Source organism: Chanos chanos, chromosome 2 (genome assembly GCF_902362185.1).
Source record: "Chanos chanos chromosome 2, fChaCha1.1, whole genome shotgun sequence".
Lineage (NCBI taxonomy): Eukaryota > Metazoa > Chordata > Actinopteri > Gonorynchiformes > Chanidae > Chanos > Chanos chanos.
In genome coordinates this window covers 53,465,224-53,609,402 of record NC_044496.1, presented here as the reverse complement: position 1 = coordinate 53,609,402, position 144,179 = coordinate 53,465,224, and the positions used below count along the sequence as shown (strand labels likewise).

General features: G+C 43.9%; 3 protein-coding genes across 3 annotated transcripts; 1 reads left to right on the top strand and 2 right to left on the bottom strand.

Annotated features, from left to right (window-relative positions):
• The first annotated feature begins 43,431 nt into the window (after window positions 1-43,431).
• f9a (coagulation factor IXa) lies at window positions 43,432-48,192 on the top strand. The gene is made up of 8 exons (XM_030765014.1): window positions 43,432-43,567; window positions 43,913-44,082; window positions 44,315-44,339; window positions 44,814-44,927; window positions 45,142-45,276; window positions 45,903-46,213; window positions 46,366-46,492; window positions 47,250-48,192. The coding sequence occupies exons 1-8, from the start codon at window positions 43,510-43,512 to the stop codon at window positions 47,828-47,830; spliced, it is 1,521 nt and encodes a 506-aa protein (XP_030620874.1). The 5' UTR covers window positions 43,432-43,509; the 3' UTR covers window positions 47,831-48,192.
• A 2,941-nt stretch (window positions 48,193-51,133) lies between these two features.
• Window positions 51,134-73,228, bottom strand: mcf2a (MCF.2 cell line derived transforming sequence a). The gene is made up of 31 exons (XM_030765560.1): window positions 73,135-73,228; window positions 67,447-67,515; window positions 66,720-66,834; window positions 66,203-66,293; window positions 63,975-64,094; window positions 63,672-63,788; window positions 63,318-63,467; window positions 62,936-63,057; window positions 62,582-62,696; window positions 62,059-62,178; window positions 61,669-61,860; window positions 61,245-61,436; window positions 60,594-60,765; window positions 59,823-59,829; window positions 58,812-58,881; window positions 58,545-58,627; window positions 58,229-58,295; window positions 57,887-58,002; window positions 57,145-57,214; window positions 56,737-56,829; window positions 56,517-56,609; window positions 56,221-56,346; window positions 54,987-55,208; window positions 54,625-54,717; window positions 54,352-54,430; window positions 54,114-54,174; window positions 52,774-52,874; window positions 52,247-52,359; window positions 51,900-52,012; window positions 51,417-51,520; window positions 51,134-51,174 (listed from the first exon to the last, which is right to left on the bottom strand). The coding sequence occupies exons 1-31, from the start codon at window positions 73,226-73,228 to the stop codon at window positions 51,134-51,136; spliced, it is 3,321 nt and encodes a 1,106-aa protein (XP_030621420.1).
• A 4,634-nt stretch (window positions 73,229-77,862) lies between these two features.
• Window positions 77,863-121,557, bottom strand: atp11c (ATPase phospholipid transporting 11C (ATP11C blood group)). Its single transcript, XM_030764901.1, has 31 exons — window positions 121,063-121,557; window positions 105,331-105,450; window positions 102,919-103,008; window positions 97,816-97,896; window positions 96,741-96,848; window positions 96,222-96,350; window positions 95,653-95,741; window positions 94,528-94,578; window positions 93,915-93,979; window positions 93,701-93,782; window positions 93,419-93,569; window positions 92,660-92,857; window positions 91,808-91,978; window positions 90,708-90,895; window positions 90,391-90,462; window positions 90,157-90,230; window positions 89,890-89,993; window positions 89,376-89,557; window positions 88,869-89,135; window positions 87,941-88,118; window positions 87,515-87,617; window positions 87,144-87,289; window positions 86,671-86,730; window positions 85,519-85,646; window positions 85,046-85,181; window positions 84,878-84,943; window positions 84,570-84,673; window positions 84,137-84,293; window positions 80,157-80,265; window positions 79,039-79,070; window positions 77,863-77,921 (listed from the first exon to the last, which is right to left on the bottom strand). The coding sequence occupies exons 1-29, from the start codon at window positions 121,087-121,089 to the stop codon at window positions 80,161-80,163; spliced, it is 3,432 nt and encodes a 1,143-aa protein (XP_030620761.1). The 5' UTR covers window positions 121,090-121,557; the 3' UTR covers window positions 77,863-77,921; window positions 79,039-79,070; window positions 80,157-80,160.
• Window positions 121,558-144,179: the final 22,622 nt, after the last annotated feature.

The window sequence follows — 144,179 nt, the reverse complement described above, 5'->3', positions numbered from 1 at the left end:
TTCGAGATGCAGGCAGGTGGCAGAGACAAAGTGACCTTGTAGTCCATCATCATTCAGCCCACAGCACCACCACGAATTACTCAGGTCTCTATGTAAGATGGGCTACCCTCAAGTCTCTCAAAGTCTCAGCTTTCTCAACTCTCTAAAAGAGAGATGCGGGGGGGGGGGGGGGGGGGCATCTCATATACTATAAAATATGAAGGTACTTTATACTGAGCAGAATATTGAGAACTGAACAATTTTCAAATATGGCCGTATTTTCTCCATCGAGCTTGCATCGCACAATTTCAATACGTAATAACATTCAAACATTCCCTGTTAGCTTTCCGTGCTAAAAGCTCTGGGAGTTGGGAGTAGTTCTGTTGCTGTATATTTCTGGGGGTTTTTATGCTTCGTTTGACATATCCTTTTCCAGAGAGGTGTAGAACTGTTTTTGTGCATCTATGCATCAGTTCTGTTCTAATCATCCTGTCACAGACTGTCAGAGGCGTTTGTGTGTGGCTTTAAAGCCAGACTGAGCAGGGAGATCTTAGCAGTAGCGGCTCCCCTGAGCTGACACCGAGCCCAACAGAGGCTAAATAGATAAACAAAAGAAGAGAGCAGTGGTAAATAGATAATTGATTTCTTGCTAGGGAAGATATAGTGACTCGACGTTTCCCGATCGTTCCCGGCCGGGGCGAGGACTGCGGAGACTCTCTCCGAACCTGGGGGACGAACAGAGGCTCTGTCATTTCCTCTCGCTCCGGCTCACTGGACTGGAAGCGATCGGGGCTGTTACACAACAACGGTTGCCCGGGACCTAGGGCGCCGTCCGCACGCATCAAGTGACAGCAGCGCTCCTCCGTTTAGGCATCTGACGCCTCTCCGCCCGACGCTAACGACAAAACCCTTAGCCTCTTGTGACAAGAGAGGCCCTGCGGCCAAAGTGATTCATCCCTCAGCGGATTATTTTAAAAAATAGCAGTTTAAAATAGCATAACAAGTCTTAACAAGCTGTCTCGTTCATTTCGCCGAAGAGGACAGATTGAATTTTAGGGTTACAGAATAAGGATGCGAGTCCTACGGTGCACAAACCTGCACCCCCATGAGCTTCAAATAAATTAACTATGAATTTGAAAAAAAAAACAAAAAACAAAACAGTGTTTATTTGAAAGAGAACTCCCGGGTGCAAAAGTGCAGAAATGTGTGAAACCAGGAACTGGGAATTTCTCGGTGAACTCTCTGACCTCGGTCTCCAGAGACGCCTTCCCCAGACTTCAGCGTGCACCTGCATGTGGAAACCGGAATCAGAGCCTTTTTATCCACCACCATTCTCTGGATACCAACAGATTACAACGTAACAGAAAAACATGGCACCATGAAAATCATTCAAAATAAGGAAATGATACTATGATAAAATAATATGGCGGACTATTGTTGTGTTATCTTCAACATACGTAGACATTACACAGAATTCTGAACTTCATCTTTCTTCCTTCTCACATAGATAAATTCTGAGTTTGTTCCTGAAAAAAAAAAAAAAAACAGAGCAAAGCCTTTAAAGAGTCTACAAAGCGCTGAAGAGACTGGGTAGATGTTGTTCTCATACAACTTTCTCCAGGAATGACTGTGACATCTCTATTCAGATCTCATCAGTGCTTGTAACAATAAGGCTTTGACAGTAACAAAAGGAAATCACGATGAAGAACGATATACTGTCCTGAGGCAACCGTCGTGCGATACGAAAAAAATAAAAAAAAACGTAGGTGTGGAGAAGTGCTGAAAAACAAACCGTGGAGAGAGCAGCGGGCTCGGATGGCCCCCGACTCTTAGCTCCCAGGTATGAGACGAGACGCCAGGGGGGAACAGAATCAGAGTCTGCTTGACACCGAGTGGTTTTCCTGTGAGTCCTCTTCGTCAAACAATATCAATCTTTGCTCTCACATAACATCACTCTTCTCACAGACGGCGGAGTTAAAGTGGAAAAATATCAGTCTCTGCAGTTGTGTACTGGTGAGAGACACAGTGCTGTATTGGTCTGGAGTGAGAGGCTTCACTCCAATTGTGAGCACGTGACTCCACTCTCATCAGAGCCAGTCAATATCAAGCTAATGTTACTCACGTTTGAGAGGAATTAACAACACAGGTCAAACGGATGAACCAAAGGTAACAAGAAACTGCCACAAACATGTAGCCAAAAAAAGAACACAATATTTTTCCTCTCACTACCCCCCCCCGCCCAATTCTTCCTCCTTCTCTTTCACTCTCCATCTCTCAGTCACACGCCCTCCAATAACACGTTTCTGTAGGCGACTGCACTATACACACACACACGTGTGTCAGTGGCATGGAGTTCAATTGCTTACATAAGCGTGTGTGTATGTGTGTGTGTGTGTGTCATGGAGAAGCTGGGCAGGGCTGAGCTGGTCAGTCAGGCTGGCGTGCCCATCTGCCTGCTGGGCCGTGGGGCATCAGGAGATCTGCACTGATTGCACAGCTCCTCTTCCTGCCTGCTCAGCTCTCCAAATACCCAGCCAAAGGAGAACACTGACGTCTCCTTTGTGCTGAGGGCTTTGAGGAGAACGAGGCCGCAGAGCTATGGTAACTTACCCCTTCGATGGAATGGAGGTGTACAGAAGTGTGCATATCTGTATGTTTTAGGATTGTTTCTTTTGACGACGTATATCGTAAACAGGAGAGAAATGCTACGGTCATTTTTCATACCAACGCCGATAGCGCTGTTCCTTTTTTCTCCCCTAAAGAATAAAGCAGAAGGAACAGCACCACGCTGAAAATGAACTACACTGCAGAGACTGCAAACATGTCGAATCCACAGGGAAAAACACATACAGTGTCCATGCAGAAAGATACACACACACACACACACACACACACACATGCACACACACACGGTCCATAGGGAAATGATGACAGAAAGCAGAGTTAAATGCAAATGAGTACTTGGTTGGTGGTAACAGCTGTGCCCAATTGTGTAAGCACACACCTGCTTATTGTATTTAAGCGACTATATATTATATTATGGTAAAGCAGGATAATCTAATATAATATGATAGTGGCTAATGATGTTAGCATACTGCACTTAAGATACGTTACTGCATTCGTCTGTCTTCTTATGTTCTGTGAAGCAGTGCCCAGTACAGTCCACTACATAACACACCTGACAAACAGACTAAAGACCTCCAAATCACCTTGGAGCAATTTTCAAACTTTTTTTTTTCCCCCCGATTTGCAGGTTTTAGTAATGGTCTTTGAGGCAAGTATTGATTAGCAGTCTGGGTGGCATTAATCTAGGACAACAGGAACAACAAGAACAGGACAGCCTCTGAAGACTCACAGGAGAAAAGCCTTTCAATGACTTTTTTTTTTGTTTTTTACGGATTGATTTATGCATAAACTAATGGCCCAAAATCTGAAAAGAAAAAAAAAGAAAAAGTCTCATATTATCTAACAGAGTGGAATGGGATTAAAAAAAAAAACCTTTGTATTTGTTTTAAAAATGCCCTCCTTAAAGGACATGCAGGAGATACAGAGCAGAGGTGGGAGAGAGAGGTACCACGTGGTACCATTAATGGTGTTTTAGAAAGCTGACCAAACAGAATTAGCCTATTTGTCATTAATCTGTGGGAAAAAAATGAAAAGCCCCAAAATAAATGTAAAGGTGTTCCACATAACAACCTCATTCTGTCACCTAGTGTATGACTTTAATAGAAACAAAGCTTCATCTCCGACTGAGACACACACACACACACACACACACTGTCTGCAAACCTCCAAGCCGTACAATGATGAACAACAGCAATTTGCAAACGTTTTCATCTTAGAAACTTAAAAAAAAAAAAAAAAAAAACCATTAATGTTCTTGGCAAAATGTCACTTCTGTAATAACATGAACCTTTTTTTTCATGGATTTGTACTGTTTTCGACTTCCAGCAGATAAAACTAGGCAAAACACAAGTTCAGTTCCAAAAGGTAATGAAACATAGAACCTATTCAAGTCTCTCTCTCTTTTTTTTTTTTTTTTGTCAGTCTTGCGCCAGAAATGTTTCAAATCTTCATACAAACCTTTCAGATCTGACTTCATCAGCTAGCATGGGATTGTTATGTGAAAGGACCACCGCACAAGTAACTCGATAAACACTTGACAGTGACAAAATAAAAAACTTGAAAAGGTTTAATGCAGCACAAAACCCGTCTCTGTAAGATGGGACACCAGCTGCTTCCTGAGAGAAGAACATAGCTTTCATAACTACATAGAGCCCATTACTAGACCACAAACACACAAACTGGTGCCAAAGGAGGAGAAAGATGGAGAGAAATGGAGGGTGGGAGAAGGGCATGATTTAGCTCTCCTCTTCCACATGAATTATTCAGGCCAGCTCAGGCAGACGTGTAACTGTGTGTCTTATAAGCATACCTTACACATCAGCACTCCAGGAGAACACTTTAACTACACGCTGCAGAGGGGTGGGGGGGTGGGGGTGGGGGTCCTCACAGGACTCTAGAGTGCCATAGTGATGTATGCTATGTGAAAGAATCCAAGGGAGAAACTGTCTGATAAAAGAAGATCACAGGGGTCGTCTCTATTCGCAGATACCTCTGTGTTTAAACCCTCATGGCAAGTTTTGTTAAACTTGATACTAATATCAAATCCACTATGATGTTATAATTTATACGAGTAGTCATATGAAAATTATTATACAGTTGGAGGTTCTCCACGATCCATTCGATCAAAGCGGAAAATGCTCAGCATGCGATTTCGTTTTTTGCGAAAGAAAAGGTTTACCGGGCCCTGTGGACACATTGACCGTTGGTAGATAAAATTAGCCAGCAGTCTCCAAGGGGCTGTGTATGGAGATTTAAGAAAGAGACTGCTAAAGGTCAAGCTTTGTGGTCATCTCTTATTTTAGGCTATTGCTCAAGTCCAAAAAGCCAGATTCGGTTTCTGGACTCAAGCCTGATAAGGGAGGTTCAGGCAACTAATACGCTCCTAATTCGATACCTCTCCAGCTACAAATGAGAAGTCAGTGTCAGAATTCATACACCACTAGAAACAGTGAGCAACAAAAACAGCCTGTGGGCACATTTTAGTCTTTATTTTGACTAAATGTGAAGCAGCATGTATGACTGACAATGAAGTTTCTTTATGGGCAGTTTTCTCTCCTCCTTCAAAGTTACAACCCTTTTCTCTATTGCGGACTTTTTCAAACCTGCATGATGGTTTCTCTGGTGATGCGCTGGGTAACCTTGAATAGACAAATCATCACCATGGGAACCGTTGGCTAGACATCTGACAGCAAGACAAAGCTTCAATTTTATCGTGATTTATGAAACGACAAAGGCAGTGTTTCTCGTAATACTATGGAGAAGATCTGTGTGAATGCCACATGAGCTGATCAGAATTAACTGTAGCCTATATCGCAAATGTGTTCAAACATATTCCATTTCATCTGAAAAAAGAAAGCACTCCCCGAATGACTGACGTCAGGGGTATAGGAGATTGCAGCCAGAGCTCATGTGTGCGTGAAAGTAAACTCCTGTTGGCCGGGCCACGAACCTCAGCAAGACTAAGCGATTATGATCCCCGTGTGAAAGTGGTAATTGAAACCATGCGTGTGTACCTGCGTCTGGCCTTCTCCAGACCTCTCTAGAAAAGTCTCTCCAACATGAGAGCCAGGGAGATATTTACAGACTGGATAGCACCTTGGGAAGCAAGACCTGCTGAAAAACAGAACCAAACTCCACATAATAGCAGCTACAATAAAAATGCAATGCTTCTTCTTTTCACGCACAGGAACCAGTTACACACCACTACAAACAACAGTCTGAGACAATGTCTAACCATCTGTTCCACAGACAAAAATGTAACAGTCTACCTTACAGACAAAGTCTAAACCAGTGACAAAAATCTAACATGCATAGAGTAAAAAAAAAAAAATTAAATTAGTCTACTCCAGAGACACAATCTAACAGCCAGTGTCACAAACATCTAGACATCTTCCGCAGAGACTGAATCTAAAAATACACACCAGAGACAAAATCACACAGTCTCTCTCAGAGACAGAGGCTAGACTCAAACCCTGGAGATAAAACTGTTCTGTCTGTCTGTATCAGTGACAGCAGCTTCACTCCTTCATTTCAAACAAATCTAACCATCTACACCTGTGACAAAATTTAGCATTGCACACTAGGGACTCGATACTTATGCCATACAGTCACATGCACTCAGCATTGTTTCGTTTTGGGTTTTTTTTCTTTATATAAGAATTCTACAATCACGCTGTATACAATAGGTAAACTGTAAAGTGTCTAGAGACCACTGCCAGCCTGTTTACTGCGGGAAAAACTGCTTTGTCTGGAGACTGTAGTACACTGTGTATTTTTTTTTTTTTTTTTGCATGGAGCCCCAAGTCACTGTGGGCTCTTTAGTCTTCCAGGGTCAGGGTAATGTCTCTCCTTGCACTGAGGGTTCTGTTCTGTCCCCCCCACCCCCCCCACCCCCCCAATAATCTAAGTGGGAGAGGAGCTGACGTAAACCAACACGTACGTGAGAGCTAGGCCGAGCAGCAGCTGAGCTGTTGTCACGGATAATCTCCATGACAACCGCCGCGGGGAAGCGGGAGGGGACGGCGCTAGTGCGTGCGATGATGTCATCGGAGATGTAAAATCCTGCAGCCTCTGGCGGTTGAGGAGGTCAGTAGCCATTTAATGGCGAACTATCAAATCTCACGTGAATCCCTCGTTACGTCATAGCTATCTGTCCGCTGCCTTTTATTGATGAGGACGTATGGAGAGCCTTGTGTTAAAACAAGTGAAAAAAAACACAGACAGGGTGATCATTAAATGTACACTCTCTGTGAGGACAGGCTCACGAGAGAAGGACAAAATATGGGCTACAAACCACGGTGGACAGGAAAACTTAACCAGCAACTTAACCTACTCCACTTCAGCTACACAGAATCCACAGAGACAAGTACACACTCTGAAAAGCAGGCATAAGCTTCTCTAGTGGAATGCTTTAAAACTGTGTGTGGCAGAAATTAACTGAGGCAAAAAGAAGAAAAAGGAAAAAACACTACTCTAGAAGCTAAAACATTTACTTCATGTCCTATGCCAGTTATCATAATCTTTCAGATTGTAATATCACCATTTCTGTAAAGTTGAATGGGTTTTCCCTCTGTTAAGCCAATTATCAGTCTGCATAAATGTTCTTACATCCAGTATTTTTTGTTTTAATCAGAAGGTCTGTCAAAATTTTTAACACTACTGCCACAAAAATCCCTGCTTCCAAATTTGCACTGAAAAAAAAAAAAAATGAATAATGATATGTATTGTGGAACCGTGTGTAAGTCCCTCACTAGGAAGGCAGGGCATTGTGAAGCCTGATACATCTCTTGTAGTTCTGTAAACAGCTATTGTTTTTAGCGAACCGTTAATTAAATTAACAGTAGAAACAGCTGCCGAGGAGTGAGAATTACGACCCATTTCTCCCCCAAAAGAAAGCAAATCTTCATACTTCAGACGATATGTTTTGCTATTAGGACGTGCGAAAACTCCGGGCAGGACAAAGAACACGCTTAACATTCTTTATAAAAAAAAAAAAAAACATTTTAAAAAAATCTATGCATTTAAATGTGCGTCAAATAACCAGCACTCGGGCCAGAGACGAGGCGAAAACCTGCGGCCCCCTGACTGCGGCTCTCCCAACCCCATTCTCGCATCACGTCACCCTGAAGAAAGCAATTTCTAAGAGGTAATCAAGCTCTGTTCCTACATCATTCTAACAACATTACAACAAACACGGTTTCTCATTTTCCCCTACGCTAGATAAACACAGGAGACATTCAACGCAGTACCTTCCAACGACTCTCGATGCCATAACGTTGAGTGATGTATTCATATCCAAGAAATATAACCACTATATCGAGATTTTGGATTTTTTTTCTTTTTTTGGCGTGTTACTGAAGCTTCCTGTGGGGGAACTCATATATTGCTGACATTTCTCACAGCTAAACAGGAATGACTCAGCCCAAAACACAAAACAGCTGGAATCCACAGAAAAAATACGAGGATCCGCTCTCATCCATTCACTTAAAAACAGCACGGAGGAAGACAGAAGGGGGATAAACAATTAGGAATATCATTCACGAATGAACTCGAGCTTTACCGTGAGACACTTTTTTTTCCCTTTCCTGTTGTTGTTTTTGCTGTGCAAATGGGTTTACAAAGTTCACCAGTGTTGTTCAGCACTGTAATTGCCTATCCCTGTACATGCCATCAAGAGACACATCTAGCAAAAAAAATATATATATATATCAACGCAGTTATACTCCGTTTCAAATGTCAGTTCAAAAGAGCAATTATTGCATCTTCAACTCTAATGGGCTGTCTGTTCTTTTTGAATGAGGTGCAGTTCCAAAGTAATGATAGAGTTATGAAGGGTGACAGCTGCGTTGCAGTACCCTGCGAAACACCACAGGCCTACACACACACACAAAAAAACCCCCAACCAAACCCAACAATTCTGCCCTCATTCACAACGGCCTTGATTTGAACTCTGATACAGCTCATTTTTTGTTTTCGGTTAGTTGTTGTTTTCGAGCTCAGACTTCAAAACGAGTCAGAAATGAGTAAATAAGTTGTTTAACCTATGCATAGCTCCATAAGTAAGCCCTGAAAAACTGCCTGTCCTAAATGCCAAACAGAGGCCCTCTAAATTTATATTGGGACAGATATGAGGACAGGGCCGTGGAGAAGAGAGAGAGACAGAGAGAGAGAGAGACAGAGAGAGAGAGAGAGAGAGAGACAGAGACAGAGAGAGAGACAGAGAGAGGCGGCCTCCTTTCTTGTCTCGCCAGCAGCGCGGTGTGAGCAGAGAGGCATTAAATTGTTTTCGGTGGGTGATGCTGTTGTTGTGTTTCTCTGCCTCTCCCTGCAGATGTATGCCATAGCAGCACTTCGTAGGCCTTATTAATGTCGGGGCACTGTACTCCAGTTCACTTGTAAAAGAGGGCCATTAACGTGGACGCACACTCTCGGAGATTAGAGGAGATTACTGTTTACACTAAACAGACGGAAAAGACGATACTGTCTCCGAGAGCTAAAACAAATGTTTACAGATTTCGGCCAGCTGCTCTTCGCGAATGAGATTTCATACGCTGAGATATACTAAGAAACTCACAGAAAAAAAGGAAATAAAAGATAACAACAGTTTGACAACTCACAGGACAAGCGCCTGCCAATTACAAGATACCTAATCTGACTATATCATTACAGCCAAGCTGCCTCAGTGGTTATACATTTATTCTTCAACAGTAATATCATCATTATGAATACGTAAATGACAGACTATAACTACCAATAAACAGAGTTCATTAGCATCACGAAAGGCATGTGTGTGTCCGTAAAGTACCAGGACCTGAAAACAAGCTCGTCAGAATTATTCTTCAATAATCTGCAGTGGCCCCCAACAGACATGCATTTGGAGCAACCTCAATTTCACTTTCCAGGAATTGGTGGAATTGTTCTACTAAAATATGCAAAACATTTTCTGAGAACTCATCTCCGCCCACTTTTCCCTTGCACAGGAGAGCTTGGTGTGGACACGCCCCTGAAAAACCCAAGGCAAATGTTCGAAAGCGAGCACCTGACCACGCTGCAGCCTCAACCACATTTCATAATTAAACGTGTCCTTTAAAGAGGAAGAGGGGTGGAGAGCAGCCGGTAGTTCTACAGTTACAGTTGAGACAAATAACTACATGAGAAGCGGAGCTTCTCCGTGACCTCAGATGCAACGGACGCCTCAGGCAATGAACTCCGCTGGGGGTATGAGTACAGCGGCCCACAGAGACAGAGAGACAGACAGAGATAGGGAGAAAGAGAGAGAGAGAGAGCGAGAGCACAGTGCAATGGAGAAAGGACTAGCTGACATTCAGGTGACAAATCAGTTCTGATAGAACAGGGGGATCGGACAGGTTTCAAAATGAACCATGAAGTAACAAAGCAAGGCAGAGAGGCTGTGAGAAAATAACTGTGCATTTAAGAGACTTCTCCCTGTTAGAGAGCTCCTCACTCTCACTGCCCATTTCATGACCCAAATAATAATAATAATAATAATAATAATAATAATAATAATAACAATATTATGACACTGAGGTTATGTCATAGCGTTTTTCAGAGGATTACTTACTTTGTTCAATGGCATTTTTCTGCCATTTAAAAGCATAAACAAATGTTAACAGCAGGTGAATGGATGCAGCACACTGTTAGCAGATGCTGCATTCACTGAAGCAAACAGAATCCCATTACAAGACAAAGCTGATCAAGAAAAGAGATGGTATATGGTAGGTAGAGATCCAAAATCATTATATTCCCCACTCAAAAAAAAAAGACAAGGTTTGAAGTGCAGTAAAAAAACAACAACACCAAAACACAACAGAGGCTCTAGGAAATGAATTCTAGAATCATGTTTGTAACTGCTTCCCCCATCAGCTATTGGTTTTTGAAGTGATGAGTTCTTATGGGGGGGGGGGCAGTCCATGGCCCAGGGTAAGGGCCCTCGTCCAGGGTTTGTAAAGGCCTCATCCTGAGACACAAGCTGTCAGACAAGCCCTAAAACAGAGTGATATGTGAAAAAAAGAAAGAGAGAGAGAGAGAGAGCAGAGGCAGCGTTGCTCTAGCAAGCACATCATCTCAGCGCTGGGCTATAAGCGACCCAGTTTGTCTCATCATCTCTCAGCTGTCACCAAACCTACATCTTAGAAACGAGCATAAAAAAGGAGAAGGAATAAAGAGAAGAGAGTTCAAAGAATATCGGCGTCACCAGCGCAAGATCATCGCTCACAACCAGCAACAAACTCGAAGTCGCCAACAAGTCGAGAGTACTCTGTTACGCCCTGTTGTGAAAAAGAAAAAAAGTCGCCCTTCTCTCCTTTCATTCCTGTCATTCTTCCCAATGCCTTGACCTCTTAACCCCCCCCCCCCCACCCCCCCATAAACAAGCATTAGGCCACATGTGTGTGATTGATTGAGTGTGTGTTTGCGACCTTGCATTCCAAGGTTTGGTCATAATGAGAGTTTACCCACTAATCTCCCGTTCGACCCGTCTTAAATCATCGCTCCTGTCTGACCTCTCATCCTTGGGCCTGACGGGAGAGAGTATTTAGCAGGTGGGGAGTTGACCTGACATGGGTCAAGTAAGTAACACTTCATATATGGACACAAAGGAAGGGGTCCAACCAATTAGGACCTGGAGGCTTTGAAACATTTACAGGCAAAGGCCACAACAAATGGAATTAGAGTTCCTGACCCTGACGGGTGTCATGTTTGTGTGTGTGGGGGGGGGGGGGGATGTCAGGACATGAGTGCAAATGGCCATGTGTGATTAAAGCAGGGGAAAAAAAAGTATTGAGTTTGTAGAGCTTAGAGAGAGAGAGAGGAATTAGAGTGTATCTCGCCAGATGATGTGGAGCCGGAGCCAGGGCCGTTGTCAGCCACTATCACGCAGCTCAGGCCTTGATTTTGAGGCAAATGTTTACCGATTCTGCATGAATTAACTCATATCCTCCAGTGAACCTCTGCATCCCCAGCGAATCAGAAACATCCAAATGTGCATCCCCAAAGTCTGTACCGCTCTGTGCATGAGCCCAAATAAATAAAATTCTAACTCACCTCAACTCAACTTTTGCGAAGCAGAGTTTTTACAACAGTTTCAGTTAAGCTGAGGTGGGTTACACCTGGGCATTAGCACGGCTTTCACTGAGCAATAAAAAAAAACGAATGAAAATGAACTTTCAGCAGCGGTTACGACTTATCCTCGCTGTGATCTGCTCAGTAAAATCAGCATACGGAAAACACATCGCTCGAGCAATTCAGCATCTCCAAGATTAAAGCGATGCAAGGTCGCAGGGTGAAGACGGATAAATGAAGTGTGAAGCAGAGTGGAGATACGGACACGCCTTTTTTTTTTTCTTTACACGCCTCATTTTAATTTTCTCGAAAAAGCTTTCGCTAGCTTCCATATTTAGATCCAACGGCATGAATAATTCAGTGGCTAGATTACAGGTGTGATTAAACATGAGCTCATTTGCATTAATTCACAGCAAGCTGCAACAAGCGGGAATCTGTCCGGTACGGCAGCTCCGCTATCAGGAGCACAGTCAGCCACAGCGTACGGTCCACATCATGTTCACGTTTATCGAATCACCTAGCGACCACTCATTGTCTTGTGTCGTCCAGAAGGAGACGGCTCCATCGGGAGAGAAATGCGTCTTACCTCGTGCTGAAGGTTATCACTCACAATGGCTTTGTGTTTATTAGTGTTTACCTCTGTCCTCCGTGGGGCTGAGCGGACCTAAATCATACTGAGAAAACACACCCCATACCTGTCAGGACCCCTCACTGCTGGTAACAAACGCTCAGGACCGTAGCTTTCTTTTGGTATAAACCCTGTATACGCATGTATGTGCATGTGCAACCTTGCATGTGCATGTTTTTTTTTTTTTTTTTTTAAATCAAACTTTATTGTTTATCGTTTATTGTCACAGAATTCCAGGAGCGTGATACTGGGGGTAATTAATCTACAGCCTTCTTGTGATCTCTGTTTATGGGGCAATGTGATCTGATTGATAAACTTATTGTGAGTCACTTTGGTTAAAAGCGTCTGCTGAATGCCAAATTGTAAGTTGTAAACTTGACCCTGGGTGAGTTCGTCTTTTCCTCCGACTTCAAGATCATTACTGCCACAGCCGCTGTTCTTCGTGTAACATCATGTAAGTCAGTTCATCTTCACTGCTGAAAACCCCCTACCAAAACTGTTCCAAGATTCAGCCCTCTTTTCAAAGAACCCCGAGGTTTAATCCTCTAGCCATGTCAGCCGAAATAATGAGTGAGAGGGCCTGCTCAGCATTTTCATACATGACCGTGAATATGATGAGATGTTAATTAGCTTAGGACACTCAGGAACCAGAGCTATGTGGACACACCTGCTTTCAACGTCTTGGCATCAGCCATACTCTTCAGTGTTTCCTTTATTCTGACAGTTTGTCTTGCGTCAGCACTGGGTCCAATATAACTATTCTGCCACATAAAAGCATTACAGAATATTGTTGAATTGACACACAAGACTATGCCGTTAGTTGACACACTAATACAGGCAAGTCAGTGGTCATAACTCTGTTGTTTTGTAGGATGTAAAGATGTATTTTTCAGCTAGAATAAAACATGAGTTGTTTCATGCTCTGCGCCGGTGTTGTATTGGCTGGACAAACTGTAAGGACCTAGATAAACCTCATTTTCCATTATTCTTATCACCAGCCGTTTTAGGCGGCCCACTTGACATTTAAGGAAAGCGTATTGTCAGGTCTAATTTGACTATTACACTCCGTGTCCTTTCGCTATAGTCAGACCCCCACAGCGGGAGACTTAAGCACCTCTCTCTGACTGCGCGCTGTCTTTGGGGAGGAGTCGGTGACTCTCCGTTAAAAAGGCATACTTAACGAAGCGTGTTCAGCAGGCTTGGCTGTGACGGGGCTAATCCGGCCTCCCTCGCTGGCCTCCGCCCGCGCACCAATCGCGCTCATTACCTTCATTTTCTCCACTCCACAGTCGCTGATCTGCCGGCCGGCGTCACCTAATTGGTAATTCCCCCGTGGTGCTGACGCTTCTTGGGGACGCGGCGCTACCGATGCCCGCCTACTGAAGAGACCCATCTGGGCGGCGCAATGAGCGTCCGCGGGGTCTTGTTTATCTTGGGGGGGGGGGGGGGGAGCGCTGCCGAGAAGAGCGAGTCATCACTGCGCCGCCATCATTTAATCAATTCACAGGTCCTCAAAGACTCGAACAAGCGGCACTGACCCCATCCCCTTAGTACTGCCAGCACACAACACAACTGTATATATAAACGCACTTCATCTGTCATACACAAAAACACAACAGTGAATCATGTTGTTTCTCGTGCGAAGAAGAGAGATATCGGAAATGCCATAAATATACACTTATCATTACCAAGGTAAAAAAAAAAAATAACAATAGCCTATATCGTATTACGTATTTTTGGTCTTATAACCCCACTCTGCTGATCATGTTCAGATGTAATAGACTGGAAGGCCCACCTTCAACATCTCTCAGAGCCTGTAGAGGTCGATCACAGTTTCCATGAACAGAAGCCACCCACTGCGCCATTAAGGAGAGAAGTGCAAAGGAAGAAAGGGTAGACTGACAGGTAAGCCTGACATTTCTGCCTCAAATGAAGCCAAGCAGATATAACTCCTCTGTGACGTGTCAAGACTGACAGGGGACATTTAAGGTCAGGAGCAGCGTGTGTGTGTGTGTGTGTTTGGGTTAGGTGTATGCTCAGGATAGAGGTAAAGGGGAGTGCATTTCTCTCTCTTTGTTACACAGCAGGCCATGCCTACGGAGCCTCAGAGGAAGGTTTGATACTGAGCGAGTCTGAAGGCAAAGTCATGTGAGCAGGTCAGCTGTGTTCTAAGCAAATCTGCATTCTCTCACGCTCCTTACGGCCACTATACCATCTCTCTCTCTCTCTCTCTCTCTCTCTCTCGCTCTCCCCTTCTTGTTCATTCTACAGCTGTTAAATGGACCATCACCCCTGTGTTGTCTCATAAACTTACCTGACACTTTAATGGCAAACTGAACGTCACCTCATGACCGGTCTTCTCAGGTACCAAAATGCAAATATCACTACTGGGCGGGTGTGAAATGGACGTTTACCTTCAGGAGGTGTAGTAAACTGTCGTGTATAATAATATGTTTAAAACACCACAGATGTGCGTTTTATCTTGTGTGCCTGAAATCTTAACGGTCCGTCGGTGTTGCAGAGCGGTGCAGAGGGGCGGAGGGAATGGCAGCGAGCGAATTTCAGTCATAGGTTATCTGGGCAGACATTTGTCAGGATGGAGACTGTAGCTGACACAGACAGATCTGATCCTCAGACATGCTCCGTCCTGCCTGCACACACTCTCTCTCTCTCTCTCACACACACACACACACACGCACGCACGCATTTGCTCACTCACTCTCAAACATAAACTCAGGCACGCAAACCACATCTGTCAGCAAACACACAAAGAGCAGCCCCCACACAAATCCAGACGCATTCAAACATGCAGACACGCCAACTGCCTAACTAGCTACCCGCATAATGCTTTCCTGCTGCAACCAGCCATCTATAGCAGTCCTGGTGCAGCTGTAGGCATGCAGTCACTGACACTGAGTCTTACATACAACCCAGTCCACTGCATCTAATGGGGTTTTAAATACTGCATAAATCCTACGTCTAACTTCTGTCTAAAAATACAGAAACTCCTCAGCAGATTGTATTGATTACTCCCCTCTTACTAACCCTCCCAGCACAGATGGAGATCATGGGGAAAAAGGGATGGGATTTTTTTTTAATGCTGTGTGTGTGTGTGTGTGTGTGTGTGTGTGTATGTGTGTGCATGTCTGTGTGTGTGTGTGCGTGTATGTGTGTGTGTGTGTATTTGGAGTATTAGTGGATCATTTTTAATCTGCATATTCTTAAAAAATGGCATCCTTAATTTGGGGTAAGCTGGCCTGCTGTTCTCACGAAAGGCCTCACTTAACCGGAGGCAGGGTGCATGTGTGTGTGTGTGTATGTGTGCGCGCGCTTTGAGTTTATGGTCAGTGACACCGACCATTCCAGCCGGAGTGTGGTCAGAGCACTGCTAAATATAACAGCTATGATTCCACCATACCACACCATCTGATGAATCATACACTGCAAAAGTTCAGAGCACCAAGATCTCTTGACACTGGTTAATGTGGCAAATAGACCAAGAGTAGACAGAGAGATCGTAACAACGGAATAAAAGACAAAGCGTTATTGTTAATCTGAGAGCTGTTAATCTGTGTGCTGTGTTCTTCATTTCTGAACATCAGCGGCTCAAAGCACGCTAGCTTATCTGTTCACTGTCGTTTGTCATTGGTTCAAACGCTACGGAATGTTGAGAACTCTCTAAAAGTGTACCTCAGGATACGAGAAAGGTAGCTTAAGGTAAACATTTTTAGAATTTCATTTCATTTTATCTCTTTAGGTTGCCAAATGTCAAAGAGGTAGGAGGAAGACCCAGCAAGGGGCACTCAGTATAATCTATCCACAGCATGTCAGCCAAAAAGCTTCCATTAAAGGCACAGAGGCCAGCCGCTGATCCTGTTAAGAAAACTCTCAGGTATTCCACAGGGAATAAAAAAAAAAAAGTTCTTGAAACAACTGGGTCTCAGACTGCAAAGTCACATTAGATACTTTTACCAACATTTGCACTTTCTGTAACTCAATAAAAAAAAATGTTTGAAGTTAGCTACACCAGGAAAAAAAAAAAGCGTTTCTTTTCAACTGCGTGATAATTACGTTTCACATTATAACTATACATAGAGAAAGAGCAACAGGTTGTAATGACACAAGAAAATCGTTGTGCTACTCTGCAGTTACAAAACCATCAGGAGCGCACTCTAATCTACTCGTTCTTAAAAAAAACCCTGTCAATTATCTCCCGCTGCTTCATTTTACGTGAATCGTATGGTAACGGACACTCGGGCGGTTCGTGGCTTTTCGCCTCTCCAAAGGGAATTTGACCGCCTTCATTAGCCCTGACCGCAATCAAGGACCAGAGAAGAAGGAGCTCCCTTGTATCCATTAGCAAAGTGACCCTGGACATTAGCCTACTGGCTTTCTCTTCTCATGTCTCACCATCTCCTAGCGCGACTGCATAAAGGCGCAACAGCTCATTAGCACGTAGAGCCAGGCGGAGATAACGTTTTTCAAAGACAAACAACTTAATTAGCTGCAGCACAGCCTTTAATAAGTTCAAGCCTTGGAATAGTTTAGAAATAGCGCTTAGAACAAAACAGCGCCAATCCTGTAATTATGCCCTGCTTGAATTTCTGAACATACTTTTTTTTTTTTTTTCTGTTTTAGGGGGGGACATAATTAACCATGGTAACTCCCTATGGAGAGAGATATGGGCTGAAGTGCTGTGTAACCGAGAGAGAGAGAGTTCTGCTACTTTTGGTCACTGTGATTAAGTCAACATGTGATAAATGACTGGGGCAAGACTAACGACAATTATCCATTTGGACGTGCTAGCCAATTACACAATACAACATCGACATATCCAACAATTAGGAAAAGAATAGAAGCAGGTTTCTCTTCTGAGTGAGAATGTAACACAATGAGAAACTGAACATACCAAAAAAAAAAAAAAAAAAAGTGAGTGTGAATTTAAAGCACTTAAGTTTTCAATTATGTGGCAAGAGAAACAATTCTGCTATAAAAATAGAGTTCAAAAGGATCAACCCTGACTCCTTACAAAGGCAGATAAAATTATGTGGTAAGGCAATTTAATTACAAAAAAACACTGTTATTACAGACACCTCCAGTGTGAAAGTTGCTTGTACTCTCCAACAGATCAGTCCAAAACAGCACAATCATAAATCCACAGAGGGCAACATGGGATGGAATAGACAGTTAATTGTTGTTGATGTTGTCGTTGATGATGTTATTGTTGTTGTTGCTAATGATGCTGTTTAAGGGTAAGATGGCTGGCCTCATAAATATACTTCAACAAGGACGGCAGAAATGGAGAAATGTCAAGTATTTGTGTTATTTTTGGGTGTGCCCCACAAGCAGAGGCATAAGTCTGCCTACCAGGCCCGATGTGATGGCCGGAAGTCGTAACAGGTGCAAACAGAGACACACAGAGTCTGACTGAATCCGCTCTCACTGTCTGATCTGCCTCCAAGTCTGCTGCTAACAGAGAGACAAAGAGAGACAGAAAGAGAGAGAGAGAGAGAGAGAGAGAGAGAGAGAGAGAGAGGAAATAGTGGCACACAGTTCCCTTTGTCTCCTCTCTCTCTCTCTCTCTCTCTCTCTCTTTCTCTCTCTCTCTCTCTCTCATAGTCAGGGCCTTGGGTTTAATTCACTGCAGTGTGTACCAGCGTTGAGCAGCGTTCACCCCGTTCCTCTGCGGGGCTGAGAATATAATCTTTTCTCTTCATTCTAGTCTTGCGTGGTGTCATCTGAATAAATCATGAACCTCTCATTTCAGCCTAAGCGATTCCATATTGCCTCACTACATCTACATGTCACACGCTGACATCCAGGAAGAAAGTTTGCTGTGGAAAGTGCTACAACAGTGGCATGTCAAAACAATTAGTAGAGCGGTCACAAAGGCTCAGCTGTGGCCAGGTCGATTTTTTGTTTTTTTGAAGCAGTGTAAGCAAAACCAAAAGGCCCAGAGGGAAGAATAATCCTAAAATATGTGGTAAATTTAAAAAAAAAAGGGAGAGATTGTGACTAGGGGCCAGAAACAGGCTGTGTCCAGTGCTAATCCCTCAGCGAGGGCAGGATGAGAGCACGAAGCCAAGGAGGCAGTGCAAACAGCAGGACTACAGAATGACCATCTGTCTCCAGAGCTGTCTGCAGGACGGAGGGGAAGACAGATAGTCCCGGGCTATTGAACAGAGCTTCGCGGGATGAAGATAAGCACCAGGTTCAGGAAGCGTTCTGAGGGGAGAGCTGTTTCAGAGAAACACCTGTGATTAGGTTTTTCCTAGACAGTAAACGCCGCTCTGGCTCCGTTCGAACGCATCCCTGTGCTGTCAGGATAAAACAAAATTGTTTAAGCTTTAAAAACAGCGTTTTTGGAAAAGAAACGGCGCAAAGTCGAGCAGCCAAAAGCAGTTTATTTGTTGAGGACAGACTCTTTGAGGTCTGTGTGTGTGTGTGTGTGTGCATGCGTTACATGGTGGATGAGGTACGTTAATGAGAACTTCCAGCGGTGAAATGTGCTCGGCGGTGTTTTGCACCCCCTTGGTCCAGCCGCCCACAACCTGAGGAGGAACGCAGGTCTTCTAAAGTCACACGGGATTCACTGCATATGCCCAGAACATCATTAGAATGCCATATCAAAGAAACCCATGGCACCGAGACCACATCTTACGCCGTTACAATCGTCAACAGTAATATTCTATCTCCGTAATCGCAGCAAAAAATGAGACATGATTGCAGCTGTTTTGGTTAGACGTTTTTGCACAGTTATGTTCTGTGGAGTGAAAGGAGGCATTGCACAGCGCTCCCTATGCCTCATTAGATGACCTATTCTGTGTTGCCTTGACAGCTAACATCCATCTGTTTTGGAGACTACGTTTCTAAATGCGGCTCTGTGAATAAAGGCCTGTTAAGTCTCCTCCAGTCATGTTCAGGTACCAAGTTGTGCATGAAACAAAGCAGCATGTATGATTACGGAACCAAACGACTACCTGGTACCTTCAGCCCCCGCAAGGCTATTCTTTCCTAACTGCTCTTTTTCTCCTACTGTATGAGGAAGAATAGGGCAGGTGAGGACACGTCCATGTGTGTGTTTGCGTGTGCGGGGTGTGTGTGTGTGAATGCGCACAGGTGCTTGTGTGTGTGTGTGTGTGTGTGTGTGTTTTCCCTTCCGCAACCCAGTGGCTGACACCCACTGTTTTTTGTTTGTTCGTTTTTTTTTTTTTAAATTATTTATACCCATCTTCAATGACATCTCCACCTCTGCCTGGGGCTAAGCTTCAGTAAAGCTGAAGCTGGTGGCCCAGTCTATAGTACGACTGAGGACCATGACAGAGGTAGCAGTCAAAGAGCTGAAAAACATGTCACAAAGCAAGACTGGCAAAACACAAACACCCCCATGTTACTTGTGCTTGCTGTTTATATGGGTGAAAAAGGAAAAAACAGAGACAGATGGGGGGGGGGGGGGGGGGGGGGGGGGGTAGCAGACACTTATATGACAGGGTGCAGTAAACCTGAATGCATTGCTTTAGAGGGTTCTGGGCACAAAGACAAGACAGCTTTGTTAAGTTCACATTGAAAACCATATGCAAAAACGTACACAACAGACACGCATTGTGACAGATAAAGGTTCCGAGACTAACATTTCTCTAGTTCTACCTAATACAGGCGCACACTCACGCACACACTCTCTCACGCGCACAGCCCACAAGGCCGTTAAATACAACACTTCATTAGAGGAAAATGGACTTGACTTAATAAAAAGCGCTGGCTGTCTGTGCCACTGTGCATTTCCAGAGACGTGGGCTAACTGATTCACCACTGTCAAGTCTCTCCCTCAGGACGCCTTTCTGACAGCCGGCTGTGCCTTCTGAATGCTGAAGAGTCTTAACAGAAGATGCTTCCACAAAGGTGAGATCAGAACAAATAAATAAACTCAGGAACTTCCCGTCTCTCGCTCTTCTACGCTCCCTGTGCGTTCGTGTAAGTTTGTGTGTTGGATTTCAGATTTCCTTGTTTCCTCGTTTCATTTGCGGGACATTTTCAGGCACATATGCCCTCACAGTTAAAGCAGGATCTCTCTTTTTCCGGTCTTTCCCCATCCACTCCTCCCACTATCCTCGGAACAAACGCTTTCTCAGCAAGATCAGACCTCTGATGGAGCGTAATGGCTAATGCGATTATAATGGCATTCATCTTTGAGTGCAAATAAAATTTAATGAGTCCAACGACGTACTCCAAAATGAAGAACATAACTCATAAACCAACAGCAACAGAAACGTCTGCGCACACGAAAGACCACCTTTTTTTTTTTTCTTTCACACCCTAGAGGTGCACTACAAAAGATTGATCAAGAATCAAAATATTTTTCTTTTATTAAAAAGAAAGTGTAACCAAAGGCAGTCTGGTGCATGCAGGTTGCCTTCAGATTTCTGACAGTCCTGTTTGCAGTGGAGAAATTAAGAAGCACAGAGCAGTGCAGAGCTGAGGAGTTCAGTACTAGTCTATGGCACATCACACAGCTGCTTGGCTTTGATCCATTAAGGTACTGTACTATTGCCGGGGAGGTGCAGAGAAAACTAGCTGTCTTTGACTTAATACAAAACCAGACCGTTATAAATACATGCGCTGGAAATATATGTTATTTATTTTCAAGCTACTCCACAGTCTCTGGTTTCATTCTAGGAGACCAGGATGTTAGTGCTGTATTTCTATCACTGTGAACAGGATAAATTATTAGCCCACCACTACAACAGAAATTCAAGACAGGCTTTGCCCTTTTACACACACACACACACACACACAGAGAGAGACCAGGCTTGTGTTTACTAGAGAGGAATCATCTATCTCAGCTCCTTCCTCAACCTGTCTGTGTTTTGAGGTCTCACTAAGTGAGTGCAGGGCATCAGAAAAGCATCTCAGAGGCTCTCTGTGAACCTATCACGCTGTGTTCATTTCTGTGACTTATCACTCTGTGCTTGTTTCTGTGACTTATCGCTCCGCGCCTATTTTTGGTTTGTTGCTGCTTTGGCTGTGTCTTGTTATGTAAATGACTCCCTTCTCCCGAGTGTTTTTCATGACACAAAAACGCAGCCGCTCCCTGTGATGTTCACCTCTCCAGACTGTGTGAAATCGGCTTCAGGGGCCAGATCCGGAAAAAAAAAAGCTATTTTTAGAACTCATTGTCACAATGTTGTCATTTTATACCCCCCCCCCCCCCAGAAAAAAATAGAGGGCGTGCTCACAGTGCATACTCTGCAATGCTGTACTGCTTACACACATCAATCATGTCGTTTAAAAGACACACACAGCCAACCACGCCTAAAACATATATGAAAAATACATCTATACATTTGCCAAGATACATCCATGTTGTTATGAAACTTTAAAAAAAGAAAATGAAGAGACGACCCTTCACATCCATTCTTTCAAACCAATAACATCACCCCACGCCTTATGCACACATTATTTCTGTATATTCTTCTCCAAATCCTCATCCGCCCTCAGAGCACTTAGAGATTCTCCAGCAGAACGTCCCTGATGGACCTGATTGCTCTTAGCATGTGACTTGCAACGTAACAGGCATTGCCACTCAGTGATAACACTGCAGTCCGTAGGGAAACAGTTAATGAATATGGATATCTGGAGTTCTGATGAATTCTGATGAATTCTGATGAAACGGCTAGTCTGAGTGGGTGATTCACAGATCAATGTGGTCAATAGCATTAATCTCAAAGGTATCACACAGCCACTGGACACGCACGAGGAAGTCCCGACTTGAATTCGGTTATGGTTGACACTAAGACCGTTAACTCTCTTTTGCAGGTCTGATGCCAAGCAAAACCACTGACCCATTTTCAGCATGCACCCTGACTGTAATATCCATCCAACGGAAGCGGGATATTGAGTTTCACGGAAGTGTCTAATTAGACTTGTCTTGGAAAGTTGTTTGAAGCTATGCCAGACAGTGATGGTATAAATTTAGGCTGTCTCCGCTCTCACCAGAACTGTGTCAGGAGCTATGCCGACGTACTGAGGCCTACGCACCCCGTTCGACGAGACGTCAAAACGGCTGAGCAGCAGCAAAGTAGCTCCTCATCAGAACCTCATCAGGCACTGTGTAGGAGGAGAAGACCACCACCTTTTTCAACATTACCCATCAGTGGCCTGAGCTTAGGACCTGCAGCAGACTTACGCCCTGGTCTTTGCATAGCGGCACAGACACTGTCAGACCAGCATAGTTTGTCACGCGCTGTACTGTCTGATTGAATGAATGTTCCATCCATCCATCATAGATCATGGCAGTAAACTCAAGTCATGCCTGTATAAACAAACCTTTAGTACACGTTCACTTTTCAACTCACCTGCACTACGCCAAGTCTGTTTGGCCTTCGGCAGACTCCAGAGGAGAGGTGGGCACGTTAGAACCAGCAATCCTACCATGCTAAGTCAACTGTAAGTTTCCAGGACTCAAACCAACAACCTTCAGCTTGTGCGGAGCCCTAACCCTCTACCCCACAGTCACCATCGTCTTCCAGCAGAGCATGGACATAATGATCCATAAATAAGCCTGATAAGCCTAAGCCTCAGGCTGATTATTATCTTTACAAGAATGGCAACGGCTACTGCGTTATCTTCTCTGCAACACTTAACAATGCTTTTGCACGAATTAATACAAAGCCTGGAAGACAAAGGCCTGGGTCTATGTAAATCCTAACGCTAAGGAACTGACAGATCTTGACCTGAGAGAATTCCGGTGACAATCAGACTTACCATCTCAGAGTAGCTCAAGGACTTCCCGACAGCAGTTCAAACCAAACGAATATAAACAAAAACAGCCCTCTGAAGTAGTAAACATCACCAAAAGCAATGCTGTGGCACCAAATGAACCAGTCCTCTCAGATAGCCCAACAGACTGTAATTACACATGACAACAACTATAAGCCCAAAAGAGTCTCTGGTGGTCTTTTCAGTGTTAGAACCTTGCTCCATAAAAAGTGATGAAACAAAAATGGTGCCGGTGGATTGAAACTTGGACTTTTAAAAAATTATTTTGCAAACTTTTGTTTCTTATAAAAAAGGTTTCAATAAGCCTTACTGGCATGCCTGCATAGGGTTTAACAGACACAGGGATAGTGGCTGGGGAGTACTTTCAGTAATCTACACAAGGGACTAATTTACATATTTAGAAATCGAGTCGGAACGCTACATAGCCATTGCTGATTTTGTTATTTTTGTTCATATAAAGTCTAATACCCTTTATGAAGCTCTAGAGGGAATGCTTAAATTGTTCTCTTATAAAACAGAGCTTATGGTTTTTGGTTATTTCAACACGGTCAGATAAGATAATCACAAATCTGTGATGACAAAATTGCTTTTCTGTCAGACAAAGTCAAAGGTGCCACCCAAACATCTAGATTGTTCTTAGCTCTTAATCTTATCTTCCCAAACCAGATGGGGTGGATAAAACAAAAAACGAAATCTCAGTGCACAGTTGTCAGATCATAATATGAATCTAGCTGTTAGAAAATGAACAGAGAGTTTATAATACAATGACTCCATAACCACTAATGCTTGTAATTCAATAACATGACCTGCAAACCCTTGAGAGTGAAATGGTTAGGGTCAAATAAGACAATGTCAAGGAACTGAGCCAGAGAAACCATTGACAACAATTGTGCCACAAGACTGACGCAGATGATGTATACACGCTTTTATGCAACGCCGCTGCACTCACAGATTTTCATCGGGGTGGACACCAACCCAAGAACATCCAATCAGAAATCTTCTCTAGATACTGGGGTTCACAATAAAGTTAAAGAGGATATACGGCTGTTTAATAGCCGTATAAGGAAACTATACAGGAGACTATTGCCTCTTTATAATTAACTGTCTGACCTCTATTTTTCATGTGTTCATAGACACAACAACATCTGCTCCATTTGGGTCATGGCTGAACATAATGAAATTCCAAAAAAGGGTTCAGGGATCGAATGGGCAGTGAGAATTGCTCGTTAAAGCAATGGAATTTATTTATTGATCTCTGTATTGAACCAGAGCACAGAGGCTGGGGGAAAAGAGCCTTGTGGGACCTGGCCCACTGAACTATATAGTGTATCTGTGTTAAGAGTTACGAGTCCCTTGTTCTCCTTTTTTGGCAGATCTATTTGAACAAATCTGAACAAATCACATTCGTGTGAGGCGCAGCCTCGTTCAGCTCTATTATACCGAAAACTTACCGTTTGATCATTTGTCACAATGCTCATGTGTTCATGACGGTTACAACTTTGGAAAATCCAAATTGTACTATAATAATATGTGTGTGTGTATATATGTATACATACATAATAATAATTTAGCTTGGGTTAATTATAAGAATTAGAGCCTGACCGATATAGGAATTTTAAGACCGATACAAATCTTTATTTGATATTTGATGATTTAAAAATCCAATAACGATATATATATTGGATAACGATATTTCTTTTCTCAGAAACACACAACATAAACAAAGATTTTCCCTAATATTTGTTATGTGTAGTGTTTTAAGAGTCCTGACCAATATAACATGACATAATGCAGTTTAAAAGTAAATTTGTTTTATTGTCATAAATAGTACTATGAACAAAATTACAACAAAATATATTAAAGTTTTGATAAACAAGGCAGTAAACTGATACAGTGACCTAGAGTAAACGCTGCTGTTGAATGCATCTGATACTACATGACTGTCTGCAACGAGGTCTTGCAACTTTGGGATTTCACACGACATGCTTGAAGGAGAAGATAGATAACTTTGTTTGGCTACCAAGCCATGTTAGATACTTGTTCAGCTCACGTTTATGTACGTGTCCCCTCTGGTTTAATCATTTCCAATGCACCGACTGTACCTACAGACATGCAAGTCACAGATATATTTACCACTGCTTCATTTAGGCAGAATAAGTTAAGAGCTGTAGTTTAACCATTCATGAACATTAGCGGCCTTCCACTGATAAACATGGCATTAGCTAGCTTTGTGGGTAACCGACAGCATTATAAGCTGCTGTAGGCAATGCTGCCACAGAATTTTTAGAAGTGATAAGAGAGATATGATAGGACCATTGATTGTTTACTCGCTAGAACTTTACTCACTCAACTCAAGCTACTTGCTAGTGCACCTTGGCATGGGCGTTTGGGTTGTACTGTAGACGGCCAGCTCTATCCCCTATACTAAATATGCTATCCGACCAATATGAGGCAATAAGTGAGTGGAAATTCTTGCTGACTGGCTATGTATCATTCACCAAAGAGGATCTTAAAAGGGTGGGAGGTGTAGACAGACTTCGGTCTCGAGACTCAACCACTAGCCAGTCTGAGCCAAATCCCAGTGCTGTGGCTTTCTTGGCCCATTGCTACTGAGGGAGATGACTGAATAAGGGATTGGGAAGCCATTTCCCAAATGAAGAGAAAAACACACACACACACACACACACACGCACTCAGTCATCTGATGTGGTGACACAGCACCTAGAGGTGTATGCACTTAAGGCCAGGCCAGAGATAACTCATTTGGCACTGAATAAGTAACCTGACCACCTATTTATAAACATCTAGCCTCTTGTTGGCTCTGCTGTCAAAAATGAAATCCCGTTATGTGTTGCAGCGTTCAGCCCTGGGGGAGGAGTAATTATACAAAGTACATTCTCCACAGCTGCCTGCAGGAGTCTGCTGCGACCACCGTTTGTCATTGACACTGTCACACATTCCGTGCTGAGTTACGATGATATGAGCACTGAGCTATTAGTCCTACACTTTCACGCTTCAAACCAAAAACATGAGCAGTGATGTTTCGAAGCCAAAGACTGCTGCCTTAATCTGATTCATTTTAGCACACAGGGCAGGTCATAATTATTGCTACGCTCATTACTGCAGATGATATACATCACATTATAGTACCAGTATCACTGCATTTTTGGAAACAGTCTGTGCTGTACTTAGCATTGAGGAGACAATATTCTTCACTACTCCAATACATCAACTTCAAAACCTGCAGCAGGGTTTTGATGAAGACTCTGTTCTATGTAGTGGGAATACAGACACTCCTTTACCTGTAAAAGATGCATTATACATGTCCTATGTTTGACCTTCAATTCCGATTGTACTGGCGATAGTCTACATGCAGATTACACTATCTACCCTGGCAAAAGCGACTGATTCTTCTTAAAATATTTAAAAAAGAAAAAAAAAAGTCTGACTGGAAGTTTTGTGTTATTCATGAAGATTTACCTTGCTAAAGTAGGGGATCTGGTAAGCATAGGAACAGCTTACTGTAAATCTTTTTTGGTCTGAGATGTGTCTGCAATTCTGCAGTATCATCAATCCAGCTTTGTCTTATCACCAGATTACATCATTTGTAAACTACCATTTGGAAAAGCAAAATTTTTCCAGTGGCCCAATGGTTTCCAAAAAACCAAGCTGGCATCACTATGGATAACCTGCTTAGGGTTTTGTCTGATGCTAATGATTTGGCAAAAACCATCAAGGCATTATGCGTATTTGTGTTGCCTGGTCCATGAATTTTCCTGTGGTAACTCCGATGTAAGCAGTTTTTCCCATCAAATGACACAAAAAAAATTGGGACAGCTTATCTCCATAGGAACAAATGACATAGAATGAATTTCTAAAACTACTACGTCCATTCAAAATGTAATCCTCACTCAACACATAATCCTATACCCACATAAAACATGCTGCCCTTCACCTAAACCATTAGTTTAATGAAAGTACACACCAATACAAGTGACCTGACAAACAAAATTGGGTTACGTACGTGATAATATCTGAGATTATGACATAAGACAATGAGCTCTAGGAACAGTGCCATGATGTAGAACTTTAAGAGGAGAGCTTTGTGACATGCATTGTCAAGCAGTTCCCGTGCAAACAGTGTTTGATCTGCTTGCATTAAAAAAAAAAACAAAAAAAACAACAACCTCCATACAGCAATTTCAGTGAGATCCTTCTCTGAATGTACGTGGTCTGTGCCACTTGGCTAGGCTTTAACCCTCACGATACTGCGTAGTTATGCAAATCTTATTGGAACCATTACAAGCTGGCCTGCTGTCTTCTCATTAACAATAATATGCAATAAAAGCTTCGCTACAAGATCACTTATACCCCTTTTCCACTGCCGCGGTGCCGGTGCCTGTGCCCGATCGAGCACCGGGGCCGTGCTTTTCCACTGACAAAATACTGGTGCCGGAGCCGAAAAGCTGACACCGGCACGGCACCACAGAATTGCTGGTCCCAAAAGTTGGAACCGCTGACGTCAGAGGCTATGCAAATAAAAACCACGCGAGAACCAATCAGTTCAGCGTTTGATGTGTTTGGTACGTGACGTTCTCTAGAGAGGCGGGAGTAACAAAAAACGTCTGACCAAGTAGCGGTAGGCTAAAGGATATTTGTAGCATGAAAATATGTATATGATTAAAAGATGTATGAGCAACAATTTGTGTCTACATCCATATGGGCTGTTGTTTACATGTTACATGAACGTAGTCGGACCCAGAGTGGTAGAAAAAGACATTCTCTCTCTCAGCTCTAGCTTGTGCAAATAAACCACTGCAGACCTTCATTTAAACACTCGTTTTAACTTTTGAGCTAGGTGACAGACTTACTATTTTCATGAATTTTGCCCTCCGAGAGAAAAGTTATAGGACAAAATTCGTGAGGTGTTTCGCTGTGTGGAAGCCTAGCGTAAAAGTAAATTTATAAAAAGCAAGCAGATGCGTTCTGTCCGACATTATTTTTTCCCCACGGAAATTACCCAAACTTTCGCTATGTAGCGTTCAGTTCCCAAACCAGTGGAAATGCGGGCCGGTTCTCAAAAGGCACCAAGGCAGCACTGGCTCCGCACCGGCACCGGCACGGGCACCAGCACCGTCCTAGTGGAAAAGAGCTATTAGGAATATTCAGTCTGTCCAGAGGATATTTCGAGGTACTGCTTGCTCTCCGCTGTTTACGGTTGTAATTAAAGTTTTAATAACAGCAATGTGATGCGGGCCTTAAAGACACAGCCTTCTTCATTCAGAATTTATTTGTGTCAAGACATTTTTGTTTTCGCGGCTCACGCAATGCAGTTATTTTGAGTGACGTGACAGAGATGTTATATCTGCCCTACATGAGTACCCAGGGAGCTATTGCTACTAGAGAAAGAGAGAGGAGAGGGCGTGTGTCACACACAGAGAGAAAGATGGAGAAGTGCTGAAAAGCAGGTTTGCTTTTAACAGGACCTGGAATTGCTACTGCCAGAGATGAATGAAGGTATATCATACAGTTCCATGTTAACAGACACACAGTCCTTAATATTGAGCCAGGAATATGTTTTCAGACCTGAGAGACTACATTCAGGACACAGAAGACAATAGTACTCCTCAACTCCTCGATGAGGTTATCTCTTGAGAAGAACATGCAACATCAGTTATGCTGATGAACGTTTTCTCTATGGTGAATGGTAACAGAAGAAACAAACAGAAATGTGGGTTTATTCTGGGGGTGGGAATCTTGGCACATTTCCAGCTGAGAGAGAGAGAGAGAGCCACTTCAACTTTTATGACTGCTCTCCGGCATGAAAAAGAGGACCCACTCAATAAAGAGCAGGTTTTACTCATGACCGTCGTGCGGAACATTACCAGATCTCTCGTCGTATGTTAGCACACGTGTCTAGCGAGGCAGAATTTTTTTTGGGTGCTGGCTCTGGTGAACCGTGGTGCTTAACGAGGCACAGGAGGACAAATCAGGCCAAACCAGGACACCCAACGAGCCAATAGGAGCAGGCCAGTCAGGCTGCCTCAACGCAGCTGTCATTGACAAGGCTGAGAGAAGAGCCAAAGAGACAGGCTCTGAACATTCCCAAACATTTCAGAGTGCAGTCCTTAAGATGCAAAGTGGCAGTTCTCTGATGCAGAACCAGTCTTCCTCCGAGGCCTGCATGGACAAATCAGCATCAGCTCTCAGGAGGCTGCAGACCACCGGCTCCAGGGCACCCACAGATCTAACCAACTTAATCATTTTCATAATGCTTGATTATAACCACACTGCCACATGACTGGCCCACAAAGGTCTTCTTCTGAACTAATTTTGGACATATTTTTAACAGCATTAACCAGGGATTCAAGTGTGAGACTCATAGATATGTCAAGCTCTTATTGTTATTTATCACATGCCCTACATTTGATGAGTCACATCCCTTCGTAAAACAGTTTGCTTTCCTCTCATCCTCTTAGCTCTTCATGCTAACTATGGGTCTACTTCGCTCGCAGACTGTAAGGTTGTACGTCAAATGACTCTTTACGTGGTCAGACTTTGCACCATCTAAGATAAGGAGGAAGCACTTCAACCTAAACACAACTCAGTTGCAACTTACATGAAATTATGATGTGATAAGATTTACCAGTTACTTCAAATGATGCAGATAAAGGTACTTACCATGTAAATCATTTTAAACAGCATTTTAATCTGACCACCGATCTGATTGGAGGTGTTACATGTCCACTACGGGGGCTTTTAAGAGAACCTGACGCTACATCAAAGGATCTGAACAACAGTGTAGGCCGCCTGTTGTGTTGCCAGAGAGATTAAAACAGGTGTTAGAAGAGAACAGAAAAGAGCTTTGGCTCTTTGTGATTAATGAAGCCTCTCTAAACTATGCTCTAGATATCTATTGATTTGGTACTGTGGCTGGCCCAGGGCTGAATTAATCTGCCAGTAAATATGCAAGACTTAGCCTACGTATCCTGTTTCCCCCCCCCCCCCCAAGTCCTCGTCTGCCGTATGAATCCTTTGGCTGATTACCCTACAGCCAAACACCCTAGAGAGCTGCATCTAAATGGAGTCGTGTGATTAAATTAACCATCTAAAAATGAACCAAATCAGTGCGGAGGGAAGAAAAAGAAAAAAAAAAACAATCATCTGCTAAGATTATGATGCTGGTTTCAAACTCTGAGATTCGACCTGGTCGATAAATTAATATCATAAAACGAGAAATTATACGAAATGTGTATGCTGTGTGGTTACTGAATGGAGTTTTACTCAGACGTGACGATGTGATTTTGGAAAAAGAAATTTCAGTAAAATCTAAACGCAAGGATTTACTGGGTTTGGAAGAGGTAGAGACAATCAGTCACAGTTCAAATTTAAGTTTTCATGTGAAGGTCATCATCTGTTTTCACTAAGAAGTCATGTCTGTGTGTATACATTATGTGTTATGTCTCAAGAATCTGTGGACATGCGAGTTACACTACAGTCTACTCAAAACAGACCACCTACCATGGCAGGAAGAAGGGAGCTCTCCAGTCTTACTGTTGGAGATCAACTTTTCATTTTACGAAGCAGTTTTTAAGGCATTAGAGCACAAAGCAGAGTGATTTTGATTGGCCACAATAACAAGATACCACTTCTCTTTTCCAATGAAAACTGCTTTTGCTGGCACAACAAACCAAAGAGGGAGCTTCTTAGCCATTATTTTCACATGCTGTTACAATATGTGAAGTACATAAAGTGATATGTGGCACACAAAGTCTAGATTTGGTTTGCTTTTCCATTTTATTTTCTAAAAAGAAACCTGGGGTCTGTGGGCCCATTACATTTCGAATTTGCTCATATTTCATCACGCAGTGTAGAGCAATATGACTGTGAATTTTCCCTACAATGTCTGGTTTCAACCTTTTGTCAGCGTTCTCGTTGTTGTAGTTCTGTTGATTTTACACGCAACAAACTGAGCAGGTTCAATACAGATTAAAATGGAGGGGTCTACACATGCCAATACAAACTGCCATGCACAAACCTCAGCCAAGAGCATGCACAATTAATCTTTCCGAGGTTTCTTTGGCAACCCTGCACCCCCTTTGTCTCCATGGCGATGGCTAGCCAGTTTACATTGCGAGCCATAGCGCCGTAGTTCCAGAGACTTGCAGGAGCTAATTTTCACGCAATAAGGTCATTTGCGCATTAGCTACCCAAACAAATAGTATCCGCGTCATCACACTGGATCATCCCGGTGTGACCGAAATATATATATATATATATTGATCAGACCTGGTAACCCAGAACCTCACTTAAAGTGCAAAGCAAGACACCACTGGGGTATTTCAATAGGATACCACTGACACTGGTGTTTTATTGCCGTTACGTTAAAGCGACAGCACAAAGATTTCATCTCTGACAGATGGATCGAATGGGTTTCACAGCTACAACGAGACTCTCATTCAGTTGTTTAAAATTTCAAGTACATATCCAAACCAAATATATTCATTCAGTCTCATTTACACTGAATGCCGTAATTTACAAATGAAACTCACACAAACAAAAGCATGAGTTTTATTTCGCTTGAAAAAATTAAAATAATGCTGACAATTGTCAACAAAATCATCTGGTCTACCTCTGACCAGTAGCCTCGGTGCATCTGTCAACAGCTTTTCAATGTTTTCAGATATCTGAGAGGACAATGCGATGAGTGGGAGATGAGTGAACGCACGGTCGCTTTAAACCAGTGATTTAGAGGCAGCAATCTAGGCATTACAAGACTCGCCTCTTACCCTTGGAAGCATCCTTTTCTTCTTTAGGTTTCGCCACTTTTCCGCTCATAGATCCCAGTTTGGATGTGTAATTCCCGATTAAGACAAGAATCGAAATCCTATGTTTGTTTACCAACTGTCTCTCTTATGAAATCCGTGCCAAATCCAAAACAATGGTACCAGGTGACGAGATAAGGATTCTGCAAGACAAAAAGAGGATTTAGACCAATTTGCTAGTCGAGTTATATTAGCACAAAACGTGTAGAGACAAGCAGTAGCCACGCAACTCGCATCAACACATGTCATCATGTTATTCGACTCGGATACATCCTTAAACGTTACAAAAGGAGTTGGCAAAGCATATCGTGGTAACAAGTCTGTCTGGTAAAATGTTTGCAACGCAACTGAAAGCGCGGTGTACGTTGTCTATTCAGATATTACTGAATCTGACACGGCTTTGTTTTCAAAGTATGTCAATTTACCTTATCCCCTCCACGTTTCCTGCTACATCAACGCACATTGATAAATAAACATCCACCATGAGTCTCTAGACGTTCCATGAAAAATTTCGACCCTTTCCTCGAGTGTGGCGAGTGAGAGAACAAAAAGCAGAGAGGAGAAAGGGGGTTCCACCGAGTGTCAGTCGACGTCAGATGTGACACTCGGAGACGACCAAAACGAAAAAAGCAGAGGGACCACCTTCCAGAACTACACGAGATGTGATCGCAGGTCTGCTTACACCACTAGCGCTGTTAGTTTAATAACACTTCTCAGTTTCGCGTGAGATATTTGTACACACCCCATAATCTCGAAAAGAATACAGCCCATTCAACAGGGTCTGCAAAATTAAAAGTACAACTGAACCAACAAATGTGTAACGAGTCCATTGAGCACAAGTAGGGTATGTAATGTAAATATGTTGTGAGCTCTGTAAAGCAAACCGACGTACATTTCAATCATAATTATTCGATATTTCACGATACAGGGTCAGATAATACATAAAATTGTGAGCTAGCAACGTACTGATGCTTTGCAGATACTGTTTTGCGCATCACAGTATTTTAATCGCATTGGCACATCGTCACACGTGTGAGAAATTTTCATAATATTTCACATTTCATTAAAAACAGCGTTAGAAATAACAGTTATATCACAAAACTGCGCTTTCATAATGTCCCTCGATACTCGCAGTGCTTTCTCGTCATTGCCTGTACGCTGCGCAACATGTTCTTCTCTTTCATGAGGTTTATGAGGAAAGCGAAGAAGTCCTTTGGAATATGATGAGGTGTATGTGTGAGCCAGAACTACTGCACTCCCCTGAGACTACAATATTCCATTAGTTTTTTCCCCCCGATAAAAAATTTTAGAGCAATGTTCAGAGTCTCGCCTATTGTGAGAGGGGTAGGTAAGCGACTGAATGGTCGAATACCAACCTAACATGTTTACCGTATGGAAAGTAATGATGTTACCAAGCTATACAAAGAAAAAAACAGTATACTTACAAGAGGGACCCATTTTAACGTCGGGAAAGCGCAAAGATGCTTCGAACTGCTTAAATCCAAAGCGCCGTGGTAGGGATTATTTCAAAATTCCCTACGATAGGCTATTACAAATTTGTCACGGAACGAGGCAATATTAATCTTGGAATTGTTAAGTAGGTTGATATCGGCTGTCAGCTGGAAAAACTAGTGGGAGGTCGAAAGTTCTGGGTGCAGCTCCTGCCAGGCACCCTTTAGTCGGCGTGAAGAGCCAACCCTCTGATATCACATTGAGAAGGTGCTCGCAATTAAGTGAGTTTAAGGAACAGTTCGACTATCGATAGCCTGCTTTCACATCTTGATCGCTGAAAGAAATCAACATAGCCTACACCACTGTGTTAATCTGTTCAGATGATGGACTTGTTGAAAGTATTTTAAAATGGAATATTTTTCCCCAAAATTTTGACAGGTTATTCCAGCACGCGTGCATTCGTAATTGGTTTGTAATGAATGCATCATTGTTCAAATTTATAAGGAAAAGTGCTAAGACAACGAGTTCTTTTCAAAGACCAGACGTAATATCCTGGCACCTATCAAAAAATCTAAATGGTAACATGTCGGTCATTATTAAAATGCATGTGCTGACATTTAGTCGACTTCAGAGGCAAATTTCGACACTTGTGCCGCCGCTTCTTGAAAATTTTCGTTGTCTTACCTCTGAAGTGGCCGCTGGAGACAATAAAGACGGAGCTCAGCTGATCAGGGATCAAACACGGGTCAGCGTCCAGTTCTACCCTTCTAAACTACCAACTGAAATTCAGTCAGATAGCAGATAGTTCACGCATCACCTTAGAATCGTTGGCCGAGTATTTCGTTGAATCGATGAGTAGACATGAGATATTGTTAACCTCCCTAACGTCTTCTTCGGACAGGTTACACACGTAAAACTTAGACGTTCCTCATCACCTAACGGATTGTAGGTCGGTGCCCTTCGACAGTGCAAGAAAACTGAACGACGGTTTCAGAACCCGTCGCTAGCTATTTTTAGGGGTAACTGGACGCCTTTCAAAGTTTCTTTGACTGCTGAAGACTCTCACAAGCTGCTGCTCTCTAGGGCTTCAAACTGACAGCGGTTCGTCCATCGGCTGATATCAACGTTGATAAGTGATATCCGACGACCTAATTTTCAAAACAAACATGGACCTGAAGAACTTTAACAAGCTTTCTGTTTGGATTCTCTTAAATAGGCTACTCTCTGACTTAAAGGAGCTGACGTGGTTGTCTTCTCGTGGCTCTTTTCCAAGGGCCACTTATGTTACCGGCAAACATCACGACCCCCCAGCTCTCCTCGCTCGGGATTTCATTGAGATGATTAATACAAGCACATTGCTTGACAGTAAGAGTAATAACCTGATTATGTATTACAGGATAATTTATATACATAATTTAGAACAAACATTTCGTTAATATGCTTACTATATTAGCAGTTGCATGTAGTCCATGTAGAGCTTGTACAGTTGTCTGCGTATATATTTGGATAGTTTGGTCAATTTGCAGCTCAGCGCGGCTCCCGTGCCCGCCGCTCAACCCCAATCGTGTTACGTATCAGATATGTTCCTGTATTTTGTAACTAAAGAACTAGTTCATGCATGTCTACACATATTACTTCTTCAAAGTTAAATGGCCCCTTTCCTCTCTCATTGATATTCATGGAAATGTAGAGGTGCATACGTAATTATGCTGCCATGTAGACTACTTTTCGGGAGAGACAGATGGAAAGACAGTAGATCAATACTATCTGACTGCATTCTGTAGTAACTAATGTGTCAGACAGGTCAGAATCATCCTAATCAGTGAACTACAGGGTCTTCAACAGAACCACTAAAATATGTCACGGCTCTAGAACTCACCATCAGCTGTGCTGCACTTATGAAAAGATGTTGAATGTAGTTTTACTGGTCCATACTGTGGTTAGTTAAAGCTGAATTTCACCCATGGAATAGGTCATGTTTGTCCAACCATGTCTGAACACATTTGAACACATTGAACACATTTTTTAGTTCCTCAAAGTTGTTTGATATTTTTTTTTCTTAATTGTGTGATACATTGGGTAAAGCTGACGGGTTTAAGACTTGTTCAGGTAGCAAAAAGGCATTGCTGACATCCTGAAATACAGCATCTTTTATAGCCTTGAGTTAAGCAATGTAATTTCACTCTGCTCTCCATGGAGCAGTAGTGTGTTTTTTTCCACTGCGATGCAATACAATTTTATATAACTCTCAAGGCAGAGTTCCCATATCATCACAGATCTTTTTTTTTTGCATACACTGAGATTCATGTTTGATATCCATTTCACTTCCTGTCCACTGGCTTTTCTTTCTCACTTTGTCATATGACATAATGTGCTATTCTCATTTAAAGATATACTTTTACTATAGAGCACTGACGACAAAATGATTAGTTAGACATGATACATGCTGCGAGGAGTAATATTTTGTCATGATGTCGATCATTTTACCATAACAACATGCTCTGTCTGATTTTAATCAGTCCAGTGCTAATCTCCCAGATCTGTCAGTATGTGTAATGACAGTATTGTATGATCTAATGGTCTATGGGGGAGGGGCAGTTGGTTGAAATGTCACGAGCGCAGGCCTAGGCGGTGTCAAAAATCGCATGCGAGCTGCATGACCTCCGACCTTTTCAATCAAACCGCGTCCTCCACTGAGGTTTGAGCATTCCACTATAGCTGATTAATTCCTGTGTGGAGTAGGCTCACCTGACCCCGTTAAGTCAGCATGTGAACACTGCAGTGCCCCCCCCCCCTGCACAAAAGTACGTGCATTATCCCCTAAAATTTTCATTTAGCTGCTTTAAACCCCTGACTCAGGTTTTTCAGTAGGTCGCTTCTTTGTAAGTGGCCAGGCCTCACTTAACCTCCAACGCATCACGCTCAGTTCTCCAACTTAGCACTCGGTTAATGTTGAGTGAAGATTACAGATGGCGTATTGTTTTTATTCAGCGGTCTGTTATCATTTCTGTGACTGCATTCAGAAGTGCTTGCTTTTTGAGAAGTGGAATGGACAGATGGTGTTACGAAAGCAAAATGAGACTACAAGTGTTGATGTAATCCAGCTCCACTTTGGCAGGCATCCTTCACAGCTGATGGCCACCCAACAGCAAATCCAATCGCAGAGGCAAATACACAGTAAACAGCCCGTGAAGAGGGAGGGGTAATCAGTTAGCTAATTGAGCAAGGTGATGTCGAACAACAGTTCGTTAATGTTAGATTAACGGATCAGGACGGGATGAATCTGACCGTTTGAACATCGACTCAGGTGGCACATCGGGAAAAAGCCTAGGGGCGGTACAGAATTGTTCTTAAAATAATTTTCCAGGACAGAGAGAAAAGTGGTCTAGAAATGAAAAGGGATGGTGTGTGATTTATGGAGCACTGTTGTACTGAGGGGTTGAGTTGGATGCCTTTGTGTGAAAATGTTGGCATACTTTGTGCTCTGGGGGATGCTGATAAGGAAGTAATAGGTTTTTTTTCTTTTTCCCTAATGATGGGCGTTCTGCTGATAGAACAACATACGAAGTGCCTGTGTATTTGGGATAGGGGATTTCATCACAGACCACACACACATAATGCATATAGATAAGGCTACACGAAATGCAAATACCACTTACAAAACAAAACTTAACCATAAATTCAGCAAATCCAATTGCTCTGATAATTACTTTAATACTGTGAAATATTTTAATTCTGTTCTGTTTTTGACCCGGTGGAAAGGTTATACAGAGTATATAAATAGTCCTCTGATGGATTTGTTAACGGCTTAAAGTCAATGTAATGTTACCCTCTTGAAATTTAGTCACTTCATTAATCTTCTCAGTTTTGCAAAATTAGTTTGAGGAGCTTTCGGAACGCGGTGTGTAAATGAATGATGACGGGTCACTCTAAGGTCATCCAGTTGGTGCATGGTGAGGGTTCAGGTCAAATGGTACGACACACCATCATATTTCTGTCAACTCCCCCAACCGAAGGTCACGCAACTGAACCCTAGGGGCTTATGTCTGTATTTTCAAACCTACCATATCACCAAGCTTCAGTGTATTTTAAACTATGGCTGTGGTCCATCAGCTTTTTAGTAGGAGCAAAGATCAAACCCTAAATGGATCACTGGCAAAACCCCTTGTCACAATGTTCAGAGCGATGAAGACTCACAATCAACTAGTAAAGCATTATGGGATTATATAACTATTTCAAGCTTTACAACTTGCTATACATGCCAGCAGCCGAAATATACTTATTTAGACCAAAGTGACCTCGGAACATTAGTTACAAGGCAAATATGGATTTGAGAATAATCTTCGCTTACGTTTTGGCATTCTAATGATTTCAGTATCCATTTATACATGATCTGATAAGTTAACTATATAGTAAAATTAAAATCGACTGTTAGATAGAAAAGACTCTCGTAGTGGGATATTGCACATACTCACATATATTCAGAATCCCCTAACAGACCGACAGACTGAGGGATGTGTCCATCACTGTGTGAGCAGAGAGGTGGTTATATAAAGGAAAAGGGCATGGACGAAATATAATTACTTCCAGTGAATGACTGTGTCTGAGCTCTGCTTGGAACATGAATTATCCCTGAGTAGGAGCAGCTATCTCTCTCTCTCTCTCTCTCTCTCTCTCTTTCTCTCTCTCTCTCTCTCTCTCTCTCCCTCCCTCCATTTTCCAGCTCTCTGTATTCCTTTCCCTTTTAGCAGACTCATGTTTGACATTCAGTGGGTAAACAGTGGGTTTTGCGGGCAGCTCTGTCCAGGAGCGATAGGAGCTTCGGTGCATTCACGGTGGCTGAGCAAGCCAGCCCTGACAGAGCCTGTCACTCTACACTCAAAAAAACAGTTTAGCAAAATGGGCCGCACTCTCAACAGAGCAATTAGGATGGTGTACTATACGAGGCAATTCATCTCTATTCACCTGGGAATCCAGTCAATAATAAAATTTTACGTTCCACACTCTGTTTGAATAGACTGTCAACTCAAGCTAGGAGGACAGTCCTCTATATCAAATATCTGTTTTAAAAGGATTTTAAAAGCTTAAAAGAGCCTAAAGATCGCATTATCTCATGAATACGGTGTACCCACTCGATATTAAAAAGTGAAAAGTTTGTTTACACTGAAAAAGTGGAAGAACTGTTCTCATTTTGGTGAGTTTGTAAAAGCGACTGTTTTTCATCTTCTGTCTAAATATCAAACATATTGTTTAAATGTCAGCTTCTTGAGCTGGAGCTATAACAGAGTAGCGGTTAGGTTGGGGGTAGAGGAGGGGGGGCGGGGGAGTCGGGGGGGGGGGGGGTGTGGGAGTGAAACATTACCCTTTTCAGTCTCGGTGAATGACTGTGCTAATTAACAGAGGTATACTTTTTCAAATATCACATTAATGTCAATGGTAGCATCCAGGGGGCTGAGACACAGGGCAGAGCTATGATGCTTGCAGTCTCTCATTTGTAACTGCAGCCTGAGGAGAGCAAGCAGCCACTCAACAAGATTTAACAGCCTGGATGGAGTGCCTGGATGTAGGAGCCAATGGCAGTTAATGCCCCAAGACTCACCTACACATGTAGCAGGCTGTTCAATCTATTCAGGACAAGTTTTCCGGTCAAATAAGATAGATCCCTTTCGTTCCAGGTCAATTAATTTAAGCTCTTGAACTGTTTCCAATAAGATTCTCTGCAGAACAAAGTCCTACATTTACAAATTGAACATCTGAAATCAAACTGATTGTATTTGACAAATATACTTGGAGTTTTCCTGGATGGCCTCCATACACACACCAAATTAAATGAATTCTCTCAGAGGGATGTAGTAAGTCAGAGGGAAACTACTATGACAACCAGAAAACAACAGAAACGACGACAACAACAACAACAACAACAACAAGATTTGTGGAACATAGCATCACGTTTCTCACTGAAAGTCTGAAGCGTGCTTCCGAAACTGTTTTCGGGAAGATGACAAAACAAACATGAAAATGTTTCTGTAATGACAGAGGTGTGTAATGAGAGGGAACATTTCCGCTCTTATTTTCAAACAAGACCTGCGAGCGCTTCGGCACAATTATTTATCTTACTTAAGCTATGACTTTAATTAATATCGACTGATTAAAGTTCCCTGAAGACAGGCAAACGAGTAAACATGCCCCCGTGGAGTGATTGACGCCTGTGCTCTATTTTCAGTGGGGGAAAAATGTCACGCAGTAGCTGGTGAGTCATTTATAATTCCTCTGACTGAAGAAACGGAGATTCATGCAACAGTGTGATGTCATCGCCGTTTTCAATTCGACTGCTATTTGGAGGACATAAACGTACTTCCAGTTTTTTGTTTTTTTTTTTCTTCTTTTGCTTCTCTCATTTTGTAACCCCACCCCCCACCCCCACCCTTTAAAACCTCCGAAGCAATTATGCAATTTTTCCAGTTTCTTCCAACTAATCTCCTCCAACTATGCTCATTCTTTGGTTCTTTGGTTTTCTCTAAATCCTTTTTTTTTTTTTTTCAGTTTTGACCGTCCTGCTGCTGCCGCCGCTGCTGTCGTTGCATTGCCGGAGAGTAATTAGTTTCTCTACTGTAGGAATGCTGACACGCAGAGCATCTTATGTAGAAACTGCTTTGCTATTTACCTTAACTAATAGGCACGGACGCAACCCTTGGGGGATTGAGTTGGATGCCTTTGTAGAGTAACCACATGTTCATCTTATATACCATACAATTAGTGTTATGATATATCGCAAGCATGTCTAACCAGTAATATATAATTATGGTTATTTTGTTCAGTAGTAACATGAGTGTGGGAAGGAACATTCTGTCAAAGAGGCATTGCTCAGGTAGAGGACAGACAGTCAGTACAGTACAGTATAGACCAACACATTGTTAAACTAGCCAGGTGCAAAGGGAGTCAGAGGAATCCACTCAAGTGTCCACCAACGCAGAGCAGGCCAAAAAACATCACCAGGCTTGACTGATGACACAGAAACCCAGGTGTAGATCTGAGTGAGATTTGAAAGAGTTCTGAAGCCTTGGACTAAGACGGTTGAAGTGAGACATTAAATCCAGCTTTTCCTCTCGGAGCCGTAGCCGACCAGACCCCGGGCAAACAATGACTGACGGTTCTCCACTCGCTGACTGACAGCCAATACTGGAGTTACTCTCTCAGGCCTAGACCGTCAGGATGGCGACCTCTTTCCTCAGAATCTGAAGCTCTGGCAGACAGGCAACCCCCTTCTTCAAAATACACACAATCACTTTTTTAAAATAAGTATCAGCAAGAGACACCAAAGTGATCAGTAATATCTTCCAACTAGGTCCTACTGATAACACAAATAGAGATATTTTTGCAGCGAGGGCTCATACAGACTCTACTGCTACTGCCACCGTGTGGACAAGCGGTAAAACAGCATTACAGGCACACGGTAAGGACGTGAGGTGGGGTTGGGAAGTCTGTGTGGTGTGTGTGTGTGTCTGTGGAGGGTGGGATGGGGCTCAGACAACAAGAGCATGTGAGGGTTAGTAAGTTCACTGAGCTGTGTGCAGCATTGAGGACCGGCATAAATCAGGAACTCATAAACTGGAAGGTTAGTGGAATGGCTCTACCTTTGTCGAGTCTCTCCTCCGCTATTATTACTGTAACCCACAAACCATCCATCCTCCACCTCCTTTTTTCCAAGCTTGCTGACGTTACAGTACAAACCCAGCAGATCCTCACATATGTTCTCACCAAGGGCCATGAAGACTTCGATCCACGGAGTGTCAGGAGCTTTTACGAGGTCAAAAATAGCCCTTCGCAAATGACTATAGGGCCCCTGATGAAAACCTTGAGCAGGCGATAAAAAAAATCAACAACTGGGCTGTGTATGGAATTTATAAGGGCAGGACCTCGGCTCAGATCTTACCGTCTCATAGCTGAGGGGACTACAGAAACATCGATCGTGCTCTACAGACATCACGGTTTTATTATCTCCGGGAGCCGGGCTCGATCCCCCCGCTGTAGAGACTAATCTAATTGGACACAGCCCCGATTCCCCCAGCTGTGCCCACAAACGCGCGGGGATGGCGGAGAGACGCGCGTCACGGAGATCGATGTTCCTGCTTTATAAATCACCATAACGCTCCCCTTCCATCTACATCCCATATTACAGTCTTAGCACTGTACTTCTGACCAGGCCTTGAAACCGTGGCCTTCACCCTGCACTGGTGTGAGGTCCCATGCAGAAGTGATGGACACATATCACAGGACACGAGTAGAACGCTGTCAGTCTCTGGAGGTTTCATTAAGCCCGACCTCTCAGCTGTCTCCTGGGGTCCAAACCAGTCCGATGATTAAACCAGGTGGATTTAATTATTTGCACGATTAGTCAAAGCTTTTGACGTCTTGAGTAGGTGGACGTTGAGATATGTTTGTTTTTCGGTCAAATCTTTTTTCTTTTTTCTTTTTTTTTTCCTATGACGTCTACTCCGTTGACTTTTCAAAAGCTAAAATTCAAGTGTCATAGAAGTGTCGACATAATTAAAACGTTCCGAAGTAATAGTCCGACCACAGCTGTAATTACTCAGCATTGCTCAGTGATGGTCTCCGGCGACAATTACACAGTTTCCTGATTGCTCGCCATTAACACCCCTTCTCCCTTGGATTTGAAAAGGCTTCAACGTTTTGGTTATTCTTTGCCAGGACAGATTGAGAGGTTTCCATATGGGCTTGAATTGATGGGCAGTGTTAATTACTTAAGTATGAATTATTCACTCCGGTAATGGCTGAATGAAACAGAAATGCTCGTAGTCGATATGACTTTCCATTTGAGCAGCCCGCAGGCTCCCTTGGGCACGGGGTAAGGGGGGGCGGAGGAGGGAAGGGGGGGGGGGGGGGGGCAGATCCTAGAGAGAGCTCAAGACCACATAGTAACAGTGGAATTGAACCACGAAACCGAGAGACACTCCAGCATGCTGATTCAGCCCTTTTTCCGTCATCCCCGAAGTCAGGCCGCATTACCACAGACACTTGAACCGAGACGAAGCTCCTAATGGCCTGTCTGTCTGCACAGCACAGGAAGACAAAACTAGGCCGTCTTTAACCCTTCGCTGCCCTCGCGGTGCTGTTGGCTAGCTCTGTGCTGGCCCTATAAGAACCAGAGACTGCTATAACTGCACAAATGGGTCGAATATTGCCAAAAGGAAGAAGGCTTTTCCTTTGAGTCGGGGTCTGACCTCACAGAGGTCAATGTGTCCCAACATAACTCATCCAGATCTGCTTTTGAAAATGAGTTCTTGAAGGCCATGCATTACTCAAGCCTTAATGATCATAACTATGAATAGCCACACTGGTCCTTGACCAGTGTGTATTAAATATTGTGATTTAAAGTACCCCAGCTGTGTATACAGGTATGTGTTATGCGTATATGTCAGTGTTTAAGAGAAATGTCTTAGTGTGTATGGTAAAAAGAAAGAAAAAGAAAAAAAAAAAAGAAAAGCAGCAGAGAACTCAGATCGGAATAGTGGAAGACGGCCATTTCCTGTTTATCTTTTTCTTTTTTTTTTCTACCCTGTTTCCAGAACATTTTATGATATTACTTTCAAATCAATTAATATGGATTCCCATACATTTCCCAACTTCCCATACAACACAACGTAATTTCAGTGCTACAGTTCTTGCATATCTGTGATTATAAAGTACATGACTGCCATCTAGTGGACATTGGAAAGACTTGATTAACCAAAGAGTTTCACGTTCTAATGTAGACACAGCAGAAAAACATTTTTTTAATCAGTGACACTGCAGAGTTCCATGACTGAAACTGTAGAAGGAAATTAATTGTGCCAACTGCTAAAAATTGACCTTATAAAAATTATATATATCCCCCCCCCCCAACACACACAAACACCCACACAGGCATACACACACACAAACACACACACAAACACACACACACACAGATTCTCACTGTTTGCACTACTGACAACTCTAATACCAGCCCATGGGAACACACAGATCTGGTCTGCTCAGTATTAGAGTTGTCAGTAGTGCAAACAGACTGATGTACTTTGGAACACTGGTTCAGGGTATTTGTTAATGAGGTATGGTGGACAGATAAATCTGGTCTGAACAGATATGGCGTTTTATCTCTCTTTCTTTCTACTGCTACAGGCGATACTGCAGGCCTCTATGGGTAAGTCACTACTTTTCACCCTCTCTTCTAACAAACAGTTCAGTCTCTCAAAACACATGTCCCAAAAATGGATAACATAAGTGAAATTCCTGATATAACTCAGGTATTATTAGAATTGGACGTACTACTACGTTTTAGTAAGAACTTCACAATAGATGCCAATCAAACGGAGTACTGTGCTCTTCCATTGACTCCTAAGCCTGTACCGCTTGTATTCAAGACACAGCCGAAAACAAATATGTAACACGCTGCAGTTTTGGAGGAGAGATAAGAGTACAGCTCTTTTTACTCCCTCTCTCTCTCTCTCTCTCTCTCTCTCTCTGTTTGTGCCTCTTGAACGGTGAGGCGTAGTGTTCCTGCCCGGACAGGAGGCAGACACAGTCTTAAAGAGATACAGGCGTTACAACACGGGGGCCTTTGAGGAGTTCCTGTGGGGGAACGTGGAGAGAGAGTGTTACGAGGAGCGATGTGACCTGGAGGAGGCCAGAGAAGCCTTCGAAAATGATGAGAAGACGGTGAGTGAGAGCGGCAAAGTGTGGACAGAGGGAGAAAAATAAAAGAGAGAGACAGAAAAAGGAAAAAGTGAGGGAGAGAGAGAGAAAGAGAGAGAGACAGAAAGAAAGAGAGAGAGAGAGAGAGCGAGAGAGAGAGAGCGAGAGAGAGAGAGAGAGAGAGAGAGAGCAGTTTATCTCAGAGTTTATATCGAATTGGATGACTCACTTTCTTGTCTGATGTCTGTTTTTTCAGATGGAATTTTGGATAGGTTACGCTGGTAAGTTTTTTTTTTTTGCTCAATGATTGACTGCAGTATTGACACAAACCGAGGAGTTGCGTTTAAGGAGTGTATGGATCTCTTGTGGTGGATTAAAAATGTTAGGGTTTTTTTTTTTTCTTCTTCTTCTTCTTCAAGCTTTCATGTTTGTTGCCCTGACTCTAGCCGAGAGAAAAAAAAAAAAAAACACTTGGCAGCAAAGCTGGGAGACTGAGATTGAAGGTTTTCAAAATTATTTGTGTGTGTGTAGGTGGATTTTTGAACTCAAGTGGTGCCTGGTCACGTGGGGTCTGACAGCTGTGTAAACAGCTTACAGAAATAATTATTCATTAGCTCTTGGAGAACAGTCATAATAATAAGCCAGAAGATGATGAGAGTAAACATTTTCAACTAGCACTGTATTTTAGCACATTTTCTCCACATGTGATCCTCATGAGTTTGTTTAATAAGGTGATGACTTGTCCTGCCCCTCAGACGGAGACCAGTGCAAATCATCACCCTGTCAGAACAACGGCACTTGTGAGGACCAACTTGGCTCCTATACATGTACTTGTCAGCCCGGCTTTATTGGGAGGAGCTGTGAAATAGGCAAGTCTAAAGACCTGTTTCTATCCCAGTGAGTGGTTTAGAATTTTCTTCACCAGCCTCTGACAAGAAAAAAAAATATTATTATTAATAATAATAATAATAATAATAATAATAATAACAATAATCATCATCACCATAATAAGCGTGGCTGTCAGTACATACCTACGCCTGAGCGTGTGGATAAACCAAGCCATGTGCTATCGTGTTTTGACAGTAACAACCAGGACGTGTGATGTGGATAACGGGGGCTGTGCGCATTTCTGCATGTCCCTGGGGCATCGTGGAGCACAGTGCATCTGTGCTAGCGGGTACAAGCTGGCTAAGGACGGCTTCACGTGTGAACCTGCAGGTGACTTAATTAATTCTTCATCTGTTGCTGTTTACACTTACAAAAATGTCAGTGTCAGGGGAGAAAGGTTTTTAAATACTGTTCTTGTTGTACCCAGGTGGCTTAATTCCAATCATTGAATGATCAGGGCTGGAACTAACTCTACATCAGCGAGAGCACTTTGAGCTAAAAGGCTTTACGTGCTGCCTTTAGGCTGAAAGATTTTAACGTTTCAAAGAAGCATTAAATTCTTCCTGAGGGTAGTTCGATCTGTCTCCCGCACTGAACTCTCATTATAAATAAGAAATAGGCGAACTGTTATATATTTCCACGTGAATCTTCAGTTAAGGAGATTCACTTGTCAATTCTTACCAAGAGCTTAATGTCTAGATGAAACGTTTCAGTCTTTTTTAATCTAAAGGTGGATTGTAAATCCTGTCAGTAGCCACCCTATATTTGACTCAATTGCACTTAACTACTGTCCTCCCCTTTGCCCTCTTTTTTTACTTTTCTTTGCTATATTTGATTACAGTTTATATGTTTTCCGTTAAACGGATTAGCATTAAACTTTAACTTGAAAGTTCATTCATTTTCATCTGCTTGCGGTAGTGCTGTCATTGACATTGTGTGTATGTGTAAATAACCAGCACAGTTTCCATGTGGGAGACGCAGCAGGACGGTAAATAGATACGGATCTATAAGATTATTATCCATCGACGGTAACAGCACGGACCTCTTGAACAGTACAACCAGTAGCGGGTCCACATATGTCCTCAACTCAACCCAAGCTGGCACTGCAGCCCCTGTGGAAAGGACAGGCAGAATCATGCCGTCTCGCAAAAAACTACCCGCCTGGGTCTTCAACTCTACAGCGCCTCCTCCTCCTCCTCGTCAAAGGAACCCCCAGACACGTATTGTCGGAGGCCATGAAGCGATGCCTGGAGAGGTCCCTTGGCAAGTAGGTCTAAATTATCATTTTACTGATGAGACAATGACCAAAATTATTGGATTTATTGAGCTATATTGTCTCAGCTACATAAAAAATGCTCTAATGACGGATCATCAATTGGAAGAAATAAGCGAGTACATGTGCACATGCGTTTACTCCAGGTGGCGCTAGTGGGGCGTTCCACGCAGCGGGTGTTTTGTGGCGGTTCAATACTGGCTGAACAGTGGGTGATAACTGCAGCCCACTGTCTCTTGGAGGCCAAAGGGAATGACATTACTGTCAGAGTGGGTAAGATCCACCAGATTACCATACGTCTGGAGACAGTATAATGTATAGCTGTCTCTTTACATTAAGATTGTAAACCATGGTTTTAAGTTTTTTTATCTATCCCTGATAATTTGTGAAGGATTCCCTTCATCATCTGGAACAGTTAAGGCTAGGGTAGGAAGAATGGATCCAAGATGAATGACTTGTAATTATGACACAAGGTTGGCATGCATAAAAATGCTTTCCCACACAGACAGAAACCCTTTCTAATCGTTTTTGTTTACTTGTTTGTTCAATCTTTCATTTAGTCATATTAAGATTTCCATCTCCTTTTCAAGTGAACCTTGGCCAAGAAAGCAGTAGCAATATGAGGCCTAAATGGAAACATTAACTACACAGACAGGATGAAAATATAGAAAAATATGACTCAGGTGAATGATGAAGTGCAAGTGAAAGTCATTGCACAAATCTCTGATGCTGTATCCTCCTCAAAGTCATTAAAATGTGCATTTATTTTTCTAAGAACTCGTTAAGTTTTGTTTTATTTTCAAAATTATTTGTATAATACAACAGAGGTAAAACATTTAACTGTAAAATCTTATTTTGAGTTTCCTGGCATGTGTCTCATTGTGTGAGTTTAAAAAGAAAGACTTTTGTCCCCTTAAACATCTTTCCCTGGCCTCATTTGAACTAAGATCCATTGGATACCTTACTCTGTACCTGTAATCTATGGTAGTCTAATTGTGCCCTGTACGTTCTTACTCGTTTTTCATTCCAGGTGAGCATGACGTCTATCGTAAGGAAGGCACAGAGCAGGATCTGGAGGTGGCAGAGCGCTATGTCCATCCACGCTACAGCCCCAAAGAAAGCACATACAACCACGACATAGCCCTGCTACGTCTGAAGACCTCCATCCTTTTCTCCAACGTTATCCGTCCCATCTGCCTAGGGCCCAAGGCTTTCACGGAGAGTCTGTTACGCACGGCTTCCCCGGCTACGGTCAGCGGCTGGGGCCGTCTTCGTTTCCAAGGCCGCACCGCGGGCACGCTGCAGAAGGTGGAAGTCCCTTTCGTTGACAGGACAGAGTGTAAATTCAGCAGCACCGAGCGCATCACACCCTTCATGTTCTGTGCTGGCTACTACAACATAGCCAAAGACTCATGCCAAGGTGACAGTGGAGGACCACATACCAACAGCCAAGATGATACCTGGTTCCTTACTGGCATTGTTAGCTGGGGCGAGGAATGTGCCAAGGAGGGAAAGTATGGAGTATATACCAATGTGGCTAACTATTACCAGTGGATCCAACACGTTATGAAAATTACCAAGACAGCTTTACTCTATGATGTAGAACCATGATTTTTAAGAGTCATAATTCTCACATTTTCTCCAAATGGCACGGGTGCCCAAAGTCCAACTGGTTTTCATATCAACCGGTCTGATTGGATTAATATACTTGTTCTCCAGGTAAAAATCAAATCAGCCTCTAATTAAAGGTGTCAGCAAATGCAGGGGGACATCGGCGCCCTTCGGGACTAGATTTGGGAACTTTTTTTTTATGAGTCCCTTTGAGTAGTGTTGGCACTCCCTTGACATTGATGAATTTGTCTTAAATTGGTCAAGAGGCCTTACGGTCAAAATTCCAAACTCTAATTCTTTTTGTCCTTGTCCCAGAAAGATGTAATGTATACAGGGATACCATGACAGTTTTAATGATAAAAAAAAAAATGTTGAAGGTTAATTCTCATTTAATGTGTTGTTGTAACTCAATGTTGTTGTAACTCAATAAATATGTGTTTGGGTTAGACAAGGAGATTTGTGTTTAAGTGAGAGATCACTGTCAGTGAGTGGAAATCATTTTTTAAAAAAAAAATTCAATTAAATCTCTTCCAGCGTAAACTGCCAAGATATCCCCCAAAGAGCCAGGTGGAAATTGATGTAGATGAATGCAGCCATATGTGGAGATTAATTTAGATTACACAGTCTCAGGGGAGCAGGGATGAGAGAACAACACACCAAATCTGGTCAATATATAGAACGTGCCTCAACTCTGCAGTCCAGTGAAAAGCAGCAAGTGAGACAGTCTAGGGAACAGATTCGCAATGAATTCCTGGGGAATCACAGCAATTTCCATTTCTATTCTTGTCCAACAGTGACTCGCACAACTGATTCAGCGAACCAAACGCAATAACACAACCCCGGTTTGTTAGGTGAGGACTAGAAAAAAAAGTGCATGCTCCAGAAATACTGAGAAATGGTGACTTTGAAGGTATAGTAATTACACACCTACTGTAAACATACAACGTGCCTTCGGTGGGAATTTGAGAAGCAAAAGAGTGGAATTGTGTGTGTGTGTGTGTGTGTGTGTGTGAGTGTGAGTGAATATCTTACATTAGAAATCTACCTAGAATTTCAACAGAGTACTTAAAAAGGACTCGTGCCCCAGTTCTAAGCAACGTTGGATCTCGCCCATGAGCATGGGAGGGCTGGGGGCACTGAGGCACTCTCATCTTGTCTTTTAGGAGACTCACGTCTTTTATCATCAACACAGCCAGTTTCAGAGGAATGCACAGTTGCCCTCTGGGTGCTTGAATTTTCTATTTTACCATGTTGCGTGTTATCACCACAAATATGTCAAAAATGCGTGCGTGCTCTGAACATATATATATATATATACACTTTTTAACAAACATTTATTTGATTTAAATTTACAATATACATGCTGTACAAAAAATTACATACATCATGTAATGTCAGTCAGTATATCATGCATTTCCTCAGATGGAAACACTAAAGGGGTCACGAAGCCTTCGTCCGAACAACGACATCTTGTTCGGTCATACACTGGGAAGCGAAAGCGGCAAAGAGTGCGGCCTATATGTTTTGAATATAAAGGAATGGGCAAAGTTTAACGTTGAGTAAGATGTAGTGAGATGCTGTTTCTTTTATAGTATAGACATCATTTCGGGAGGTTGGCGCAGGGCGCCTCACGCTGTGAGGGAACAACTTGATAGCAAAATAAATAAATTAATAACATGAGAAATGTGTACTGTGGAGTCGCTCCTGCTGCTTCGCTGCGCTCATTTCCACATCAAACGCGGGCATATCAAAGGCAGCTCTCCAACTGGGGCTATGATTTGATGTGGTAAATTCACATAAGTCCGCAATCAATATTTAATTAAGCGTTCGACACAGTGGGTATATTTTATGTTTGCTGTATGATCGTCTTTAATAGGAAGCCCAAGATTAACAGACGCACGCGCCGTTGTGCCTCTGAAGCAGAGCGAGATGATGCCAACATCTCTTAATCGCTCTTTTCGCAAAACTCCATTTTGTGCTGCCAAAATCCTTGACCGATCCATAATCGATACCTTAGTCTTAGAAAACGACGTAACAATGCTTCTTGGATTGGGAACATTGCATCTATACTAGTTTCATGTTTGTGCCCTCGATGGTTCTGAAAGGTCTCGGTGGTTTTTACATTAAGATATAGATAGTTTATAAAGTGCCATTTAAATACTTGAGGTCATGTTCTATTGAATATTGTTGATTCTATTTACAAAAGCTTTATGTAGCAAAGAGACGAGCAGAATAAAAGAGAAGGCATTATGGCACTACATGATTTGGCATCGAAGCTCTGAACGAGCTGAAGAGTAGACTGCCCATTATAAATCTTCATGGACAGATACTGCATTTTTAACATTTCCCCCAAATAAATCCCGTTATGCGTATTTAAATAGAGAGAACTGTTAACAAAAACCTCGTTGAAAAAAAAAAGTTCGTACTGAATCAGGTTTTTAATAAATTATCACTTGCATCCACTCTCTCACACGCGCAAAACCACACACGCACCAACGCAAAAGTCGTAGATATGGTAGGCTCCAAGGTAACTACTTTAAGATCAGAGCCATTGTCAACTGGAAAATGTTCAATTGCTTTTTAAATCCATACAGCCCGGCCCGTAAATGTAGGTTTCCAGGTAAAACAGGTTGACACGTTGGAACCTCGCTTAACTGCCGCGAAGAACGGACAATCAACCTTATCCCAGTGGTTAAGTAAGCTTTAGCCACAGCGCTAACAGAGATTTTGAAGTCCTTAGAAGTGGTTCAGCCTCTTGTTAAGTATTACCACACCTATTAGAAGGAGTGACACTTCATGAAAGTCTTAAAGTATGAACCTCTGAACAGGTTTTATGGTTCAAATCAGTAGATCGTCAAAGTAGCCTTATCAGTGCTGCTCCAGACTCTTCATGAGGAGGAGGACCGAGGCTAGCAGATTCAGGGCAGATGCTATCAGCTCCCAGCATACCTCCTCACATTCTGGTCCAAGAGGAGGTGCAGCCCCTTACTGTTGTGAGCAGTGGAGTTGAAGGAGAGAGACTTGTATTTATAGTCAGAGACTAAAGAGATCCCTCATTTGCGACTGGTGCAGGGTGACTGATATGTGCTTGTCTGTAATGCACTGCTGGTCCGTAACATCTGACGTGATAAAAAGTTGCCTGAGTCCAGACTGCTGAGTCCAGAACATCCTGAGCGCTTGGCAGACAGGTGATGCGTCGTTCAGACCCTGCGGTGCCTAAAGGTCACGTTGCTTAAAAGTTCCTCAGATCAGAGAGATGCACCACTAGTGTTGGGAAACTTCAGACAGGGCCAGACACTTTCGCTACGGAGAGCTGAGTTTTCGCACTTTTAGATTCCCCGGATCTAAAAAAAAAAAAAGAACATAACAGATCAAAAGTAATCTTATACAACAGAGGACAGTAAAAAGATTTTTAGAAAAAAAAGACTAGAGTGTAAATAATTCAAAATATCCCTTGAGATCTACAAAACACACTCTGAACTTCTACACAATAAACATCTTAGTCCTTAATTATACTTATGAATTTTAATGACGCTGAAAACTACGTGTTAAGTTTTACAGCGAAGAAAGGCTGTCTTCTCCTTACCGCCAAGCCGGCTGGAGTGACGTCTGCAACTGTCTCCCAGGATGATCAGCAGGCTGGAGGCAGGGATTTGACCCTCCTGTCTGCGGCTCAGGTTCCTCACCAGCCTAAAGGGAACCAGACACTTATCTACTCAGTCAACAGTTTGTGAAGATATAGGAAAGTGTTCGTACTGCTGAGCTGGAGACATGTAAATGTTCCAGGAATAAAACAACGTGTGGACTGATGAATTTTTAATCTCCAAACAGGGCTCTGCTCAGTAATCCTTGAGAGCTGGAATTGAAAGATCATCCAGAACATCTTATCTAAAATTCACAGAACATTTTAAGAATTCTATATTGTATTCTGAGCATTTTGGTTTATTGTATTAACAAGGCATTTTGGGGATGTTTGTGAGACAGTCCTGTCATAATATGTGTTCTTTAGTCTCTATAAGGATCCCCCTGCACCTGTGAGATGCCACCCCCCCCCCGTGAGAGCACTCACCACTTGCCTTCACCATCTTCCTGCTGGAGCTGGATGACATCACCACACTTAACGATGAGGTCATTCGACCCATATCTCTGGCACTCGGCTAAGGCTCGGTACCTGCCCGGGGCCTGGGATGGATATCCCAAAAAGTAAGACAGTCACTGGGATGTGCATTAGCCTGTTGTGTTTTTTTTGTTTGTTTTTTTTTCTGGTAACTGAGGGCAACTACTCCCCGAGTAGTTTGTTTGTTTAAGCCTTAGATGTGGAAATTTAGCTGTAGTTAAGTACAATAAAAAGGGAGGGGATGGAAAACCAAGAGCAGTTTAGGTGGTATACATTCAGACACACACACACACACTCACCAATGAGGAAGTGTCATCCTCCTCCGTGTCAGACAGATTGGAGAGGCTGTTAGCTCCACTCCAGTCTTCCAGACCCTCACAGATATCTACAGAGTGAGGAGCCCCTGGCCAGCCTGCCACACACACACACACACACACACACAGACGCACACGCACAGACACACGCACATGCACAGTCACACGCACACGCACACGCACAGACACACGCAAGTACGCAAGCACACACACGCACAGAGTTAACTGTGTTCATGATGAGAGCCATCTATCTGTGGAATTAATGTGACATTAATAGCTTGGCTAGGCGCTGTTTGGAAAGTGAGTTTATGGGTGACTCTCTTACTGTGTTGTTTGTGTTTTTGCCAGTGGGTGACTGTGTGGGTGACATTTGGATTGAGCACCACATGGAGTGTTTGTGTGTGTGTGGGTGATTTTATGGAGCGTGTTTAATCTGTATAAAATAACATTTCATGGATTAAGCATGTACGCGCGCGCGTGTGTTTGCGAGCGTGTTTGAGCGCGTGACTCACTGCGTCTGTTCCGCTGGCGTCGCGGGGAAGAACTGAGAGGGTCTGGACTACTGTGGCCTGATTCAGTCTCCTCTGAGCTCACAGACGCTCTCTGCTGCTTGCTGTAAAAGATATCAACCGTGTGTCTTTTAAGTTTAACACACACACACACACACACACACACAGACACACACACACACACACACATCATTTCATGAAACACACTTGCCAAGCTGTCCATCAGCACAGCGGAATGTACAGCGTACACCAACCATGTCAAGCTGGTGCACCTTTACGAAGGTTCAAGGTTATGACAGCTCCCACTGAAGACAACAGAAATTGTCTCTTTAATTAGAGCATAGAGACATGCTTATTAAAAAGTAAAAGTCCTGAAAAAAAAAAAAAAAAAAAGATCTGGTCTCGATTTATCAAGATCATGGTTAATTGGATAAGATGATTAGCACCAAGAATTTTGACTGTTGTTTATACTTTCAATCCAAACAGGAGAGTTGGAATAGTTTAAACTGTCTACGTAGATCTCAAAAAGCGAGCCCCATCTTAGAAGCCTTTCTCTCTCTCTCTTTTTTTTTTTTTTTTTGTTGTACTCTTTTTGGCAGCGTAAAAATGGAGTCAAATCAAATTCGGTTCGATGTGCTTTTACTGTTTACACTTCATGCAAAAAAAAAAAAAAAGAAAAAAAAAAAAAGAATGCATTGATGGCTTTGCATAAGCATCTCCCCGCACCATGGATGAGGGTGTGGAAGGGGCACCGTGCTGCTCTGCTCAGAGGGGAGAGGAAGATCTAGAGCGGAAGGGGGGGGGGCGCAAGCGGCATGTGCGATGACGGTCAATGTTTGAGGCCAGACAGCCGTGTGTGAAAGAGCGGCCCCTCCCCTGCGGAGTTTACCACTGGGCGTTACTGCCGCTGGGAGGGGCGGCTGAGGCGCGGGCTTCGGGCGCGCAGACACACGCATACGCCTGCCGAAAAGGACACAAGGTCCAGGCGTGGCAGGCAGCCCTTAAGGACGCCTGGAGACGGCCGCACAGCCCTGCAGGACAGGCAACCACACAGAGCGGCCAGGGTGTTTTCATATGCTTCATCCTCCCGTCGTCATCATCATCATCATCATCATCATCATCACCTCACACTGTCACCTCAGCTTTTAACTATGAGCAAGTGATGTTAAGGGGTTTATAAGAGAGATCGAGGGAGAGAGAAAAAAGGGAGAGAGAGAGAGAGAGAGAGAGAGAGAGAGAGAGAGAGAGAGAGAGAGAGAGAGAGACAGAGAGAGAGAGAGAGAGGAAAACTAAGAAGGCTACTATACTGTATGCAAGTCAGTCCAGTATGCTGCAGATCCTACCTCTCAGAAAGGGGTGGGGACAGCTGGATCTGTTCAGGCACTGGGTGCGAGTGACACTGCTCTTCTGGACCAATCAAAAAGCAAGAGAAGAGAAAAAAAAATGATCATGGTATTCTGCATGAAGATTGTACAGAAGTGTGTTTGTCATGTGATTGTTTGATTTAGAGATTATGTACAATTATTTGTGATTCAAAAAGTTAACAATTGATCAATGAATTGAAACAAAATTAATTGATACCTTTGAGCAGTTTCTGCTGACTGGTGAGTATTTTGCGAATCTCATTGAGCCAAGCAAGTTTTATCTCCAGTGTGGGAGCCTTAAAAATATAATCGAAAATTAATATCCATATGAAAACACTGGAGAAAACTCAGAACAGAATATCTAAGTATTGTTACTAGATCATTCACATCAAATAGTGGAAAATTCCCACTACCAAAGTGAACTTTTTTTTCTGAGCAAAGCAAGATCAAATCAAATGTACATTCTGTGAATATTCTAGAATATTCTCACCTGCACCACATACACCTCCTCTCTACCACTGTACCAGATCTCAAACTTCCTCACATCTCCCTTGACATTCTCTGTGATGCCCACAGCATTCATCTGTCACAGAGGATACACGCACATAATTCACACTCGCAGCGTGAAATATCACCTATCAGCTACACCCAGGGTCTTCAAAAACACACAGTTGGGTGTGAATGTGACAACACCCGTCATACCTGTCTCGCTTGTGAACACACACAAACATGCACGCAGGCTCGCACAGGAAGAGCCGCCAAGGGTGTTTGTCAGAATAGACTAGGCGTGTGTGTGTGTGTGTGTGTGTGCGTGCGTGTACGGGCGTGTTCACAGTAGGAGGTGCAGCTTACCTTAAGACAGTGCTTGAAGCTGTAGGAGGGGGTCTTGTCAGCTCCCTCTCCGTGCTCCTCTCTGCGTTTGCAGAAGAGCAGGGCACGTTCGTGCAGGAACAGGTGCCTCTGCATGGGCTTGAATCGCGTCAGCTCCTTCATCCGCGTGGAGGTTTTCTTATGGCTTATCCACACGCTGAAGGAACCCTGCATCAGCACCTTTCCCAGGTCACACAGATTCCCCTGACAACACACACACACACACACACACACACACACAACAAGGCCATTCATTCACTCCCCTTAGGCACCATCCTTCAATATCACAAATATAGCGATGGAGTACAAGAGCTTGTGTGTAACCCAGATAGCTTGTTCTCTAGGGAACAAGAACAAGGGAAATATATCCAACACAAAATTGTTTAATCAGAGCTTTCAGCATGACGGTCCAAACCTTTAATCAAAAGGACGCTTTTTTTGTGTGTGTGTGTGTGAAATTGCACATGTACAGAACAACGCTAACCGAAGCAAAAGAACGCACATGTTCTCATGCCAGGGGGAAATACAATACCATCTGAACATTTTAAACAAAGTACAAGTTTTTACAGTTTTAAGAGCTTTTGAAGAGGGTCAAACGGAATCATCATTCAGATGCCCAATTTAAACATACAACGTCATCCAGAGATCCAAAATGAGATCATACATACGGTAATGAAACGACATCTTTGGAACAAAGTTTTTATAGATCCATTGAATGGAAAGTGAAAGCGTTTTCATCTACAATAGAGTTTACAGGCGGAATTAAGGGCAACAGCTGATTATTGATCCTTGGCTAATCTCTAAACAATGCAAAAATTCCAGAGGGTCCTGCACCAAGGCCCTTTATATAATCTCTAGAAGGTAATGGAAGGATATTACACTGCATTAAAACTTACTCATGAGTAGAGTAGAGTAAAAAAGGAAAAAACCTGTATTAAATAACTGATCCACAAGTAGAATATCATTACGGACAGAGATTACAGAGATTTAGGTTGATATGATTGACACGTTGATATTATTGTTCCATATAAAACATGACTGAGGCGAAAATTTGCCGTTGAAGATTAGAGTCTTTCAGATGAAGGCCCGACAATGAAATGTGTAGATTTGCACAGGGATTTTGTTGATATTTCAATCACAAAGGGAGGAAAAAATGTTATCACCCAGGTTAGATTTACTCAAGAAGACTGCGTTAGGTACAATGAAGTGATCATACCTCATATCCTGTGATTGCAATCTGGTGCATTGAGTCATTGACAGATTTTAACAGGTCCAGCATGGCTGTTAGCGCCCCCTGCAGTTCGGAGGTCCTCTCACAGCCTGAGCTGACCTTCAGCAACTCCTGCAAACACGCAGACGCAGACACAGATACAGAATACAACAGGGCTCTGAAACACCAGCAAGTGTTTAAACAATGGTCTGCATTATGATGAACGTCATATGCTCTGTGTGTGTGTGTGTGTGTGTGTGTGTGTGCGTGCGTACCCGCGCACATGTGTGTGCGTGTCTGACCTTTAATAATAACTGGTACTTCGTGAGACGCTGGACCGGTTTAAGCAGGTAAGAGTCTAGAGCCAATTTGTGCTCCAGTTTTCTCTGGCACTCCTGAAATACACACCACAGAAAGAGTTCTAAAGACCACTGCCACGCTACTATTCCTACGATAATAGTTTTTCCATTTATTACGCAGCCTAGAGCTTTGTGGGGAGACTGCGCATTTAATGTTGTAAACCTGGAAAAAAGCGCAGTCGGAGTATTGTCGCCATAGCGACTCAGAGCGAGGTTTGTTCTGACAGTAGCGTTCGTACATTTGGAAATTTTCTTTCTGAAAACACAAAAAACACAAAGAGCAAAACATTAGGTGTTCGTCCTGACAAAAGATCTGTAGACAACAAAAAAACCCCAGAGAACACTTGCAGAATGGAATTATCCTTTATGCATTTTCCTTTGTGCTCCTAACTTGCTTTATTATACATTGACAGAAACATAAACCAAGCAGCATTAACATACACATACTGTAGACTCACCCTTTACACACATGCACACACTCACCCACCCACACACACACATGCACAAAGACACACACACACTCACACACACACACACACACACACACACACACACACACGACACTCTTTACCCTCTCCAGAAAGCAAGCTCCAACTGCCTCAGGTGTCTCCAGACAGCTCTCCAGCTCCTGCAGGAAAACCCTGAACAACACACATATACGTTAACTTAAACACACAGCCGATCGTTTTTGTAACTCACTCATTCGGCTGTAGCGTGATTTTACCTGTATCAAGCACACCTAGAAAGGGTGACACGCCAAACACAGCAAAGTACCACAGCCCCCTCTTACTACAGCTCTCCCCTCTCCAGCCGAGCCCTCGTTGGCTTAATCAAATCCTTATTTGACCAACAGCCATTTAGCGATAATTAAAGCACCCTAATTGGCGTAACAGCTTCACGCAGTCATCCAATTTGAAAATTTGGCTCAGCAGGGATGGAAGCCCAGCAGGCGAGACTTGTTTCAAAGCCACTGACAAACACAGCTGCATAAACAGGATAAGTTTAGCTCTCTTTGTACTGGAAAATTCTGGAGGTGTATCTATGAAGTACGTTACTCCAGAAAGAACCGGAGTTTCCTGAGTCACCGTGCCCTGCTTCCATACTGAATATTTAGCGCGTTTCTGTCCAAATGTAAATATTTTTTTCTGGTGAAATGCTGTAAAAATAAAAAATATCATAACCTATCGTACATGTTGCGGTTCCTCTCTGTTAGGGGGATTATAAGGATGGTCTGTGTTAAGTCATACAGGATGTTGAGCGGTTGAAAGGTAAACAGGATGGTGGGGGTGGGGGTGGGATGGGGGGGTCCTTACCTGCTGTGGAAGTTGTAAATGTCAGGCATGTTCCCAAAGAGAACGTCTCTCTTGTTGCGTAGACCGGGGGGTGGAGGAACAGAGAGGGACGGATTGTCCATCTCTGCCCTGTAGCCCTGTGAGTTTGCAAAACATTGCACACAAGTAGCAGGCTTTAATAATGTGAACTATAATAAGCAAATATAATATTTACAGCAAACCAATAAATCCACCAACTGGCACGGTACGTCAGTATCAAGCACGTGTCATCCTTATTCCATTCTTATCACTGCTGTTTGTTGTTGCTGTTGTTGGTTTGCCGGTTAAAAGTTCTGCACTTTGAAGAGAGAAGATGATTCTCACAAGTAACACAGCAAGAAGCTCCTCCACATAGATCCTCTCTGTCTCGATAAGTTCTTTTATCACGTGACTGCAGAGAAGAGAACGCACACACACACACACACACACACACACACAAAACTTCAACAAAGTTTGCTGTGAATCAGCAACTGAATAAATATTGATACCTCATTTTCTGCACGCTGTTAAGGGTTATTAAATCAAGTATAAGCTGAGACATTTAGCTACTTAGCAACCATAGGCTGGTTGATGGATGAACAGACGGTGTGAGAGGAGACGGAAAAACAGGCAGACAGACTGTGTTTAGAAGCTTGCTCACTGTTTCAGCAGATCTGGACTGTCCTCTCCATCCACATTATAGTAGATAGCACTGCGATTCTGGTAGTCATGCATCACCTCGATCTGACAAACGCAATGACACACTATCAGTAGCAGGCAAGGTTCCATTGTACATACACCACAAATGACCAGACCTTCCAAAGACATGTATCAACACCCCATCCATTCTGTCTTATGCATCTGTGAGTGCTGCATTGGTAGTTTTCTGGTTGTCCTAAAAAAGCGCATCCAACAAGTTTGTTCTTACCTTCCGGGAGTTTGGACTTTTCCGGGTTGCCCTCTTCCCAGGTAAAGAAAGGTCAAACGTGAACTTCAAACTGGAATTGAAATCTGCGATGCACAATAAAGCACCTTCACCATATGGCTAAATGCTTCAAAAAAAAAAGCATGACACAGTTTCTGTGGAAATAAAAAAACTTTTAAAAAACTTAAATTCAGAACTTTAACTTAAAAAACCTCAGAGTCAGACGATGCTCACTGTCCCCTGGGATATTTTGACCTGATTTCGGTCGTGGACTTACTTCAGGTCAACCTTACAAGTCAAAAACAGTTTTTTTTTTCTTTTTTTTGCTTGACAAGTTCCTTGTTAAATGACCGTTAATGGGTTTTGCTAGATGAAACACTATCAGCGTGTTAGCGGCGATTCTCAACATCCTTGACTGACAGTTTCTTATCCCACAGCATCCTCTGTCTTTATACTGGAGATCACAGTAAGTCAGACATGCACAGGGTGCTTCTATCACTCTAATCACACTCTACACATTTCTCTTGATCTCTCCATCCTAAAGGACTTCTATCACTCGCGTCTCACTGAGTGACTAAAAGATTCAGGAGAGGTTGTCTGAGGTGTATCTAACGATCTCTCCCTTACTCTCTCTCTCAATCTCTCTCTCTCTCTCTCTCTCTACCTTTCTCTCATTACTCTTGGCTTTAAAGTAAAGAATGGAAACCTCTGCTTGAAAACATAGTGTTTCCTCGTACATGCATAGAGAATGGTGGTAGACCCCCCCCCCCCCCCCCCCCCCCATTCCACACAAAAGCATTAATTGGCCGCTATATGTTTAGCTTTGTTCGGAGCTCCCGGAGGCGCCAGCAGATCAAAGGAGCTTTAAAGTATATGAAGCCTGGATGGCCCTGGCACAGCGCAGCTCTCCGGGGAGTCTGCTGGATCTGTGGGGATTGATTAGGAAGGAGGGAGCGAGACAGAGGAGTGTCAGCAGCCTGTTTGTAAAGGTGGAATCGTTACGATGGTTTCCACGGGTCCCCTGTAGTTCCCATGTTTTCGTTCTCATTAAGAGAGCCTTTGATTGGCTGGTTTGACAGCTTCATTACAGCAGATTCAGAGCAGGTGGAAAACAGGACGGAACAATGTCCTCTAGGTCCAACTGCTTTGCGTCAGCATGTGGCTGTGTGTTTGTGTGTGTGTGTGTGAAAGAGAGTCTGTGGGTGTGTCACAAGAAGTTATATTCAAAGAAAGGAAAGTAAGTGGTCATAAATGTATACTGATGTATATTCAAAATGAACATGACCGAACTGCAATCTCTATTAAAATGTCAAACTGTTCACAGTCTCTGTCAATATACTTAGATCTTAATCAGCTATAAACAGCTCAGTGTGTCAACCCTAATTACCAGCACATGAGTCACTCTTAACACCAATAAGACACCGTGTTCCAGCAACACTTAGGACGTAGTGATCTTAAGATCTCATGGAGAAATCACTTCAGAGGGACTTGACATTAAATTACATGACACCAATTAATATGTTTATGGTTTACGATGAACTAATAACATCCCATTGATGCAAAATATCACCTAAATGTAAAAATGCATGTGTGAATGTGTGTGTGCGTGCGCGCGTATGTGGGCATGTGTATGTGTGTGTGTGTGTGTGTGTGTGTGTGTGTGTTTGCGCATGCTTGTGTGCATGTGTGTGTGTGTGGGTGTCTGCATGCATGCATGCGTGCGTGTGTGTGTGTGTATGTGGGTGTCTGCGTGCGTGCGTGCGTGTCTGTGTGAATCGATCATACCATGTTTGGGTGAGAAGAGTGGAGATTTGGCGCGTGGTGGGTTCTCCGGCCGCGGTGGTACCAGCTGGACCGGTCGGACGTGTTTGTGTGTCAGTTTTCTCAGACAGGCCTGCCTGCCCTCTATCATACCCTGTACAGCCGAGTGCTTCTCAAACGTCTTTCCTATGTGAGCCTGCAGAAGAGCACGGCAGTTTCATCAAAGGCAAACGTTAGTCTGACACGCTGCTATTCTACATGACTCATACTGGGAATGATGTTAGCAAAGACAGACATGATAATTGTGCTACAGGTTCATCATTTATGGGCTTGCTCTATATGTAATACCTAGACAGACAAGCAAATAGACAGACAGACAGACAGACATACAGACGGATAGATAGACATATAGATAGACAGACAGATAGATAGATAGATAGACAGACAGACAGACAGACAGACAGATAGATAGACAGATAGATAGATAGATAGATAGTAGATTTGAATGCAACTCTCAAAATTAAATAACATTTAAAATGTTCAACAAAATTGACAATGATAGCCATTGATTTCATTTTATTTATTTGTTTTGATTATGTAAATTATAAACTGGAGATTAAAACAAATTACAAACTAAAACTTGTTAATCAGACACGAAACAATACTAGGCATTACCTGGAGTTCAGGGGTTAGCACGGACTCATACTCCATTGAGAGAAGATCTGAGCCCATACCGAGGAGAGGTGGCGCCCCCTCCTGGAACTTGTCTATTTCTCTCAGTGCAGACTGGGCGCCTTCCTTTGACTGAACCTTATCAACCTGCTGATTGGCTAACAGATATGCCCCCTCATCACACCAGTGCTGGGCCTGAAGATTGAGTTACACACACACACACACACACACACACACACACACGTACACACACACACACACACACACACAACATATGACATTCACCATAATGCAGGCTCTTACTGAAAGCCTTAACTGACCCTTCACATCTCAGTAATGCACGAAGTCAAATTAATACATGATGACGTTGCAGTGTGGGTATGTGTGTGTGTGTTTTGTTGTTGTTGTTGTTGTTACAGTGACTAACCTCTTGTAGGCGCTGCAGTAAGCTTTGGACTTGTGTGAGTGTGTTGCGTTTGGAGCGGAGAGCAGAGCTCAGTGTGTCACAGCGATGGCGGAGTTCGTTACAGCGCTGCACTATCAGAGCCATGGCGTAGTGGTGATTGGCTGCCAGCTGATGGCCGTGTAAAATAATGATCTGAGCTTTGGCCATTTCCTCCTGCCAACAAACACAGCAAGGTTACAGCCTTACACACATACACACACACACACACACACACACACACACAGACAGAGAGTTTAAACAGGCGAAAATAAAGATTTCATTTCATTTCAATCAAAAAGTCAGCTCAGTTTCAGCTGATAAAGGTGAAAATGTCTGAGGGGAAAAAGAGTGATTGAGACAGAGTGTAGGGACCTGAGCTCTTTTCTCCAGGCAGTCCAGGTCTCTGACGGCCTGCTCCGTGTGGGACAGTGTGTCTCCACTACAGGTCACTGCCTTTTCCTGAACACTCAGCTTTTCCAGAGAATGCTCCATCTGAGCAGAGATACAAACAGAGTGATAGAGGGAGAGAGAGAGAGACAGAGAGACAGAGAGAGAGAGAGAGAGAGCACCTTGATCAGAAATCACATCCTGCTCCAAACCCACTTCTTTTCTCAACCAAAGCACATTGCTCACTCTAAGTCGCACACAGACGCACATGTACACACATACACCAGTCTTTTACATCGGTGGGATGTTACTGGTGAACTACACAAACCACGAACGTGTTATTCATTCATGTTTTGTAACTCCATGATAACAAAGACAGTTTTTTTTTCAGACACATGATAACTGAGGAGTAATAATTAGAAACTATACATTTCGCTCATAAGAGGAAATGTTAGAACATAGTGTGGAGCGACTGAAGTAGCTTAGCGGGTCGGGACACACATAGTACCTGTTGGAAACTCTGCTCATATCTCAGGAGCTGGAGGTACTGCTGGAGCTTAAGATGGTGCTTGTCAAAGAAGCCATCAAAGGCTAACTCCATGTCTCTGAGCTGGGCTAGCAGTCTGCAGTTAGACAAACAAGTATACAAATAAAAAAAAAAACGTAAGACTTTCAGCTTCATGAATTTTATCAGTAAATTACTTTGTTGTTTATCTAAACATAAAAAAAAACTCTCACTTAACTAGGTAACATCTCTGTTGTTGAGTCTGTTGACCTTATTTTCATAACATTTACCTGCTAAGAGCGCAAATGACTCTTGTCAGTTTCACAGTGTCAAAATTAAAGTTGTATTGCAACTTACCTCTGCACCGTATCCCAGTCCTGAGTAACATCCCATTTTGTGTTTGAGTCCTCCTCTTTCCCAGAGTCCTCCAGGCTCGAGAGCAGGTGTCGGCCCTCCCTCATCACGGATCTGATGGCATCCTGCATGCAACAACAACAACAACCCCAAACAACACAAACTATGTCACTCTCTCACTGGCAGTATGAGGCTTAACAAAGCTTGGATACATCCATTTTTAACGTGACTGGGAGGAAGGAACACGTTTTGTGTGTTTATACATGTCTTTTGCAATTCTAACTTCCCATTCTAACAGCCAATATTTCTCTCACTTTTGTGGCGATGCATCGAACACAGGTTTCATGAACTTTGAGAGAAAGTCGGAGACTAGAAACCACACTACCTTGAGTCTCCTGTACTTCTCAGTGTGGGAGTGAAGGAGGAACTCGATGGCATTGCCTTGTTCAGGCAGGTCTGTCTCTGCCAGCTCCGTCCCAAAGCCCTGTAGCATCTGAGCTATGTCCTTCACAGTCACTGCAAAACTCTCAATGGCCTAGTGTGAGAATATGTACAAAAAGCAAGATTTAGCCTTGGATTCAATGTAAACTGCAAGAGATGTTTTAAAAGGCTGTACATCATGTTAACAGTACAAATGTTATAACGCTCCTGAAAAATGAGAATGCACAGTGTATTAAGGGGATGTAGATAGCAGATTTGTGATAGTGAAAGGGCAGACGGCAGAAAAATAAAACAACACCGTTCTCAGGACGATCCAGTCGCTATGGCAGTAGTCCAGGGTGCCTCCAAACTCTGACGTCAGCTGGTTCTCATCAATATAACGAAGCAAGTCTGTTACAGAGCTGAGCATCACGACCTGAGAAAACACACCAACGCACACGCACACGCCAACACACACACACACACACACACACACACGCACGCACGCACGCATGCACACAAACACACACACACACACGTTCACACATTAGAATTCAGCGCGTGTGATTAGAGACAGTGACCTGAGTTCTTGGACATCGTGAGGCAATGTGTTTGGTCGTACAGGCATTTTAAGCATGAAGTCCTCCTGGCTGAAACGGAAACCGAGGTCAGTGACAGTGCGCTGGAAGAAGCTGGTGGGTCTGAGGACCAGAACCAGGTGGAGGTTCCCTGGGAAGGAAGCCTGAGGAGACACACACACACACACACACACACACACACACACACAGACACATACACACACAGACACAGAGTATCAAGAGTATCAGCAAATGAGTATGGTGCTACAGAACTTCTTATTCTGCCAATGGAAGTAGAGGTATTAGGTATCCTTATTCACTAATAAGTCCTCCATACCCTGATCTACATTTACACTGTATTTCAGCATACACACAGACACACACACACACACATACTCAAGGGCTTGTTACCTAACTAACAAAGTGGCCAAACGCATAGGACACAAGTTACACTATGTTGCATGATTACAGCCTATAGGACCAGCTTTAACAGAATCTATTGCAGTAGTGTATTGTATAACTGATCTGAAATAAGTGATCCATTCACTAATCTTAATATTGTCCAGGGAGCAGCCGCAGCCACTGTGATTACACAGTTGGCCCTTAGCACCTTGGGTTTATTCAACACATCTCTGTATTTACTCTACTGACAGAGTTGTCAGTGAGTCCGCTGAAAGATCCCAGTGTAACTCTGTCATTCAAACCATCTAATCCATATCACACACAGACCTAAACAGGGGCTTCGGACAGCCCTCCTCGATAACTAATTGGAATACGTTAGACGAAGTCCAACTCAGTGACTTTTGATTAACTTTTATGTCATGCTTAACAGACGAATTTTTACACACTCTTGCAAAGGTATGCTGATTTTGCAGAATGTCAGGGTTGATCAGATTTATGCAGACATCGGCATAAATGAGTTGAAAAACGGACTAACAAGCTTGCAGGAAGATCTTGAACATATACAAACTAGATATGGTAAACTTTGAAACAGGCCCAAGGAAGAAAAAAAATCATCAACGCACTCTGAGACTGCAGTTCTTCACCCGGAAGTCAATCATTCCTACTCCCTTAAACATCGCTGGCAAGGAACTGATAACTACCTTTTTAAATGCAGTATTTGTGAAACAAATGACACTACACATAAAACTTGTTTCAACCGTACACTGCTACGTAAGCATTCGCCGCATCTGCGTTCTTGTATTTGACATTGATTTGCCCTCCCGACTGACGTCAGTGGCGTTTAGCTCAGTCTAGCCAGTCTTTTCATGCCATTCGATCTTTGAGAAAAAGGTACGATGTTTAGCATGCCCCAACAGAAGAGCCCCGGGTTGACTGCTTCAATCTCATGACTAAGCTAAATATTGCTCAGCGCCGCAGTCTTGTGACCACACCGTTACACTTGCCGCATTTTCCCTGCCCGCCCAAACTTCAGCCAAACTCTTTAAACACCGCGAACAACTACATAAAAAGAAATCACATTACCGGCGACCTCCGGATCCTGGGAATTCCTCGATTGTACCTCAGTTCATTCATAGTGATAGGAGCCTTAAACGGGGGCGACGGGACTCCTAACCTCGCCTATACGTTATAGCACAGTCCGGTGCCCGGTGCAGTGGACTGTCTGCGGGATACACCGCAGCAGCGTCAATGCTGCTGCCACGGGAGGGTGGCAGCAGCTTCTGCAGTCCCTATCACTCGCGCTCTCTCTACTTCTCTCTCCCTCATTCAAGAACAGCGTCATCATATAAAATCAGCACGTAGCTTATGCTGCCACATACATTCCTTTGCCCTCCACGAAGGCTCGAGTTACAAGCTGTGTTGAGTAACATCAGAAGCAGCAGGAAACAGCTGTCGCTTTATTCCACAGGGAGTTACAAAGGCTCTCTCAGAAGTCAGCTGATAGCCGTAAATAATAAAACAGTTTTTTTTATATAAATACATCAGTATTTATGATTGATCCTTTCATGATTAAATATTGTACATCTGACGTATTTGCAGAACAAGGCCACCAAGAATTCAGCACCATGGACAGCCACATACGCTGTAGTAGGCCCTGGTTATGTTCACGCTATCTGAAGCTACAGTGAAAGCCTTTCACAATTTCACACGCGCACTGTAATACACACAACTACTCACAATCAAACTACAGCATAAAACTAAGAACAGGAACACTAACTTCTAATCTCTTACTGAGAATGACAAAATGCATGCAGGTGAACAGGGGGCACATCTGAATTTTTCACACTTCATTATTCTTTTTCTTTCTCACCGCAATCCTGGCAAGCGCTGTTTTGATGGAGGTCCACGTATCCAGTCTTCGGTCTAAAATGATGATAAATTTTACACCAGGTTGTCGTGCTCTAAAAACACGGGCAGCACATTAATCTGGTACAGTTTTTTTCCAGTTTATTATGTTATAATATCACCTCTAATCCACCAGGAGATGATTTTGACTAATTTTTTTGACTTGCTTCCTGGGTCACAACTACAATAAAGCAATGTTAAGATATGTTTAAGTTTATTAAATTTCTTTATTAAAAGAGACTCATTTACTCACATAGTCATACTGTTTTGAATGATAAGCAGAGAATAACTACACAGGTAACTGGCACTGTGGTTATAGCACTGAATGTAAACCTTACATATGTACGTGTGCCATGAATACAAATAGGCAGCACTGTATATACTGCATTGCAGAGAAACAGAGACGGAGAGAAAGAAAGAGACGGAGGGATCGTATACACACACACACACACACACACACACACACACATGTGCGCGCGTACCGTGGAATCAGTGTGAGATAAGTGAGTACTTTTGCCAGGGCTTCCTCGGGAATGTCACTGAAGGCCGAGCACTCGGGCAGAGTGATGACGACGCTGGAATCCTCACCTCGACCCCCTGGACAGACAGCGCACCACTCAGTCCACATCCAGACAAATATAATACAGCTTTTTCTCCGATATTAGAAGGCTTTAAAATATCTATAAATAAGATGTGAATGTATTTTAATGTACATATTAACTCTGCAGGTATTACTTAGAGCAGTTGCGACTAATTCTCCAGAATTCTCCAAAGTGTAGTATTGTACGCATGCACCAAAGAGATATCACAATGTATGATAATTAATTTGATCGTCGACGGCGCAATATTTACAGCGTAAACAGATGTGAATGCATCAATTTTTATATTTGGATGGAACAGCAGAGACAAGGTTCAGTTTAAAAGCGTCTCTGGACATGTTCCATTAAGTCCGCTCTCAAGTCTTCACAAAGCACAATTATGTCAGGTCATGACCTGCTAATAAAAGTATAGAAGGTTCCCCAACCTGGTGTTGCACACCTCATCCAATCCCTTTCATTTTAACTGTTACAATCAGCCACACCCGACTAGATCAACAGAGTGACTGGTTTTCAGTGACTTCGGAGAATCAGGTCTTTTGTTGCAGGAAATAATCTTGATGAGGTGCAGAAGAAATTGCTTATAATGGAAGGTCAGGTGTACACAGCTCACCTGATAAATAAGCCACCTGTTTCTCAATGTACCCCGCCACCTCTTTCATACTCACGGGAACAGTCACTTCTGAAGAGAGAAAAAGTCCAATTACAGGTTCAGATCAAACACGCTCAATATTAATAGAAAATCTGATAATCAGCAATGTGTAAAGTACAGTAGTGTGGGCAGTCAGTGAGTTTGGTGGTCATGTTCTACAGTAGTTGTAAAATTTTTGTTTGTAACAGTGCCGCCTAGTGAGCACAATTGTACATAACAACAGAATTTAAGCAATGCAGAAAGCAGATAGTCAGTTTTCCAATCTGGGAATTCTTACTCTTTCCCCATCAGAAAAACTCATGTTACATTCACATACTATATATTTTGTTTCTTTTATGCCTGATGGTTCCTCTGTTTTAAAATAAGACAAGTTACATAATTACTGATTTGATGGGGGGGGCACAGCATGTCTTTAGAGGAGTTTACAGTAACTGCAGAAAAAGCTCATGTGTAAAAAAGAGAGAACAGGAGTTCCTGTGCTGCTCCCTTTAACAGCATTGTTGTAGTCTTTCCAACACTGAGGCACCACATGCACATGAGAATATGGTCAAATTACTTTGTGAGCACTAACTTAGCTCAGATTTGAGCTCAGACCTGTTGGAATTTTGAACTAACATCTGTGGAATGCCATTTTCAAAGCAGGTGGAATCAGCTCTTTAGAGGGCACATTACATGTTCCATGGATGCATGTTTTCATTTGACAAATATCCGCATTAAACAATGTCTGCGGGACGGTAACTGGTGTTTTCCTCTCCAAACGGATCAGTGTTTCCAGCCCTCAGGATACATGTCACTGGAAGCTTGTGTTCATGTCTTGTGTTTGGCTGTGGTGTGAACAGATTAAACACTTAAAGAACCAGTTCATTAATTTATATGTAAAGCCCATATAGATGAGTGCCCAGCATGACTGCAGGCTTCATTAAAGCCATGTACATCTCTTCTGGAGGCTGGGTGGGCGCCGCACAACTAACCTCGTGCTCATTTCCCATCCATTAGCCAGAGAAACGCACGAGAATATGAACTAGGGCGCAGCACTAATGCTTATGCTACTGTTAGCTGGAAAGATCAAAGAACAACGAGGCCCAACGATTTTAACGGTGGAACAAACCGAACCTCTCACGGTGCCTTAGGGAGCACAACCACAGTGCTAAACAAACAGCGAACACAGGTCCTCCTCGTATCTTTGGACTCAAAATATGAAGACCGGCCAAAATGGCCTTTCTGATAAGCTTAGCCGTCTTCAAAGTGCAAAGTGTGTCCACCTACAGTCACTCTAACGACTGATACCGAGGGAGGATCAACGATTCAAACAAAATAATAAACAGCTTGGCGTCATTAAGCGTCATGTCGTACACGCCTTGATCCATAGCCAAATCATCAGCTTTATGGGGATTTTCAGTGACAGAATCAGGACTTGGCACGAAGCTCGATAAAGCACATGACTGATCAGACGCCGCTTCGGGCTCGTTAGTCAATCCATAGGCTCCGATAAGACCCTCAAAGACTGTGCAGTCTTCATGTAGACATATATTAAAGCAGATAATTGCTTTACTTATGCACAGAGAAGAGAACAAGAGAGTTCAGAGAGATTTCCTCTTCTTTATTCCAATCATCTGAATGAGTAAAACAGACATCTGAAGCCAACTGAAACCTATACTAGCTATATTGTGTTTGACATTTTAACGCATGCAGCCTAAAGATGAATGTACACACCCAGACGAATCTTCCGTCTGACAATGTGTGAAAACAGTTGGCTCTCATTAACTTATGGCTTTCTCGTGAATAAAGAATGATGCGTATTAATCTTTAATAAGACCCGTGACAGGTAAATGGGCGGGTAACGGGTGTGAGGTTGCCGGCGGTGATGGGGTTTGGCGTCCTGTCAGAGCCGTAGTGAATGAGCTCCAGTCGTCAGGGGTTGAATATTTTATGAGCTCCCTGACGCAGCTCCGCCCTGGGACCCGTACAGGATCTGACTATCACTAAACGACACCCATATCAGGTTGAGGAGACACTAGATCTGTTGAATAAGAAAAGGACATGGTGAATGGATGAACACTAAGTCTGTAGAGCTGTGGATGACTGGAAGGACAGAGGATGCTAGAAGTCCTCTTAAGGAGGTAAAACTGGTTACCAAAACCCATGCTATTTATGTTTTATGAAGATTAGCTACAAATCAATTATGAAATTCACAAAAAACTGTGAATCAAGTACAAAAGCAATGGGACAGTCCAACAAAATATTTTAAAGTCGTGTAATAAACGATTGTTCTGTTTAAATGTACTACCATAAGCCAAAGGGAAGTCAAAGAGAGATGATTTAATTTGTCTGGAAAATGATTCCAGCTCTTCTTTTGGCATATGGCAGCCATTTTGTGAATGCAGACATGAGGGTGAGATGGTGTGTTACACTGCAGCATCACCAATATGGGTGTGTTTTTCTCTCAGCGCTTAGTGACTCAGGCCTAACTCTAACACAAATCATTGTTTCGAGACTCTTGCTAGAGAACACCACAGACCACTAAACGATCTTTAAAAACCTGCTAATCTCTTTAAGAATACAGTCCAGTGGAAATCAGCAGCACTCGCTAAGAATACATACATAATGCGTGACTCAGTCTGTTTAGGGCATGTATACATATTATTCTACTGCCCAGTACAGTGTAAACAAGTCAAATGAGTGTGTTAAACTCATTAAAAGCTCTTCTCCTCCCTAAATCTAAGGGTGAGTCATGTTTGCTAGAAGTCGCATGATGTCTATTTGTTCTTTTTTCACCATTTAAACTACATTTATCAGCAAACATCCCATAGGCAGCCCCTCCCCAAACCACAATGTAAAAGAACCAGCTCTCCTGTCCACACACTCCTGAGGGATGTGCCCAGAGATAACAACTGCCATCCAAGCGGAGAAGTTATACACGTACATGCTCACACAAATGCTTACACAAAGAGAGAGAGAGGAGGAGAGAGAGAGAGTGGGATAGAGAGAGAGAGAGAGAGAGAGAGGGAGAGAGAGAGAGAGAGAGAGAGAGAGTGGGAGAGAGAGAGAGAGAGAGAGAGAGAGAGAGCAGTTAAGCATGTCAAGATTAGACCTTTTCTGCTCGTTTCTGAAGTCATTTCATAATTTTGAGCTTAAACATTGAGGCTGAAGACATCCATAGAATGTTTACACACGAGCTTTGAGCCAATCAGGTGGATTGAGGCCATGGTGGTGTGGGAGTGTGTGACATGGAGGTCCAGTAGTAAGGAGAGTCTGGAAATGATTCACTGTTTAAATCCAGTTCACCTGCAGTCCAGACCGGCAGTACCAGCTGTCAACTGATTACCGTTACGACTCCCTCACATACCAGCCTTTTAGGACAAGTTTGTGTCATAAAGTGAAATGAAAGCAAACTCTTCAGTGTACTGGGTAAATATATATATACATATATATATATATATATATATATATATATATATAAATCTGTCTGATGAAGTGTTCAGTTCTCCAGACTACACAGCACAATATTTCAGGTGCTAGTTAGTATGTTGTTTGAGACCATGGGCAAAACAAACAAAAGAACAAACAAACAATCAAACAATAAAAACCCTTCAAAAACCATGGGTAATTTTGTGATCTTAAATAATTAATTAAAAAGAATCATTTTTTCTTCCTTTTCTTCTTGTTCTTCCCCTTTCAAACATCAGTAATATCAGTGTGTGTGTGTGTGTGTGTGTTTACGTATATACAGCCTTAAATCCATACATACATACATATAAATTATATACTCTTATATATTATTTATATGTATGAATGTTATATATATATATAACATTCTTGTGTGTGACATGTTATTTCCTGGACCTTTACCCGGCAACTGTTTTAAACTGTTTTAAATCCATTAAGTCCGAGCTGTGTGTTTCAGTCACCTGCTGTGGAGAGTGTGTGAAGAGTAGAGCGAGAATAAACACACAAAGCCCTTTTCAAAGCACAGGGCTCTGAGCAAGGCAGCAAGCCGCAGGTCAAAGTCCAGAGCAGAGGATTACCCCCCAGAGCACGCTCACAGCCGTCTACAGCACGGCAGTTCTCACCCAACCTCATCATTCCCTCGCCATCATTCAGAGAAGAGGAAGAGGAGGAGGAAAGTAGACTGTACACTAAAATTAACTCAGATATTATACATATGATGATACACGGACTCCTTTTTTTGTTTTTTTAGTTTCAACAGCTTTGTGTAAGACACCTTCACTTTAGTGTTTGTAAGGTAAAAGTAAAGCTGATTGTGACAGTTGGATACAGTACTGGGAGGGGATCTGGTTCTCAGTAAAAATGTGTATGAGGTAGTTCAGGTGTTAGGGTTGTTTTCGGTGCGCGGTGCCGGTCACATGGGGACTGAGCCAGCGTTCTCTGTGGGTATTACAGAACATACTGCAGTCTATGTATCATCTCTCTGTTTTTAATCTGCAGACAGGATGCGTCCGGGGCTGGCAGACTTAGGCTGGATCCCGTTACATTCACATCATTACGGTACGCTAAACAAACCAGACTCAGGTAAAAATAGCCCCCTGCCGGAGCGATACTGTTCCCCCACCGGCCTTACCTTCAAAACACCGCTTAAACACACACACACACTCACACACACACACACACACACACAAAGACATTAACCGACACAACGATCAGGAAGCTTCAGTGTGATATGAACAATATCGCTCGGTTAAAATCCCGATACATTCACAATGAGGAAACAAAAAGTCAGTGAGCAACATTCAGAGAAGACAGCCTCATGTCATCTCTCTCACGCTGGCTTTCACTGGTACTTTGTGCTCTCCTTTATTAGTGGATTTGAGAAATGTTTGGCCGTTACACGGAACACTTACCGTCAAGTAAAAACATTGTATTAATGTTTTCCATGCTTCATAAATGATCCTGGGTCAGTTTAGGTATCTGAATACCAATGGGGAAGGTAGGTGAGTACCTATTATCTTTGATTGAACAGAAAAGGCCAATGTAGCAGGCAGAGAGTCTAATTATTGACCTCCTGATGTGTTTGAACCTATTTCACCATCTGGCCATGTACAATACATCTGTCATTTTCATCATCCTGCGTTTAATCAAATGAACAGTTGTAAATCTTCCATCTAATCATAAATTCCCAGGCTTACATTCCCAGTGACCTAAACTCCATTGCCATTTTAAAAAGAAAAAAAAAAAAGACATTAGACTGCATTATTATTACTGATCCATAACCTGATTGTCTTATCTGCTCTGTGCTGAACATAATATCATTCATTTCTTGCAAAAGACAAATGTCAAATGTCTGCTGGAATGAATCCACATTCTTTTATACAAAACAGCAGATCAACAGGCCTGGGACATCCCAGCATGTACTACAAAGCAGATTATCAAATATCAAATCTAGGCTATGGATAAAACTATTTCCCATGGCTTTAAAAATAGCTCATATAATCCTTACACAACGTTGTGTATGACAGCGTGTTGCTGAGCTAGTAAAAATCAGCAGAAACACACAAGTCCTGAGAGTAGAAATTGCCTGTGTGTGAGAAGTGGTCTGGACAGATCAGGTGAGTTATGTCACCCTAACGTTTGTGTGTATGTTTGTGTGTGTGTGTGTGTGTGTGACAGAGAGACAGAGGGAACTGTACTCACGCTGCAGTGTGCTCTCCAGTTCAGAGCCTGCCTGCAGAAGGCTGTAGTAGCTCTCCATGTCTTTGGGCTGTTCCTGGGGTAAGGCAGGGCCCATGCCCTAACCCTACCCAGGCAGAGCGTCACAATCCTGGGCCTGTCCGGCCCTCACATCTCCCCCCCCCCAGCCCCCCCACACCCAGCTGCTCCACGCTAGGTCCAGAGACGTGAGAACCGGGGGAGAGGACACTTCACCTCACTTGACTCTGTCTCCTGGCTTCTCCCCTGCTGTTTGCTCTAGTAACGTACTGATCCCGAGTCACCTTGAGCTGGGGAAAGTGCATTCAGCTAAGCACAGCTGCACCAGCTCTCCTGGCAGAGGAAACGCTGTCCAAAAAATCAATGGCAAGCCTACACGGTACTGTGTCCAAGACTGCTGGTGCAATGCCACACAGCTCACCTTACACACACACACACACACACACACACACTCACACACACTCACACAAACACAGTAGAGAGAGAAGGTAGGATGTGTCCGGTTCCAAACTGCAAAGATCTATCCAAAACGCACACCTTTCTGCTACTTCAAAACAACTCTCTCCCTCTCTCTCTTACGCTCCGTCTGATCTCCAGTGCGTCAGCTCGGCATCGTTCTTTCAGCCTCAGGCTGCTGACACTCTGCCAACTCCCTCCTGACTTTCTCCTCTGTACAGTTCAGACTCCTCCCACTTCTGTTCCGCTCTCTCCTTACTGGTCAGTTTGAGCTTCCTCCACTCTGCTGTACTATGCAGTCTGAGCTGGTGCCCAGAGTTTAAGTATGCTAGACCACACACACACATATCACTCTGTCATACTGATACTGACACACACACACACACACACACACACACAAATACAGAGTAAGAGCCTTTTTGAATATGACTATTGTCAAAATATTTTTTTTCTCTCTGCTTGATTTCAGCAGACCCATTGTTCTGTACACACACACACACACTTACTCAAGTATGACATCTAGTGTGGACCACACAAAAGACAAAACCAAGTGATATGAACAAGAGGCATTGTGATTGTCATGAAACAGAAAACTTACAGTGGGGAAGCTAACACTGTGTTCTATTCTAGCCGTTAGCTCACACAAACATGAAGCAGATACGACCAGTATGTCTTTGCATGTAATGAGACACATGCATGCAAACACATACGCACATCCAGCTGCAGCAGTGTCTCTGCCCTGTGTTTTGACACAGTGTGTGTGTGTGTGTGTGTGTGTGTGTGTGTGTAATTCCATGCACTGTGAGTAGGCTGCTGCATCACTACATCTGATCCAACTAAGCCTTTGCTTGACCAGGATAGAGCATCTGCTTAGTCTAAATGCACAGGCCCTTTCTCTCTCGCTCTCTCTCTCACACACACACACACACACACACACACACACACACATAGACACTCAGACAAAGTTCCTTCTGTTTTCAAAATGGTTTTATTACAGAAAGAATTTTCAGACTGGTTTTAAAGAGGTACATTCAGATCAGAAGGCTAGAGCCTCAGGGTCCTGATATAGGGGTCCTGACACAGGGCTGTCTGTGCTTGTGCCTGACTCCTGTCCACAATACCACACCCTGGTCCCGCCTCGGTCTTCACTGTCAGGCTGCCTGTCACCTTTTTTTAAATATTTTTTTTTTAAATTTTTGGACATTTTGATTTTATTACAAAAAGTGGCTCGAAAAAAGGTTGCAGTAAAAATACAATCAAACTGTTTTTTCTTTTCTTTTTCTTTTTTTTATAGTCAGGCAAACATGAGACTCCAATATATACTTTTTAATAAGCTTTGAAAATAGCATCTGTCATGAGTTTATTTCTATGTCATTTAAAGGTTTGTTTTGATATTTTAACAACGCAGGCAGGTCCCATAGATCATTCCTCTAAATAAGATGAACATACACACCTGTGAGTGTGAGTGTGTGTGTGTGTGTGTGTGGGTGTGGGTGTGACTGTTCAACAGGCTTTAGCTGAGTGGAGTCATCACTTTATACCAAGAAATATTCTCAGCTCATGCCAAGAATACTAATTTACAAATGAGACCTTTTAAACACGCCACCAGCTCAGATGGTGTTCAAAAAGGCTTGTAGAAAAAAAAAAAACAATTCAAAATTCTTTCACAGCTGTTTTTCCTCTGTAAGAATGATGAGTGAGAGCGGCTGGAGTTCGGAGGCGGGCGCCTCATGCAATCTGGGCGTGTCTTTGGGGACGAAGGAAGACGGGCGTTTTGGCTGGTCTCGTCCCGAGAGACGAGCTTCAGTCGCTTAGCAACGGCACACAGTCACAGGTCAGTTACAATTTACCTCTACCGTCACCATCTCATTCACACACACACACACACACACACACACACACACAATCTGGTCTGAAAAAGAACTGGACAAAATACCTTTCAAATAGGCTTTTTTTTTTTTTTTTTTTTTTACAACTGAATACATTACCAAATCATTTGCCCATTACTGGAATGCGCCAGACTGTTTTTGTTGTTGTTGTTGTTGTTTTTTGATGTTCTAAAAGAAAACAGCGGCAGGAACTGCCCAACAGTGATTCTTTTTAAAGGGTCTATTCGGATCATTCAGCATCAGATTGATTCAGATTCAGTATTCTCTGAGAAGGTGGGACGTGGTTTCGCAGTCACGTGAAGCAGACCCACAGACAATCAGGTAAAGGGGATCTGATGAAATTTAAAGACCCAATCAAACTCATCAACACCTGGGATTTCACAGGCAAAAATGTACAGGGCACAGACTGATCATTCTCCAAAACAATAACCAAAAAAAAAAAAAAGATTCATGTAGTAAAAATATATATTTGTGAGTAAAATTTCATGTTACAATAAATACATCAGTAGAATTACATACTTGACAGAAGAAGAACTCCATTCAGGTTCTAATCACAAAAAAAGGGGGGAAAAAAAACCAAACAAACAAACAAAAAAAAACCCCATTGAAATTATGGCGTAGAGAAACGGAATGTATGAAGAAGCGCTGATGATGGAAACTTCCGGAGGAGAGCACAGCCAAACCAAGCCGTGCGCCCGCTCCCTTCAGGCCAGCAGCATCGGCGGAAGGGCACGGGCCCCTCACGGTGGCACTAATTCTGGTTACGCAGGAGAAACAGGGGTCGGCACTTGCTGTTACTGACCAACCTCAAAGTCCCCTCAAAATCTGACTCCCCTGGTTAGAGTGATAAACATTACGAGAGACAGTGTGCGTGATTAAAACACATACCGTGGGTATGTGTCGCAAGGTGAAGCGTTAGATCACATGAGAAAGAGAGAGCAAGGAGAGAGAGAGAGAGAGAGAGATACTGTGTGCACAATCACTAAGCAAATTTTTCTCTGGATAATCTGTAGTAACAGGTGAGCATGTGCAAAAATCACATGTGCGCACACACACACACATGCACACGCACACGCACAAATGCACGCAAACACACACACAGTGACAGCTTTTGCTCCTTCTCATATGGGAAGAGCAAACACAGTGCTCTTCCAAAAAAACAAAACAAAAAAAATCAAACACACACACACACACACAAAAATCTTTTTTGGCTTCGAGCAAAACTGACAAGAATTTCATATAGCACATATATTAATTTCTCAAACTACTCATTCAAAGGTGATGTTTCAAAGAATCCCTGCTTTATCTGATCATAAGAAGTAGCATGAGAATTAGAATGCTTGATCCAGAAAACAAGCGAACAAACAAACAAACAAACAAACAAACAAACCTAGCATTTTTCTGTTCAAAAGTGACATTTTTTCTCTCAAACAAACAGACCGAAGTGACTGGTGACCAGGAAACGCCACTCTGAGCGTGTGCCGCTAAAACTCAAGCACATAAGCAGGTTGTCAAAGGCAACTGTTACACCCATAGGGTCAGGTCCCTCAGCGTAGCCTCTCAGTTAGAGTGAGATAGAGAGAGAGCTTCACCGTCAGGGATTTCGATTGGATTCGAAATCGCACACGAAGAAAGGAATCGCCTATTAACTAACAATTTGGACCTAGGACTGTGGAACTTAGTGATCACAACAAGAGGGAACAAAACGCCTCTGTCATAAACCAGAGAGATTTAGATCTGAATAATAAAAAAAACAAGACAAAATTAAAAAAAAAAAAATAATAATAATAATAATAGTGATAGGTGAGGATAGTGGAATGTGGTACTCATGGTAAACATCCTTACATGCAGGAGAGCCAAACAGGAGGAAGCAGCTTAAGGTCTGAACCAACAGCAACACACACCAGATTCACTTATGCATTCATTTCAATTAAGCAATTATACATAGAAAGAAAACAAAACCAAAAGCGAGGGGGCGGGGGTGGGGGTTTACTGTGCCCCTAAAGTGAATGGCTGTATCAAACCATTTCACACAATACCTTGTGCCAGAAGGACCAGGATGATAGTATGCTCTGGTGAACTCATGCTGAAGAGAGGAAAGGAAGAGAGGGAACGAGGGATGGAGCGAGAGAGACGCACGAGAGGGAGGTGGAAATAAATCCAGTCTGTCAACAGACTGCTGGAAACGGGCCTGGTCTTAGCCGTTTTTTTTTTTTCTCTTCTTCTCCTCCTCCTCCTTTTGGTTCTTTCTGTTGTCGTTTTTTTTTTGTTGTTGTTGTTGTTTTTTTTTTTGAGCGGGGCCGGGAGGAAAGGCAGCCGGCTTGACCGACGCAGGAGTCCAGCCTGTGGCTGAGACCTCGAGATGGTTCGCTCCCCTCAGTGGCGCTCCATCAGATGTTTGTAGGACAGCGGCGTGACAGCAGTGATCTGTGGTAAACACACACACGCACACACACACACACACACACACACACACTCAATCACATATTGACTCAGCATTGACGTGGCAGGGTTCAGCTAACTCAAAAAAAGGCAACAAAATGATTTTGGGTTATGAACTGAACCGTGTTCAAACAGTAACAGCGTGCTTCTCTTTTTTCCACTACTGAGAAAACCGGTAAATCCATTTGAACCCCACTATAACTACACATCATATCACAAAGACTTGTAGCAATGGTGATAATCTCTGATTAAGAACCTGAATTTGACTTTTTATGTTTTAAAGTAGTCTAGGTCAAGTTTATGTTCATTAGCATATCTATACGTGTTGCTAGTACCATTCTGTACGCGCTACAGCAACTGCTAATTTCATGCTGAAAAAACTATATTTCTGATCGAGCGGGTTAAATTTTGACTGATTTTATAGTCAAAAACACATTTGTCTTCCATGCTGAGAATCATTTCACATATCTGAGATGTTATTGTACCACCTGCCCCTTTTCATTCAGATTGGCCCTGTGAACAAAGACCTCTGGGATTTCTGTACAGATAATTCCCAAAAACATATAGATCCTGTCCGCTGATTCAAACAACAGAAGACCCTCTAAACTCTAACCAAACCAACATTCTGTGCAGGGTTACGTGACTGTCCTCCAAAATTCAGAGAGATGACAAAGTCTGTTGCCATATAAACAACAGTCGAGAATTTAGCAGAGAATGTGTCATAATTAATGTCTATTTAGACAACTGTGGAATGTTCTCAAGTTGAACTTAACGGCTGTGCGGGTTGTTTTTCAAAATGAACTCCTTTTCAAAACTTTTGACTGCACTTCATGTCCCTCAACACTGTTAACTGTTACCGTCTGAACACGGATAGAACAAGAATACTCACCAAAACAGCTTTACTCATGTAACACAAGGCACAACACAAACCGTCTCATACTTTTTCATGAATCAGCGTCGCTTCAATTTGTTATGTGAACATTTAAGATTTGTTAGAAGTGATTGGTTGTTTTGCCCCCGATTCAAATCCCGCGTCTCAACTGCGTATCTAGAGTCAAAACCCAGAATAAAGTCTACGTGATTAGCCCCTGTTTTTTTTTACCTGGGCGTGTGAAGAAGGGAGTCCTCTGACAGCTGAGAACAGAAAAGCTGTTTTAATGGAGGTGAAGACTACCCAGTCTATAGCTTTTACCATTCATTCTCAACTGTCAACACACAGACATCTACTTCAGGCAAGAGGAGCAAACACATATATGCACCATCCAAAAAAAACCCCAGCATGCCAAATGCAAAGCTTTAGTTAGAAGCGAGAGGAGGGGGATGCAAAAAGTAGTAAACAAAAACACAAAGCATACTGAGAACGGTAAGGTGCGATTACGTGCGCTAAACGCGCACAGAGGCCAAAATAAACACGTAAACACATAAACGGAGGAGAAGGACGACCACAACAAGTAGTATCACCACACATTGACAACACAAATGATGACATGAAAGGAACACCACAAGAGTAGATCTAAAGAATGGAACCGTCAATTTCTGAAGGAACACCGACTCAGAAACACTCTCGCACTCATACACACACACACACACACACACACACACACACACACACACACACACAGGTAACTCATCCCTAAACACACACAGATACACACATGTAAAATTTGATTGTTCAGAGGAATCGCCAGACCAGAGTTGCTGAACTGTTTTAGTTGATTGATTGAGGCTGGATAAGTGGAAATTTGGAAAGAACATGCAGGGACAACATGAGTCGAACATCCAGTTGGAAGGCTTGAAAAGAACATTCTCCACCTCGTACACCAACCAGCGCCCTGAAATGGCACCGTTTCAAATATCTGACATTTAAAGTGGGAAAGTTTGTTTCTCTGGCTGAGTACAAAAACAATATGATAATACCAATCTTTTTTTCTTTTCTTTTCCTTTCTTTTTCCTTTTTTTTTTTTTTTTTTGGATGCAGGTAGGACAAAATGTCTTTTCAGCCAACCAAAATGAGTTTGTCTACCAGCACGGTGACGACCCACAGTGGTAAGTAATGAAAATATCTGGCGTCTGGTTGAGGAGAGAAGGCAAAGCCAGAGAGTCCCGGTGGGGGGCGGGGGACGGACTTCGGTCACTCAGGGGCCCAGTATTAAGGGAGAAACCCTGTCAGGTCAGACACTGGAAATAGGTTCTGACTGGTAAGTCTTTTGAGTCTGGTACCTGTTCAAATGACAGTATTGGACTCGTCTGAAAAGGTTCTCATGAGGAGGGGCCTGGCTGAAGATCGGGAAGACTGGGTGCCCCCTGCACTTGACTGACCCGGAATCTTCTGTAAGGTGGGGTGAGAGACACTTAAGACAGAATGGATCAGACTGTCGACCACACATTGACAAACACATACGCATACAACAGGACAACACAGCTACAGGACCTCCTCCTAAATCCAAAACTATGTTACAGGTTAACACTTCAGAGGAAAACGTCATGGCTTCTTGTTTTTTTTTTGTTTTGTTTTTGTTTTTTTTGCGCACAGTTTTGATTTGAAATTGTGTTACCAGGACCTGCAACCAGGTCAGCTAATTTGGAATTCTAAGCCCCACATGGTTTTTCAAAATGTGCAAGAGTTCGGAATTCTGTAAAACATTAATACACACACACACACACACACACAATACGAACCAACACAGTCAATACCATTCACGGACCCACACATACACATACATATACACTGGTCTGTAGTTGACAGCAGTTGTAGTGGAAGACAGGGTGGGCTAGGCTCAGCACGCATGCAGTGACACATCCTCTGTGACTGTGTGCTGCATTCACCTGGCTGGACATGCAGAGACAGCAAGCACCAAGAAGACACAGCTGAGGGAGATCTCACACACGCACGGACGCACGCACACACGCACACACACATGCACGCACGCACCCACGCACACGCACGCACACGCACACGCACACACACACGCACACACACACACGCACACACACACACGCACACACACACACGCACACACACACACGCACACACACACACGCACACACACACACACGCACGCACACACACGCACGCACGCACACACGCACCCTCCCCCGCAAAAACAACACGTCTCTGCAACAAACCTCACTGCAGAGCCAGCACTGAGATCTCCATAACAAGAAAACAAAACACCTGGACTTCACTATGAAGGACAATCCAGACAACCAATCCCACCACAGAGAGCTCAGAAAACAGGCAGTACGTCACACCATCTTCCCCCACCACACACACACACACACACACGCACACACACACTTCCATTTACAAACACAAGCTTTACACCGGTGACACCCATTCTCTTTGGGGTGGGGGGGCAAGCAGGGGGGGTGACACCACCTCCGAAGGAAGGGCCCAAAAGACAAGAGACAGGAGGAGAGAAGGTGCAGGCAGAATAACAGAGAGGGAGATCAGACCAAGCAACCGAGAGGAGAGGAGAAACGAGAGGAGAAGGGGGGAAAAAAAAAAGGAGAGAACAGGCAGAGAGACCTCAGTCACTCCAAGAAAAGCTGTGAGTGCTGGCAGTCTGCGACAGCATGAAGATAGTGGACGTCCCAGAGGATGGAAGCCGTCGTTTGATCTACAGCACAGCAGAGAGAGAGAGAGAGAGAGGAGGCGACAGAGAGAGAGAGAGAGAGAGAGGAGGCGACAGAGAGAGAGAGAGAGAGAGGAGGCGAGAGAGAGAGAGAGAGAGAGAGAGAGCCAACAAGTGGTGAGAAAAAAAAGAGAAGAATTAAAGTCCGTAAGTGAAAGAGAGAGCGGAAGAGCGGAAAAGACAGAGAGACAGATAGACCAAACAGACAGAATGAACGGGGGGGGGGTAGAAGAGGACAAGAAAGAGAATGAAGGATGAGTGTAATTACACTTGTTCAGTTTGTACCAGCGAACTGCACTGTCTCTTCACAGACTCTGTGAGGCTGGGCCGAGGGGTCGTGATGGCACAACGACAGGTGCTACTGTATGGGTTTTGTCTGTGCTGTTTATGCCTGAAACGCATTCAGTTCCATGACAGCTAAATTACCTTCACTCATTTTCATATACCCCTTACCCAATTACTATACGCTACCACATCGTGTGGAAAATGCCTCGTAGATTAATTTACAGAGTAACTGATGAGAAACTGGACAAGAACATGAAAAACGTTATGTAAACAAGCTACTGTCTTCTGCGCTACAAAAAGTGGCTTAACTGAGGGCAGCAAGTGGGAGGTGAGCAAATTATTTGTCGCTGTTAAATGTTAAATCTTAAACCAAAAACAAGAAAACAAACAAACAAACAAACAAACAAACAAACAACGAAAAAAAAGTACTGCGATATACTGAGATATGAGCTTGACTGGAGATGTAAAACTCGGCGTGCATTTTTTGGTCACAGTAACCGGTACTTTCTTAAAAAGAGCCCAAGTCTTTTTTTTTTTGGCCTGTTGCCGTGTGTGATGCGAGCCTTCGCCGAACAACAGAGAGCAGTCTTCCCCTTTAGTTCTGCAAACATCGAGCAGTAACACCCAGGAGGATGAGAAAAGGGCAGGGGAAAAAAAAAAAAAAAAAAAAAGGACGAAAATATCTTAAGGTTCTAATTTAGTGGGTGTGGTTTGTGCCCGGTCAACCACTTTCACTGACAACACGGCAAGTGTGTGGTTTGTTAGAGGCAAACGACTCTGGAGGTTTGTCGAGTAAAAAAACTGATGAGCGCCTTCATCTTCGCTGAAAGAAACGTGAGAGGGAAACCTCAAACGGTTTAGGGTCCTCTTGTCTAGTGAGCTAAAACTTTGCGCAAAACACTATACCTATGTTTTTAAAAGTTTGTGTTATAGTCATCTCAGCATACAAAGTAATCCTATTTAAAACGATTGAACACACATAGAAAAATCATCAATATATCTAGGCTTCATTTAGGCAAACAGTAAAAACAAGGTGTGACCTGTCTGAACCACTAAACTACAAATCGAAAACTGAAAAAAAAGCGTTGAGCTATTCAGGAACGCTAGAGTTTGATGTCTCCTGTTTAAAGGTGCAGCGTCCTCTGTCAGGTCTAGTTTCCGCTATAAAAAAATTAACATACTGACACAAATCAGCCAGCTTGCTTACAGTTCTATTTAAAGCTGACAGGCCATTAAATAACATTTGGAATAAGTAATTAATATCCGACCACAAATCCCATCTCCCCTGCAGTAGGCAAATTAATTGAGGTGCTGTATGCTTGGAGCAGCCTGACTGCATGCTGAGTGGTGGGGGGGGGGGCAAGGGAGGGGGGCAGATTAGCTCCTTCTGCCGCTCTCCAACCAAATAAACACGACGCAACATGTAGTCAACTTGGCAAATGTCCCTCCTAAAGGAGTCTGCGACAGGAGCCAGAGCTAATTAAACATTTGCATTCCGTGGTCATTTTTCTCCTTAAATAATTCAAACGGGAGAATTCCATTGAAGGAGCTGTCGATAGACGGCGGTTAGAAGGTTAACCGTTGGAGGCATCCTCTGATTGTGGTCTTTACTGTCACCGATACTGGGTAAGGTCCAGGCTGAAGAGCAGGGGGGGGTGAGGTGCTCTGTATCGGAATAGCGTGAGAGTAGATAAAGGCAGAAGATGAGGGTTGAAAAAGAGTAGATAAGGTGAAGTGTGTGAAACGTGCAATTACTGTGATTGACTTTCTGTCTCCGTGACCAAAAACCCGGAACATTCTAAACCATTCAGCTCTCTCCTCAGAAGCCACCACTCTGCCCTCCCTCCCTCCCTCCTCCCCCTGTTTTCCTATCAGGAATAAGTCACTGGAGTGAGTCATGATGAAAATGGGACAAGGAGCGCGGTGAAGATCCACATCGAAAAGAAGAACAAAGCCAGAGAAAAAGGAGCGAGGAGAGGAAGATAAATGACAGGGAGGAGAGAGGTAAAAGTAAAGGGGCTGGTTTCCGGATTCTGGGAGTCCAGCGGGGAGGAACGAGGGGGATAGGAGGTGAAAAGAGGTACAAAGAGACAGCGTAACAGAGAGAATTAAAAAAAACAAAAAGTAAGTGAAGAAATGGGGCAGTCACGGAGGAAAAACGAGAAGGAAGTTACTGATAAGAGTAGAGATATGGACAGTTAAAAGTAGGCTGATGGACAGTTAAGAGTAGAGATGGACAGTAGGCTGAGAGGGGGGTGGGGGGGCTGAGTGGACAGGTACCTGGCGTGCGCGGGGACTTTTTGGGCGACGAAGGACCGCCAACAGGATGTCGGGCATGAGACTGAGGAGGATGAGGAGGATAATGACCAGCCAGGCCGACACCGAACTCAGCATGTTAGCAAACACAAAATACAGACGCTGCTGTTTCAGGAACGGCCTGTGGAGAGAGAGAGGGAGAGAGAGAGAGAGAGAGAAAGAGAGAGGGAGAGAGACAGACAGACAGACTGTACTGTATTCCGTTCTTAAAATTCAACTGCATATTTTCATTCTAACCGTGCAAGTACAAAATAGTCAAACAAATACACAAAATATTTATATCAAACATAACTGATCGCTTTTTTTTTTTTTTTCTGCCTGACGATCCCCGGCGTATCGGAAGCTCACGCGTCAGTAAAGAGCCCACATTAAAACCGGTGACCCGGTTCTTTCTCACCATATAATTCCTCCCCAGAAGAAACTGAAGAAGACATAGAAAGCCAGCGAACCCCAGATGACAAAGTGGTTGATCCACGTCCAGTGGCGCGTGTCCAGGGCGAGCTGACGAGAGAAAGAGACAACCTGACTGAAGTAATGAAAAAGAGTCTCCTGCTTTTACAATGCAATGTCTGACTAATCTGGCACCGAGCAAATATGGCCTCGGTTCAGAACGAAAAGTGTTTGGATTTCAATGCCGTTTTTCACTGGGTTGAAACCGAACGAAAAACAACAATAAGAAGAAATGAACCACACCGGATTCCCCACCTTTAGTGTGACGGTGAAAACAAGGACGGTAAAAACTATCGTGCCGTAGGACCAATTTCCAAAAACCTGGAACAAGGAAAAAAAAAAAAGAGAGTGAGAAAAAGTAAATGCCAGCTCCATTAACAGTAGCTCCTAAGAGAGAGTAAAACGGAGAGAAATAGCCCCAACCTGGCCATTGTCCTGCAGTGCTGGGTTGCTGAACAGGAACCAGGCACCAAAGAAGAAGAGAAGACCCTGGAAGACGCCAAGTACAGTCCAGTACAAGAAGGGACCCCAGCGTAGCATAGCATTTTTAGCTACCTCCCTGCAGAAAGAAAGTGAGCATTAAAGAACTGTTATAAGCTGTAGGCTATTAAATCCGTCTGCACTGAGCGCATGACATAAAGAGACACCAAACCTCCAATACACACAAAAAGTATCTGTGGTTTCATCAAATCCCTCAGTGACTTGAGCTTAACCACAAAGTAATGGAAGCTTACTGTTGGAGAATGCTTAACAAAAGACACAGACGGCACGAGAATGTGAGCAAACTTGCCAACAAGAGAGATAACACTGCAGTAACAGAAGATCGCTATTATGGATAAGATTAGGATCAGTGCTTTTGTAAGCGTTACACGCGAGTCTGCAATACCATTTCCTACCTGTAGAGGGTAGCATTGTCCAGCAGGACTTCTATAGTTATGTGTTGCTCCAGAAGGCTGTAGGCCAGGATGGGCATGGAGGTGAAGCAGATGTTGTACATCGTCAGATAGGCTGCGTCGTACAGGGGCTGGGGAGGGAAAGGGCCAGGGGGATGTGGGGGAGGGGGCAACCAGGGATTAATATCACACAGAGGAACACCAATCACACACTCACTCTCTCTCTCTCTCTCTCTCTCTCTCTAATATACACATGGAGCTAGGACACAAGCTTCACAGAAAGAAAAAAGTATTCTTACTGTATGGCCACATGCAAAGGTCTCTTCATTGATATATGCACACACACACACACACACACACTCATACATACATACATACACAATTTCTTCAGGGGCAGTTGTATGTATAGTTTTCATTATAATATATAACATATATTATTGTATATATTATAAAATAACATTTTATATATCTATCTATCTATCTATATCTATATCTATACATACATATATATATATATATATATATATATATATATATATATATATATATATATATATATATATATATATATATATCACACACACACATAAAATGTATTATATATATAAAAAACAATTATATCTATATAACAATCTTTTCTATACACATTGTGTGTGTGTGTGTGTGTGTGTGAGTGCGCGCGCGTGTGCGTGCGTATGTGTGTGTGTGTGCAAGTGTACTAGCACAGATAATGTTGACACGGCATTAAAAATGATATTTCATGAGCATTGAGTTATATGTACATTACTATATTTACAAACAGTTACAAACTATGCCATATTTCTTCTACCTAAACAAACCCGTTCTGTCATTAAGCCATCACTGGTACCCCAGGCTTACACTTCACATAAAATATTCATAAGACATTCTTTTTTTATGAGGCCTGAAGTAATTGTCTGGCTTCCCTGGTATTTATAAGTCCGGTAAGTGTATTGTATTGGTCATGTTATGTACATGTACATATATATACACACACACACACACGCACCCATGTGTACATTCAGACAGCAGTCACAATGGGATTAGAGGGGGAGGATTGATCAGAGGGGGAAAAGTAAGGACAGGTGTAGAAGGTTCTGCCCAACCCGGGCCCCTGAGGTTCTGACCCACACTCACCTGCTGGGAGTAACCGCAGAAGAACTGGTACAAGAACTGAGGTAAAATGAAGCAGAGGTTCTGGAAAGTAACAGTAAAAAAAAACAAAAAAAAAAACAGATTCAAACCATCTGCATTAACGCAGCACCGTGCAGTTTTTGAAAACAATTGCTCTTTCTTTTCAGATACGCCGTCATAAAAATAAAATATCTTATGAATGGGCAACGCTGGTGTTCCTTAACTCAGCCCTGAAGTAGCACCTGCTCTCCGCACACCTGATTAACAATGCGCTGCTTGGTCATTATTGCCATCGGTCAAATCGCATGCGAGCGTTCAGGGCCGACTGAAGGATAACCCCCGGACAGCAGCAGGAACCCGGGGGGGGGGGCCTGGACTCACTGACCCTGGGTCATTTGCTATAACGAACGCACGAACGCTTCGGGGAGCGTGCGGACCTCGGGGACGACCGAGAGAGAACCGCTCGCCCGTCTTACCTTGTAGAAGAAGTACTGCACGAGGTGGGCGATGCGGACGTAGTAGAGGTGCCCGTGCGCCAACAGCAGTTTTTTTAAGTGCTTTAGTTTCGGGATGGCATAGTCGCTGTTCCTCACCGCCTGCCGCCCCTCTTTCCCCTTGATACCTGGGCACAGCACGCGCACAACAACGTCACAACGTCGTTACAATCTTCCTCACCGTCCTCTTCCTCGTCGGCTGGGCTCTTCGTCTAAACGAGCCTCCGTTCGCATCCTCATTTCTCTCACTTTGGCTCTTAACGAACTCTCCACAGGTCCTTACCATACACGGAGAGTGTAGACTATACTGTTGGATGTGTGCGTGTGTGTACATTCGTAGGGACAAATCTTACCGATGCCCACGTGGGCTTCGAGAATCATGCTGACATCATTAGCTCCGTCACCGATAGACAGGGTGATGGGAGAGCCCTTGGAGTTCTTCACCATCTTCACTATCTGTACAGCAGGAGAAAAGAGAAAGAGAAAGAAAAAGAAAAAGAGAAAGAGAAAGAGAAGGAGAAGGAGAAGGAGAAGGAGAAAGTGTGAGTGTGCAGGAGAGAGCGAGTACGTGTGCGTGTGCGTGTGTGTGCGTGTGTGTGAATAAAAGTAAGAATAAGAGACAGAGAGAGCACACAGACTCGTTAAAGTTTCACCACATATTCAAACAGGGTTAGGCAAATCATAGATAGATTCAATCGAAAGGGAACCACCCAGGATCTTATACAGGTCAGAGAGAGAGAGAGAGAGAGAGAGAGAGAGAGAGAGACACCGTGTCTTGCCTGAGCTTTCTGGAGCGGAGCCATTCGACAGCACAGGACAGCGGTACAGTTTTGACAGATCTGTAGGAACAGGTTCTTATGGCGACTGGAGCTGGCATCCAGAGATGGGTTCATTATTAAGGACAGCGTTGCCCCATCTATGATGAAACCGTAGTCTTGGTTTGCCGTGGACCAGCTCCTGACATACACACACACACACACACACACACACACACAATACACACACTGCATATATTAATAATCGTGATTCACACACCACATATATTAGTTATGACTCACACTCTACATATATCAATAATTATGATTCCAATGGAATGGCATAATGGTTCAAATCCACGCTTCAGGGTTTGTAGCTCTGTTTTTCTGTCACAGTTCAGTTTGTACCTCCGTTCTGCTCAGTTTTTATTAAGAGTCCGTCTCCTCTGGAGTGATTTATGAGCGCGTGTCAGAACACAATGAATTTGCCGGCCTAAACCGGAATTACTATCTAAATCTAATCAAGTCGCGACTGACCAGAAAACAGAGCATGGCCACGGCTTTTTGGGGGTTTTTTTAAATGTAAGACGTTACTTGTTGACGGTGCATTGCTCAACATCATACCATATTCTGCTATAAAAAAACATGTTGTGTGGTTTCACTTTCTAAATGAAAAGAACCATGACTCACCCAAAGCATACCATTCTCATAAAACACACACACGCACACGGTTTCAATATCAGCGCAGAGCTGACCTAGAATGTTTGCAAGGCACAGATGTTTGTTAATTGTCTCAGGAGTGTTCTGACTTTTATGGGGTGATTTCTCAATAAAGACAACCATAACACGATAACAATGCTCATCCTAACTGATTGTGAATCAAAAGTGCACTGTCACTCAGAGCAGAAAGCATAACCAAAAAAGGCTTTTAATATACATCTCGGCGTCTGACCTTGTGACTCCTCCCTTGACGGGAGGTGCGTCCTGCACCGCCCTCCTGTGATACTCCAGCAGCAGATCGTGGAGTCTCTCCTCGCGCTTCCTGCCTCCCTCCTCCAGGGTGCGCACCGTCAGCTCCAGCAGCTCCGTGCCCCTCTGGAAAAGACGGCAGGCGTAGCAGGTGGACTTGGCCGTCTCCATCTTGTCTCCCGTGAGGACCCAGACTTTCATGCCGGCTCCCTGTAGAGCCTCCATCGTCTCCGCTGCCTCCTCCTGCAGTCTGTAACGTTACCAAACAGGTCACGAGGTAAAGGTAAATACCAAATTACCAAATACGAGACAGAGAGAGAGAGAGAGAGAGAGAGAGAGAGAAATGGAATGTATTCTCGGGAGTGCAACTGAGTATGTAAGAGAGAGTTTGTGTTGGAACATGCGCGAAAGCGTGAACGCGTGTGTGAGCGTTTACTTCTCGCCGTATCTACGTTCAGCGTGGATAAGCCGTGTTGGAAGCGGAGCTGACCTGTCCTCCACGGCAGTGGCTCCTATCAGGCTCATCCCTGTCTCCACCTGGTTATAAACAGCCATGAGTTTCTCCTCTCTGTCCTGCAGGGCCAGACGCGCCTCCCTGAGCTCGGCGTCCGCCAGAGCGAACTCCTCCGCGCTCAGCTGCTTAAAGGCCACGCACAGCGTCCGGTAGCCCTCCTGAAATAAACAAACAAACAAACAGCAATGAGATAGCTGAGACAGCTGTATTTACAGCCAGTAATCCTTTCCCTGAGGGATGTGTCAAGAGCAGAAAAACTACAGTTCGTCATTTTCCTCTGCAACTTCATTTGCATAATTAGATGGATGGCATGGGGACAGTTGGGGCTTTTTCGCGTTTCAAACGATTTCAATAATTGATATCGAGCGCTTATCGAAAATGTTCTGCTGGCTGTTTACAGTGGTATGACGATGAAGGTCGCTGTTCTGTTTCCACAGAATGAGAAATTCTGGTTAATAAGTGAACCTTTCTGGCTGAGGGTTTGCGTTACCGTGGCGTTGCGCTCCACGTGCATGCGAATACGTTCCACCTCCTCCTGCCTGACCCGGGGGAAAATGGAGGAATCGGCTCCCTTACAGAAGAGCAGCGTCTCCCCTGTGTATGTCCGCACACACACGTACACGCACGCACGCACACACACAGACAGACAGACAGACACGCACAGACACGCACACGTGCACACACGACACATGACCGGGTTACCAAAGGGGTTGACATAATAAGGAGCAAAGGTAAAATCAGTTATTTACTTACTCACCAGCTTTTGACTTAACAATGACACTCATTCGCCGACGGACTGGGTCAAAGTTTAGTACGTGAAGCAGCTCATATCTACGCGCGAGAGCAAAAGAGAGACACAGCAGGAGAAAATGCATTATTGAAAGAACATTTTGTTAATATGTTTTTGGGGGGGAAAAAATCTGAGGAGAGAATCGATAACATAATTAAATCTACTGCCGGGGGGGAAAAACACACACACACACAAACTCACTCTTCAACATCATTTTGTCTGTTTCTTATCTTCATGTTTTTGCTCTCCAAACCCAGGAAGGTAAAGCCATATCTGGACAGGACACAGAACAATAGTAAGGGAAAGACCACTGCGGTGAGAATATTTGTCTATATCAGCAGTTTCCTAAACCTCGTAACACACACCCACTGCCAACACCCTGCGGAGCAGTGCACTCTCATGTGCTCCTGCTCACACACAGCAAAATGTTAAAAATGTCTGAAAGAACTCAAGAATTAAATGTGGTTTGACGTGAAATGTCTAAATTAAGAGGAGGCCCAAGTCTCCCCTCCTCTTACTTCATGGCTCCCTTGACCAGCGCCACCTCGTCCGGGGAGGAGGCGATGAAACCTCTCTCCTCTTCCTCGGGATGAGGATTCAGATGATCCAAACCGTCCACCTGATCGCCGTCCACCTGTGACCCCGCCTCTTTCACCTGAACTGTGTGACATAAACACAGCGCTCGCAGGAACAGTTCCTCCTTCTCCTGCAGACAGAGAGAGAGAGAGAGAGAGAGAGAGAGAGAGACAGAGAGACAGAGAGACAGAGAGAGACAGAGAGACAGAGAGAGACAGAGAGAGACAGAGACAGAGAGAGAGAGAGAGAGAGACAGAGAGACAGAGAGAGAGAGAGAGAGACAGAGAGGGAGACAGAGAGGGGGAGAGAGAGAGAGAGAGACAGAGAGGGAGACAGAGAGGGGGAGAGAGAGAAGAGAAGAGAGAGACAGAGAGGGAGACAGAGAGGGGGAGAGAGAGAAGAGAAGAGAGAGAGAGAGCGCGAGAGAGAGCGAGAGAGAGAAGAAATAAAAAGTTTTTAAAAAATGCTCAAAAAAATATCCTGTGACCAACTGGCCAAATCAACAGAATCTGCAAACCTGCACACAGCAAAAACACAGCCAGTACATATAACAAGATCCAACAAGCCAATTCCCACACACACACATTCTCCCACACACACACACACACACACGGTTCTCTTAGGACCAGAGCCAGAGTTTTTTGTGACGCGTGTCAACAGACGCAGACAGAACTCCTCAGAGTACCACAAAGCCCAAAACCATGTGTAACATTAGACACCGACAGCCTCTGGGAAACAAGTCTCACACATCACCAGGCTGTGTATCGCACTTATTCAAAGAATAACATTCAAAGAAAAACGATATCTGGAAACAAATAAAAAATACAAAGAAAAGGTTGTGTAGTCTATTAAAACTTCCCATTAAATATCAGTCTTCTTTTATTTCAGCTGACAGCGGGAAATTTCTCTAGGGTCAATTACTCAGATGGATTGGGTGTGTCCGTATATTAAAACCTCATCAGACATTATGTTCTTTTCTTTAGAAACCGTTCCCCAAGAAATGACATATTTTCTTTTATGATTCACACAGCAGTGCACTAACCCTGCCAGCTTTCTGCTGTAGTTTGCTGACTGGTCCGTCTGTGACGCAGAATCCGTCCAGCTCGGTTCTGGAGTCCCTGTATTTGTACTGAAATCCGTCTATGCAGCATTCGATAAACTCCATGTTGTTTTGGGTTAGCGTCCCCGTCTTGTCTGTGAAAACGTATTCCACCTGTAGGCAGAGACACGGACAAACACAGTTTTCCACGGCCATAAAATACAATCTCTCTCACACACACACACACACACACACACACACACACACACAGGGTGGAAAAATGGACAGACTTTGACAATAAGGACAGACAGTTAATCCTTGACAAAATGACTCTGCGTGTATAAATCAGTTTAACGAAGCATGTCCTTTAATTTGGAATAATCGTCTGCTTAACCATCCATAACTGATCTACGACCTCACGGAAAGCTCAAAGTGCCAAGACACACACACACACACACACACACACACACACATCTTGGCTTCATTAGACCTCCAGAGGAGGCTCCTTTAACCTCATACGTTGCAGGTCTCCGTCCCTTTGTGTCGAGTGACTCGCTGACCTGGACAGCTGACACAGAGCACACCTCCAATCTTGAAGGTATTTGTAGCTCACACAAATATCTTATCTTCCGTTTCCCCTCGTATGGGGTCGTTGGTCTTTTCTTTGGCTTTCTAACAAACACGCGATAAAAGAGAATTGCGGCTTCGTAAAAGCCGCTACGGCGCCTTCAGTGGACGGAACAGGACGGTGACACTCTTAGCGATGTTCCTTTAAGATCAATATGGAGTAGGCAGGGAAGGAGATGAGGGAGCGCTTTATTATAGACTTCAAACAGACTCTTCCCAAGCCCTTACCTGACCCAGCTCCTCATTGAGGTCAGACGTATTGACCAGCGCTCCCTCGCGGATCTCCGGATCAAAGAAGTCCTTGTCCCAGGAGATGAAGAAGGAGCCCAAGAACTTCTGCATCTCTACGGTAACGTACATGGAGACGGGGATGATGAAGTTGAAGAGCACCATGAAGGAGAGGAAGTCTGTAAACATCTTAAGGTACTGGAAAGAAAAAAAGAAAAAAAATTGCATGGCATTATGCAAAAAAAAAAAAAAAAAAAAGCCTTCTCCCACGAGCGTGGGTCACAAATTAGCCTCTACTAATTAATACGGAGAGGTGAGAGATTGGAAAGGAGAGAAGAGCACGTTGGGAGAGATCTTCACACACGTTAGCAGAGCTTTACGGCAAAAACCGCAGAGAGATTCTCTGAAGACAGCGAGCGTTGGGAAAAACGTCTTGAGGTTCATTCGTTTATAATTAGTTCGGAGGATAGACCACGGCAGGAAAAAAAAAAAAAAAAAAAAAGATGAGAGATGTTTCACAGCACTGAGAAACTGTGTAACCCATTTGATTCACTTAACTGGCTGGGGAGGATCTAAAGTTCTTCAGGCATTCCTAACTCATTTACCATGCCTTATTAAGCAGCAGTTGAATAAGTGATATGAAAAAAAACCAAAAAACAGAATCTCAATCTCTGTCTTAACCAGGATTAGCGAAAGGAAAACCCCCCCCTACGGAGCACGTCAAAACGAAACGACTGCCGCTCGCAAACGGGCGCTCACCATGTTGGTGTCTTTCTCCTTTTGCGTCTTCTGGTTGTACCACGGCTCATCCTGACCGTCCCTACTCTGCCACCAGTACTTGAGCGAGGTACACACCAAAGCTTTACTGACCAAGATACACAGGTAGACCAACAGGAACGCGTTGATGGACCTGAGGGGGAGAAAAACAGGAAAGCAAAAAAGAAGAGAAAACGCATGTAAACGAATAAGAACAGGTTAAAAAAGAAAGAAAAAAAAACCGCATCCGTAGGATCTGACACGGTTCCGGTGACTTCTGCTTACTTCTCTACGGCCGAACGTTTCTGAGACTTGCCCTGGTAGTTTAGCGCCATTTTAGTCTCCATGCCCGTGTACACCGCCACACCTGGCGGGAAAAAAAAAAAAAAAGATGAGTCCACTTAGCAGCTCAAGCTTTAATGAACGTGAAACTGTTTTGTTTTTTTTTGTTTGTTTGTTTGTTTGTTTTTTTTTACAAACACAATTGCCTTTTACTTACCATAAATCTTCTTGGTGTTTTTCAAAGTAGCACCTTTCAAAAGAAGGTTCTCTGGGCCCAAAGATCTAAATGAAACCCAAGTAAATAAAATAAAATAAATCCACAAATAAATCCAAACACAACCAAACTTACGAAAGCACACAGAAACATGCTTTTAACACCCTTGATGAAATAAACAGATGAAACGATCCATCTGAACAGTACCTCAGCAGGTGTAACTAACTCATGAATTCTGAGGCATCTGTTGGTATAACACCTGATACATTAGCTGCATAATGAAGTGCAGGCATAGGCTGTTTCCCCATCCATGGCCCATGTTGAAGCATTCATAAGCTTTATAAATCCAAGGCTGGCCTTGTCTGGCCTGGGCTGACCTGGGTAAGGACACGGTGAGGACTTGTAATACCATTACAAACTGCCCCTTGACAGACGTGAGTGGGGGTGCTCGAGTAGCACTGTTTGAAACCCTGCCAGGCTGCTGCCTTTGCGTTAACGCCGCTGAGTTCCGGATGGATGGCATAACGATAGGAGGCTAATGCGAAAGGGAAAAGACAGGGAATTCACGGGCGGGCTGACACGGAGCGTCAGCCCGGGGGGGAACGGTCGACCTCACCTGACTAACGGGTCCTGATCAGGTTTGTAGATATGCATACGTCCCACAAACCTGCAGAGCAACACACACAAACACACACACACACACACACACAAACACAAATACACACACACACAAACACGCACATAATTCTGGTGTTAGGTCAAATGTTGTGTATGTCTATTTGTAAATCATTCCGTATAGAAGCATTTGTTAAACGGGGCACAAAAAGCGTCATAACCGCTGTCTAGCTGCCAAACATCTACCAAAAAATAGCTGATGTGGTTTTCAGAATTTACTAAAGTTCTACAGCTAGTGTGACGGAGAATAATCTAAAATGGAGACACTGTAACCACCATGAGACGGTTGCCATAATCATATCAGTATTCACATGTAGTTTGCTATGCAAATGAGCTTTGCAGGAAATGCACCAATCACAGGCCTGATGTTCAACGGTGATGACCCAACAGCTTGGCGTACTGGCAAAGCATGCTTTTGAAGATTTTTTTTCCCCACCCCATTCAAAATTGACTCAGGGAAGGTGACATCTGGTGTTTTAGCTGCTTAGGAATTCAAGCGTTGGAAAATGGACAGTTGTAATGAGCCTAGTCTAACAATAGGTGGCATTTTAAGCCACAGTTAAAGGTTGTCTAATAGAATTAGGACTAGCCGTGTTAAAAAACTGCTTGATCTGGTTTGGTTTGTGAGGGTTATGGCGGAAAACAAAAAGAGAGAACGCGGACAGACCAACATGTGTCTGGGGAAGTACAATTGTCACATTAGAATAGCGGCACTGGATATGATCAGTTTTGTGATCTGGTGATAACAGATGATGACAGCTTAACGGTATTCAGTGTGTTCATTGTATTAAGACAGCTAGATCATGACCTGAGATTATGATTATTTTGTTCAGTGTTGGAGGCCTGCTTTTTTCTCCCAACAGATCTTAAATTTGGAGCAGGACTATATTCTAACGACAAAAACGCAGTCATTGAGTACGTGCGTGTTTATGTTTTGTATGTTTATCTTTGTGTGCTCTGTGTGTGGGTGGGAGAAACGCAAGGAAGCATGCTTGTACATGTGTATTTATGTTATGTGTGTGTGTGTGTGTGAGTGTGAGAGAGAGAGAGAGATAAGAGTACGTACTTGTAGAGGTCAGGTTGGGGCTGTTCACACTCAATGGTAGCGCTGAGTGATTCCAGATCCTTCTCTGTGTCTGGCACCGTGTAATGTGTCTGTCACACACACACACACACACACACGCACGCACGCACGCGCGCGCACACACACACACGCACGCACGCGCACACACACACACAGAAAGATAGAAAAGACTAAGTATTCCAACTCAATATCTGCTCTCATACACAGATTGTCCCTCTGACACACACGTACATACACGCACATGCACGCACATGCACGCACAGACACACACACTCATTCATTCATGTGTGCACACATGGGTCACTGAGTGGTTAAGATACTGAGAGAAGATGAGCAGCAGAGAGAGTGGTGATAATATTTGGGTCAGCTATTTTAAGTACGCAAACGAAAGAGAAAAATGCTCTTATCTGTGCCTTAAGAGCCCATTTAAGCATCTAAACTCAGAGTAAAGTGAGTAGCGTCATTTAACACGAGGTGAGAACAGTTACGACCCTAGCCCACTCTGATAAAAAGTTTTTGGGGGGGGGGGGGGTTTATGTCGGTGAGGTCACCTTATGGTTGGACTCGCCGTCCAGGCTGGCGGTGGTGACGAAGCAGGTGTCATCCTCTCGACTGGACTGCAGCAGGATGAGGTCACAGGGAAAGGTCTCATCCTCTATTACTTCCACTATGTCACCAACCTGAGTCACACAACATAAGTCATTTAGCCTTACTGTCTTTATACACACACACACACACACACACACACACAAGCGCACTTGCTTTAGCCTAAGTGCTTATTCAGCTTCGGGGCGTGTGTAGAAGTGTACCACAATTACGCAAACACACAGTTTAGTACAACTCCACAAACCCACCGTATGGCAAAACTCCGCAAAACCCACTGCAGACCCAAGTTAAAAAAAAAAAAAAAAAATCCAGGTTCTTCTGCTTTATTGTCCATACACACAAAAATACCCACGCTTGCACACACACACACACACACACACACACACACACACACCCAGCTACACTCCCATGAGGGCTATCTATTTGAGAAGGAAGTTGGCACGGATGCAGGGGCTGAAAGGTACCTTGATTTTCTCACTCTCCTTGCTAGTTTGTCGGCCGTCCTCCAGCACTCTGACTGGGTACTTATTCACCTCGTTGTCTGCCTTGTGCCGCAGCCAGTCCTCATAGCCCTGCATCCCCACAGACAGACCAGAGAGAGAGAGAGAGAGAGAGAGAGAGAGAGAAAGTGTTGAGTGAGTTGAGTGTTGCTGTGACAGGGCGCATTGTTATGTCATCGAGGTTGAGAAGAGAAGGTCAAAGGGATGGAGTGAACCCCCACTGGGAGAAACAGCTTCACGGACAGAGAGGGAGAGAGAGAGAGAGAGAGAAAGAAAGAGAACGACAGAAAGAAATGGAGAGAGATGATTCTGTATCAGGTATCTAAGCTTTTGCTTCACTGATGTTCAAGTTCAAAGTCCTCTGCTTTGGCTGATTCCAGCACTCCATGTGGTCTGCAGTTGTCTGGAAGGAAGTGTACACCCTTTATTGTGCCTTTCCAAAGAACTAGCGCCTGGTCGGCCGAGTAAAAAGAGAAAGAAAAAAAAAAAAAAAAAAAAAAAATCACCGGCAAAACAATACATCACACAGGACTGCGGCTCGCAGACACCACCGGATTATTTGTTTTCAATATGAAAGACCGCTCCCAATTTGGTCCTTCTCCCAGCCAGCCTTAAAATAGGCATAAACACGGAGCCGTGCCGTATAACTGGGATAATGACAGAAGGCAATAAAAGTCCATGTGGTATTTCAAAACCAGTAAGAGAGACAGGGACTTGGCTCGGAATAAAACTTGGTGAGAATGAAGCAGACTCCCAGGGAGCGCGGTGATGTCGTGAGCACACGCGGTGTAGTCGGGTCCCGTTAACACGGAGAGATCAAGGAGTAAGAATTCGCAGTTGTCGTGGGGGTCACTTGAACACAGGGTGGGGAAAAAAACCCAGAGCGAGGAATGTAGTGTTGTGGGGGGGGGGGGGGGGGGGGGGGTCAGTTGGAAAACAGGGAGAATATAGGGCAGGGAAGCACTCGGAATAGCGAGGTCACGTTAACACTGGGGGAAACATGGAGGAGGAATACACGCAGCATAGCGAGGTCACTAACCTGCTTAATGGCTGTTACTGTGATCACAAAAAACAAGGGTAAGCCGCTGGTGACTGGGCTGGTTGGGGTGTCCACTATGACCTGTAAACAAAACACACAGCGTAAAAAGAAGGGCCCCCCCCATACACACACACACACACACACACACACACACAAAACACACCCACACTCAGCACACACTCTGTTATTTCAGCAAAGAGGATAGCTGAGAATTTTGATCTGCGTATCTTCAAACTGAATGCAATAAACCACTAAACAATGGGGTTTTTTTTTCCTCTTGTCTTGTCTTTTTTTTTTTTTTTTAAGTATCTAGCGATGTTTACCGGTGTACGACGAGTGTGATAAACCGTTTAGTCGGCTGAAATGAAATCATGAGTACACCCCGAAATGTGGAACTTTCCATTCAAGATTTCAGGGGCATAAATGCCTTTTGCCAAAGCGAGAGCAAAGTTTTTTGTTTTTTTTGGCAGTTAATTTTAAACGTATGATAACATGACCTCAGCATGAGGTCAGCTTTAGGCTATGTAAGATTAGAGAGCGCAGAAACCAAGGGAGCCTGGGTGTGACTTCCCTCCAGCGTTGGGTGTGATAATGTGACCATTCTCACGTTCTTATCGCGCTAACAGCTCGAGACAAAGCACAGACGGGGCATGCAGGGACCCTGAGCAAACCTGTCGTGCTCTGCAGTAAGGCCGCGTTTTCAAACGAACAAACACAAAACTGTCCTGCGTGACTTGTTTGTGCGTGACTCAGACAGAGAGAGAGAGAGCACACCTCGCTCGCCCTGCAGGGAGTGCGGAATACAGGACTGACTCCAGCGGAGAAAGTCCATTCTCAGAGCCCCCACTGAAAATTTTCCAGCTTAAAGAGCGAGTAGTCCTCAGTAACCCGTTCAGATTTGTGCTGCCACCACCCCCCGACACCTCCCCCCAGCTTACACAACCACAGCCACACACACACACACACACACACACAAAACATTTGTGTGCGTTTGAGCTCTCTAATACAGTGCCTACTTAACCCTAAGACCAAGTAATCTCGAACAACCCGCCCCAGCTAGCTCACTTTAAAACAAGATTCTTGGACCCTTTTTTTTTTTTTTTTTTTTGTAAAGCTGTCACAAGACCGATTTTCCCCACAGGTGCATACAGCGCTCCTGCTCCAGTATTTACCGAAACACGCACGCACGCAACAGAAAGAGAAATGTGTGCACATGGTGCAAGCCTAAACAGGCAAACCCAACATCACGCTGACGTCAAGGGGGTTTTGACATTTCTCGGGGGGTGCTCTTGTGCCAGATAGGCATCAGTTTGAGTGAGAGAAAACAGGCATGTCAGGAGCCGTCTGTTCATCTCTCACTATTTGGAGCGGAGAGCCCACAGGGTTAAGACCAATATCACACATGCAGTGTGCTTGCTGACAGCTGCTTGTGGAACACCAATGTCAAATCTATAGTTAGCAAAACAATAAGCAGAAAGAGATGGATTTTCCTGTTTTAGGCACCTGCTACAACAGGAACCATTTCAATGTCGGGGGGGGAGGGGGGGGCACACAGGGGAACTGCAACAACTTCCTGAAACCCTCCGTTTTATTAAGGTACATATAAAGTTGTTAAAATGAATTCAAAAGAGAAGGGAAACAAGATACGTTTGAGGAACTTAAATGAACACGGTGCGATTTTTACCCCATGTGGTCACATAGAGCATCTCCAGTCCTTTGTGTTGGGACTCACCCTCTATCTCTCTGTCTGTCTGTCTGTCTGTCTGTCTGTCTTTAACCTCTGGTGACTCCATAACTGTTTTATTAAATGGTTCTCTCCAACCTGGTCCTAACCCCTCTCGACATGAGGGGTTCCATGCAGCAGAAAAGAGCACTGAAGTGCCCCCCAGACCTACAGCTGATGGATGTTGTGGAACAGTGGCACCTCACATAGTTTTTCGATCTAATAAATTGATAAAAGCCCAGCTGGAGGTAGCAGCCTCCGGCTCCCCGCGCGATTAAAGATATTAAGAGAGCGGCTGCTAGAAAAGTGCTGAGGACAGTGTGTCCTGCAGTCTTACATACTAATACAAACTCACACTTGGTGAGACCTCATCTACCTCAGCCACAGCGCACTGTACAAAACGCTCCAGTCCCAGAAACAACACAAAACAACATTTAAACGGCACACAAAAAACCCCCAGACGCAATACTCAACTGCCGTAGACACACAGCCAACACGACACAACGTCCAAACCACCCTACACATACAAGACATCTCACTCTATCCCCAACACCTCATCCTGCCACAAAACACACACACACTCAACCACACATCCTGTCAGCCATACGGGTTTAGCAATACGCTCTGCTCCGAGCACGTACAGAAACCAACACCTCTGCCACAAATACGCATCCAGCTGAACACACTTAACTGAACGTCACACTAGTGGCCCAAACACACATCCACCCGTGTCGATACAGGCTTGTCTTGTGTGTACGCCACGATCTGTTTTTCCCTCAAGACCTGTGGAAACAGAGGACACTACTAGACTTCACTCCACAGACACTATCGTGGGCACTAGCCTATATGAGGACAAGAGACTCCCCCTGGCGCTATGCCAACATGTAGGCATTGCTTGAGCACCTCCCTCTCGTTGGACACGATTCTTGTCAGAAATTACAGAAGGAAGTGTCCTCCTCCCTGTCCACAGAGGAGGTAAAGGGAAAAAAGGGGAGAGTCACGGTTTCAGCTTCCCCCCCCCCATGTAAAAGCAGTCCAAGTGCATCACTTTTACCATTTGGTGTGGCTTACATACCAAACAATAGGAACTAACAGCTGAGTACTATTTTAGTGGTAGAACAGGGTTCTGTGGCATTCTGGGCTCTATCAGTTCAGTTAACCTTTCCCTTTGTTTCTTTAAATATTTGCGATAAATATTTCTCTGTGCGTTATTCCGGGCCTATCGTGGACCTCTCACGCTCGTAGAATCTGCACATTTTATGTTTAGTGCGGGTTACAGCCCCCCAAGAGGCGTTAGAAATCTTAGATGTCGCTCAAAACACGCAGCCAACGCTATTTGCCGCCCAGACAAATACCCAGTGTTACGGGCCGTCCTAAACAGACAGGACCTAATATAACGCTCTGATTCTCCCAATCGTTACTCTAACCAACACAAATCCCTGACTTCATAATGAGGTGCAATAATGAAGTAGAACAGACACCCACTAATCTCAAATCCTCCACCCACCCAGCAATGAGCACAAAACACTGGCTGTTACCACTTACAAAGCAGATAAACATGCTCCCCTGAAACAGATGTTCGATGCGGTAAATATACCCTCGCTGGTTCCGCAACAGCGGTTCTTTTCCCCTCTACACTACCTACTTTCTCTGGGCTGTGATGATCTACTTGTTAGTGTGAATACACACACACACACACACACAGAGACATAGACACTGATTCACTCTGTCTTGCTCTCTCACACACACACACACACACACACACACACACACGTGTGCGCGCACACACACACACACGCTTAGAGAGGTAGGAACATTCCAGAAGATCCGTGTCAGAGTGAGCACGTCAAAGACAGAGATCCCCGTTACAACCCTCCTACTCCTCTCCTCTTCGCATCCCTTGTTCTCGTCCCTCCTTTCCCAGCAGTACCCGCCAAAGGCAGGCAGGGCTATTTTTAGCCCAGTGGTGCTTTTTTATCAGCCAGTGTCTATTTGTGGCTCTCCAGAACTACAGAGGGCTTCCTAGCTGCTGACGTCAGCAGTGAAACGCTGCAGAGGCGTACAAGGAGAAGACAGAGGGGGAGGGAGACGGGGAGAGACAGAGAGAGAGAGAGAGAGAGAGAGAGAGAGAAAGAGAGAAAGAGGAAGGGAGGGAGGTAGAGTGAGCAGGAGAGAGAGAGAGAGCAGGAGGGAGAGAGAGAGAGAGAGAGAGAGAGAGAAACAGAGATGTGCAGTTTGGGTTCTGATAGTGCATTTGCATCTGGCCCCAGGAGAATCACACAGCTCTATTTCTGGGCTTGTGATGTGAGTGCAGGCCCCGTTTGATGGGCGCTAGGCGTGTGCGTCAGCTCCCTCGTGCAGCTATAATAAGGGTTGCGTGGGGACCGGGGGGGCTCGGATAAGAAGCCCCCTCCTGAGGGAACCGGGATTAGTGGAAACACGCCAACCGCATGCCAACGCTGAGTAAACACACGATGTGGAACACACACATACATACATACACACACACACACATACACACACACACACACACACACACACACCTCAGCACAGACATACATATTCTCAGACCAACATTCTGGAACAAAGATATACACCCACAATCACAGAGGAGCATATTATGCGTACATATGCACGCACAATCGCGCACGTGCTTATCAACACAAACAGCTAAAACAAAAATTGAAACAAAACAAACAAAAAAAAAAAAAAGGTGGAACTGCATCTCTGACACAAACAGGAACGTGCGGACAATTACATAATCCTACATCGCAGCTGGACAAATACAATGTTTCCCCATGAACTGTATCAGTCTCTCTCTAAATTAAATCATCAATTGCAAAGGTCTGACGCTACCTGGCTGCCCCACAGTTAGGATGAGTCATACTCCTCGGGAGAGACACACACATCCTAATTTAAAGCATGCGCCCCTGTACTTCGGTTTGGAAAAAGACTGCATGGGGGGGGGGGGGGGGTTCTCTCTTTCTTTCCATGTATTTATAAAGCGGAGAAGTACCACCCCCACCCCCCCCCCCCGTCTGTTTTGTCTCATCCATCAACAATGGACAGATCGGAATGAAAGATAAAGCAGGGAGAGGAGTGGCAGCCTGGGCGGCGGGCAGAGAAGATTCATTTCTCCCTGAAGCTTATGTCATTCGTTTCAATAAGCGCTCTTACACATGCATACACTCACTCACATTTTCCAGTCAGGACACACACATACACACACACACTGTCATATCACTCAGGGCAAAAGACACACACACACACACACACACACAGAAAAAAAGAGAGAGAGGGAGAGAGAGAGAGAGATGGGGGGGGGGGGTGGAGTAGAGAAACAGAGAGAGAGAGAGAGAGAGAGAGAAATGTACACCTACCTGCACCAGAAATATTATCAGGAAATAAAAATTGGCGATTCTTCTGAACTGCTCAAACAGATTCTTTGGCAGAAAATTCCATAAAGTGTACTGTGGAGAAACGAAGAAACACAAACATAAAAACACACATACAAGAATTTTAAACCACTGCCACATGACGCAGCTTCAGACGGTTATGACATCAATCAAGCCTCTCTGTTCTTTGCTTTTTATTGCTTTTGTTTTTTGTTTTTGTTTGTTTTTCAAATTAAAGTGCAAAAGGATATGGAACGAAGCATTGCATTCCAAGTGCAAGCTCAAAGTCTGGAGGGTGTGTGGGGGGGTGGGGGTGTGGGGGGGCTGCTGAGGAAAAGCTTGAGGAAGGATTAGATCCATTCAATATTCATCAGTTCCTATATTTGTGTATTCCTGGATGAGCAGAGTTGACTTGAATAGAGCCAGGCTTTTGTGATGGCTCTCTGACGGGAGCGGGGGGGGGGGGGGGGATGATGGGGTAGGCTGGCAGGTATTGCATTGATTTGGATTAGTGCCTTATCTCCCTAATTCGGCCAGCCCTGAAAGGAGAGCCGATTACCTTATCGAGCCAACGGTGGCTTCTCCCCTCTACCTCCTCTTTTTATCCCCTCTTTTTCTTCTTCTTCTTCTTCTTTCTCTCTTTTTTTTTTTTTATAAGTGGCCATGACAGCTGACACTTGGGCAGCTGAAATGACACTTCTATCAGCCAAATCCCTGAGAGACGTCCTGACAATGCCTGACTGGTGATTCATACGCTGACACAACAAACAAGCAAAGCTCATAGTCAGTACGTACAGGAAAGAGATATTCTAGTGAAATATGATAAATACAGAAGACAGGAAGTAAGCACTGACATGGGGGGGAGAGAGAGAGAGAGAGAGAGAGAGAGAGGATAGGTGTTCCCCCTGACAACTTCTTCCAAGCTAAACACTAATCACTGGAAAAATAGGTGGAAGCGGTGAGATGAGACGCTATCGGAAAATAATACAAGAACAGGTGATAAAGGTACCGCGGAGGCCAATATGAACTAACATCAACCTGAGTTTGAGTGGAGGCATGGGACAGCTCAGAGAGAGAGAGAGAGGGAGGGGGGGGTAGAGAGAGGAAGAGAGAGAGAGGGAGACATAGAGTGAGAGAGAGAGAGAGAGAGGAAAAGATTGAGAGATAAGAGGTCCTGGAGAAAGAGAAAGATGATGGAGCGCTGAGAGAAGTGTAAACATGACTGCGTTGGTAATTAAAGCGTGTTTACACTGTCACGCTGGAGGAGATCAACTGATGTGCCTTACTCCACAGTAGGACTCGAGGCAGCTCTATAAATTCTACCCTGTCCCCTTTTTTTCCCCCGCAGAAAAAAAATAAAAAATAAAAATAAAAACCCTCACACCCCTTCGCCTGCCGAGATTTAAGGAGGAACCATCAGTATCAGGGGGACAGACAGATTATCCTCACCCTACACCCCCCCCCCCCTCATTAATAACAACCTTGTATTTCAGTAGCTCCACCGCTGGCCTCCTGACAGACAAATAACTGGTCTCCGTCAGGGTGGGGGGGGGTGAATGGTGGAAGGGCGGGGTGCCAGAGCGACCGAGATTTATTTGAACTGTTAAGTTGGGGAGGTGTTCAGAAACAGAGGTATTAAAAGAAGAAGGGGATGTTGGGTGTATACAAAAAACAAAAACGAAAGAAAAAACGTTAGGGGCACTGCCGGAGACCCTACCGTTCTATTCACACCTGGAGGAACAGGTAGTTGAACCTAGGGACTACTGAGGAACGTGCTAGAAAACATCGTCCCCATCCCCCGATGCCTCAGCTAAGGCTGGAATGACCACGTGCTGTGACAGAGCTGTTTTGTTGCCATGGAAATAAACAACACATGCTAATTAAGAGCTGTGCGGTGTGGGGGGGGGGGCAACTTTAGGGCTCGAATGGAAATAGACAAAACCCTACTCTGACATGCACATTTCAGCCCAAACGTAACTGTGGTAACTCTGAAGCGTGTTAGTATGTAATGCCTGTTAGCGTGTGGGGCCTGTTAGCGTGTGGGGCCTGTTAGTGTGTGGGGCCTGTTAGTGTGTGAGGCCTGTTAGTATGTGAGGCCTGTTAGTATGTGAGGCCTGTTAGTGTGTGAGGCCTGTTAGTGTGTGAGGCCTGTTAGTGTGTGAGGCCTGTTAGTGTGTGAGGCCTGTTAGTGTGTGAGGCCTGTTAGTGTGTGAGGCCTGTTAGTATGTGAGGCCTGTTAGTATGTAATGTCTGTTAGTATGTAATGCCTGTCAGTATGTAATGCCTGTTAGTATGTGAGGCCTATTAGTATGTGAGGCCTGTTAGTATGTGAGGCCTGTTAGTATGTGAGGCCTGTTAGTATGTAATGCCTGTTAGTATGTGGAGATCTTGTCCCACCTTGGAAGACACTATTCTGTTGTCACAGAATTTGGGGGGGGTGAAGCCTTCTGTGGCTGAACACGGTTGATGCCCCACATAGATAGTCCTGCTGTCCACCCTGTTCTCATCCCCGCCGAGCTAGAGAGAGAGAGAGAGAGAGAGAGAGAGAGAGAGAAAGAGAGAGAGAGAGAGATCATCTAAACAGGATGTCGGAAAAAGACAAAACATTATGGCAAGCTTTCAGCTCCTGTAGTACTTAGCACTCTAATGGCTTTGCCCAAAGCACAAAGTAGACACAGACAAACCAACCAACACCAAGTAAGGGCTGAGACTGCTTTCAGCCTCTCACAACATCACAGCTCCAGTGCATCACGCATGTGTCTGGCACACTGTTATTTTAAGATTTGTCTTCACATTAATCTAAAAAAAAAAAAAAAAAAAACCAACTCACAGAGAAGTGAGAGAAAGAAACTGTGAGACTGCCGTATTTATTGCAGTTTCTAAAGTGAAAAGGGGAGAAAAAAACAAAACAAAAAAAAACACAAAAACAACAACTTAGAGGGCTTTTAAAAAAAAAACAAAAATCCAAAAAACGCTTACTCAGAAAAGGCTGTGATTTGGTAAGGTCAGAAAAGAACCGTGACAAATGTCAAACAGCCCCCCATGTGAACAGCCTGATGAGTCTCAGGGTTAAAGAGGGGCAGATTCGCAGATGATTAGTCAAATCTTTGGCTTAGATGGTCCGACGAGAGACGATGGAAAGACAGAATTTACGGCCCCGCCGGGGGGGGGGGGGGGGGGGGGGGGGGGGGGATTACAGCACGCACGAGCCAAGCCATCTCCACAACACCCAAGTCTCTTCCTGTCCCTCCAGATCCAAAGAACAGAGGAAAGCCCATCTGTCGGCTTGCACTTGGGTCACAAGTGCCTGACACATTCCTCTGCCTTTAATGGGCGCGGTGAGTAAGAATTCGGGAAAAGACTGCGCAGGAAGTGAAGAGGGCTCCTAGTTCTGGGAAGGCAGTATTAACGGTACTGGGCACGGAGGAGGGAAATTCCCCCCACCCTCCCCCCTCCGAAAATTGCCTTCTCCACCCACGGACGACCAAGGGGCTGGTTGACTCACAAAGAGAGATTATGGGTGGTCTCATACTCTCCCATCCTCTCTGAGTCTCTCTCTGCCCTGTCTCAAAGACGAGTCGCTCTGTCACTGCGTCTCAGCCGACGCTTTCAGCGGCGCTTCTCCACACTTCTCCTCCAGCTCCTCTCTTTCACCCCATCCCCCAGACGCATCCGCCAGCCACACCGGAGGGAGCAAAGAGAGAACAAGGGCCCGCGCTATTTTGGCTGATGTGAATAATTCAACCTGTGAGGATGACGAGGGGGTCTGATGGGATGCTAACACACACACACACACACACACACACGCACACGCACACGCACACACAATCCAGGAGAAGAGCCCAGGTTGGCTTCTTTACACCTCTATACAGACACCTGAGAGAGATGGCAGAGGGCCGAGCCCAACCCAGGCCTGGCCGCTGCAGTCTTTACCTGCTTAGACACAGCAGGCAGGGGAGTGACGGAGGGGGTTCACATAGCCCAAGTGTGCTACGGCTTCCGAACAATATCTCAACCCCTATAAATCAGACATGGCCATCGGCCGTTCAGAACAATCCATTTTCAAAGAAATAACATGGGAGCTCTTTCATAAATCAGTCAAGCTAAACGCATTACGTGTGTAATATACAGGTTGACGGCTTTTATGAGCATTCTAGAGCAATGTAAGCAGTTACTGTACATATGTCAAAGTGAATCTGTCGGAGTTCAGAAGAACTGATGTGAAAACATGAACCTATAAAAATAAAAATTAAAAAAAAAACAGGTTCTGTAAGGGTCTGACACAAATATTATTGTTGGCTACAATGTAACCAGGATATTTCGTTGGCTGAAACCAAGTGATTACTGTCAACAACAATTAGCCTAAGTGAGGAGATGTAAAAAAAAAAGAAAAAAAAAAAAAGAAAGAAAATACAGTTTCTTTCTCTTTCTCTCTTTTTCTCCGTGAAGCTCAGTCTGTTCTTCCCCCTCTGGATCTGCCTCACACGCACTTTTTCTTTTTTCCCCGGTAAACATTCGCAGATGCCGCAGTTCCAGGATCCTCCAATTGGGAAGAGCCCAGGAATTACATAAGGCTCTGTTGAGCATGGCTGCTCTTCACACGTCGGCGCGGTGGTCGTATGCGCTAATCCGCCGGACGCTCGGGCGCTTCGCCGGAGCCCGACGGACGCGACGGACCGCCGGAGACCAGAGGGGGGGGGGGGGGGGGGGAGGTGTGAAAAGACGGAAGAATGGGAACACGCTCCACAGATGGAGAGGAAGCACGCCTCCATTTTTCTCTCACGACATGTTCTCTTAAAAAATAAATTAATAAATTAAAACACACACACACACACGCCACGCCGCGCCGCGCCAAGTCAAAGAAGAAGCACACTCCATTTCACATAGAAATGAACTGCGGACGAAAGAACTGGAGTCTGTGTTAGAGAAACAAACCAAAACATAAGCTATTCACGTAAGGGATGAAATTTTAAGCATTCAAATGAAAAAAGACAGAAAACACTGTCAAGAGTCAGGGGTGTACATCACGGTCAACGCCATGGTCGCAAGTTTTCTGTTGGTTGCTTCATCTTACACTTCTCTGACAGGCTGGCACGGTTATAACGAGGGAAATTTCACCGAGAACCATCAGGATCGAGCTCCCACGAGAACAAAATACCTAATAACAAAAGACGCAACACAATCTCGCTTTTTGGGGGTTTTTTTTTCCCATGCGAGTATTTTTTCTCTAATTACAAAACATTCCCAGGCTGAATTAGCTTACACAATATCAAAGATTACGTAGCTAAACCAAGCATATTCATGCCTGCTTGCCTCAACATGTCCAAAACCTCACATGAAGAAAGACAAAATATGTAAGGGAAAGTGAGAGTTCACTTTCAGTGCAAAACAAAACAAAAACAAACCTCAAAAAAAAAAGAGGGGAAAAAAAGAAAGAAAAAGAATAGCAGCGCTCTGTCCGTCGCGTTTTGCTGAATTTCAGTTGAAATATGGGCTCATTTTATATTGAGACATGGACAGAGGAGAACTGGGCCCATCAACTCTCACACGATTTTTTCAGGGGGGGAAAAAAAAAGTTCTTACTCACTCTCTCCCCTCTCTACCCCCCCCCCCCCCCCCACCTTCCCTTTTCTCTGAACAAAAGTCATTAACCACACGACCACTGTCCTAAGAGCAGAGACTCAAGGTTACAGCGTCACGCTGTAGACACGGACAGGCCTCCCTGTAAATCGGACAGACAGACAACAGACGGAACTTTAAAAGCAGCTGTGTTTCGTAACAGTTGAGACGTCGACAAAGACCGTTAGCGGCATATAAATCAGAGTAGAAGAAAAGAAACGGCACATTCTAAAAAGGAAGCCGGTCTATAAGAAGGCCTTTTTGGGGAGGGGGGGTGATAAGAACAGCATTGCTGAATAGTCATTGATTTTGAAGGGAATTCAGAGTTAAATATAATGAGGGTCACACTGCAGGGCTCTGATTCATTTTTGCACAGTGACGTGATTGCAATACTCATTTGGTAACAGTACGTTCAAGGCCAAACAACAGAGAGAGACTAATGTAAAGAGAAGTAGAACAGACAGGATTATCTTTGCCTTGGGGTCAAAAGTCACGGTGTGCAGCTCGACCCCCAATAATGGAAGACTGGGGCGCACGGACGGGTGGGCTGGTGTGTGTGTTTGGGGGGGGGGGGGTGTAAACTGAATGCTATGGTGAATTTCTATTGGATGGAAATGCACTGGTTGCAAACAGAAGAGGGAGATCAATAACGCAAACAGAGTTTACTCAATTGAGACAAGATCCAATTGCTATGGGATAAGGAGAACATTAGGGAATTGAGTAAACCAGCGCATTACAATATTAGATTAGGCTTTAAAGAAATTATGTTCACATAGTAGAAAAGGAGGGGAAAAAAAATACACGCATGCACGCACACACACAGACAGACAGACAGACACACACACACACACAAGCAAAGCACTGGTACCAGGAACGACGGTTTGCAATGCGATTTAAACCACATAATGCCACATTCAGGCTACGTCAGAGACGCGGCCGCGGCTTAGCACGGAACACATTGACAAGCCGCTCCCGTCTGAGACCCCACGCGCTCTGACACTCATCTCTGTCGCGATGAGATCACCGAGAAAGCAGGGGACGCGCGAATACGCTTAACGTCTGGTCTTCCCCCACTGGATTGGTTGGAACTGCCCGGAGCTGGAAGACCACAGTAAAGTCATCTGTTCTCTAAAGCGTCTGAACAACGCTACCAATGTAATGTCCTAACACATTGGGGTAGACCTCATACCGTCTGTCTACAAACGTCACATGTATCTTAAATGACCACAATGACATGACATGACGGAACCAAACGCAATAAACACTGCAAAGCCCTTTGTTTTGCTCTTGTCAATTTCCCACATGTGATTGCAAAATTTTTGACGCAAAAAGAAATCAAAAAAGTTGAAACGGTGATTACTAGAAGGCTCTTGAAACTGGTAATGAAAAATAAGGAAAGGCTTGAGGATTTTGTAAGGGTAGGGGCATGTGGGGGGGGGGGGGGGTCTCAACTTTTGATGAAGCAGTTTTACAGAATGATGCATGGAGTCTGTGTTGAGTTATGGACTGAGAAATAGATTGTGATTTTCTTTTCCTTCATAAGCACTTTTTAAATGGACCGCTGGACAAAACACACCACACAATAACTTCTGAAGGCTGCAGCAGGGGCAGTTAAGGGCATAAAAGAAGAAACAAGCCGAAAAAAAAACAACATTTGTCATCAGGTAATTTATATATAAAAGGTCTACATAGTGCAGAATGTTATGTCATTTAATTATTCATTCAACAATCAAATTCTAATCTCTGCAGTAATGCCAAATATATGATGTGTGTCAACCAAAACTTGCAGATGTAGGCTTTTGTAGATATAATTTACTTCAACGATTTTCTGCAGTCTTAGTAACAATTTGGTCCTGTACTTAAGACTGTGGAATTTATACAACACAATATCGGCAAGCTCCCAAGAGAGCAAATCAAGTACAATATCCATCAACCCTTGCTAAAATAATATCGCAGTGTCTTATGCATTGGGGTAAGAAGACAAGATGCAGCAAGGGAAGAAACTGCCGGAATAAAGGAGACAGCTGAGTAAATGAGCCATGCAAAGTATACTAAGGGCAGGTGCTTCCTGAATTCACTGAGTAATTATCATTCCATTGCGATTAGGGTCACATGCACAAAATGCTGAGTATGTCCAATTGCCTGGTTTTTTTTTTGTTTTTTTTTTTAGCTTCCATGGCATGAGGAACTTGCTGATGTTCCACATGAAGAAGTGAGGTGTGATCTTCTGGTCTGGTAAGAGCCTCAGCGACCAAGGCCGCTCACTTTTGCTGACTTTTTAACAAGAAAAAGCGGCTGCCGTATGAGGTCGGAATGGAAGTCCTCATGACCGGAACATCTTACTCTTTGCCCGCGATCCCCGCACGCTGGTTTGAGATGCAGTTTAAAAAAAACATGAATAACTCTGAATCAGCTAACTGAAAATATCAGCTCAGGACGTGAAAACGCAGTTTCATCAATGACCTGCAAAAAAAACAACAAAAAAACAAACAAAAAAAACCAAACAAAAAACAACCTGAGAGAAGGAGCATTGTAGAGAGGTTGTGGTACTAAAAATTCACCCTTTTTCTTTTTTACATCTGAAAGTGCACATTTGTAAATGAAGGGATGGAAAGGAAACAGGTAGGGGTCTACTGAAGCCACAGGGTCAAATGAGTCATCCTTCACTCTCTTCACAACTATCGGGATGGGGGTGGGGTGTATACACAGCATATACCAGGCAGAATACCAACAAAACAAAACCGAACTGCAGACCCAGTACCCGGCTTCCCACAGGGAAAGGCTCTGGCAACGGCGTTTAGGTACGGCAGCGTTTTGGCCCTCTGAACCCCTTTAGAGGACAAGGTAACCGCCAATAAATACTAAACCACTCTGAGTCATCACCTTCCCTATGTCTGTCCATACTGAAGTGGTCTCTCTGAGGAAAAAAAACAACCGCATGGTTCAGTGAGCGTGAAAACAACGCAAACCGTACGGAGTGACCGTCTCTCCAGGATCCTTTTCCAGTTAAACACTTCGGGAAGACGGCTCATGAGATCACATTTTCCACCGCCATCGACAAAACATCCAAACAATGGAAAATTTCACCGAGAAAATGGAGTCACATCAATTTTATTCCAGACATTTCTAAAATCTTTGCCAAGGTGCAGCGAAGTTCTTCTGGTACCTCCTGGAGGCCATCTGTTCAGACACTTGATGTGGGTATTTTGGTTTATTGTGACAGTTAACAGTGTGTTTTCTATTTTAAATAATGACCAACTTTCATGATTTGATGGTCTTTGTACAACATAAACAAACACACTAACAATGAATTTGAAAGTAACGCGGCACTGGAATGCAAAACATTACTTTCAGAATTACAGCATATAGTACAACTTCTGAATTTCCTGTTCTGCTACCAATGGAAAAAAAAAAAAGCTTACAGGTGTTTTTTTTTTAGGGAATTTCTATTATACTTCCTTCTTGTCAGGAGAGACACAGACAAAACCACTCATTTTATTTGGTGGTAACATATGGAGATCTGGCCTTGCCTCCAGTACTCTCTGGTTGACCACAAGGTGCTTCACCTTTTCCCGAAAATCCAGTTGGCACGGAGCCACAGCTGTAAACGAAAACAGACAGACAAGCAGGTGACACAGAGTGTTACAGTCATGCAGCACTCTGTATCGCCAACAGCTTGTATGAGTCTCTCTGAAGACAAGAAACAAAAGGGCTCTAGGCAAGTCAAGCTGCTGTAACACACACACAGACACACACACACTCACTGCACTTCTGAGAACAGCAGTTTAACGCCGAAGAATCAAAGTTAAACTGACAGCAAACAAGTGAGTAGGCCCAAGACAAGTGTGATAGAGGGAGAGGACAATAAGCCCCGAAACACATCTCAAAGTGGACGTCAGCTGTGATCAGTCTATCCAACTCTGACAAATGACTACCTAAAAACTAGCTCTTTCAGCAAGAGACCGCCAATGTCGTCCTTCACAGTGTCAGACACAAGAGCACTATGAAGCACACACAAACATTAGACAGGATTTGCTTTGCTTTGAATGGTGCTTTGCATACTCTGGATAGCGACAAAGCGTTGGTTGAGCAGACGGCTATGGTGGGAGTCTTCGGTTGCCGCAGCAACAGTCCTGCTGTTTCAATGAAAAGAATATCGTGTGATTAAGAACACAGAGACGGGAACGTAAGCACAGAGCGATGTCGGCTCAAAATAACTTGCGCGTTATGAAGCACTACAATAGACAATAGGTGATTCTTTTTTATTGAGGCCTCGAAACATCAAAGGGACGCGTGAATTCAGAACAACACTGAAAGAACACGGTGAACCGGCCGGCTCCTCACCGCAAACACTCACCGTCACTACATCACGTTACCTGCGGCGCGGCATCCAAAGGGCAAACGAGGTTCGGCTCAAACGACTTGTTTACGTAAAACCAACCGCATTCACTGCGGCCGCTGCACAACTCTGTAAAGAGGTCAAGAGAATGAAACGACAGTCTAACGAGAGGGTACTTTTGGTGTTTTAGGCTAATGATGAAATTGTTGCGTGTACTTAGAAATGTGTTCCGTGTCTAAATGACAGCGTAGCACAATCAGAATAGTATACGCTTAAAGCTGACGTGAGGCGGGAATCATTTATCGGGTCTTTTAAACATTAACTGCAAGTGTCAACATTAAAAAAAAATCACCGTATCTCGTTGATGGGCAAAAAAGCAAACAAAACGTAACGCACAACTAACTCTCTTTGATAAAACGAGTTTTAAAACGCGGACACACTCTCACAGGCACATCAGTAACATAACATGTCGCAGAAATCTTATCTAACTTGCTATCAAAACATTCTTGGGAAGCACCCTGTTTTGTTTATTTTTCAGCCAAGTGTGTTTTCAATGTGCGTTTAGGTTCACTACATGAATAATGTCTAACGGTGCAAAACTAGGGCAGAGGGTTGTTAAACAATGTTGTGAAACTCGTTAATGTGACGTGAGAAAGCAATTTAGGTTACAACTCAAAGAAGAAAGGCTTTTAAATTATATCCAACTTTAGAAAGGATAATGACAAAGCAAATATTACGGCAAGCCTGTTTAGAAAAAAACCCCCAAAAACCCTAGAGTCAACCTTGTATCAGCGGACGGCCTTGACATCTGCAAAGCAAATGCATCAACAAGGACAGAGTTTCAAAAGGGCACCAGACAGACATAAGAGGTAAACAGAGCTTGAAGAGGAGCCTCTAACAGCTATAGGGTGTAAAGCACTAGTTTTCTTCATGGCTCTCTTCATTTCCTTGTTTTAATCTCATTTTACATCACAACGCAACATTCACACGCCAGCAGCAAATAATACATTCCCCTCTGTAATCATTTCCAAACTCAAACTTTCAAGAGTCAAGACAGAGAAGTCAGAGAACAGAGAAGTCAGAAATCCGGCGACTCTCTCTCAGGTGAAAACAGCAGTTGTCCCTAACCCTAAAAAAAAAAAAAGGTCTGACGATTGTCTGTTGCAAAACTGCACGCGATTTACATTTTCTGTTCTCCATCATACGTGCGGACAGGACAGGGTAGCACAAATAGAGTATTTATAGTATGGTTTGGGGGGGAGGAGTGGGCATGACTTCAGAACTGTGAAGAGCTGGTGTCAAACAGAGAAAGCTTATTGTTAGAGCCACAACGCTGCAGCTGCTGGGAGACACAATCTGTCCTACAGCCTGGCCTATATACACGCGCTGTTTCCTTCCCAAACCAGGCAGAGCAGAGCAGAGCAGAGCAGCTCTGCCCCACATGACCAAGCTAAAGCGCTCGTGCACGCTGGAGACAGCAATGTTCCACCTGAAGAATTTCAACAAAAATGAGAAGAGGAACTTTGGTTTTTGTTTTGTTTGTGTGTGTGTGTGTGTGTGTGTGTGTGTGTGTGTGTGTATGGGGGGGGGGGGGGGGGGGGGGCAGAAACACAAATCAGTCTTAAATTGTCATTGGTTTTTGAAACTTATTTTATATAGATGTGTCTATTCTTTATACGTGTTTCAGCATCTTCTCAAAGCTCGCGTGTGCACGCAGAGAGAGAGAGGGAGAGAGAGAAGGTGACGGAGGCTAGCGAAGGAGGACGTGGAAAAACGCAGCGCGCAGAAAACAACAAGCAGAAGTGAGAACCACAGGAAGTTTTCTGCCACGTTGACCAATAGCCACGATGGTGATTGCATTTAGACATGACTGGCCACAAAAAAAAACTCTGCACTCTAATCAAATACGGTCAGCCCTAACACGCCAAACGCATACACATCAGCAAAAGCATTACGTTAATGAAGGCTGATTCTGACGTATCAGCTGACTTATCTCACGAGTCATAATCTCGATCGCAAAAAACCCAAGAGCCCATATGTGGTATCTCTAGCATAATATATTTAGCGGCAAGTGGCTGAACTTTTTTTCCGGCAGGTTTTCCGTTTCAGTTTTAACTTTCACCCTTCAGTTCATACACGACTAAATTATGGACTCTGAAGAAAGTTCAGTCTGTTTACATCACGAGCTTGTTCCAGTTTCTCCCGCTGGATGAAAACATGAAGGATTACATGAGTATGTCTCATGGGCAGGAGTGAGAAACAGCTCATCTTCTCACTTAAAAGAGGGAAATAACTCCAAATATTCAAAAATAACATCACAAACCCGTTGCTCTGTGATTCATTATTAAAAGGAAGCATGTTTTGTAGACAAGGATCTCATAGAAGAAAAAGAAAATGATACTGCTGGCTGGATGAGAGATCAGTGAAGGGTTTTAATGCTGAGGCAACGGTTCAAGTGATGTCCTCAAAGTGTGTGTGTGTGTGTGTGTGTGTGTGTGTGCCAGTGCATATGTCAGCGCATGTAACTAGCTTGGCTGTGGTCTGGCTTTCATCTTATAGCCACATAAGAGGAAGAGAGAGAGAGTGATGGGAAGAGAGAGAAAGAGAGAGAGAGCGAGAGAGAGTGTGTGTGTGTGGTTGTGGGGGGAAGGGTTACTTGATACATCACAAGATATTTGCATCTAAATGCTGAAAGGCTTTAAAAAACAAACAAACAAACAAAAAAAACCCACTACACCTCAGCTCTTGCACTCCTGATGTCATTATCTGCCCAGTACCCGACGAGCTATTCCGACTGCGATTACTGCTCAATGAATCTTCCAAAGCTGCATTTGAGGAGAAAGTGGCAGAAAGCTAGCACGGTCAAAAGATGGGCCTCTGTGCTAAGGCAGCGGATGGTCTCAACCACTGGGTCGCATTCTCGCTTACAGTCATTCGTGACTAGAGTAAAGAGTCTCGTTCCTTTCCTCTTCAGCGAGTGATGCCGAGTATCTGAGCTCCGTAGGGGCTCATCAGAATCTGTTATTTAACTGAGGCTCGCGTACGCACGCACGCACATCCGTCTGCCAGTCTGTGCTCCGTTTGTCCACCCGGTACGAAACCCAAGACGTGTTTGAGTCTTGAGACGCTTGCTTGCTTGCTTGGGCATAAAGTACTATTTCAGGTGAAGTGGTAAAAGCGATAGTGGAACCCCGCATCACGAAATGTCTCACCTGACTCCCTTTGCTTCAGTACGCTCACACTCTTTCTTTTTCTCTCCCTGCCCCCCCCCCCACTCTCTCTCTCACACACACACACACAAGCACACCTTTCAACATTCTTTTCACATCTGAGTGCGAGTGCTCTCTGGGTAAGGCTGGAAGCTGAACCGTGTCACAGGGAATCACGGGATGAGGCTTCATAAATATATGGATGACTGGAATGCATTTTAAGTGCCGCTAGACCGCCGGCGCTACGTTGGTTGGAAGAGGAGGGGCGTCGTAAGGAAGAATTTAAAATAAATGAGTGCGTTGAATTATTTAGAGATACAAACTGAGAATTCACCGACGCTTTTAGACAGAGATGGAAAAGGCTTCATTGCACCCGCTGCACCCTGACCTCCACCCATCTTCATCCACCCACCCACTCACTCACTCACTGTTTCCATCTGTGTCTGAAAAGCCTGTCCATTACAGCACTGGAGGAGACTGCAAAGGAAAAAAAAAAGTAGGCTACAACCGGCGAAGCCCTGCATCCGCTTCCAACTCCTTCCCGCGCCTTCTCCGCATCCTGTTTTGCAGTCTTGCTAGCGATCTCGCAGGGCGGTGCGGACGAACGCGGGGTGGATGGCTTTTCATTACGGGGAGCCGCGGCGTGGCCAGACAAGCGAGAGGAAAGAAGCCGGCGTAAGCATTTCTGTCCGCTAAGGCCGGCTTCGCGGGGGAAGGGACAAGACAAATGGCGGCAGAAGGAAGCGCGGCCCTAATCGATACGCGGCTCTCTTGATGAAACCGCGCCGATAAATCACGCACTCAGACGGGCCCCCACCACGGACAGTGGCCCCCCCTGCGCGCGCGCCCCTCTCCCCCCCCCCACACACACGCACGCAAACCCATTTCTCACCCCAAACTATGTCCAGCATGCTGCGCTGCCTAACGACAGCACCCTAAATCGGTCTGACTTTCATCTCCAACAGGTGGTCTGTCCCGTTAAAGGGTTCTTCCGTTGGTACGGTGACGGACAGCCCTAAGCGCGAGGGGGAGCGACTGGAAACAGAGCCGAGCGTCAAGCGCTATCCGGGCGACGTTTCCGCGTGCTTCAGATAAAACAAAGCAATTGTTCAGGGTTTGTTTTAGTGTTTGGACAGCAGGAACCGAGGTACACAGGCCGTTTCTTGCTGGGGGTGTAATCTGTATCTCATTAAAGACTGCAGAAAGCCTATCGCAATAGACTATACTCAGGCTCACACTTAATGCCACAATCTGCGAAAACCACAGAGCGACAAACGGTTCCTATTATTCAGGCTGTCCCGAAACAGAAGAGCGCGCTAATGCGTACCGCCTATGTGTGTTTAGACTTAACGGTAGACTCTCTTCCAAAACATTTACCAAGTTAGGAAAACCAAAAACCACATGAAAGCCCTCTAAACATAACTCAACCCAAAAAACAAACAATAACAAAACACAGTAGCGCAGCAATGCGGCTATAATAGAACACATTCAGTTTCATCGTGGAACCAATAGAAAAAGAAAGGAGGGCACACAGAATGAGCGACAGGCTGGCCGTAAGAAGGGTCACGGGGCGGCGGCGGCGGCGGGGGGGGGGGGCGGGGGGGGTGTTTGGCGGTGAGACGTTCGGTCGTACGAGGAAAAACGGGAAAAGCCCTGCGAGTAGCCTACCCACGGTGGTTTGAGAACAACAGTCTCTCTCAGCGGGTCGTCTCCAGCCCTCTAGCCGTACTGTCTGTGTTTGACATGCACACCTACGCAGCTCGGATACTCCACAACAACACAACCCGCGAGCAAAGCGCCGCTTATTAGCAATAAGGTCACAGCACAGAGGAATCAGCTATGTGGAGCAGGTGGATGTCAAACAGTTTTTTTTTTTTTTTTATTATTATTTTTTTTAACTTTCTTTCACGCCAATGGATGCGATTGGGGGGGGGGGGAGCCCCCCCAAAAAAACAGGCATGCTGTACTTTAAGTTATTAAGAGAAAAAAAACCCAGAGAAGGACGCACTTCACAGTAAAACATCAGAGATGGGACCAAAACCCCATTACTAGATTGGTGAAAAAGATTACAGGGGAGGAAAAAAACGAGAAGGGGGAAATGCCTTCCCACACATCAAACGTTTGCAGTTTTCTGTTTTTTTGGGGGGGGTTTTTTTGGTGTGAGCGACTGTTAGTTAACAGTCATGTGCTGAACCTGGCCAGCTCCGCCTTCACATCTCCTCAGGGGTTCACTTCAAACAACTGCACCGGTCCCCAGGAAGACAGCACAGGCTAAACTAAAACTTCCTGGCAATTTCTGATTCCCCCAGCTTGTTACCTGTATCTTAAACCGTGTGAAAAGAGGGACAAAGCGGTATACTCAAGCTTAAAAACCTCCAAAGGCTGTTACACACACACAACCCCCCCCCCCCCCCGATTCCCAATATCTGCCGCAAAAACAAGATCAACCTTGAGAAAAAGAGAAAGAGAGAAAGAGAGAGAGAAAGAGACAGAAAGAAAGAGAGAGAGAGAGAGAGAGAGGGGAAGAGAGAGAGAGAGAGAGAGAGAGAGATTTGACGGAATGGTAATGCAGCTCATCCCTGAAAATGCCCATATTAGAATGCCTAGTAAACCAGTAGAGTCCAAGGAAATGCATCAATCTCTCTGTTAAACATTCAGCCTTGCCCAAACAAATACCAAAGGAGCACTCACGTTTACACCAGATTACACCTGTGAGCAATTTGCTCGCCACCAACAGGGGAACGAAGCACCACAGCAAGCATTTTCCCCATTTTTCCTCCATATGCCCGCTTTGCAGAGGGGGGAAAAAACCAAAAAAAAAAAAAGATGACTAATTTGGATACAAGAGGTTGTTTCAGGAGAGAAACGCCTTGAGTTCACACAGTGACACTCGATTTGAGTATGTGGGGGCAGGGAAGGGGGAATGGGGGGGTTCCGAAACAGACCACTATCGCATTTTCGTCAGAACTCCTCCTCACGTAAGACGCCAGCGGCTAGGAGAGCTTGAGAGCACATCAAAGGCTGCCGTGTGATTTCGCATTCCTGTCAGAGCATTACAACCTCTGGAGCTTCCCTGCCTGAGGCCTTGACGCCACACTCTCCTAAAGCCATATTTAATGAGTTTCTCAATACACACAGTGGATTTAGTGGCAAGACACAACGCAAGAGTTAGGTGAAGCAGAAGATTCCTCCTCGGAGCATGGGTACGGACCACGACTTTCCTGCCCCACTCCCCCCCCCCCCCAACCCTTCCGTGCTGGAGCTCTACCCTCTCAAAGTGTGCCCAGTGGTTGCCATGGGTGAACTGAGGCCAGGTAGGCTGCGATAACAGCACCAGTCTGTATCAATGACCGAGCAGCTGGCCCACACAAATGTTATTTATGACTCACACACACACAAATATGGGAGTCAACAGGATTTGAAGCAGGGGAAAAATATGCTGACCTGGGAGATATGAGAAAGAAAAGCAGTAAAGAGGGTTGGGGCTGTATAATTATTTTATTGCTTTTTACAGGCTAGTATCTATACAGCTCACGCTGTCTGTCGCAAGAGGATTTTCCCCTAATAGCGCCAACAGGTTACTGTAGCATAATTCTATAAAGATGCAATAAAAGAACTCAGCGTGAAAATCAGGCATGTTTGCACCAGCGCTACCAGTGAATGAGGCATCAATCAAAACTTCAACCATTAACTGCAGCTATCCATTTTGAAAGGATGGCGAGGACACTCATTAAACTGGTTATGGGCAAATGGCACTGACCAAAGGGAAGAGAAGAGACACCTGTTCATCAGGGCTAGAAAACGGGGCCAAGCTAGACGCAAACAGTGTTCCTCCCTCATCGCGGATCTTGTACAATGCTTCAAGTTTCATTCACACCTTGGAAACACAAATAACCAAAACCAAGATATGCAGACGGATAACCGACAAACACAGAAGTCCCTCCATTGTGTTAGAATGCTGAGTATGCAAATTTAGACCATTTGGTTAGTAAATGTAAACACAAAAGTAGAGAGTGAAAACAAAACTAGGGACTGGATTGGATAAAAACTTGTTCACCTTTAAAGAGAAAGTTCTAGTTGACGTGGAAGTGCTGGCTGCTTCTGACAAGCCAGCCTGCAAACAGTGGCTGGCACAGTGACGTTAGTGTCTTAGCAGTGGAGAAACAGTCCGCTTCATCACAAAGCAAAACATAACACTATGATTTCACAACTTCACTGTGAGCCGATGTGATAATAAACGATGCAACTAACTGGAACAGACTGCATGCACGTTGTATAATGAGCCCAAATAAAGCTGAATTCTTTGTGGGGTCCGCGACTATAGTGGAGACCATTAGGAGATTAATTATTGGATTCAAGCAAAACTCCTAAGGGGCTTAGTTTGCAAGACTGTGGTATTATTTGATTAACGTTGGTTGGAATGCAGTTTTCGCTCTCTGGCAAGTCCATTTCAATGCACTGGCTAAAATTAACTTGCCACAAAACGTCAACTCTTACAAAACTCAAACTTCACACAATTAAAAACGCATTACCTAAAGGAAACGGTCCCATTTTCGACTTGGCAACGTGTTCTTCATACCAATAATGTAGCTGCTGAAGCTAGCTACCAGGAAGTTAGCACGCTACACTGCTGAGTGGATGATTCCTACACCAATTCCCTTGCTTACTGTTCAGTGGAAAGGAAACTCTTGAGATCTTGAGGTACTGAGAATTGGACACTTAGCGACGATTAGCTACATACATGACAACAAAAAGGGTAAAAATGGTATTATCGCAACCGACATCAAACGTAAGTTTAACTACTTGGTTAAATCTGACACAATTAGCAATTCAGGGCATATCCAAGACCAATCTTGCTTTCCTCTCATCAGTCTTTAGCCAATACTGCTAGATTCCTACCAGGCAGAGCGAAGTACAAAACACAGCGAGCCAAGCGTGCGTAGCTCTCTGGGAGATACCTACCAAGCGATTCAGCCTCCTTCGTAGCATGTCTTTTCTTCTGTCTTCTTTGGTATCTGAAGACACTATTGAACTGCAGTTCCTTTTGTTTCAGCCAACTACAGGCTGGTTGAGCTTCAGTGATGAGTAACTTTGCATGTATGGCGGTAAATAAGCTTGATAACTAGCTATCTATTTTCTACCCTATTCCTCCAAGCTATATGGAATGCGGCAATGAAGCTACATTGTTTCCATTTTATTTGAATTCTCTCCCACCGAACCATTCGCATTCTCCTGTCTAAGTATTTTCCGCGTTGCGGTGAGCGGGTTTTAGTCGTGGCTCCCCATGCGCTGGGCTGATGTGATCAGCGGCATCCTGTACTATGCCCTGTTGCTGTGTCTCTAGGATTGATGAGTCGCATCCGTAACCACTTAACTAAACAGAGCGCGTGTGACAGACACCGGCTAACAAAAAGTAACTTCAATTTCGATGGATAAATAGGTCTCACTCATTTGCCGCCGCCCCCTCTTTCCACCAGCTCCCTGTCAAACAAATTTTACTCTACCCTGTCTAAACGAGAGTCCCTACGCTGGCAAGCACCGCCCAATTAGGGTATTGTGACTGGTGTTATGTGGGTAATGTAGTTTTTTTTGGGAAGCAAGCGCAAAAAAAAAAAAAAAAAAGATCTTGACGGTGAATTTTCTCTGACAATTTGAGAGTTCAAGTTCGTTCATGCTTACATAATTGCATGCTCAAACATCAAAACTTTTACATCAAAAGAAAATGGTTCGCTGCTGTGTTTTTTCTGTCGTTGTTGTCTGATGATAATGCTATAAAAATGGAAAAAAAAATCTTGATTTTAATACAGCTCAATCCAGTTATTTAGTCTCATGTGTACATCCGTCGTCAACGTACATCCACATGCAATGACTGTGAGGACATGATCAGCCACTTACGTGACTAAGCGCTAAAGTCACGTGAATGCCACTGAAAACAAATCTTCCTTGATTCCAGCTCCAACAGTCGTGATGTGCCACTTTTCTGGAAGATAAAAGAATGGTCAGAACGCTGTGATTGAAAATCTAAATCAAATTCACAGCCTTTTTGAGTAAACTTGACTTTTGAATCCCATTAAACTTCGGGCCTAACCTCTCAGTTATTTGTTTTATCATTTTAATTTGACCTAACTGTCATTACTAGGTGTACATGGAATGGAGTGGAATCTTTTTCAACATAAAATGAGCTATTGTGTGTAGGGATTATATATTACTTTATGATGAACATCTTCTGTGAAGAGGTGATTTCCATTAAATTCATCCTCAAAAGAGTATTGGTATCCAAAAGACAACCCACAGTGATTATTTTAACATTACATGAACTATAAGTGACTGTTTTGTCATTCCAGACTAAATTTAAATCCTTCACCAGACAAAACATCGAAGTTTTTCTAATTTTGTGACAGCACTAACAAAATCGCTGCAATGATTTTTCTGAAACATGTGAAAACAAAAGAGGGGAAAAAAGAACATTAGAGTCAAAAGATTCGTCTGTTTAAGAAAAGCCTTTTAACAATCGATCCATCTGATAAGACAGCTGTCATAGATGTCTCTTTTTTCCCTTTTCAACTTAGAATGTCTTAGTGTCTTAGAGTCTGTGTAGGCTATATGCTTACAAGGCGCATTGCCGCAAAGATTTTGGCATTCTGAGCCAGGAATCGTTTGTAATATTTTTGACTTAAGCGCCCCCTTGTGACATTTTATAACCACTGTTTCTTTTCGTTTTATCTCGGTTCGCATAGCCCGTCTCAGCAGAAAAGCGAAGGAAAGCTGACTGCGTTTCAGTATGCGAAGAGGATGATTACACTGGATTGCATTATTTAAAACACAATAATGAGTGACATCATTATCACGCCGCTCTCACAGACCCTAAGGCATGGGAAAGAATAAATTATTAAAACCGGGAATGATGTCGTTTCAGCTGAGGCTTACAAATGGCTTGACTTTCAGTTTCAAACTGTCATTGAGTAACCTAAAATATCATTTACAAAAATATCACATATTGTTTTCAACGGTTTCCATTTCTTTACCAGACACAGTTCTCCAGTGTATTGTTCATGTCAGTGAAAAAAAATAATAACACCATATTTCATGCTTTTGTATGTTTAATAAGTGCGTAGCAGTGCGTAAATTACACTCGTTCGTTGCCGAAGTTACGGAAACCATCTGGAGTCAGAAGCGCTTTGTAGAGTAAGCTAAGCATCAGAAATGTAGGGATTTGACGAATCTGGACATTTGAATTCACACAACTGTAGAGCTTCGAACTGTCGAATGAAAGGAGGAAAGAAAGAAGTTTTAAAAAAAAACGGTTGCAAACTGTTATTAGGCGGTGTATGTTTTCCAGTGTGCTGTCCTCGTGTTTCTTTATGCTGGCAGGGATGTAAATAACCAAACCAAGTGGAAGATAATTACGCCATAATATAACATCTAACGATGCTTCTTACATAATCATGCTTTCAGATATATTTTGAACATGAGTCCCGTTTCATACACCTGATTTTGTTTACCTCTGGCAGCAAACAACGCCCTCTAAGTAAAATTAGTATATAATATTTAGCTCACAATCAGTTTAATCAGAGCAACACATCACAACTAGCAAACAAGGATTAAGTCAGCGGGTGCTGTCCTGTTTTGTTTGTTGTGGGCATGTGAAGCCCTTTGAGACGGTAAACAGAGATACTGGGCTCTAAATAAACTTGAAACTTGAAACAACAAGCGACAGACAGACTGCGTTTAAGAGGGAATCGAGTAATTATATTCTATTTTCACATTTGATGGGTAAATTCTCAAGCTGCTACTATAGTGATCACTTACATTTGCATTTCACCCGTAGTGCTCTCCAGTTCACTTTTTCATTTTGATTAGCCAAACCTCGTTTCTCTTGAGTTCGTGTCCGCTACGTCTTCTCAAGACTATTTTCGGGAGCAATTCTAATTAACATTAGCTAATTGTGTATTCTGGCAACGCTCCTTTCTATTTCGTACTCAATGCCCGATGACCCGTTTATTTAATGATAAACTTCAGGCTCCACGCCTTGCTAAACGATTATTCAAAAGATTATCTGTTTAAATCTTCGGCGTATCTCTGCTTAAGACTCTTCTCCTGGGTTTGTTTTGAGGTTTAGCTCTAGCGCTCTCTTGCTGAAATCTGAAATATTTTTAGACTGTAACGGATGAAGGCTAACCACGCTTGACACATCTTGTGCGCTAAAATATTTAGCGCTATTGGTTTCTTTAATGCCAGTCTCTGCAGATGGGAAGTTAAGGAGTGCTTCTACCACTCGAATCAGCGCGGTACACCAAGAAGGTGGAAAACAGTCCGGACAACCTGCAATGTCAAGGAAATCCGCACGATGGCACTCGAACAACGGATATCCGAGCATAGTTCGGGTGCGATGTGGGCTGCTTTCAGTAAAGTTGACAGGCAGCGAAGATGAGAAGAGATACAGGTAGGATCACTCACCAGGAGACCGGCAGACTGCGTTTTATAATCTGCACGGCCAGTTCATTCATGTTTCTGCAAATAAACTGGCAAATAGAACACACACAGAGAATTATACAGCCTCGTTATATGGATATTGGTGAATAAATTAGTCTTCATACAGCAATATATTTTATTAGGTCTACTCCAGAGGTGAAATTACGAATGAGTTCTGCAGCTGAAGTTTGATTGGCAGTTATATTTGCATATAAAATGTGAATAAACTGCAAAACATTTAGTCTGATATCAATATTTGAAATTTTAAAAAAATCATTTAGCACTTTTCTTTTTTTCTAAAAAAGGGTCCAGTTCTTTCTTTACTGCTTCAAAAAAGTTAAAACTTGCAGTTTTTCCCCTTTTGGAGCAATCTCCTAACTCATAACGGCATGGTGTGTGATTCTCAAGCTAGGTTTTATTCATATCTGGGTACACTTCCAGGTAACAAAAAAGTCTAACAAAAAAAGAAACAAATTCAACCACTTCAACCTGTTAAAATTCACATCAACTAAATATAATGGTTTTGAGTAAGTTCTGTTACTACAGTGACTATAATCAGACATCGCATTGATAAATAAATAGTTAACACAGAACTGGAGTGTAAAATAAAGCTGAAACAACAAGCAGATTCTGTTTGTCCATCTTTCTGTCTGATGCTGATGTTTAATGGGAGTAGTGACCCTGCATCACTCATACGACATTCCATCACTGCCAGTCTCATCTGATGCCTCTGGCCCACTCCTGATTCTCTCTAAGGGGACAGTCCGCGTGGAGGAGGCCTGCTAAAGTTGGGAAACTTCCCCAGCCATCTGTCCTAAAAGATCCCCCCCCCCCCCGGCTCCCTCCCTCCATGCATCCCTCATTCCCACACTGGCCCTTTGTCAGCAGTTCCTGTCTCTGGACTAGGCGTGGTGGGCTCAGGGGCTGGGGCAGCCGTGGGTGCTTCTTTCACAGGCACCTGCAGATGGGACAAAGGACTCAGGGTGCTGGGACTCAAGACAGATTGATGCTTTGTGCGGCGAGGCAAGAGAGTGAGTTAGAGAGTAAGAGAGAGAGAGAGAAGAGAAAGAGAGAGAGGGAGAAGAGAGAGAGAGAGAGAGTGAGTTGCGGAGGGAGGTGGGATTTAGAGTTTTCTGGGAAGAGTGAGGGAAAAGCAAGGATGAGGGGAAGGTGGAAAGGGGGTTTGTGTGTGTGTGTGTGTGTGTGTGTGTGTGTGTGTGTGTGTGTGTGTGTATGTGTGTGTGTGTGTTTGTCTGTGTGGTGTGTGTGTCTGTGTGTGTGTATGTGCAGAGGGGTGTTGGGTTGTCACTCTGGTCTGTGTGAGTCCAAGCTTTAGAGACCTCAGAGAGATCGACAGCTTTTGTGGGTTGTGTCGCTACACAATGGTAGTGCTTTTAATGGGCGGTAAAGCCAGAGCAGGCTTTGGCGAAGGATTGGGGGGTGGAGGGGGTGGGGGGCGCTCGGTGGTTAGCGAGGGAGTGCCAGGGCCGGGGGGGTAGGGGCCAGTTTTACTGCTTTGCTTAGAAGGGTCCAATTCATGGGCATTCACTTTGCTGCTCGTTATTCACTGAATGCACCCAGTTCAGGAATGCAGTGGCATCAATTAGAATGTGTTAGCAGATAGCACGGTGAGGAAGAAAAAGCTTTCTCTCCCTTTTGCTCACAGGACAACACAGTCCCACTATAGGAGGTGTCAGAACCACAAAGCCTTTTTGTGATTCTCTCTCCATTACATTACCAGTGCAATATGTAAGGTGGGGATTCTTTTGATTCAAATTAAGTGGAAAAAACACTAAATCCTATTTTTATTCACCGGGGATAATGGTGTTATACTCTATAAAGGTCTTTAACTACTTATCTGTGGCTTAAAATCTCCTCAGCGCCTTTTCTCTCTCTCTCTCTCTCTCTCTCTCTCTCTCTCTCTCTGTCTAACTCTCGCTCTGTGCATTATATTTGTTCAATGGCGGAGGGTCAAAGACAGACTGTTCAACAGACTTGCTTGTAGCATTAACTGCCGCATCACTCTTAATTGTGTATCAGTGGGTCAACGGTTTGTTGTGTTGTCCTCTTTTTAAAAAGGGGGTATGAATTAAAACAGTATCTTGTAAGCCATTGTTAGTGGTTCGCTTGGCCTGCCACTTCATATAGTCTGGATCTTTTTGGATAATGAGCTCTTCTTTAACTTCCGTGGCCTTAAAGAAAAAAGAGGAAAGGGTGTACGCTTTGATGATAAAATAACGCCTCAGTGACAGCTCGTTCTGTGTTGGTTTACATTGGCAAAGTACACAAGCCGACCTCACTGAAAACCCATTTTAACTCAATATGAGATATACCATGATTTAATCTAAGGTGGACTTGGAAGAGTGGAACACGACATTCTTATAGAAAATCTGGGTGAATTGATATATACAGATCCATTCACCATCGATATACAGATATATGCAACCATTAAATATGTCAATCAATAGCCCATTTTTTAATGAAAGGATCCCACTCATATATTTGGCATTTAAGAGCGTAGAGCTTACACGAAGTTTCGTTACGCTGTTCTGTGCTTCCCAAAACCGAGGGGCAGGATGTTCATCATCAATCATATCATCCATTTCCTCACTCTTCTGACAGAATGATACAGCTGGCACGTGTGAGCCAATGGATTTGAACATGTTTTTTTTTTTGTGTGTGTTTGTGTGTATGTGTGTGTGTGTGTGTGTGTTCTCTTCAGATTTAATGTGAACTAACTCAGAGGAACCTCGTGTAGCTAGGTGTTTGCTTGAATATGAGCAATTATGCTTCATTTGGAGGCAAATGAGAGGAATTTGCATCCACTGAAAGGAAAACGAAGCTAAACTGCACAGAAAGTGCAGTAAATTGGTGCAAACGGAGCAACATGCAGGCATGCATACCCAGTATAATTGTATAATTGTGGAATGGGTTTTAAAATGCAGCTCCCAATTAAAGTTGCTTCTTCGGCGCGGCAAAGAACCGGCACAGAGCCGCGAAGGAAAAGAGCATTGCCACATTGTAAAAATTGCCTCCTTCAAGGGGGATCATTTGCACCAAAATGGAATATCTGGAATATGGACAGATGTCTTCACACATGTGGCAGAGTGAATTGGTACAGTGTGGTGGAGATTGGCCTCCTGTAAGAGACTAGAACTTCCTGCTCTGCGATGAAAAAAAAAAAAACACACACACAGGAAACTCTAGTTGGCAGTGGAATGGAAGCCTGTATATCTGTAGCTCTCTGACTCAGTTAGGATCTATTACTTGCCCAAATCATATCCAAATCATATTTTTCTTTCTTTCTTTTTTTTTTTTTTTTTTTTACAAGCTATACAAGGTAGCTTTAAAATTCACATTCATCAGAGTTGGTAACTCAAAATAACATGAGCATAAATTGAAAGAGATGAAAATAAATTTTTAAAAAAATAAGGGGAAAAAAAAAATGTTTTATGGGATACTGGGACATTCCAGGGCCTCTCTGTCATGGGCCAAGTCCTGCTGCATTCTGCTGGGATCCAAACGGCCAGGACTCCGTCCAGATTAAAACCCGACCGCAAACAAAGAGAGGCTGAAGTAAACAGTCCATGAATGCTGATTAATTGAGGCTGGGGTTTTTTTATTAGTTTGTTTGTTTGTTTGTTATGCAGTGCGCCATGGAGACGTAGAGACACGGAGAACATGTGACTGGGGGTGAGAGGAGCAGATCTAGAATGATCTGTACTCCATGTCCATCATCGACGGCTCATATTTAGTATTTGCAAAAGAATGGATGGTGAAAAAGCACAGTATCAGTCCAGCCAAAATCTGCATGCTCCCACGATTCCCATCAGACGGTGCAGATCTTAAAGCAGATTAAAATATAGAGTGTTAAGACCCACGTAAAGGAATTCGGGGGAGACAGGAGGAGTTCCCACACTGAGGGTAGGTGGACACAGGTGTCCACCAAAACAACGTGAGGGTGGCCTGGGCCTCGAGGGGTGAAGCGCTGGCCCGTAGCCCGCCTCAGTGTGGGGGGGGGGATCCCAGGGGCCAGCTCAATAGACTGGGTTCCACTTGATGGCAAGAGAAAGGCCCATTTCAGCCACTGCCCAGCGGGAAGAATCTGCTTGTGGAAGACCTCTTTCAGGAGCCTCTGTTTGTCTGAAGGCTGTCACAGCAGATGAGTACTCAGCAAACAGCGTGAACAAGGATTTGAACCAGAAAACCAACAGAGCCTTGACAATATTGTGATTGGGGCTTGTCTTCCTTAGTGGGCTCTGAATGGTCGATCGAGAGCAGGAACAAATGCGCATTGAGAAAAAGTGGACGTGGATTCCTCACGATCGCTTTTCAGGACAGGGTGAGAAATCATGGCAAAAAGACAGACAACTGAGTGTCATAATCCGGCATTTCCATGTCTGATAACCAAAGGAGAGGTCTTAACCTCTGTGTGTGCTCCCGAATCGGGCCCCGCACTGGGCTCCGGTCTATTTTGAATCCTGCTTAAGGTTTACACAGTGGAAGAGTGTTGAGGGAAACAGGCACGAGGAGTTCTCCTTTTAAACTTCCCCTTTTTTAACCAAGAGGACACCGCACAACAGACGGCCGTGAGCATGGGGGGAAAGTTTTAAGAGGAAGCAGTTTGCTTGATTTTACGTCCAAATTATCATCTACATATTTGGTAATGAGCCTGAGGAAGGTTCGATGATATAGTTGTCTTTATGCACGGTTAAAGGCATAGTGCAGGAGGTTCACCACTGTGTTCTGGTAGTTGCCATGCAAATCAGATAGGCGTGGGAAGTTTAGTTTCGCTCTGTGCACTTCCCACAGTGCAGCTGGGTTTTAAGGCAGGACCCAGGGCCCAGCAAACATGACCTTTAGCTTCAGCCCGGCCACACCGTGATGCCGTAATCCGCTGTGAAAAGACAGCGCCTGGACCCGGTCAAGATGATTCACACCTGCACAGAGTCACCTGGCCTGGGTCCAGCTGTGCACGGCGATTACAATGGCAAAACCTTTGTCATTACATGAGATTTGAGGCTCATATTGAGCAGTGGAAATAAATAGTGGGTTAGGGTTACCATAGATGATACCTCGTCGGTAAAGCAGGTCACAGGGGCGATATATCAGATTTCTTTCAGCTGAGTTTGATTTTTCTCAAATAACTTGGGAATAAAAAGTTTGATGATCTTAAATAACTCGCTCCCGCGCGCCGAGGAACGTGAACATGTCCGGGCGGGAAATTTCGTTTTATTTTATTATTTTTTTTGCTCAATCTGTCATCCTCCAGAACCTCCAGAGCGATCCCTGAGAACATTTTTTTTTAAACATCCGTCGGCTGTTGCGCACACAAAAGAGACACAGAAAAGGCTGAATCAGAAATGAGTGTGGATTACACTCAAAATCAAGCGATTGTTGGTCGTCTGTTTTGCTGCCTTTATGCGCATCTATCGAACCTATTTATCTGTTTGATGGTCGAGACAGAGAGAGTGACAAAGAGCAATGTTGTGTGTTGGAGGAGTTGGGCTAACTTTGAAGGGAGCAGAGGAGAGAGGCTTGTGATGGAATGTGCAGGAATGGATTGTGACTCCTCCATTGAGAGTGGAGGGGCATGGTGAATTAGGTTGATTTGCCTGTGAATGGGGACTTCCCATTATTCCTGTTAGGGAGCTGTCACATCGAATAGAGAAAGTGAAAACCTCCCTTTATCAACCTTTTTTCCAAGTGAAACAGAACAGGCAATCAATAACTGAATTCAAAACCCGGGGGAAAGTCAAGCAGAACGATATGGGGGTGTTGAAAAGAGAGAAGGGGGGGGGGGCATTTGTCAAATCACTAATGGGAAAAAAAAGCTGATAAGTGATGTAATTTTGGCTCAGGCTTGATGACTGGAAGAACAACAAATGAAATAAAAATCCCAATTAAGGGATTTGGAAGAAAAAAAAAAGTTATAACATTTTGAAAATAACCCCTGTGTCCCAAAGATTTTGTGCATTTTAGTTTGATCTTTCTGAATATCCAGGAATGGGAATGTTACTTTTTAAACAAAACATTACAACCTCATTAAATAAATGAGTCTCTGGTCCAGTTGGTTTGAACCTAATTTAAAAATTTGGAAGGCAATTTTTGCATGCACATTATAAATGATATAATTACCTTTGGCATTGGCCACACTCACATCTATCAGCAGCACGATGAGTTAAAGTGAACAATAAAGATAAAAAATTGACACAGATTTGGTAGGTCAGTACATATTTATTTTCTCATCAAGATAAATTTATGGAGAAGAACGTTTGAGTATGGCATGCTACTACAAAGAAAAAATAACTCTAAAATCTCCTCTGGAAAACTTCTGGATATACTTTTTTAGAATGCTGTATACACAGGATTTTTGAAGATTTTTTTTAAACCCCCCCCTCCAAAAAGAACTGGCAGGGAGTTGTCTGAGGTAATATTATATTGATCCTTTGTTCTTAGCTGTTTGAAGTAATTACACAGTCTGTGTATAGTTTTAACGGCCTTGGGCAAATCATTATAAGGAATAAAATGAAACCATATTTGGTAAACAGCCAATCTCAGAAATCTCCAGAGAGTCCCACACAATGAATAACTTCGCAAGAATTCTGACAAGAAATATCTCAGAAGTGTATGTTTGTGCATTACAGTTGAAATGATGATAGGTTGAAAATGTCCATCAAAAAACATAATGTTTTTTTTTTATCTAAAAAGGTTGGATTTTAAATATGAGATATTACTGTTTAGTTTAATTTTTGGACTTTTTCTTGTTTTATTCACCACAGATTTTTGTTTGAATTAACATTGTTTTAATAAAGACAAAAAAGTCTCTCAGAATCTTTTTGTATGTTAAATAGACACATAGCTTTTCTTTTCTTTCTTTTTTTTTTTTTTTTTTAAACAGTTTGCATTTCCATAGAGGGAAATTATATCTGTAAAAACACGGCAGGACTGCAGGTTTCTGCCTGGCCATGAATATATTACAATATCTGAAACATTCATCAACTAATTTTTCGCATACTGCTGCTTCCAAAGCGTTTTCCGCTGGATGGAGAAAATGAATCGCATCATTCGGCATCATCAATCAACTCAGTAATTGATGTCTTAATTGATGGCAGAGTTACACAGTTAATTGAGCACCTCCATTGTAGACTGTCATTGTTCTGGCTATTGAAATACACTGCCCAGCAACCGACCAGTGGACTGGAGGTGCTGGAAACAATGGGATATGAAACCCATAAATTTGTTGTTTCGTCTGTCTCTTTTTTGTGGGTGATTTTTTTTTTCTTTTTTTTTTTTTTTTTTGAGGGCATTCTGATTTTATAAGAGGGACTAATTATGCTAATACTTTTTTTAAAATATTGATAATTCCTGAGTTAACGATTATGAGATTTCAGCTACCCAGCCACTCTTAAATTTACTTGAATGAATGCTGTTTTTTTTTTTTTTTTATAGGTTTTTGGTCATCTTGTCAACTTTTCTGAGCAATGACAGTTTTGTTTTGTTTTGTTTTGTTTTTGTTATTTTGAATGACTGAATAATGGAGTACTGTGACTGATTTAATAGTCACACATCCATCTTCTCCTCTCTGGCTGCAGATTTAAGTACTGAGAGGTATAAATCACACACGCGCACACACACACACACACACACACACATACTAATGAATGAGAGGGCAACACACACATCACGCTGCAGAGCTCACAGTTTTCCCATTTATTCCATATCATTCAACAGATCTATCGACCGTGTCCCTCTGCCTTCTGCCAACCAGTCCCCCTGCATCCGCCCCCCAAACACTCTCTCTCTCTCTCTCTCTCTCTTTTACTCACCAGGTAGCTGTTAAACGCTGTCTCTCTGCACCTGTCTGACGTTTAAACTCCAGGGCCGTAGGTGTCGTGTAAGTTTCAGCAGGAGTAAAGACTTTGGCCTTCTCTCTCTCTCTCTCTCTCTCTGTAATCCTGGACTTGGGTTTGTGACGCTGGAGGGCACTGTGCTTAATTGGGTTACAGAATACTTTAATTACTGCACTTTCCCACATTCCTGCTTTTGCGCCCAGACACAATGGCGGCTCTCGGAGAAAACGGCAGTCCCTGTTTCCCCGGACTGCAGCTGCAGGGTAATTATCATCAGGCTCTCTCTCTCTCTCTCTCTGTCTCTCTCTCCGCATCTGTATATAAACAAACCCCAGCTGCCGTCTCCCAGGCCATGGATGCAAATCAACACAGGTCAAGAACAGTAGAGGAGGTGTCTCTTCTGCAGTGGATCCTATGTAAATTCATAAGTGTGAGATGAATTGAGGTAAATGTGTCATATTTTTCAGTAAGTGGATTTGAAGTGTCGATGGTGTTATAGAAAACTCTTTGAGTGGTGGACCTTGGGAAAAAAAAAAACTTTTCTGTAAATGGAAACGTATCTGAGCGTTAGATCTTTCAATTAAGAAATCTAGCCCTTTTCAAAAGCGGTACAATAAATTATTCAGTCATGACTGTATTATATCATATAAACCACTCATATTAGGTCTTGGGTTTTTGTCTCACGCTGAATATGGTTGTTTGAATGGCTGTGTGTGTGTGTGTGTGTGTGTGTGTGTGTGTGTGTGTGTGTGCGTGTGAGGGGGGGAGACAAAGACAGACAGTACGACATGTGAGCAAGGATATGGTATAGGAAAAGAGATATGTGAGACAGGTAGTGCATGTAGGTTTGGGGGTGTGACATTGAAAAACCTTGTGTGAGATAACATGTGAGAGAGACAGAGTGGGAGGGAAGGACAGACAGGGACTAGGAATATGGTACTGGAGAAGGATGTAACATGGGTGTTGTGTGACACTGAAGAACAGAGAGAGGGAGAGAGAGAGAGAGAGAGAGAGAGAGAGAGAGAGAGCTGTGCGTGTCTGTGTGTGCGCGCGCGTGCGTGCGTCTGCGTGTCTCGGATATAACGAGTCAGGCTGTAAAGGGGATATGTGATGCCCGTGTTGTGTGTGGGGGAGAGAGAGGATGCAGTGTGGGAGAAGGGGGCTGTCTTGCCTGTCAGCCTGGCCTGTATTGAGAGCCTCTGTGGCCCAGTAGGAGTCCTGGCTCTGGCCCCAGGTTGCCCTGTTGCCGTGGCTGAGCCCTGGAATGTGGAGGCACACAATAGGAACGCTGGGCTGAGAAGGCACTGGGTCCTGATAACCACATTAAAGGCCCACCAACATCTGTTGAGGGGCAGGAGAAAGCCTCTATCTTTGGGCCTTAACCCCCCAAAAACACTAATCATTAACCTCAGACCCTGAGAGAGAGCCAAGCAACAGCATCTTATTTGTCAGCCGTCCCGCAGAGGGATTATGGGGGCTAATATTTTACAGCAAACAGCGTGAGAAGCGAGGGGTGACTGGACAGGCTGAGGTTGATGTGCCAGACTTTGTTCATATCCATGGGCAATTGAGGCATAATTAAACCAAATACCATTTCATTTCAGCACAGCCAAAGATAGATAGAGAGAGAGACAGAGAGAGAGAGAGAGAGAGAGAGAGAGGGGGAGAGAGAGAGAGGGAGAGAGAGGGAGAGAGAGGGAGACAGAGTAAGAGAAAAAGAGGGTGCTCATTTCCAAAGCAGACAGATTTTTCATTGCATACCTCAAAGCTTTTGTCCTGACCGTCTATTTCAGTCTACGCCAGCGAATTTAACAAATGGAATGCAGTAATGACGGGGCTACTGATGTTCTACATGATGAAAAGTGTAAGAAGACACTGAGGAGTATCCTGACAGGGACTTGGCCTCGCACATTCAGTCCTGGATAGTGATCATTAGTCGTATTAAACATGTGGAATATGAGCTTCTGTGTTATTTACGTCCGGCTTCACGATGGCGTCAAGTTAATAGGTAAGGAGTTTGTTACTGATGAGAGAAAAAAACCAATTAAAAGACGAGATACAGGTTTGAAACAACAGGGTGAACTTAAAGACTAAACAGATGTCCTGACACAAGGGGACTTCTCACACTCCAGGATGCTCATCTACCTCTTAAGGCCCGAGAGCCCGCGTCAGATCCACGGAGCACAAAACCCGCAGCCAATTCCGCCCCAATGAATACGGACACAAAGACATAGGGGTTGAGGTGGGGGCAAAACGCAAACAGAAAAGATGCAGTGAAGAGGTGAGCGTCTTTCTCTCTCACTCTCTTCCTCCCTCTTTCTCTCTCTCTCTCTCTCTCTCTGCATCATAGACAACTCTCTCTATGTATTGGGTTCGAGATTAGAAGCTGCAGGAGCTTCTCCTAATGTACTGGCTCCTCAAGTGCTTCCACACAAGAAAGCCCATTCACCAGCAGCTTATTACATGGGCAATTAAGTGCCATGGGTGGGGGGGGGGGGTTGTGTGTGTGTGTGGGGAGGGGGGGGGTTGTGGGGCCTGAAACGAGGGGCTGCCCACAGCTCTGAGAAGGTCCCCCAACCCCCCCCCCCACCCCACCCCACCCCACCCCACCTCCACCCTCCCTATCCCCTCACTCCTCACTGCTCCTTCACCTGGGCTTTGGGTTTGAAGACACCTGCTTCTCCTAATGAAGATCCATGGCCTCATTTCCATCTCTGAAGTCGCGTCGGAGACGGCGGAGCACAAAACCAGCGCCTGTTTCACCCGGCCTGGAGAGGCAGATACAATGACAAGGCTAAGTGCTCTTGCAGAGCAGGGGCAGCTGCAGGGCCTGAAAAATGGGATTTTTTGTGTGTGTGTGTGTGTGTGTGTGAGTTTTGAAGTGGGCAGGAAAACCGGGGCGCGGCGGCTTGGGATGGGATGGGTTGCGCTGTGTCATTCTCTCTGTTCTCATTGGAGGGTGCTTCAGGTTGGGATTGGTCATAATGGCTACCATGTGGCAACAATTTCTGTAGCCCCTGCGGCATAATGAGACTATCAGCGGAGAAGAAGAGAACTTGTACGCTGTACTCGCTTACCTGCAGTTCACACCTTTGTCAGCAAAGCGAAAGAAAATATTAAATACACACAGTCACATACAGCTCAATCACTGACAAAACACTCCTGACATATACTATAACACATACATTTCCTCCTAACCTACTGTTTCTGGGGAAGACAAACTACATTCATATAAATTCATTCATTAGATTATACCTCAGCCTCCACACACTCACATTTCGTGTTTGTTAAGATTTATAGAGAGTGAAATAAAAGAAATACCATGGGGGCCGGGGAGGATCTCACTGTAACCGTTACGGATTTCAAAATGTAACCGTTCCACCATGGCCTACCAAGCTTTCAGAGAGGTTGATGCAAATGTCTTTAATCCCTCAGCGACACAGTGTGCAAGTCTTTATTTATGTCTGTCACCAGCCAATACTATTACAGGTAACAACTGGTTGCCTGTAAACCCGAGTCTTTTTTGACTGTTTCAGTGAAGAATTAAGAGGAGATATTACTCCAATAAGACTATTCGCTCAATATTTCGAAAGGATATCCCAAATATTGCTGGTGCCACCCTTGTCCCTGATTGGCTCCCCGCGTTAGCGCGAACGTGTGTGTGTGTGTGTGTGTGTGTCTGTCAGTAATGCAGGGGGCGTCTTCCTTGTTAACATGTTCTAGTTGACTGGGTCCACTCATCACCTTGAAGCCACATGAGCAGTGGAGCTCAGGTAATGGAGGAAGAGGAAGAGCAAAGTAAAAACAAACAACCCGAACCTCCATCCATCAGCTGGCCCAATGCCGCCTGGGGCGTCGGCCAAATAGTCACTCAAAAGGTGTTTTCCTTTGTCTGTCCTTCACTACTGTTTTCATATTCAGTTTAGTGAGATCTACTGTCTTCTGTGTGCATGTTAATGGGATCTGGGGTTCCATTCATTTAGGTTCGTGTTTGTGATGATATTTTTGTCCCACCATTTTCATGCCTTAATTAAGTGCAGTTTCTCTTTTGAGTTCAAAGAATAATATACGCACATGCTCTCTGATAATGCAAGTGTGTTTCAGAGGCTGTTTCGTATATATTATCTATCTCTCTGTGTTCTTATGTATTTGTGTGTGCGCGCGCGTGTGTGTGTGTGTGTGTGTGTGTGTGTGTGTGTGAGAGTGCGTGTGTGTATGTGTATGTGTGTGTGTGTGTGTGTGTGTGTGTGTGCTGGTAGATGGGCTGGCTTCCTCTGGTCGTTCTCCACTCACCTGTGACAGAGCACTTCCCCTCCCTGAGTCTTATCAGCTCACAGAGGAAATACCTGCCGCAGGTAAACATGACCCCACGACCCTCAGGGCTCTCCGCTCATGCTCCAGCAGAGAATATGTTGTTCTTCCTCCTTCTCTGAGACCCCTTCCCTCTCTCTCTCTCTCTCTCTCTCTCTCTCTCACACACACACACACACACACACACACAGCCCACCTTTACCTTTCTTAAATTCAATCTTATCTAAATATCTGTAGCCGTAACACAAAACCTTCTTATCACCTCAGTGCCTTGGGTTTTGTTTCTGCGTTGTCAGTGAGATGATCTATAGCAGATGCAAACAAATAATAATCGTGACAGTAAGTAATAATAGCAGATCATAAAGGACAGATAACAGGTCTAGTTATGCCATATGTGTGTGTGTATGTCTATGCATATTTACATATACATAGGTGTGTGTGTGTATATTTATATACGTATATGTATGCCTTTGATATAACACACCTATGTATAATGTCTGCATGCATGCTTGAGTGTGTGTGTCTGTTCTATGTGTGTGTAAATTTCTTTGTGTCTCCACACATTTCTAACCCTAACCCTAACCTTAACACTTTCAGAGGCTGGTTAACACACACTGACAACAGACACATGCTCATACACAAATCCTTTTAAGGTCTCTGGTCTAACAGCCAGAGATTCAACTGAGAAATATAATGTGTATCTCTTCTTCACACACACACACACACACAGAAACAGTGTCCTATGTGACCACACCTCTCTGTCCATCTCTCTGTCCAAATGTCCAGCAGTAGGTACTGAACAGCAGAGTGGTACTGTACATTTGTTAACTGAAAGACAGTGTGTGCTGAAAGAAAGTTCTCCAATTTTACTGAATGTAAGGGAATCCCTATTCACATGAAACCTGTGCCCCTTGGGCCTGGTGTGTGTGTGTGTGTGTGTGTGTGTGTGTGTGTGTGTGTGTGTGTGTGCGTGCGTGCACTGTCTGTATGTGTTTGAAGCTCCCGGAAAGGGTAGTGCTCCCTTGGGACTGGTGTCCCTGTTTGCAGAGCACATTCCCACAGTCCTGTCTGCCTCAGGGACACACACACACACACACACACACACACACACACACACACACATACACATATAGAGAGAGAAATCAGACCTCCAGGGCTGCAGCTCACCTCTGTAAGTTCCCCACACCTCAGGGTCAGGGTTACTCTGTCACCCCTGGCCAACCCTTACCCACCCATCCTCCACCATGTTACCTGAGCCACGCTGGCAAATTCTGGGGTTTACTTGATGGATGCAGTTTCCCACAGTGACAGTGATGAGTGCAGAACTGCCCCCCCCCCCCCCCCACCGCCTCCCCTTCACCTCCCCAACAACCACCCCTTCCCCCTCACTGCCACCTCACTCACTACTGTGTCCTGAGTGGTGATCCAGAGGCTGTAGGAGAACGGGGGAAGGGTTGGCTGACCTCATCTTATCTGACAATAAAAAAAAAAAAGAAGAAAAACTTCTTGTCAAAGACATGCTGTTTAGTGCAGGTGCACCTAAAGTGAACTTAATTCACAAGAGGAAATAATTCCACGACGAAAAAGAACTTTTTTGGAACGTCAGTCATTAAGTGACAAAGAAGACACTTGTGCGAAACAACAGACTGCGTGTCATTTTGTTTCATCATGCTGCCCTTTTTCCGTACCAGTAAAATCCATTACCCTGTAACTCGAAACAATTCCAGAATCTTAACGTGGCGATTTTCAAGGCAAAATCAAACATCATCCGCCAAAAAATCTTTTTTTTTTTTTTGTACACCAGGTTTACAAACCCATACAAGATGACATAATCCTAATTATGGCAAACGTATATCAACACTAACGCAGTCATTCGCTGATTAGTGAGAACACCACCCAACAGTTCCTGAATTTAGCTAAAGGTTGATGGGTTTTATTGGGTTTTTTTTTTTTTTTTTTTTTTTGAGGAGTTGGGGGGAGAAGGGGCATTATCAGGGCTCATCTGTAACCCTCACCTCTCTTCAATAGCCCCCTGGCCCAATAGATAGTGTAGGATATAGATAAGCAGAACAATAGGGCAGGGGGCAGACTGGGCGAAGCGTAGGCCTGTATCTCCCCCTCCATCTCCCTGCCTGCCTGCCTGGGTGTCTGCGCAGAGGATGTTGTTAAACTAAGTCAAACACTCAAACATCCTGCGTTGCCCCGGCACGTAGCTCCCAATGTCCCGGCTCCAACAGTAAAGGCCCTTTTTACGGCCGTTCACACGTCGCTGGAAGAAAAGACGCTTTCGCGGACTGTTCACGGGGAACTTTACCAAGGTGTCAGGCCAATGCTGGTTATCTGTGAGTGAGCGCGTGAGCGAGCGAGCGAGTGTGTGTGTGTGTGTGTTTGTGTGTGTGTGTGTGAGAGAGAGAGAGAGAGAGAGAGGGAGAGAGAAGGTGTGCATTTTCAGAAGAGTAGTGCCAAAAATTGACATACTTTTCTATTCTAATAATCATAATGTTCTGAACCAAACTATGGCGTTACACAACACATTATCACACAACATCATACTTTATTTGCCACATTGTACTGTACTGTATTATAATACATATAACCAGATTACAGTAGCAGCATTTTAGTACACACCGCAGTATACCAAACCAGAATAAACACCAAGGCCAGTCCAAGGCCGCATAAATCAGATGAACGACGCAATGTGAAATTATAACCAAGGAATACGATACAGAGTACATTTTTAATTAAAAAGAAATCAATCAGTTATTCACATTTCACTTTTCATTTTATCATATAAATTAAACATTTTGTTTTGAGCGTTTTCTCATCCTCCATCCTCTCATTCATTACGCTGACACCGCGGCGCGGCCGAAACGAACACAAGCGTCTCCGCAGGCCGCGTTGTACGGAGAAGTGATAAGGTGAGCAGGAGGTTGGAGGAACGGAGTTAAGAGCAGATAGAAGGACAGCGGTTCTTCTCTCTCTCCCCCCGTGGGGGTCGGGGGAGTTGACAGTCCACACGCGCCTTGCAGGCAGGGGGAGGAAGCACTGGTTGGAGGCAGGTTAATATCAGGAGCATTTGACGACAATGGGACGTTATGAAAAGCTGCAGATGTAATAAGTTCTTTGTTAGGAACCTTAGAGTGCCACCACACCACATCATTACTCATCCCGCTAGCCAATTTGCCGGTCGGCATGGCAACCGCGCAGGGCCCCGGGCCGAGAGGCAAGACCAGAATCTCAATGGCTGGAAAAAGAAGAAGAAAGAGTTGCTCGGAAGAAGAAGAAGTTTACAAGCGCTGTCTGTGACTTTTCAGTGTCCGAAGATTAAAAAAAAAACAACACACACACACAAATAAACAGCCTGTTCGATGTCTAAAACGGAAAATCTCCGTAATCTGGGTACACATAAAAGCTTCTTCACTGTTTCTTTTATTCCAGTCGATCATAGATACCACAGATATGAATGATCCGGGTGTTTACATTTGCAGGGCATTGTGGGTATTGTAGCCAGTACCCTGTTTTGTTGGCCGTAACTGTAGAGTTATGCTTTAGAAGTCACTTACTGCATGACGACAAACTTAGTTTACAAATAACACCTGTGATTTGACCTTCAAAGCACCAGTCCCACCCTCCAACAGCTGAAATCGACTTAAAATCTCTGTGGATGTGTCACAACTGGTCCTGTCACAGCAGTGCAAATGCAGATACTACAATAATACATGGACAATTACGATAATTTGACGGGTTTCTTTAAACGACGTCATATTAAACAGATTCGTTTACAAGTGACATCGGCCATGTTTGACACTCACACGTATCCCACAATCCTCTGCGTTACCGGAGGGGGGGGGGGGGGGGGCACATGTGTCTGTTTAGCTGGCCGTGTGTAGGTATGCGGGACGTGAGGGCATATACGCTGAAATCTGAAATCGGGTGGGTTGCCGCATCCGGCTGTGTAGGTCAGCGCTGGCCGGTCAGCAGCTGCTGCCTGGCCGCGGTCCCACGCTTTCCAAGCTGGGGGAGGATTGACAGGTCGGTAATAAAATCAGGCGCCCTGACTGAGCTCAGAGCGGCCCATTGTTCTGGAGCCAGGCCCGCTGCTGCTGTTTACTCTCTCCCATATGCATTATTCAACGGCCTAGGAGCTCCCAGAGAAAAAGGGGCCCCATTCAGGGAGCCTCTTGCCCTTGTTTTGTTTTGCTAATTTTCAATTAAAATAAACCATTGCACCGAAGGGGAGAGAGAGAGTGAGAGAGAGAGAGAGACAGAGAGAGAGAGAGAGAGAGTGAGAGAGAGAGAGAGAGAGAGAGAGAGAGAGAGAGACGGAGAGAGAGAGAGAGAGAGAGAGAGAGAGAGAGAGAGAGAGAGGGAGAGAGGGAGAGAGAGAGAGAGAGACAGAGAGAGAGAGAGAGAGAGAGAGAGAGAGAGAGAGAGACGGAGTGTCCCCCGCTATTTACCACGTGACATCTAAGAAGATTAGGCAGATCACATAAACGACAATAAAACACTACTTATTGAGTATTATGTTAGTGACGTATGTGTTATTTTACAACAGACAAGCAACGCTGTTTCAGTTAAAGAGTGTGTTTGAGACTTAATACTGAGTGTTGAGTTTTTAATTACTGGATGGCCTACGCAGGACAGCTTACTTCTGTTACAGTGAAATCTTTCTTCAGCAAACCAAACTAAAAAAAACAAACAAACCCACACACACACAGCTAATTCCCAATAATGATTTCAAATAGCACGAGTTTCTTAATAAGTCAAGATTTGGATCAGAAATTTCAAATGACTCTACATAGCATGTACTCTTTAAGTCTTAAAACTGGAGTTGGGCAGAAACAACTTTAAAGCTTGATGTATTTAATTAAAAACTGAGGAGGAACAAAGGCTTAAAGACCCCGTGGGTCATTAAATATCAGTAGCCCCGACGTGGTCAGGCTAATCAATAAGTGAACTGATAGGTTTTATTGTGGGGGTTTTTTTCACACAGGAGGGGGCTACACAAACTCTGTAGGGCCGTGGACAGATGCAGTGACAGTGGGGAGCAGGAAAAGTTAAAGATTCACCGCACATCTGTCACTCTGGTCCTGGACACACAGGCACCTACCCCCGCTGCCTGCCTGCCTGCCTGCCTGCCTGCCTGTGGACCTGTCTGTCTGTCTTCCTGTCTGCTCATCTGTCTATCTGCCTGTGTGCTGTCCACCTGCCTCTCCCTCTCTCTCTCTCTGTCTGTCCCCACTCTCAGTCTGTGGGCAAAACAGTTTGACCTCTGGGCTCTGTCCTCGGTTCTCTTCTCCTCCCGCCTCTTCCTCTATCTCGCTTCTGTCTTATCAGCTGTAACACGAACAGTTACTATACGCGACAGAATCTTTATGATCTTGTCAACTGATCCTCGTGTCATCAGCGTGGTCTAAACCAGTCATGACCAAAACTCAGTTACCAACCAGCGACAGCTAATTCATAACTTACACAAAGTGGTCATACCCCCGCATACCCCAAAACAGCCATGCAGATCATGACTATATGAGCTAATCATAACCTCAAATCCCACATCCGTATAAAGTAGTTGTATCTGATCAGCACTTCAGTTGTGTTACATGACCTCTTGAAATGTTTATGCTGTCCTTATCTGGAATTGTATAGGACGAGAGAAACGCTCACAGAGTTAATGTAACTTATGTCGATTTGCCGTGTAAGCAAGTTCCTCTCTCTAACCGACAACCCTGTTATTTGAAACTAGGCAAGTCTAAACCCCCATGCTTGTTTTCGGATGAACTAGCTATCCTCTTCTCCAAAACTTCACTGTCAAACAAGTGAGTCGCAACTGAACTCTCACCTGTCAGCTCATTCACAATGAAGCCTTGAGTCTCACCTCTGGAGCCTCAGGCATCCTCTAAACAGCTCTCTCTCTCTCTCTCTCTTTCTCTGTCTCTCTCTCTCTCTCTCTCTGTCTCTCATGTGGCAAGTGTGCCGTCCATCTGCAGACAGGGACCGAGCGAGCGTGTGGAGTGTGGAGGACCACTTGGCTACGCAGAATGGCTCAGAGATCCCGCTGGGTGCAGGTGAGCACTCAAGACAGGCTCCCCGCACCTGCCCCCTTTGTTCCTCACTGATAGCTTTACGGTGAAGGGGGGGGGGGGGTCTGTCTGTGTCTCGTAAAGCCAGTGGGCCGGGGGGCAGTTAAAGCTTAACTGCTGTAAGAGCATTGTGTGAGGGGTGTGGAAGTGTGCGAGAGCATTTGAGACTCTGGTTAACTGAACCCGGGAGCTACGGCAGGCCGTCTTTGAGAGCACTCTCACTGACGAAGCCATAGAAACAACCTGAAACAAAGAACAGCGGAAAAACAGTTACAAACCAGGAGCAAACAAAAAATACCGCTTAAGCAAACGAAAATGTACTCGGGCGTATTAAATTTAAAAAAAAAAAAAAAAAAAAAAGACACACAGAGGTAGATACAATTACAGTTATATTTCTGTTCATTTAACAGGCAGTCTTTTTCCAGACTGACAAAGAAGAAATGCAGGACCTTTTCACAAAAAAAGCTAATAGTAATTACAAGGGCTTTTTTTAAAAAAAAAAAAAAAAAAAAAAAAGATAAACCCTGATATACACTTAAGCAACAGTCGAAAACTTTACAGGCAGAGGACGAATCAAACACAGGCAGGAACCTTGCACTACCCCACAGACACAGGCTAGTGCTAACTGTTTTACCGCATGCACAGAACCAAAACTCTTCCTGCTACTCTCCATATCTGATTTCACACTGTTTACATCAGCACACTGCTTACAGTATTGTCATCGTATTCGCACCAGTGTCAAATTACTGACCCTTCTCGTGTTTCCACTGAGAAATGACTGGGAGAAAATGTGAAAGGAAAGAGAGAGCAATGTCAAGGAAGCCAAAACGGTTTTTAAAAAAAATGATAATGAAAGTATGTGTTTTAAAATTCAATTTAAAATCCAGAAGCAGGCTCAATTCACTGTGATGACAAACAACGCCAAACAAAGGTCGTAACCTCTCGGGCGCCTTGGTGGATATGAAGGTGGGGGGGGGGGGGGGGGGGGGGGGTTAAGGGCTACCCAAAAATAAACACTATATTAATACTTAATTTATATGATTTTTTCAGGATATCATAGTTTCCTGATAAGATCCAAATTACGTGTCTCAAAAGACCACAAGAAGCTTTGCCATTCGAAATCTGGGTCCTTTTTTTTTGTGGAGGTATCGCAGAAACCAATTACCACACGAGAAATAGATCATTATTTTTTCTGAGCTGACTGGCTTGTGGGGGTGGGTGGGGGTAAAGGTGGTTGCTAAAAAGGAGGGAGAAGGGTTTTTTTTAGATAGAGAGGAGTACAATAAAGACATAATCATCTCCCCTCAACTTTTCCTATCCAACTTTCAGATTTTAATTTGCCGTCTGTGAAGTGGTACCTAAT

What these genes read in the sequence shown, in the direction of transcription:
- f9a (XM_030765014.1), top strand. Translation starts at nt 43,510, where the DNA reads ATGGCGTTTTATCTCTCTTTCTTTCTACTGCTACAGGCGATACTGCAG. An exon ending in TCGAAAATGATGAGAAGACG is followed by an intron (nt 44,083 to 44,314) that starts GTGAGTGAGAGC and finishes CTGTTTTTTCAG; the next exon opens with ATGGAATTTTGGATAGGTTA. An exon ending in TGGGAGGAGCTGTGAAATAG is followed by an intron (nt 44,928 to 45,141) that starts GCAAGTCTAAAG and finishes GTGTTTTGACAG; the next exon opens with TAACAACCAGGACGTGTGAT.
- mcf2a (XM_030765560.1), bottom strand. Translation starts at nt 73,228, where the DNA reads ATGGGCCCTGCCTTACCCCAGGAACAGCCCAAAGACATGGAGAGCTAC. An exon ending in CCGACTGCGCTTTTTTCCAG is followed by an intron (nt 56,610 to 56,736) that starts GTTTACAACATT and finishes TGTGTATTTCAG; the next exon opens with GAGTGCCAGAGAAAACTGGA. An exon ending in ACGCCAGCGGAACAGACGCA is followed by an intron (nt 52,360 to 52,773) that starts GTGAGTCACGCG and finishes TGTGTGTGGCAG; the next exon opens with GCTGGCCAGGGGCTCCTCAC.
- atp11c (XM_030764901.1), bottom strand. Translation starts at nt 121,089, where the DNA reads ATGCTACGAAGGAGGCTGAATCGCTTG. An exon ending in TGATAATATTTCTGGTGCAG is followed by an intron (nt 97,897 to 102,918) that starts GTAGGTGTACAT and finishes TTTTGTTTACAG; the next exon opens with GTCATAGTGGACACCCCAAC. An exon ending in TTTTCACCGTCACACTAAAG is followed by an intron (nt 84,674 to 84,877) that starts GTGGGGAATCCG and finishes TTCTCTCGTCAG; the next exon opens with CTCGCCCTGGACACGCGCCA.